Genomic DNA, 143,879 nt, shown 5'->3' with positions numbered 1-143,879 from the left:
AGCAGCATTTGTTTTGACAGAATTTACATGTTGTAGCATTTGTTCTTATTTGAGATAATATTTGTTTTTGTATAGAAATTCCAATCTGCCTTAAAATGGGCATGGTTCGATATTATAATTGTTAGTTACCTTATGGGATGGGCATACAATTTGCATACCAGATTTGATTGCTTAATCACTCCTACAAAACAACCAAAAATAATCCGGTTCTGAGTTCATGAGCCACATGATTCTAGTATGAGGTTTCCACCCATACATGTATTTCTCAACTGTAACTCATTCTGAGATGTGTCCCTGATTTCAGTTCCAATTTTACCCACATAAGCCTGCTGTTTATCACACTGTATATAAATGTAAATAATTGACTTTAGAAGTGATGAATCATGAAACCAAGGTTACAAAATACACATGTAAGAAATTAACCCCACATCATTTAAAGATTCACATGCTGCTAATTTTACATTTTAAATTGATTTTTAGTCATCATCACATATTCAAAATTTCAGTGTCAGATTCCTGGGTCTCGGGACATTGCGAAGTAAGATCATAAGGATTTGGAAAAGAAAGTACTTTCTTAAGTTTCTTTTGTAGGTTATCTACAAGAAATTAAAGAAATGGTAAAGTGACTTTCAAAGACTTAATCAGTATGCTAGACAAACTTTGGAAAGATTTGGAGGTTCATTTCAGGTAGGCTACCGAAAATACAAATACTTATCTGAGCATAAACTCATTGCACAAAGACATGCATGTGAGAGCTGAATTTTTCATTAATTATGAACTTAGCCTTTCTTGGGTTAGTGAATTGTTTGTGAATTTATTCTAATTTTCTTTAGATGTATTTGTTAGTCACATGTATAGTTTAGATGAACAATTTTCAGATCATGCTTTGTTTGCAAACAGGTCATTTGATTATTCACTAGTGTCCATTGTTCATGATTACCTAGATTGGTCACGTGGTATTGTTTCTGTTCCCTAAATGGTTGACTGAAACTTTTTAAACAGGAGAATGAAAAGACATGTATAGCAAATACAGAACAGTGTAACTAATCAATCCACTTCTAGTGTGATTTTTCAGACATGGGATCATTAGTGACAAAATTTATAAAAGTTTGGAGATCTGCAAATATTTTCACACATACATGTCAGTTGATCGAATATTTAATTTGTCTGTGCCTTTCATCCCCACCTATAACATTCAGATAACAATAGCCCCTTTCTCTCACACTTTGTCTGTGTGGTCTATGTAGATTGTACAGGCATTAAGATTGTCTGTTTGGGACAGGCACAGTTTCTCCCTCCATGTACGTACAGTACCTAGCACAATGGGATCCTGATTCTGACAGGGACCTCTAGATGATACATTAAATAATTATAATAACCTTATGAATCTTTACAAAGTAAATGTGGCATTTTTATTAGCAAATATCTTCACCAGTCTATTTATTTACTATTCATGCAGATCTAATCCAGGAGCAGCCTCCCTTCCCCCAATCCCTTTCCCTGAGTCCCTAACATCCTCTCCAGCCCTTCAACAAACTTCTTAGCATGTGCCCCCCTCATTCAGTTTTACCCCCACCCCCTCTTTATTTGAATAGTCATGAGGCCCAACAGGTCTTGCTCAATTTTGTACCCTCTTTGGCTTCAAAGGATCACTATGCATCCTGGAGAATAACAAACAGGTAAGAACCCAGAGTGCCAGAAAGTTTGCTGTGAGTGAAAGCCCAGGGTCCAGCAGAGAGGCTGTTAAACCTGCTAGTCCCCATTACTCTTCAAAGGCACAAACGAGGAAATAGCAGTGGTAGGGAGTGGTTTGGGGATTGTGTCAGGAATAAGGGGAGTGGTCAGCAAGTGGATTGGGGATCAGATAGAAGTAACAGAAGCAGAGAAAGGCATTGAGATAGGTAGAAGGGATATTTGCTGTATCTGAACCAATCTGAATCTAAATAAAGGTCTGGATTCAAGGGATGTTCAGGATTCTAGGTTTGGTTCCTATTTTGTTTGAACCATTTTGCTCATCTTTTAGTTAAGCATCACGTAAACCCATGAAAATATTTAGTTTATGTAATTCAATAAGCTGTTGTTGCAAATGTAAAATTAGTTACAGTTTGAGTATGCAAAAATGCATTTGTCTAATATTTACTTTTATGTTTCAGTTTTCTGTCCTTGCAGGCCCCTGCAGTTAGTGTGTCAGCATTAAAGGGCCATTCCAACCTCTGTTCAGCCAGTGGAACTTGTGTGGTTTTGCAGCAGAAGGGAGAGGCTGGATCCAGGAGATCTGCACCTCCTCCACTGCATTAAGCCTAGCTTTAGAGGGCTTCTGGAGTGGCAGCACAAGTGGGGTAGTGGGCTAGGGAAGGGTTGGTGCTGTGCAGATTTTCTGCTCTTGTCCCATGAGGGCTGGGTTATGTTGGGAGAACCCAGGGACACTTTGATTGATGCAGGCTCATCAGGGATTAACAGGGGACTTTGGCTCACCTGAGGCTTCCCCTTGTCCCCGAGGCCAGCCCAACTACTTGTACTAAACACTGGGCTGAGGATTTGGCCCTAAGAAACCTATTCTATCTAAGACCCATCTATATCTCTCCCCTAGGAATTACCATGATGGATAATTGGAAGGGATAACAGCAGCCCAGCTATACTTTTACTCCTCTGAGATCCATTATATGGGGGCATTATATGGCTGAAAGTGGGAAGTTGTAGCCCAAAGTTGTTTATATGCTCCCAGCCAAAGGAGTTGTATCAAGAGCCAATTTCTGGAGGCAGTTTATGTTATACTGGTACTCTTCTGGAAATTACCACCACCCTGGAGACTCCTTAGATGGCTGGGCCAAAGAAATGATCTGGCTTCAGGAGTTTATACGCATTTGCCAGTTAAATGAAAGATACAAATAGAACATATAGCCATTTAGGACTTACTGTTACACAGTGGGAGATATGTGCATGGAAAAGTGGATATGTTTGTCTGTCTGCCTGCCTGTGGATATGTCTGTCTGTCTGTATATGCATATACTTATCTTTTTTCACTTCCTCTTTTCTTTCTCCTGTGTAATGATGCAGCAGCAATGAAAAACTATATGTTAGTTGCCATGGTGTAGGGCCACTTCCCAAAACACTCAACTGTCTGAACAGTTCACATTCTAAACATTTCAGTCTGGAGCCCAAAATATCATAGCAGTAACAGAATACTTTCTCCAAATGATTTCCAGCCATTGTTCCAGTCAAAGACCTTTAGCATGCCATCCTTTTTCTACCACATTCAGTTCCCAGCACAGTCTAATGCCAGCACTTCAGACACCACACATTCACATTTCTCCTGAATCTAAATTCACTGTAATGTTTAAGGCTACTTGGACAGAAAAATAATTCCTCTCTACCAAAGGCAGAGAAATCAAGGAGTAAGGTACAGGTGTATGTTGGTAGTTTTCTGGTCTGATCAAACCATCAAGACACTTTATATAGCTTAGGTCATGAGGTAAAATAAAAATACTGAAGATGTATTGTTCTGTACAGTTTAAATAGCTACATTTTTAATATGTATTTTCAAAACCCCAACACCTTGACTCCTGAACTTTGTATCCATCCTTTACTAAAGATACTGGATAAAATTTAGCCATTATGTAAGTAGACTAACACCATTGTCTTCACCAGCTTACACCAGGATAGAATGTGGACAAATGCAAGCTTTAAACAACCCAAGCCCTTTTCTTAACAGTTAACTTAAGTAGAATTTGGAGGAGCATGTCGACAGCATTTAACTCAGACTTGCAACATTGTCATAACAATTTACCATCTCAGGCACAAAATCCACTCACAAGTGCCCTTTACCATAATGAATGATGATAGAATACAAAACCTAATGATTTGCTCATCCAGCTGGATACTTTTTGGCATCACTCCCTTCCTTTTTTTTTCCCCTATGCCTCCATGAACACCACCTATGTATTTAATCTCCCTGTGCAAGATTCCTTCTGCATTTCCTGGCCCTGATTCTTCTGTGTGCCAGGAAAGTCAATTGAGCTACCCTGATCTAAAGCAGGTATAACCAAGTGGAGAATCAGACCCTCTGTGTACATTCTCTGTGCAAGATCCCTGTGTAATAAGCCCTGGGGAATATTTCTATGGGCATTTCCTCTATGGTTTCTGACTCTTGTTGCTTCACTTACGGAATACATGCTACAGCTATTCATCCAAAATCCACAATTATTTTAGATAGAAAAATTAATAATTATTGTATTTTGACTCTGATTATCCATTAAAGTAAATGTCTCAGTTCTGTCTACAAAAATAATTTTAACAGACTATGAAAAATCATAAATACATTTTGAATCCATGAGTCAAATTTATTTCTGCTGCAACTCGCAGACAGACTTCAGTGGAATAATAGTTGGGATAAATTTCATCATTAGCACAATGCAGTACAAAAATATATATAAAAAAAATCAACAACAAATCCCTGATCTTGTTCTTATATTTTTATTGATCTCAAAACTGCAAAGTTTGACAATTTCAAGATAATGTTTCTTAATTCCTCTTTATTTCATTGCTACTTTCAAAAGGCAACCACAACCTCTAGACTTATTTTATTCATGTCAGATGATAAAATTATTTACTATTAGTCCATGTAGGCTGTGCTGCTGAACAGGCTTAGATTTTATGAGCATTTAGCATATTTCTCTTCTCCCCAGCTAATCTTTCCTTAATTTAGGAAAGAGATACATTTTCAAATCACTGCTGATGGCTCTTCTAGTATCTATTGATGCTATACATAATCTGCTATGTAACTCAAAGAATTCTCTTGAAATTCCCAAGCATGCTCACAGTTCAAGTACTCAGAGCAATGTACAGCATGTCACTAATAATGCAAAATTAATAGTCTCAGCATTGTGGGTTACCTTAATGTAGCCTGAATAATGTTAGAAAATGCTGTTTCACTTGTTAAAATGATAATCCAATTACCCTATACTGCAGAGTGTTAAGTATCAGTCGTCTTTGTTCTTATGACATGGAAACAAATCTCATATTTTGCATCTTAATTACACGTGTGACCATAAAGTTGTAAATCTTTAATGAATGCATTTCATTCTTTCTCCTTGACTGCAGTACAGCCAGTGACACTGCGGTGTGTTTAGTTCCCTCTTGTCATTGTGCTACTCCTGCTTCTTTTGTGGACTCAACCTTGCCATTTCAGAATCCAGCGCATTCCCCTCTTCAGTCTTGCACCACTGGTGGCATGAGAGCCTTCTCCTTGGCAGCCCCTGCCTTCTGAAACAGCCTTCCTGTTGATCTACAACTCACTGACTCTCACCTGATTTTCTAAATTTAATTTTCATTTTTCTTTTCTCCCTCATTTGTGCCTCTTAATTTCTCTCTCCCAGTACTACTTTGAAATTGTATTATGGAATATACTTAATGTTCTCAAATAATTATGTAACTATATTATTTGAGCCAGACACCATGGCTCATATTGAGCAGTGCCTTTCTCGCCAAGGGGTCCCATTGATTTTGATGGGACAATTTGTGAAATAAAGGTAAAAGAATCTGACCCTATATTATATGTTTTTTTATTTGATTCTGTTACTATAGCATTAAACCCATAGAGCATGTTATGATACATCTGTAAGATAGACTGTTGTTATGGCATAGCAACTTTCTCATTGCTATTGCAGTATCTATACAATTAATATTATGGCTTGCTGGACGTTAAAAAAATATTGAGATTTTAATAGGACACAGCGTCTTAAAGCAACATATTTTGGGACACGTTCTAATGGGCTGAGGCCTGATTTCTCTTTTTGAAGGCTGCACCAGTGTATTTTTCCCCTCCAAGGGAGGTTACAGGCCCAGCACTATTCCCAGGTTTAGTCCTGATCAAGAGAACTACACCTCTCAGAATCCCCAGAAAAGATTGGAAGGAACTGTAAGGCTTGGCAGCAATGCATGCTGGCAGAGAGCAGCTTTATATATCTCCCTTTTCTCCAGTAAATGAGAAACCAGGAAAGAGGTATAACCTGCTGAACGGTCCTAGGTGGAAGCCTGTGAAGGTGATACAAAGGAGGCATAAGAGCGGATGGACTGAAGAATAAGGAACCTCAGGGAGAAAGGGATATTGTGTGGACATTGTCACAAAGCCTTCGAGTGGTTAGAACTAGGTGGGTTAATAAAGGATTTTGTAATACTAAGGAGGGGTGGCTAATGAACCAGAAGTAGCCAAACTCCAGGAGGGAAGTTCAAAGACTAGCAGAGTAGAGGAAGAGGCAGTTGACAACATGAGCCAAGAGGGCTTTGAATGTGAACTGAGCACTTTTTTTGTGGGGATCCACAGCTGGGACTTCAGAGACAGGAGAGCCCTTTTCCTCCCACTGCATCAAAAGAGGGAATTGTTTACACTTGTGAAGAAGGGCCCTGACTCAGAGAGGGAAACAAACAGGGTGCTGAATGGCTGGTAGGAGAGATTGTTTTTCTGGATTTTAAACTGCCCTGTAAGGGTGTGGTTTTCCTAATTTAGCTTGAGGGATAAATTAAACTGCCCCATAAGTGAGAGGGAGATTACTGATAAGCAGGGAGACAAGGCATGGTCCATCCTGACAACAAAAGGTAAAAGATTCTGCTACTCAGGGAAAGTTGTTTGCATCTGCAGCACCTTTAATAACAATATTTGCTCAATTGCAGGGAAGTTTCCCTTTTGAAAATGTGGCTCTTAGTTGTGAACTAATTTAGAGCCTGATACCACATGACTTTCCAAATATGAATAGTTTTTGCTCACCTGAGTACTTGTGCAAATAGGGATTTGTAGAACTGGATCTTTAGCTGAGATTGATGGTATAGTCCAGGGGTGGCCAAACTTACTGACCTTCAGAGCCGCAGATAACAATCTTCAGAAGTTTGAGAGCTGGTGCGCACCTGCAGCCCTGAGACACACACACACACACACACTGCTGCCAGAGGTGACATGTGGGGGCTGCCCGTGGGGTCATGTGCCCCCCCTGATTTTTGCCAGGGTTTGCTGACCCCGCTCAGTCACATGGCGCCGCTGGGCCCTCTTCCTGCATGGCAGCTGCTGGAGCCAGCAAGCTGGGAGCTGTGGCCACGGGGAGAGCCAGCAGCAAACAGCTGGGAGCTGCAGCAAGAGCTGCTGCCTCTCCCCAGGGAGCTATAGTAGTGCTCCCTCCCTGCAGCTCCCAGCTGTTTGCTGCTGCCTCTCTACAAGGAGTTAATACCTGGGAGCTGCAGGGAGGGGCTGCTGAGAGTAAGAGAGGGGTGTGCCTGGAGGTGTGTGACTCAAGCTTTTGCAGGGGGTGGGAGGGGGAGCTGAACCTTTAAATTGTGCCCCCACTCTCAGCAGGCACCAGTAAACACTGGTAGAAGCCCCTAGCCCCTACCCCAAGCTCTGCCCCCTTCCCTCCTCTCTCCTTCTCCCCCCCCCCCCCAGTCTGGTAAGCGGAGAATGGGGAGGTGTGTGTGTATGGGGGGGGGCTCTCTGAGCCACACTTTAACTGTAAAAGAGCTATGTGCAGCTCAAGAAGCCTCCGTTTGGCCACCCCTAGTATAACCAAACATCATCAGTGCGCAAGTGATGTCCTGGGTGAGATAGAGAGCCGTAAAATAAAACCAACTCTTGGAGAAAAAATAATCAATGCTGGGACTTAAATCTAGCTGCACACCTTTCCTAAAGACATTCTTTATTGATAAGAGGGGAAAAGCAAACTGAAATAATGTTTTTCCTGTTGTTATTCTTCCAGTCTTTCCTTAACTCTTTTGTTTAAAAGGGATATACAAAGTTTAGCACGCACAAACCTTCCTAAATCCAAGGGTCTTCCCAGTCTTTTATGTTCCAATCTTTCTGGTTTTTAGAAATTTTCACATTTTTATATTATCGAGGCTTCTTGACCTGGGTAACTACTGCAAATTTCCATCAATGGTCTTCTTTAATGTTTAAGCAAATTCATTTTGTCTGTGTTCTTGCGCCTCCTATGAAAAGTGAACACAAATAATTTAACAAATTTGTTTACGGGTAGGAATATTTTTCAAAACAGTCAGTTTTAAGCCAATGCTGAAGAATATTAACAAAGTGAATTTCAAATTAATAGTAGCGAAGGAAACCTGATTCCAAGTGTTATGCTAATCTGGGGTGATCAGATGTCCTGATTGTATAGGGACAGTCCCAATATTTGGAGCTTTTTCTTATATAGGTGCCTATTACCCCCACCCCCTGTCCCGATTATTCACCCTTGTTTTCTGGTCACCCTATGCTAATCCAATCAAAGAACAGAAACATGGCATACTACTATGTGATTTTATGGTGGTGGCCCCAATATGAAAGGCTTCCTAGATGTACCCATTGAAATCTGTTCATATTTTGTACATGGGATCTCACAATTGACTACTCACAAGCAAATCACAGAACTAGTGTTATTCAAATAAATTATTCTGTGACCAACTCTGAACAAATATGAGAAAAATCAGAATCTGTCTGGATCAAGTGGAAACAGCAAAAGATTTAAAATATGAATATGGGATATTAGGTTTAAATATTATTGTAGGCAACAGTACCAGTTTTGCCAACATATAAGGTTGCCCAACACTTCCCTTATAAATATCCTATTTTCAGTTGTACATGTAGACTGATATTTTCCATACCAGGTGTTTGCCTAAGGCTGAACTTCCCTTAGAAAGTTTCACCAAAAATGCCTCTGCAGTTTTAGAATGAGATTAGGGGAAATTGTGACTTGTCCATGTTTAAAAAAAAAAACAACCCAACAACCTTTAAACTGTTGAGTTGAGTAGCTGTAGTGCCCCCCATTTTGTAGCAGGGACTCTAAATTTGGCAGAGGGGGTCACCCTGGAGTTGGGGATGTGCCTTTTGCTGTTCCCATGTTCATCCACCCAAATTTGTCCAAGTTATCAACCTTTGAAAAATTTTAGTTTGCACATGCTCAAAATATGGCAGTTAAATTTTCTGAAGATTCCATCCACACTGGCCATGCTCCAGCCCATTGTTGCAAAGGCTGAGCAGGACTTGCTCGGTGATTGTTGATCCCAGCTGCTGCAGGCCACTGTGGTGCTGTGTACCAGGACTGAAAAAAGGGAGATTGTTTCTTCTGTGCACTCAGTGGTGCCCAGATAGCATGGAGGAGGAAAAATTTCTGTCAAATGCAGAGAGGATAGGAAACAGACCTGAGGGGAGTGATGGATGGCAAAGGGGATGGGGATTAGAAGCTGAGGAGGAAGGAGGCTGAAAGACTGTATCCTAACAAATATGAACAAAGAAGCTGAACTCAGGTTGCACACGCAACCTTAATTCTGGCATTTCTTGACGTTTGAGTGCTTGATTTTGCAACTTCAGTATCCTCTTAATCCAGGTTTTTGTGTGTAATCCTGTATAGAATGTAATGGAACTACTATTCATGCCTGAAGGATCACTACAGATATTTGCTCTTTTACTAACCTTTCCTCTTCTGATTCAGGTTTCTGGCATTCAGGAGAGTCTTCTTTGGCCTTATTGTTTTTACATATTTTTTGAACATGTCTCCTTAACACTGGCCATTTGACACTGAGTTAGTTAACATGTTCTAACATTCAACTTCATGGTGTTGACAAAACTTAAGAAGTCAGATATCCTAAATACTTTATCAATGACTTTAAATAACAGGAATTGTGGAAAAACAATTCGTTTATACGTCTCATAAAAAGTGCTAATCTTTAAAGTAAAAACTAGCTCTTGACTATTCTGTAAAGAATATCTTTGAAGCATTGTACAAATATTAAATAGTGCACAAAGCACCCCTGTGAGCCTGGTAAATGACGGTATTCCTATTTTCCAGAGGGGGAAAATGAGATGTAGTGTCTCCTACTGAAGGGAGCATAGGGTGATGGAGGCAGGTCAAGAATGTAATTCAGGAGTTCCTGGGCACCAGGCCTGTACTCTGGCTTCAGGACAACCTGCTTTATTAAAACAGCTGCATACAAGCATAAACATTATGGTGGGACTTTAGAACTGAGCAACAGAGCCATTAAACAGAGTTAAGAGAGAGAAGGCTTGCCCCAACCTGTCCATCAGCTGCTTTGCTTTTCTGTCCAACTGCTTGCTGGATGGTGTAAGATGACGCAGTGGAAACTCTGCTGTCCTGTGACATGTATAGGCTAGCTGGTGTGCTCCTAACTTTGCTACTTGCTGAAAGCAAGGGTGCAATTACTGAAAAAGTTTGATAAGGCTAACCCCAAATCTATAGTACCAACACTTTCAATCTGTCCATTACAGTGACAGACCCTAAATTATATTGTTTTTGACTAGTAACTCTCTGAAATCTTCAGTAACTGAACTGTTGTCACTGCTCTTGCAAGTACACATACCTTAAACTAGTAGTATCCAGCCCTGACCTGCAGCAGCATCCATATAATAAAGAAAAAAAAGCCAGTTCTTTATACATGAATGCACAGGCAGTCAAGGCCAGAATAATAGACTCTATAACTTCCCTAGCCCCCTACAATTATAGCTCTTTGGTTTGATTCACCAGCTTCCAAAACATATGTACAAAATATAAAACTAAATGACCAAATGGCATCTACTAAAGACTCCGTCTGAACCTCCCAGACCCTCTTCAGGCCAAAAAAGTGAAAAATACCATTTTCTGAAATCGACAAACTTGGCCTTGTAATCCACATAAGACCCAATTATCTGTTGTTGTGTGTTCCTATGCTTGATGCAAGGGAAACAGAGAACCCAAGATGTAAGTCACCTTTCTGCCCTGCGTGTACTTGGGCTATCTGGGGGCCTGTGGAGAGGAAGCAGAGTAGAAGTTTTATTGAGCAAGCAAAACTCAGAATCTGTGTTTCACGTTCTTAAGGAGTATCTTCCGGAAACTATTTATTAATATGGACATGCAGATACAGAGCACTCGCTTAAGAAACATGTCAGGGATGGGGAGGAGAAAGGAGGTGCATAGCTGGGGCATCCTATACTCTTGCTACGGTAGGCCAGTGGATGGCCTATAGGGTACTTTTTTCAGCCAGAAAATAAATTAGAACAGCCAGGCAGTCCCCCCAGATAGGCCAAAAACATAGGGAGCAGAAAGGTGACTTGTAGACCATGCATATAGTACATTACAACTGATTTTCAAAACTGTGTGTACACTGATGAAGCTGAAACTCAGATCTTGTAGGTGTAAACATCTGTTCTGGCTTTATCCATATGTATGGGTGTTGCCTTTAACACTCTTCACACTAAGAAGAGCCTATAACTTTTATAAGATCTATTGTCTATACCATTCTATGAATGACCGCAATATACAGGAACCAACATTCACCGTTTCCAGTTTAAACTGATACATTTATTATTCTTTGGATTTTAATTCTAAACTTGGATTTACCAACTGGCCTCAGTATATTTTATTTTAAATTAGTACAGTGTTGATATGCTCCATCTTCCCCCCCCACCCACCCCCAAACAGGACTTTTAGCACTGGTTTGCTTTAGCTGGAAACTTACATTTCTGATTTAACACTTTTGTATTTTTAAAGTGGGGTTTTTTGTTGTTTTTTTTGTTTTTGCTTTGGTGTTTTTTGTTTGTTTCTTTTTGTTTTTTTGTAGTCCCCATCCTCAGACTGGGCTCATTATGAGAATTATATTGGACTTTCTTCAAGATGCTTGTTTAATTTAAGGCAAAAAAAAAAAGAGTTGGTGAGGTTAGGAGTGGTGTGGTGGTTGTTTTGTTTTTTTTATTAGAAAGCCAGAGTATTAGAGTTACAGTAGTAAAACTGTTCAATAGGTGATAACTAATGCAATACCAGATGTCATTGCAGATGTTGAAGAGGCTACTAGCTAATAAAAGATTCAGACAGAAACTCCTTATATAAAGAGCAAATGGAATTAAAAAAAAAAAAAAAAGGCTGCTAAAGTCAGTACCAGGACTGCAAAATAGTGCAGAAGGAAGCTGGAGACGTTTTTTAAATATGATTGGATACGGTGCTGCAGGACTGATCTGTAGTTTGAAAACTGACCTCTTGGTACTTTGTTACCTGCTGCTTATCCATTGAGTTTATGCCATGATAAGAGCTCTACTTCCCTTGTTCAGTCCTGACAGTACCATGTTTCTTGGATACAACAGCAAAGATCTTTTTAAAATGGAGGCGTAAAGTCAGGCTTATGAATAACTTAGGTCTGACTTTTCAAAAGGGCCAAGCACACTGTCTGGGGATGGAGGCTGCACAAAATCAGATTGATTCCAGTGGTGACTGGTGGTCAGTGCTTCTGAAAATCAGACCAAACTTACTTTAGAGCCTAATTATGACTTTGGGAGCTTAATTTTAGGGGTTTTTTTAAGTATTGGCCCACATATTTGCATAATCCAGTATCATGAATATTTACTTCATGGCACAGAAATATTTCTACAAGTACTACCTCCTAGTTTCACTGCAAAAGTTAAAAGGAGGGTTGCTGTCTTATTTTCCACAGGTATTCTTTGATGGAACATGTGGACTTCTGGCTATCACATGTCCCTATGTTTACTTCCGGGACCATATTAAGGCTTAGGAACTACAGACTCATGCCTAGTATTTCAGTTTCTGGAGTCATGTGACTAGATCAGAATCTAAGCTTTAATTTAAAAAAAAAAAAGTTTCTGGCACTCATAGTTGGGGGTCAGCTTGAAAACATGACTTAGCCATAGCTGTTATAGCCATGTCTGCCTGAGTCTGCAAACAGCCTGAAACTATAGGTCTGAGAGGTGTAAATTGCCTCATTCATCTTAATGGGGTGCTAACTCCAAGACTTACTGGCACGGCTGGAGAGGGTCTACCAACACCACCCGCATAGAAGACTCTGTGTGTGACAGAAGGGGAAGAATATAGTAGGCTCATATCCAAGCAGATACTCCCTGGCTGCTGTGGGATATACTGGGGTCTTCCCTGTTGCCATTCCTGTTTCTTCAGGAGAAAGGAGAGACCCCTGCTGGTGGTTGTGGAGAGCAAGAGGGATCTCTGCCACTTCATGTGCCTCTCTGGGAGGTGAAGAGAGGCCCCCCTGCCACTGCCATTTCAAGTCAGGTGCAGGACCACAGGCAGCCCTGTGTCATGGTGTACCTTAATCCAGCTCATCTGATTTCATGGTCCACAGAAGCTATAAACAGATGTGATTCATGGTTTATTTCTGCACAGATTGAAACTAGTGGGAACATCTGCTCAGTGATATCAGTGGATTCAGGTTTGAGCCCTAAGCCACTCTTTACCTAGGCAAATTAAAGATGACCTATCTGTACTATGTAGACATAATATATCCGCTACTCTGTATATCAGAGCCATGAGAAATGTTATAGCTCCCGGTTTAGAAGAACCAGAAACAGGCAAATGATAGATTTATATAATTTGGGGATTTGTATGCACACCAATTCCACACCAATTGGCTATGGTTCAGTTAGAATGAACTGAAAAGGAGAAATCATATGCAAAAAGATTAATTAAAATCTTTTTGCACATCTTGAATTAACATAATTATTCCCCATCCATCCTAGAATATGACCTTTTTTTGCAGATTCATGCTACCCTTATTTTGATGTCAGAAGTTACATTGGCCCAAATTAATGAATAGCATGGATAAGTTTCAACCAATGGAAATAAAAGTTTACAGCTCATCTGCAGAATTGTTCCTAGTTGCATATAAACTGTATCAGTAAAATCCTTAGGGTTTCTAACAGTATTCCAAATCAAAGTAGTGACCCAAGAGTCAACTGATTCACACGAATAAAGCAAAACTAAGGGCATCAAAATTCACTAGCCAGATAAGTGAATTGTTACTTCAGAATAAAATACAAGACCCAAATTAGCCCTGAGATGTGCCTCTCACTGATTTCAAAACGCGGGCAGAATTTGGTGATGAAATGTAATCGGCACTTAAAGGCTAAGAAACAGGAAAGACTAGTGAAATGTCAACCAAGCAACAGTAGTTTTTACTGTCTATTAAAGAGTAATTCTTTAGCAGCACTTAGAGGAAACAATCAAAATTGACACTTACTAAAGAATAAGAGAGGCAAATGCCATTAAAAACAGGATATTAGTTAGAAGGAAAGCCAGAAAACTACAAGATGTATGTTATTCTAACATACAGAGCTGTGTAATTGTTATGAGCTTGTTTTCTGTATACTGTATCTTTACATTTCTAAAAGCTTGCTGTCTCGACAAACAATAAGCATTTTGTGGGAGATACAAAGTATTGTACAGAGGACTAACATGCTGTGCCATCTCTGGGGACATTACTTCTGTGCTTTCTTGTTTTGTTGTTTCCTTGGGTACGTCTACACTACGGGATTATTCTGAATTTACATAAACTGGTTTAGTAAAACAGATTGTATAAAATTGAGTGCACGCGGCCACACTAAGCACATTAATTCGGTGGTGTGCGTCCACGGTCCGAGGCTAGCGTTGATTTCTGGAGCGTTGCACTGTGGGTAGCTATTCTGTAGCTATCCCATAGTTCCCGCAGTCTCCCCCGCCCCTTGGAATTCTGGGTTGAGATCCCAGTGCCTGATGGGGCAAAAATAATTGTCGCGGGTGGTTCTGGGTAAATGTCGTCAGTCATTCCTTCCTCCGGGAAAGCAACGGCAGACAATCATTTCGCACCCTTTTTCCCTGGATTGCCCTGGCAGACGCCATAGCGTGGCAACCATGGAGCCTGTTTTGCCTTTTGTCACTGTCACCGTATGTGTACTAGATGCCGCGGACAGAGGCGATTCAGCAGCGCTACACAGCAGCATTCATTTGCTTTTGCATGACAGCAGAGATGGTTAGCAGCCGTTCTGTACCGTCTACCATGCCATTGTAAATTGGCAATGAGATGGTGGTTACCAGTCCTATTGCACTATACCTTCTGCTGCTGTCATAGGTGCCCCTGGTTGAGATCAGCCGGGGGCGCAAAAGACAAAAATGGGAATGACTCCCTGAGTCAATCCCTCCTTTATGGTATCTAAAAATAGAATCAGTCTTGCCTAGAATATGGGGCAAGTGTACTAGAGATCCAGTGTATCAGAGAACTAGAGAGCACAGCTGCTTCGTGTCAGATCATGCAGGAATGATGAGCTGCATGCCATTCACAGGGGGTGCTCCTGCAACAACCCCACCTGTTGCTTCCCTCCTCCCCCAGCCTTCCTGGGCTACCGTTGCAGTGTCCCCCCATTTGTGTACTGAAGTAATAAAGAATGCAGGAATAAGAAACAGTGACTTGTTAGTGAAATGAAATAAGTCCAGACAGGACATTAAGCAGTGTGGGGGAGAGGAGCCCAGCATCCTGCTGCTATGATAGTCCAGGCAGTACAGAATCTTTTCTTTACACATGAAGGGCGGGGGCTGATGGAGCTCAGCCCCCTGTTGCTATGATGAAGACGGTTACCAGCCGTTCTGTATCATCTACTGGGAATGACCGGGAGGCCAGTCAGGAGCACTCATGGGCTGATGACGAGGACGGATAGCAGTCCTATTGCACTACACCATCTGCCACAAGGCTGATGATGACGACAGATATCAGCCATATTGTACCATCAACCACCAAGGAGGGGGGGCGAGGATGCTACAGTACAGTGCCGCAGCATCGCGTCTACCAGTAGCATTCAGTACACATAGGGTGACATTTAAAAGAGTCAAGAGACGATTTTTTTCCCTTTTCCTTCTGGGGAGGGGTGGGGGTGGGGGTACATTGACGAGCTATGCCCTGAACCACCGCGGACAATGTGTTTGACCCTACAGGTATTGGGAACTCAGCCAAGAATGCAAATGCTTTTTGGAGACTGCAGGAACTGTGGGATAGCTTGCGTCCTCAGTCCCCCCTCCCTCCCTCCATGAGCGTCCATTTGATTCTTTGGCTTTCCATTACGCTTGTCACGCAGCAGCGTGCTGAGTCTCTGCTATGGCGTCTGTCTGGAGATTTTTTAAAAATACTTTGGACTTTCGTCTTCTGTAACGGAGCTCTGATAGAACAGATTTGCCTGCCCATACAGCGATCACATCCGTACGGTCCATGCTGGAGCTCTTTTTGGATTTTGTTTTTGGACTGCATCGCCAGCCGTGCTGATCGGAGCTTCATGCTGGGCAAACAGGAAATGATATTCAAAAGTTCGCGGGGCTTTTCCTGTCTACCTGGCCAGTGCATCCGAGTTCAGATTGCTGTCCAGAGCGGTCAGTGGTGCACTGTGGGATACCGCCCGGAGGCCAATACCGTCGATTTGCGGCCACACTAACCCTAATCCGATATGGCAATACCGATATTAGCGCTACTCCTCTCGTTAGGGAGGAGTACAGAAACCGGTTTAAAGAGCCCTTTATATCGATATAAAGGGCCTCTTAATGTGGACGGGTGTGGCATTGAATCGGTTTAACGCTCCTAAAACCGGTTTAAACGCGTAGTGTAGACCAGGCCCTTGAGTGTAAAATAAGTCAGTCACACTGAGAGTATATGGTTTGCTCTTTGTGTATGGTAAAATATAATGCTTATATTTTCTGGAAGCAGTGGAGAAGGGAAAAAATGAAACAACCTGAGAGAGCTTCTTTCTCCTCCTTCACTGCTCCTCAAGAAAACTGTATCTGGAATTTTAATGAAGACTTTTTTGAATTACAAATAATTTCTGGCTCAAAATTACAAGGAATCTGGCTTCTGATCTATTGATGTATTGAAATTCTAAAGTTATATGAAGACTCACACAATTGCTGCCTTTGCGACTTGTTGGTTTCCTGTATCATCGATCAATTTCTGAACTTAGCTAAATTAGAATGCCTGAAAACCTTCAAGGTACTGATTTTAATATTTGGTGTATAGTTCCTTGCAAAACATACTCTTTGTCTTTAGAATTCACTGCCAATTCAATGTCCTTATTAATAAGCTCACAAAAAATGTACACACACACTATGCATGCATAATTACATGGACAACAGTAGTAACTTTGCATGAAAATACCAGTTAGATGTCCATCTGGTAACTGGAATGCACAATCAGTACAACTGCATCTGCAAATTATGCTCATGTAATTCTAAAAATGTGGGCCTTAGATATAGTGTCTTTGGCTAATTTTACAAACAAAGGCTTATCTATTTGATTGTGCTTTCATCTATAGTTGGTTCATTGACCAATGCATGTGAAGCACAAAGAAAAGTTATCAGAAATACCTATTGCCCAGTGAATGTGAAAAACAGCTCTGATGCACTATAAGGTATAAAAATGGGTAATTTACAGTGTGAGCTATGAAACACATTTTTTTGTCATGTTAGGTCTCCCTACTTAATGTTCTTAGTGAGCACACTTTTTGTACTTTTGCCCCTTTTCAGTAATTGATCTCACCAGAAAAACTGAGGTGAGATTGACTATCAGACGTTCCATAAAGTCTTGGTTTGTTTGTTTCTTTTTTTTAATCAATTAGGCTTCAGCGAGGTACATGGACCTGTAGGTCAATGACTTGGTCATTGTGACCTAGTATTACACCGTGAACCAGTTGCTTGGCTGGGATTTTACCCATATCGCTTTGGCTGCTGGCCATTTCCAATAAAACACTTCATCACCCATCATCATCAAATATGCATAGTCTACTGAGGACCATTGCAGCCGCTAGAGTGACTGTAGTTGATGGCATCGTAGACTGAAGTTCCCTGATCTGGCTTAATCCTGAAAATCCACAGATGTTTGGGACAGCCCCCACAGGTGATACCACATAGGGTAAAGACGTGCACTCCTTTATATATCGATGGAGTTTGACAGTACAATGTGCTGGGGTGTTTTCGTCCACCCTGGAGATGTGGCCAAAGAGCGTGCAATGCTGCTGTGGAATTTAGTGAGCAATGGGAAGAAGGCCATGTGTCTGCGAGGTCCAACACCCCCATGGATTAATGTGATATTCATTGTTGCTCTACAGCATTACATTGTGATTAAGATATATTTTTGAAGTAAAGTTTATTCCTGAGAAGTAGCAACTGCTTCTGAAATTAGTATGATGCATATTGATATCTGTTTTGACTGTATTATTTAATACTATTCATAGAAGATTAGGGTTGGAAGAGACCTCAGGAGGTCATCTAGTCCAACCCCCTGCTCAAAGCAGGACCAACCCCAACTAAATCAACTATTCCTATTTTACACACTGGAAATTTCTAGATATACTGAAATGTTGTATGAATTAGTTTCCTATCAAATTCAGCTCAAGTTTGAGAAGAGTTTTGACTAAAAAAAATTCAAAAAAGTTGAAACATTTCATTTCAAAATATTCTATTTCAACCACTTTGTTTTAACCCTTCGTCTCAAAACAGTTTCATTTTGAAATTTAGCTAATTTTTTAAAAAACAAATATAGTGAAAAACATGACAAAATGACCCAAAATGAAAAACCAACATTCATTTCAGGTCAAACTAAACATTTCATTCAACCCAAAACAAAAATTCTTTTTTGTTTTGTTTTTTGTTTTGGTGAGGAAAAATGAAAAAACCCCTAAGGTTCAGTTTGAACTATTGACTTAAAGATATAGCCAGTTGTTCGACTATACTCATCATTAACTTTTTTAAATGTTCAAGAGGCCAGATAACCAAACGTAGCCAAATTTATTGTCTAAAGATAAAGTAGTACAATACAATATATATAAAAAAAAAAGAATCATACATACCCTCTTTCCGGGAAGCAATTCTTTTTTTCACAGCACGTTCACGTTACATACAAGGTGTGCTTCAAAGGCACACATTTCAGTTAGTAATAATAGTATTTACAACGTGATTTTTACAAGTTACAAAACTCTTTTCATGTCACTTTAAGTTTAACCCACTAGTTTGTGCCAGCTTTTGTCCTTGGTACCTCCCTATTTTAACTTACTTGATCATTGCTTCACAGGTTTTTGGGGAGGAGTTAGATGAAAGAAGATGATAGTCACCTATTTACGTGAAGTAGCTCTGCAATTCTTCTTTTACTTGCAGTCCTTTTCTTCCCATGCAAGGCTTTAAATAAAGAACATTTAAGCTAAGTCACCAAGTAGCATTTTTATTTTAACAAAGTGTTGATGATCCATTCAAGTACTTCCAAACTGTATTTGGTACAAAGTGTTCATGCATCTTTGCTTTGACAAGTTTCCTATTTTCTAATGCCAAAGGGGACATCAGCTTTGCAAAGTTTTGTGGAATGCTTGACATGGGTGAACAGAATTGTGGGAAGAGCACAATAAATTCAGTTAACATAACTTCCCAACATCCATATATATAATTTATATTAATACCATGTACATAATACCACCTATTAATGGAGTGTATACGATGCCTAAATATATGTATTGGCTAACAGAACTGAACTGAATTTTTTATTTCAGATTTTTTTTATTCCACCGAGAAGAAAAAAAATCAATTATTTGCTCAGCATTAATAGGAACATTATTTTTAAAATCATAGAGCCCATTCCTGCAATCCTCAGATAAGGAAAAGTTGCCTTGACTTTGCAAGAGCAAAAATCAAATGGAATTCAAAACAAGATGTCATAAAGTGTTAGGCTGTTGACTTCAAATGTGAGGAAATCCAGTGGTATGGCTCTCATGCCACTGCCAAAAGCTAATGGTCAGATTCTGGCCTTGGTGGCATTTGTGTACCCCTGGAATAATTCAAAGTCAAGTGGAGTTACTCTGAATGTATCCCTATATTACTGACCTCTTAAGTGCCAGCTACTGTGTATCATTCCATTCCGATCCTTTAATGCATTGAGGGCCCCGGGAATTTGAGATGAAAACTGGTGGCAGGATATTCCTCTCTGTGGGAGAAATTCATCCAGATGTACAAAGCTTCTGCAGCACATTAGCACTGTGATAAGCTTCTGCAAGAGAGATGCTGATGGGCTGTTTATCCAGGGTAGCATTGCAACCCCTGCATGCTGCAGTGGGGAGGCTTTGAATTGGCACTCCATAAACCAGCATAGAGAATGACAGTAATGGCAGACCAAGGGCATGCCAGGGAGGTTACAGGGGATCCATGAATAAACTACTACATCAGCCCTAGTACCTGATACAGCTTCATGACTGAACCACTTGCAAATCCAGCGTATTGGCTGGAGACGGGGCTGTGAGTGAGGATTACTCCGGCTTTATGTGGATGAAGTGAATTTCTCCCTGTATGCAAGAGGGCTTTGAACATGTAACTTTTCCCAGCATTAAGTGTTTAATAGCCCCTACTGTAGCTCTTCCAGAATACACAGCATTTCTATCTATTAAAATTGCTCTTCAAACCAGGAAACCCTTTAAAAACAAACAAGCAATGTTCAGAAAGCAAAACATATGTCCTCTTATGCTATCTGTATCCTCGAGCAGAGAAAGTTTAGCTGTATTTATATTGTAGCCATATTAAGATTAACAGAATTTCTAAAGGATTTTTAAAAGTGAAAATTTTTTATTAGCATTTTAAAAGAGAACCTATTTTTCACCAAACTCAGACTATGTTTTTAAGAGCAACTAAATTGGTGTTTAGAAACTACTACCCATAAGCACAGAAAACTTATTAAAGAACCTAGAGGCTGTCATTTTGGAAGGAAGTGGCAGTTGGGGGGATTTCAGAAAATTCACTTTGTAAGTAACAGTAGATTTGAGGGGTTACATTGAGCAATGTTTCAGAATGAACCGAAACCTCAATGCCATGCACATCCTCTGCCACCCAAGCAACACTTCAGTTAGCCATACACCTGCAGTGGCTTTACTGTCAGCACAAGCTGAAGACTTTCAATGTTGTTTTAAGGCAAATTGCAATGGGCTCAATTGTGAGCTGCCTAATGTACCCACACAGAAGAGGAAGAGGGCATAAGGCTCACTTTCACTTCCCTGTGTGCTACCTTTACTGCTGGTCTATGCCTTAGGGAAGAGAAATCACTCTTCTTCCTGTGCAGGGGCTGGCTCTGATCTCCAATGCACTCGCTAGCACAGCTGGGAAAGGGCTGGCATAGCTTACTTCCCTGTGGAGCCAGTAGGAACTGCATTTTAATTTTTAGTCACAATTTGGTCCCCGCTCCGCTCCTGGAGCTATATGCTGTCCCTTAGTTGGGCTGGATTGTAAAATGACATGAAATCCTCCACATTAATCTTCCACTCCCACAAAACCAATCTGCTCCCTGTTTAGAGGAATTATGTCAGTCAAATCAGGTCAATTTAATTCAGAAATCTTTATTGGCAGGACAACTATATAAGCTTTGCTAGCCGGAGGTTTAAAGGACAGTAACAATGACTTTCTGGCTGAAGTCAGTACAATACATCAAGTGCCCACTTACATTGTAGGCTCCACTCTAGCATTTGAGGTTTTATCCCCTTCATTCATGCAGTATTATGGCATTCATAGATTTTTAAGACCAGAAGAGACCAGTATTATCTAGTCTGACCTCCTGCATAACACAGGCCATAGAACCTCACAAGTAATTTCTGCATTGAGCCCCTAACTTCTGTTTGAGTTATAGCATATTTTTTAGGAAAAGACCCGGTCTTGATTCAAAGACATCAAGTGATGGAGAATCTACCACATCTCTAGGTAATTTGTTCCAATAGTTACTTTCCTTTGGTGTTAAAATTTTGCATATTATTTCTAGTCTGAATTTGTCTAGCTTCAGCTTCAACCCAGTGGTTCTCATTATGCCTTTTTCTTCTAGATTAAAGAGCACTTCTATCAGAAATATCTTTCCCATGTAGGCCTTTGTAGACCATAATAAAGTTATCTTTTATTCTTCCGGCTATTATGATACTCTTTCACAAGGCTGATATTTCTGCAATCTTTGAACTTTCTCTTAGAATTATGCACAGTATTTCTTCCTTGCCTTTTAATGGAAAATCTTTTTTCTGATCATTTTGAGGAAGTATCTTTATTGTCTGTTGTATTTTGGATTGGACGGGCCATTCAAGTTCTTCCCTGTCACATTGCTTATAGATTCATATTCCAAAGGCCAGAAGGGACCATAATGATCATCTAGTCTGACCTCCTGTATAACACAGGCCGTAGAACTTCCCCAAAATAATTCCTAGAGCAGATCTTTTAGAAAAACATCCAATCTGACTTAAAAATTGCCAATTATAGAGAATCCACCATGACCCTTGGCATATTGTTCCAATAGTTAATTACCATCACTGTTAAAAATTTACGCCTTATTTCCAGTCTGAATTTGTCTACCTTCAACTTGTAAACATTGGAACATGTTATACCTTTCTCTGCTAGACTGAAGAGCCCATTATCAAATATTTGTTCCCCATGAAGGTATTTATAACTTGTGACCAAGTCACCTCTTAACCTTCTCTTTGTTAAACTAAATAGATTAAGCTCCTTGAGTCTATCACTATCAGGCATGTTTGCTAAGTCTCTAATCTTTCTTATGGCTCTTCTCTGAATGCTCTCCAATTTATCAACATAATTTTCAATGGCGGGCCCCAGAACCAGACACAGTTTTCCAGCAGTGGTCACATCAGTGCCAAACACAGAGGTAAAACAATCTCTCCACTTCCACTCATAATTCCCCTGTTTATGCATCCCAGAACTGCATTAGCTGTTTTTGTTCATAGCATTATGCTGGGAGCTCATTTTCAACTGATTATACACAATGGCACCCAAATCTTTTTCAGAGGGCCTGTCTTCACTAGCAACGTTAAAGCGCTGCCACGGCAGCGCTTTAACATGGCTGTGTAGTTGCGGCACTGGCACTGGGAGAGAGCTCTCCCAGCACTGTTAAAAAAACCAGCTCCAAGAGGGGAATAGCTACCAGTGGAGCGGTAATGGTAGTGAATTATGGGTTCTCCGTTTGCTAGTGTATTTGCAGCCATAGTGTGCCAGGTGACTGCAAATCCCATGGTGGATCTTGGAATGAGAGGTGGTTCCTGGAGCTAGAGTAGACCTGGTCCATTAAGGGCTATTTATTTATATTTCAGTTCCAAACTCACTTGAAAAAGTAAGGGAAGGTAGTGTAGGTTGTAGAGCATTAGTGTTTATTATCATAATATGCTTTGTCTGGTTAAACCTGTTCAGAGCCATGTGATGTACTAATTACAGCATCCTCATGATCTTTGCCTTTCACCCCATGAACACTGACTCGCAACAGTCCACCTGGAATTGGTCAGAACATGGTGCAGATCTTGTTCTGCAAGACTGACGTTTGTGTTGGGTTGACTTGTACAGCACAAAATGATGCATAATGTTTTAAGGGAGTAACTGGAATAAGCTGCACCAGTAGAAATCATGCTGCACTGATGGAAACCCTGTCTACACTAGGGGTTTACACTAGTGAAGTTAGGTCATTGATAGATAACTTGACAAAGTAGGGATGAGACTACATCTTAGTCACACTCCTTTTTATTACCTGAAAACTTTTCTGCATTTTGTTTATTTTTTATTTTTTATTTTGAAACTGATGGATTGATACATGGATTTACATTATGTCATGTGTTTTACCATCACTTCTGTTTTGTAGCAGATTTAAATATAGACTAGTAAAACTTTATGAAGCAAACAAATATCTTTACTCCTCCTTTTTTTTTCTCCATGTGCTCACCATCACAGAGAAATCAGATTTGGTTCACATGTTGGTATGTTGTTACTACATTTGAACAAACAGGAAAATAAGCCTCCTCCCTGCCCCCTATCCTGAAAAAGCTTAGGTACACATCAAACTTTAAACACATGAATACTTCCATTAAAGTCAATAGGAATACTTATATTAAGTTATGCATGTGTATAAATGTTCATCAGATTGATAGCTTTGGCCCAGATTCAAAGAAGTATTTAGGATCCTAACTTCCATTGAACTCAATGGTAGTTAGGAGCCTAAATACCTTTTGGATCTGGGTCTACCTTGACTGTACAGGGGAAATAGAAAAACTGACCATCAAAAAGTGCATCAAGTAAAAAATTCTTAAAAAAAAAAAAGAAATATTTTCACTAATCTTATTTATTTACAGTAATCTTAGGAGTTGTGTATAACAATAGCAAATAAAAATAATTTCAACATGAGTGTGGTCTTTTTAAAAAGTCAATAATATCCCTTTAAATAGTTGTAGGTTTGCTTTGAATTTGAATTTCTGCATTGTTATAGAAGTATCTGGGGCAATGTTGGTAACTTCTAGCACAGGGGTGGGCAAACTTTTTGGCCTGAGGGCCACATCTGGATGGGGAAATTGTATGCAGGGCCATGAATGTACAGCTGGGGCAGGAGGTTGCAGTGCGGGAGGGAGTGCAGGGTGTGGGAGGGGTTGTCGTGTGCAGAAAGGGGCTCAGGGCAGGGGGTTGGGGTGCAGGAGGGATGTGACAGGGGGTTGGGGTGCAGGAGGGTGCAGAGTGCAGGATGGGGCTCAGGGCAGGGGATTGGGGGTGCAGCAGGGGGCTCAGGGCAGGGGGTTGGGGTACAGCAGGGAGCTCAGGGCAGGGGGTTGGGGTGCAGGAGGGTGCAGAGTGCAGGATGGGGCTCAGGGCAGGGGATTGGGGTGCATGGAGGGGGCTCATGGCAGGGGGCTGGGGTGCAGCAGGGGGCTCAGGGCAGGGGATTGGGGGTGCAGCAGGGGTCTCAGGGCAGGGGGTTGGGGTGCAGGAGGGTGCAGAGTGCAGGATGGGGCTCAGGGCAGGGGATTGGGGGTGCATGGAGGGGGCTCAGGGCAGGGGGCTGGGGTGCAGCAGGGGGCTCAGGGCGGGGGTTGGGGTGCAGGAGGGATGTGGGAGGGGGTTGGGGTGCAGGAGGGTGCAGAGTGCAGGATGGGGCTCAGGGCAGGGGATTGGGGTGCATGGAGGGGGCTCATGGCAGGGGGCTGGGGTGCAGCAGGGGGTTCAGGGCAGGGAGTTGGGGTACAGCAGGGGGCTCAGTGCAGGGGGTTGGGGTGCAGGAGGGATGTGGCAGGGGGTTGGGGTGCAGGAGGGTGCAGAGTGCAGGATGGGGCTCAGGGCAGGGGATTGGGGGTGCATGGAGGGGGCTCAGGGCAGGGGGCTGGGGTGCAGCAGGGGGCTCAGGGCAGGGGGTTGGGGTGCAGGAGGGATGTGGCAGGGGGTTGGGGTGCAGGAGGGTGCAGAGTGCAGGATGGGGCTCAGGGCAGGGGATTGGGGTGCATGGAGGGGGCTCAGGGCAGGGGATTGGGGGTGCATGGAGGAGGCTCAGGGCAGGGGGCTGGGGTGCAGGATGGGGCTCAGGGCAGGGGGTTGGAGTGCAGGGGGTGCAGAGTGCAGGATGGGGCTCAGGGCAGGGGGTTGGGGTGCAGGAGGGTGCAGAGTGCAGGATGGGGCTCAGGGCAGGGGATTGGGGTGCATGGAGGGGGCTCATGGCAGGGGGCTGGGGTGCAGCAGGGGGCTCAGGGCAGGGGGTTGGGGTACAGCAGGGGGCTCAGGGCAGGGGGTTGGGGTGCAGGAGGGATGTGGCAGGGGGTTGGGGTGCAGGAGGGTGCAGAGTGCAGGATGGGGCTCAGGGCAGGGGATTGGGGATGCATGGAGGGGGCTCAGGGCAGGGGGCTGGGGTGCAGCAGGGGGCTCAGGGCAGGGGGTTGGGGTGCAGGAGGGGTTTGGGGTGCAGGTTCCAGCCCGGTGCTGCTTTCCTGGAGCACCTCCAGGATGGCAGCAGCAGCGCACACCTGGGCCTGCCCGCCTGCCTGCCCTGGCCCTGCGCCACTCCTGGAAGCAGCTGGCACCACATCCCTGTGGCCCCTGTGGGAGGGGGGCAGAGGGCTCTGCACGCAGCCCTCACCTGTGGATACCGTTCCCGGCCAATGGGAGCTGCGGGGGCGGTGCCTGCAGGCAAGGGCAGCACGTGGAGCCCTCTGCCCCCCCCTCACTCCCCCAGGGGCCATGGAGATGTGGTGCCGGCCACTTCCAGGAGCGGCGAAGGTCTAGCAATCCCGCAGGACAGATCTAAAGCCCTGACGGGCCACGTAGTTTGCCCACCCCTGTTCTAGCAAGTTAAATTTGTGGGATACTGTTCTGAATTAATTTTTTCCTTGTTTGGATTAAATTCTTTGTGCCTCATTAATCTGTGATAACTTTGCTACCACGTGGATTTAAATCTTCTTCTTCTTCTTTATAGACACAGCTACTGAGTCTATAACTGCCACCCTCTATATTCCTCATACGTGCATTCCAATACACTCTTTTATCCTGCTCTGGGCCCTTAAAAAATGTAGCAGAGCTTTTTTAATGTTACTCAATTTCCTGATATGCTCACTAACCTCCTCTTAGTATGTTTTATCACCTTCAAGCTTCTAAATTTTTCATAAAGAATCTTTTTTCCTGGGAACACTGCCAACATTTCAAAATCAGGTGATCGACTGTTTCTTTAACCTTACGTGTATTACATAACTCATCTTAGTGTCTATTCAATAGATACAAATTATTATTCAAACCGCAGTGACCAGTTAAAAGTCTAAATATGAGTACCATACTTCACTGATCTGGTCAGAACTTTGGAATAGTGCATTATCCTCTATTTTGGGGCATATTTCATAGAATTAATCTTCTTCCCCTTTTCTCCATGGTCACAATTCTTGCTATTCCTTTTAAAATCTTTTTTTAATTAAACTTTTAAATTCCTGAATACTGAGAGGAATTTTTATATCATTTTCTCCATGTTTAAAAACATTTTTTGCTTCTTTATCTACCATTTCATTCAGGTATCCTCGCATGCATTGGAATCCATGCTAGTATTGTGTTAATGCCCAAGCATACAAACTCTGTTGTCAAAAACAATATTTCATTATTAGATCACCCCTGCTTTATGGATTGACATGTTCCATTAGGATGCTTTTTAAGAGCTAGGCCATGTCTACACTAACCAGCTGACAATGGCACAGCTGTACCGTGCAGCTGTGCCACTGTAAGGCCCTGTCTACTCTGGCAAGTTTCTGCACAGTAAAGCAGTTTTCTGCACTGTAACTCCCGAGTTGTAAACACTGCAAAGCCACTTAGTGTGCAGAAACTGCGTAGTTGTAGTGCTTTAAAAAAACCACCCCAACTAGAGGCGTACAGCTTTCTGAGCCAGGGCTACAGCGCTGCGGTGCCAGTATAGACATGGTGGCAATTACAGTGCTGTGATTGGCCTCCAGGAGGTGTCCCACAATGCCTGTTCTCACCTCTCTGCCCACTGGTTTGAATTCTACTGCCCTGCCCTCAGGTGACCAACCGTCATCCCCACCCCATACATTCCTTTGCAAATTTGAAAGTCCCCTTCCTGTTTGCTCAGTGATGTGTGCAGTGGTCTCAGTCCACCTTTCCAGGTGTCCATACTTGCTCCACGCACCAGGCAGTCCCCCGCTTGGAGCAATGCCGAGCTGCAGGACGTCATCAGCATTTGGGAAGAGGAGGCAGTCCAGTCCCAGCTGCGCTCCAGCCGTAGGAATTATGATGCCTTCAGACAGATTTCACGATTCATAAGAGAAAGGGGCCATGACCAGAACACATTGCAGTGCAGGGTCAAAGTGAAGGAACTGCAGAACACCTACCCACGACCTGTCAGTTCTACAAAGAGCTGGATGCAATACTCGGCAGCGAACCCAGCTCCATTACAAAGACCACTGTGGATACTTCAGTGGCTCGTGTGCCAGTTGAGAGTAGACTGAGTCAGGAGGAGGAAATCTTGGATGAGGATGTGGAGGAGGAGAGGGACCCAGAGGCAGAGGATGATTTGGAGGCCAGAGATGCATGCAGCCAGGAGCTCTTTTCTACCCCAGAGGAGCCTAGCTGGTCACAGCAGTCAGATCTTGGCGAAGTGCAAACAGGAGAGGAGGTCCCTGGTAAGTGGATCTGATTTTGGGAATCGCTTGAGCGAGTTGTTGGGGGCAGTAGGGTTGCAGAAAGCAGGCTTGTCTCCCATTTCGACTTCCCCCAGAGTGATGATCTGGTCCAGGAAGAAAGTCCCTGCTTGCAGCTTCCTGAACAGGCCAGTGTTCTGAAAGATGCATGCATCATGCACCTTTCCGGACCAGCCTGCGTTATTGTCTGTGAAACACCCATGGTGATCCACAAGCTCCTGGAGAACCATTGAGAAATACCCCTTGCGATTAATGTACTGGGTGGCAAGGTGGTCTGGTGCCAGAATTGGAATGTGCATGCCATCTATTGCCCCTCCGCAGTTAGAGAAGCCCATTTGTGCAAAGCCATCCACAATGTCACGCAGGTTGCCCAGAGTCATGGTCTTTTGCAGCAGGATAAATGGCCCTGCAGATTTCCATCAACATGAGTCCAATAGTAGACTTTCCCACTCCGAACTGATTAGCGACTGATTGGTAGCAGTCTGGAGTAGCCAGCTTCCACAGTGTGATCGCTACGCACTTCTCCAATGACAGGGCAGCTCTCATTCTCGTGTCCTTCCGCCGCAGGGCTGGGTGAGCTCATCACACAGTCCCATCCTCATCGAAAAGTTCTGCAGCCACTGCTCATCATCCCAGACATGCATGATGATGTGATCCCACCGCTCAGTGCTTATTTCCTGAGCCCAAAAGTAGCATTCTACTGTGCTCAGCACCTCCGTGAATGCCACAAGCAATCTCATGTCGTAGCTACTACGTGTGGTGAGATTAATGTAACACTCTTCTTGCCTTTGTAATTTAAGGAATAACTCCACTGCCACTAGTGATGTGTTAGTCAGAGCGAGCAGCATACTGGTCGACAGTTCAGGATCCATTCCTGCAGCCTGAAGAGGCAAGGTGCGTAGTTCACAAACCATTTAAAGATGGTGCCAAATGTGGATGGAAGCACAGGGATTGCTGGAATGCAAAGCAATGCATCACAGAGCATTGGGACAGGACCCAGGGTGCCCTGTGGCCCCCTCCGCTTTCCCACAAGTCTTATCGGCAGAAGAGAAAGAGGTGCTCTGTGGGATAGCTGCCCAGAGTGCATCGCTTTGAATACCGCTGCAAGTGCCACAAGTATGAACAAGCTATTGCGCAGGCAGCTGACAGTGTAAACACACAATAGTGGTTTCCCTTCAGCGCTCTCTGAGTGGTGCTGTAACTGTCAGCGATGTAACTTTGGCAGTGTAGACGTGCAAAGATAGCTCGTGTAAAGGTTGCTCATGTAGCCGCTCTAAACCCCCAACGAGCAGCGGTAGTTATGTCTCCCGCCCACATAGCACTGTTCACACCAGCCATTCTGTCAGTGTAACTTATGTCGCTCAGAAGCGTGTTTTTTTCACATCCCTGAGTGACAAATTATATAGATAAAAGTACTAGTATAGACATAGCCTTACATACTGTGTGTGATCAGTCTCCCAATTAACACCTTGTTTTTCCACACACCTGCAGTAGTTTTCCTCTCAGACCAAATGGAAACTTTGAAAGTTGTTTTCAGATAACAATGGAAAGCAATTATTTACATCAACACCCCCTCCCACAACCCCTGTGCTCCTACTGACAATACCTATCTGCCATTCAACTGAAAGCCCGCTGGCGACACCCTGAGAGCTCAGGGCTATGAGGTCCAGATACAGGCCCTGATCGTGGGAGTCCTGGGCACATGGGACCACCACAACGAGCTGGTACTGAAAGCGTGCGGAGTCGGTCGATGCTATGCCCAGCTTATGAGACAGCTCATGGTGTCCGACACCATCAGGTGGTCCAGAGACATCTACACAGAACACATCATGGGACACTGCCAGTACCAGGTCGAGTAACTGAGGGTACGTCTACACTACGGGACTATTCCGAATTTGCATAAACCGATTTTGTAAAACAGATTTTATAAAATCGAGTGCGTGCGGCCACACTAAACACATTAATTCGGTGGTGTGCGTCCGCTGTCCGAGGCTAGCGTCGGATTCTGGAGCATTGCACTGTGGGTAGCTATTCCCTAGCTATCCCATAGTTCCCGCAGCCTCCCCCGCCCCTTGGAACTTCCGGGTTGAGATCCCAGTGCCTGATGGGGCAAAAATCATTGTCGCGGGTGGTTCTGGGTAAATGTCGTTAGTCACTCCTTCCTCTGGGAAAGCAACGGCAGACAAGCATTTCGCGCCTTTTTCCCCTGGATTGCCCTGGCAGATGCCATAGCATGGCAATCATGGAGCTTGTTTTGCCTTTTGTGACTCTCACCGTATGTGTACTAGATGCCGCTCACAGAGGCGATTCAGCAGCGCTACACAGAAGCATGCTTTTGCTTTTGCATGACAGCAGAGATGGTTACCAGTCATACTGCACCATCCAAACCCTTCCATAAATTGGAACTGGTGAGGATGATTATGGCTACCAGTCCTTTTGTACCATTTGCTGCTGTCATAAGTGCCCCTGGCTGCTCTTAGCCAGGGGCGCAAAAGCCAAAATTGGGAATGACTCCCTGAGTCAATCCCTCCTTTTTGGTATCTAAAAATAGAATCAGTCCTGCCTAGAATATAGGTAAGTGTACTAGATAACCACTGTATCATAGAACCAGAGAGCACAGCTGCTCTGTGTCAGATCCTGCAGAAACTTGATATGTATGCTATTCACAGGGGGTGCTCCTGTAACAACCCCACCTGTTGATTCCGTTCTTCCCCCAGCCTTTCTGGGCTACCGTAGCATTGTCCCCCCACTTGTGTGATGAAGTAATAAAGAATGCAGGAATAAAAAGACAGGGTGACTTGTTAGTGAGAAATGAGTGGAAGGCAGCCTCCAGCTGCTATGATAGTCCAGACAGGACATTAAGCAGTGTGTAGGAGAGAAGCCCAGCATCCCTCTGCTAGTCCATGGGCAACTGAATCTGTTCTTTACACATGAAGGGTGGGGGCTGATGGAGCTCAGCCCCCTGTTGCTATGATGACGATGGTTACCAGCCATACTGCACCATCCACCATCCACCAGAAAAAATTAGAGCCAGGAGCCCTTGATTGACCTGACGGATGCTAGTCAGCATGGTTACTGCCCCATGTGCCAATAGGCTGATGACGAGGACGGTTACCAGTCCTTTTGTACCATCAGCCACCCATGGCAGGGGGGGAGTGAGGATGTTGGTGTTGACGGCTGCAGCATCGTGTCTATCTGCAGCATTCAGTAAAGATAGGGTGACATGTAAAAGAGTCAGAGGATTGTTTTCCCTTTCGCTTCTGGTGGTGGGTGGGGGGGTGCGTAAATTGCCGAGCTATGCCCTGACCCACCGCGGACACGGTGTTTGACCCTAGAAGCATTTGGAGCTCAGCCAAGAATGCAAATACTTTTCGGAGGCTGCAGGAACTGTGGGATAGCTTCAGTCCTCCAGTCCATGAGCGTCCATTTGATTCTTTGGCTTTCCGTTACGCTTGTCACGCTGCAGTGCGCTGAGTCCCTGCTATGGCGTCTGTCTGGAGATTTTTAAAAAAGGATTCTGAATTTCATCTTCTGTAACGGAGCGCTGATAGAACGGATTTGCCTGCCCTTACAGCGATCACATCCGCATGGTCCGTGCTGGAGCTCTTTTTTTATTTTGATTTCGGACTGCATCGCCACCCGTGTTGATCGGAGCTCCACGCTGGGCAAACAGGAAATATTCAAAAGTTCGCGGAGCTTTTCCTGTCTACCTGAGCACTGCATCCGAGTTCAGATTGCGGTCCAGAGCGGTCACTGCTGCACTGTGGGATACCTCCCGGAGGCCAATACCGTCGATCAGCGTCCACACTAACCCTAATCCGATATGTTAATACCGATACTAGCGTTACTCCTCTCGTTAGGGAGGAGTACAGAAACCGGTTTAAAGAGCCATTAAAATCGATATATGGTGCCTCCTAGTGTGGACGGTTGTGGCGTTAAATCGGTTTTACGCTCCTAAAACCGGTTTAAACGCCTAGTGTAGACCAGGGCTGAGACTGCCAACCAGGGAAATAACCCACTTCCTTCCCTGACAAACCGAGGGACGCACCCCATCCATGTACTTATTCTCTACACCAATACTGACTTGGACTCTTAATACATTCCATGCATGGCGTACCTGAGCCCATTTATCCACTGACGCATTAAAAAGTCCCCCACCCTAATCTGGATCTATGCTGCTTATATGTACCGTATGTACCTTGTGAATCTTGTAACCGATACTTGCAATCCCCCATAACCCAAGCCCAACCCCAGATGTACAGTACCTTCCCTCTTAACTTGTGTAAATTTGATTTTAAACATTAACTTTAATAAAATTTCTACATCTGCAGTACTTTACCCTCAAACTAGAGACTTTGGAAAAGTTGTCTTCACATACACATAGTGCCAACAGGGATCAGAGTGGGAGTGGAGAATTTCAATTCATATTGAAATGTATTTGCCACCCAATTAGCCCCTTGTTTAGCTTCACACCTTCAGTAACTACTTTCAGACCACTGCACTGAAGCAATAATCCTCTGCATTACAGACACACAGTATAAAAAACAAAAAAAACTAGACTGTAAGGGGGCTGAAATAAGATAAGTTTATTTAAGAACAGGGATACAATGCACATTTTCAATACACACTGCCATAGGAAAACAACCTTCAAAACCTTCTACTATTTCCATTCACTGAAGAGCCATGTGAATTTCCTTTAGTTCTACTTTGTGAATCTTCTGGACAAAATGACAGCCTCTGTAAAGTAGTCAGAACCACCGGTGCTGTAAAAATTTGACACCACACCGGGTATTTTTTGTCAGGGGTGGGGAATGCTATTTGGTGACTTTAGCTTAGCAGGTCTTTATTTACAGCCTTGTATAGGAAGAAAGGGATTGCAAGATAAAAGTAGAATTGTTCAACTGCCTCACATAAATAGGTTACTTCAGCATCTTCTGTCATCAAACTCCCCACTAAAGCCTTATGAAGCAATGGTCAAGGAAATTAAAATTACAAGTATAGGATGTTGATTCAGGCCATACAAGAAGGAGGTAAAAAAACTCACATCTTTTTAGGATAGGAACCAGGTGGAACATAATTTGGAATTACAATATTTCAGTTATTCTGTTTCTAAATGCAGAAATTTAGAAATAATCTATTTTATATTTTTGAATGTTTATTTTGATGCTTTTACTGGCCCCAACAGGCCTCCTTGATGTCAATGGGATATATGTTGAAAATGACTGTAGAATATTGTTGGGGGGGGGGGGGGGAGAATTGGCATGGGGATATGAGAACGGTCAATAAAATAGCAAAATAAAACTTACCTCATTGTGTCGTATTTTACTAATCCTGTAATGACTTCAAAGGAACTTTTGCTTGTCGGGATTGCAGGATGGGATTCTGAATGTAATACATTGAAAACCTACTTTCCGCCCTTCCCTCCCCCTTTCAAAATGCAGGTATTACATAGGTTTTGTTGAAGCCCCTTCACATTTTTCCAGCTATATATAGTTCTGCATTGTTATAAAAATATCTTTTCAATGGATTTTAGGTGTTACAATTGAGGGAATACATCTTTTTTTGTTGTTTCTAAAGCCTTTCAAAAAAGAGAAATGATTATAGTCCCATGCATATCCTCAATGTATCACACAAAATTCATGCAAAGCCTAAAACAAGCATCAACTTCAGACTGTGATAAATGGATTTATGTAGCTGAAAAGAAATTATTTGATTTTTTTTTCTTTGTACTGCCTTTTAAATAGAGAAGAATTTCTTCCTCCCACCCTAACATAGGCAGCTGCCATTCTGAGTTTCTTTTCAAATGCAGAATGGTACAGAATGAGACCATGCAAACACAGAGCTCTCTGATACAAGCAGCCAAGGCTCTGATTCTTCCCCCATTCAAATTAATGGCAAAACTCACATTTATTTCAGTTTGTATGACTGGGCCTTAAAAGAAACAAAGAAACTTATTTTTTAAATTAAGAAATGGTATTCTTGTGTAAATAAACCAAAAACTTGCTTTTCTGTAATTTTTAAAAGAGAAAAGTTATGTTTATGTTAGGAATGTAGAGAATATATTGTATTAGGGCCAACCTTTTAATGCTTCTGATGCCCTCAGCAACATTTTAAGTAATGCTAGAAAGTTTTTCAGCAGGCGTACAAGTAAATAAAAACTTTAAGATATCATGTCACTTGAGAAAATACTAGTAAAAGCAGCATGCCTGTCATATTGTTAGAAAGAAATGGTTAGAGTCATTGAAGTGAAAGTATTTTATGTAGGTCCTTATACTGTGCTCATCACTGTAGTATTGGAGTACCTTCCAACAGTGCATTTAACCATGTGACCTTCAGATGCATACTAGTCACTCTCCATGCTGAGCTATTCTCTACCTATTAGAGCAGGCATTCCTGGCCCTTACACTGCAAGCTTGAATACTAGCATGAAGGAGGCTAGGGGTGAATAGACGGTAGAAGTAGTCATGGCACATGAACCTGAACCCCTATTACTGAAGGGTATTTCCCAAAAACTAGTTATTACTTTATTTATTGTAGGAATATTTGAAGATGTATACGTAAGATAGCTGGCATTGACCAAGATTGGCATTAGGGCTACTAGTAGTTCATAGGTCAATCTTGCTGTTCTTCACCCACCCATCTCCCCTCTGATTGACACTACTGGTACTTAAGAGCAATTCCAGTGGTCCCTTGGGTGAGCACAAGACCTTACATTTAGCAAAACTGCTTTATTTCTACTATAGATGGGAGCAGAAATTAGAGTTGCACAGGGGGATTCTGCACACCTGTTTGTCGCAGAGCTGGAATGCAGATAGAAGTAAGCGGTGAGTTTCATCGGAGATCCTCTGTGCTGCAAACCTTCATAGATAGAACCTCAGGCAACAATCCTCACTCTTAATAATTTTAGTAAGTAAGAACCAGCAATATTATTGAGTTTTGTATAGTGCCAAATAATCTTACAGTGCAAAATACAGCTAAAGTTAGGAAAGATTCCCAAGGAGAACAGACATGGTTATAACTTCATTTTTAAATCATCAGCCCTCCTCTAGTTACATGTTGGGATTGAGCATTTGACTAACCTGAGTTACTATTTGTGGAACTCCTAAAAAGAAGTGAGTCTTTAGGAGTGACTAGAATGAGAAAATGAGAGCTTGGTACACTGGGCTAGTGAGGTTGCCCTAAGCATAAGGGCATATCATGAAAGAAAGCACAAAAACAGTAGCAGAAGACATTGTGCTAGAGCAATCAGCAGTAGTGGATATTGCCCATTTTTGCAGGCACCTGAAATCCAAACTGCAATTTAAAGTAGGATCTTTCTCCTAACCCTCTGAACTTCTTGCAAGCAAAATTCTTAGTTTAGACTTAATTGGCTGGGTTGGATTCATCTACTAAACTCCCAGATGAGGAAGACAACATTGAAATGTCTGGGGACCATATTCTTCATATTGTCAGTCAGAAGGAAAACTTTGCCTCTCCTACCACTTGACTTTTATTTTTGGTTGTTAATGAAAAGCGCTTTAAGAACTAGACATTATTCTCTAGAAACTGTACTTTTCAAAAGGGCTGAATGGTACTGTACTTTAGTCATGCTGAAATCATTAAGACTCGTTGTTGTTGTGCTGCTGTTATATAATTTTTCCTTTCTGTGTATACTTAATGCTGATCAGGAGATTAAAAACGTCCAGTAGAGGTACTTGCATTAGTCTCAATGGGCAGTGGTTGTTTTAAACTGAAGGGAACAAATAGGTGAAGAAACTATTACAGAAGGCAAACTAGCTCACAGGATATTTGTACCTATGTACCCTCAGTGCCAAAGTTTTACAGGTTTTGCTACGAAACTGCTAAGTGGTATAATGATCTTATGATAGTGTACTAGTCTGAAAAATACCTAAGAACTATATTCCTGTGGTTAGGGTCCAGATTGGGAATCAAAACTAGGAGTTCTATTCCTGCCTGTGCCTGTATGGGATCTTGGGCTAGTCACCTAGGCCCAAATTTCAAGTGTCTACTAACTTTTTGTTGTTGTTTTTGAGTGACCCACCTGAATGCCAGAAGCACTGAGCAATTGAACTTGCCATTGACTTGCAAAATCTGATATTTACAAAACATCCATCTCTGTTATATAAACTGTCCCAATTTGCAAGTGACCTATATTTAGCCTCACTCTCACACAGGTATTGCTTCAGGTGGCATCCTCATTTCTCAAGCATATGTTGTGATTAGCAAATTAAAAAATGGAAAACAAAAATGTATTTCAACATGACTATGAGTCTCCCAAGGAGTACAACACCCATGAGTGCCATGACTCAGTGGGGCAAAATTAACCACAGGGAAACTTCAGGTTGATAAATAACAGGAAAAGGCACAATATGCCTGTGCAGTTCTTTTCTTGGCCTGTCTTTTAAAGAGACTGTTTGCTTTTGCCCTGTCCATACAGGTTTGAAAGGAGTTATGGGCCTATGTTTAAGGCTGTGTCTACCTTTTACTTTGTTTCCTTTAGATTTCCCACCGTTGCTACCATCGGGCATTAGTTAGTGTTGCCAAACTACCAGCATATTAATAACCATCTCAGCACAGGTCTCGCAACCTGATGGCTAAAAGCTTGGTGAACACTGGCATCTACCTCATTTATGCCACCAATTGCATGAGTATTACCAACATGGGAGCTGCCTCAGTGATAGCAATAGACAGACAAATTTCAGGACTACTATTGCCAACTCCAAGTGTTCAAACATCACAAGTCAGATCCTCCTCAATCGTAACTTTTAAAAAAATAATTAATGCTGGGCCTCTTTTTGTTTTCTGTTCAGGCTTTGAGCCTTAAGGTGAACTCAGGTCACACTTTCAACTCCCCCCCCCCATTTTTTTAAAAAAAGGACAGCTGTGAGTCTTCCAAAGTCACCTGACTCCAGGAGCTGTGACTTTAAGAAAAACACCTGAGACGTGAGGTAAAAGGGCGAGAGCTGGCGAAGCAGCTAGTGTAGACAGGACCTAACGTCTGTGCCCGCTCAGCCAGTTGCTAACAATGTGAGGCACCTTAGTTCTAGCTGGCCCAAGGCTCTGATTGCAATGAGTAGGGGCAGCACTAGGCCCAGTATGTGGTGTCTATGGGCCCAGGGAAGCCCCTGCCAGACTCTCTACAGCAGCTGGGGCTGCTAAGAGACCCCTTCCCCCAACCCCACCGCTGCTCTCTCCCCACCCAGGCACCCCCTCCCCAGGCCAGCCATGGCACCTTCTCTGCGTTTGCCCCTCCCCTACTGCGCCCCAATCAGCGGCCGCCTTTGCCCCAGCGCGCTTTCTCTTCCTGCCTTTCCCTCTCCCCTCGCCCCTTTACAGACGATGACAGCTCGGAGCGAAGTCTCGCGAGAGCTAGGCAGCAGAGCCCCCACCCCCTCGCCCGCCCTCCCCGCCGTGCTCCTCCCCGCGCCCCTCCTGCCGCCGCGGCCGGATCTGTCTCAGGGGTGGGGGGGCGCTTGGCCCTGCGCACTGAGCGATGTTTGTCCGCCATCGCGGCGGACGAGGGTGAAGGAAACGCCGCCGCTGCCGCCGCTGGAGACAGGGGCCTGCGCCGCCGCCGCCCAGAACCCCCCGTAGCCGCCTCCCTCCTCCCCGCCCCGCACACCCCGGGGGCCGCCGCCCGGAGTGAAGGTCGCCAGGGGCTCCTGCCCGGGGTCTCCCCGAACCCCCCCCTCACCCCGCAGGAGGCTCCGCTCGAGCCGGGTCCGAAGATGTCGAACCTGAGCAAGGGGACGGGCAGCCGGAAGGACACCAAGATGCGGATCCGAGCTTTCCCCGTGAGTACCCGGGCACCGGTTCCGCGCCAGGCCCCGGCCTCCGCCCGGCCGCAGGCCCCGCAGCCGCCCGGTCTGTCACCCTGCTCCCCGCGGGGGACGGGCTGGGGGCGAGGGGAGAAACTCCGGGGCTGGGGGGGCAGGGAAAAGGGGCTGGGGAGCCGGGGGGAGGAGGAGGATGACACGCTCTGTGCCCCCATCTGTTATCAGCACAATGGAACCTGTCACCGCGGCCAAGCGGGGGAGGAAGGACCGGGACTGGGGGGCGGCGGCAGCACGGACACTCACTGGGGACTGGGACTGGGGGGCGGTGGCCCGGGCACTCACTGGGACTGGGGGGCGGCGGCCCGGGCACTCACTGGGGACCGGGACTCGGCGGCGGAGGCGGCCCGGGCACTCACTGGGGACCGGGACTGGGGGGGGGCGGCCCGGGCACTCCCTGGGGACCGGGACTGGGACTGGGACTGGGGGGGCGGCGGCACGGGCACTCACTGGGGACTGGGACTGGGGGGGGCGGCGGCACGGGCACGGGCACTCACTGGGGACCGGGACTGGGGGGGGCGGCGGCACGGGCACGGGCACTCACTGGGGACCGGGACTGGGGGTGGCGGCACGGGCACTCACTGGGGACCGGGACTGGGGACGGCGGCCCGGGCACTCACTGGGGACCGGGACCGGGGGGGCGGCGGCCCGGGCACTCACTGGGGACCGGGACCGGGACGGGGGGGCGGCGGCCCGGGCACTCACTGGGGACCGGGGGACGGTGGCCCGGGCACTCACTGGGGACCGGGGATGGCGGCAGCACAGGCACTCACTGGGGACCGGGACCGGGGGACGGCGGCCCGGGCACTCACTGGGGACTGGGACCGGGGGACGGCGGCCCGGGCACTCACTGGGGACCGGGACCGGGGGGGCGGCGGCGGCACAGGCACTCACTGGGGACCGGGACTGGGGGGCTGTGGCACGGGCACTCACTGGGGACTGGGATTTGGGGGGGGGCAGTGGCAGCACGGGCACTCACTGGGGATTGGGACCGGCACGGGGGAGGAGGGGGCAGTGGTGGCATGGGCACTCACTGGGGACTGGGACCAGGACTGAGCGGGGGAGTGAGGTGGCAGCATGGGCATTTGTTTGGGGGAGAGGGGAGACAGCACAAACACTTACTGAGGGGGCCAGCACAGGCAGTTACTGGGGACTGGTACCAGGGCAGGGGGGTCGCAGCATAGGCATTTACTGGGGACTGGGGTTGTGGGTGGTGGTGGCACAGGCCCTGAGGGTTGGGACTAGAGGAGGGGTGACAGCACAGGCACTCACTGGGGATTGGGATTGGGGGGTGGTGGTTCTTCCCTCTTATGCGAATATGTTATGAAAATATATTTAATGCAGTTTCCAATGAAAGGCTCCCAGACAAGGAATCGGAAGTTATAGTTGTATGTAAACAAAATAAGGAGTCTTATAAATCCATCTCTGGGCTAGTTTTTCTGCATATGGGAGACTTCATGTTGCAGGGATTTTAGGTCAGATGGTAAAATGTCAGGTTGCAACATTTGGTAGCAACATAGCCTCTGTGTAACATTCATAGGATTGTTTCATATATCCAGCTGTGGGATTGCCAGCGACTTTAGTTACTGAGTGAATGGGCCTAGTTATTAACTTATACTGCCATAAATCTGTCCTGGTGCTTCGACAGTTTCTTCAGTTGAAGGTTAGAGCACATGAATGTGAAGACTGCTGTTAATGGTTTCTAGCATTACAAGAAATATGAAAACTTCAGTCATTTATGATTTCCTGCAAGTAAGTCTGTGTGTGTGTACACACACACACACACACACACACACACACACACACACACACACACACACACACACTTGTTAAAAAGGAGACACTCTGTTGAGTCATTGGCTTTTAGTGTTTATCATAACTTTTGATGTTACAGTGGCAAACAATTAAAATGTGTTGCCTTCACATATAAACTGGACATACCAGTTCACATCAGTTCACCAGCACATAATATGGCAGAGGACTTGCTTAGCCAAAATTCCTGCCAATGAAGTTGAGGATTTTAAGACTTCTTTAAATTGCTGGAAGTTATCTTTAGGACTCTGATTCAACTAGACAGCTTCCCCCTTATACTCTAATTCTAATCAACAACAATTCTTTATGTTGAACAGTGAATGTCAAAAGGAGCAGCAGTGTGTACTGTATTAAAAGACTAGAATGTTTTAAGTGGTCTGTGGCTGGTGATCTCCAAAGAAATTATTTATTTTTAATACACTCTTATTCAGTGCATAAACCTCATATTATTAGAACTTTTGGAAGTATAGAAAAATAATAATTGATTGGCTGAAACAGCCTTAGACAACTTGTATACTATAGAGCAGTGGGTCTCAAACTTTTTTACTGGTGACCCCTTTCACATTGCAAGCCACAAGTGCGACTCCCCCCCCCCCAATACATTAAACACCCTTTTAAATATATTTAACACCACTATAAATGCTGGAGGCAAGCGGGGTTTGGGGTGGAGGTTGACAGCTCGCAACCTCCCATGTATTGACCTTGTGACCCCCTGAGGGGTCCCAACCCCCAGTTAGAGAACCCCTGCCATAGAGCGACTATCATAAAACTTAACAGTGACAAAAATTGTGCATCTATTTTACAGCAAACTACTCTTATAAAATAAAAGTTTTCTGGCAATCTTTTAAATTTGGCTAGTAGGATCCATGCATAAAATCTCTTTATGTAGATGAGGGTAAACTAACAAGGGTACAGGGGCGGCTCCAGGCCCCAGCATGTCAAGCGCGTGCTTGGGGCGGCAAGCCGCGAGGGGTGCTCTGCCGGCGCCGCGAGGGCGGCAGGCAGGCTGCCTCCGGCGGTTTGCCTGCGGAGGGTCCGCTGGTCTGCGGCTTCGATGGACCTCCCGCAGGTGTGACTGTGGGAGGTCCGCCGAAGCCGCGGGACCAGCGGACCCTCCGCAGGCAAACCACCGGAGGCAGCCTGCCTGCCGTGCTTGGGGCGGCAAAAAGCCTAGAGCCGCCCCTGCAAGGGTAAATTCAAGGATTAGAATAAACATTATTTTGCATTTTATTTTTTGACAGTTTTTGTAACTGAGCATATAAAATGCTGTTCGTGGGTGAAGAATGTTCACACGGAGCCCTGCTCTCATAAATGCTGAGAATGCTTGATTTTTTTTTTTACCCCTCAAACTACTACTTGTTAGCATTGTTTTAATTTTTCCTTTTGAGTTGTTTAAAGAATGGATTACAGTTATTTCACAAAAGTTATCTAATTATGTTCCTTAAAAATTAACACATTTATGTATATATTATATATATTGACATCAAGGCCTCCAAAGTAGAAGCTGACATCTGTTGATAGTATTTTTCAAGTTTTGCTATTTAAAATACATTTCCTTTTTTGCAAACAAACCCAGTCAAAAGTTCACAAAGGATTTCTAACTGAAAAAAGAACATGGCAGTGAATGACAGCTTTTAAGAGTTTACTATCATGCAAGTAATTATAAGAGAGAAAAGTTATCACGCTCTCCAAAAACTATAATCCCATTTTTCTAAAGATGCAGGCACGTGTGTAATTTGCTCAGTTGACTTCAGTGGACTCTTCATGTAAATGAAGTTACATGTGTTTGCAAGACTGGGACCTGTATTTAGTATTTACATTCATATCTGGTTACTATTCTCTCTTTTCACCTTTTCCAATTCTGATGCATCATTCCTAGTTTTGAATTGTTAATGTTGCTAGTGTTATGCCATTTCTGTGTTCTCTGTTTGTTTGTCGTATATCTTCAGCAGTATTACATCTCCATTTCCTTCATTTTGTTTCAGTTTTTCATGTGGGAATATTTACTATTGCATTATGTGGAAAAGGTAACCTTGTTGGACAAGTAAGATTCCTGAAATCTAGCAATGTCATGGTTACTGCCTAATGATGGCCATGGTCCTTCATATTCTGTACTTATCTATAACATTTTTAGCATTTCTTTCCTATAATAAACACGGGTGAATGATAATGGAAAGGTGTACAATAATTTTGCACTTTTCTTTACATTTTTTTTGTTGTTTATTCATGTATGAATTAAAAATAGCATAAGTGTAAACACACTGTTAAAAACTGTTGCTCAATCTCAAATGTTCATAGAATATCAGGGTTGGAAGGGACCTCAGGAGGTCATCTAGTCCAACCCCCTGCTCAAAGCAGGACTAATCCCCAGACAGATTTTTGCCCCAGATCCCTAAATGGCCCCCTCAACGAATGAACTCACAACCCTGGGTTTAGCAGGCCAATGCTCAAACCACTGAGCGATCCCTCCCCCCAATGTTCTACCTAAGAATCGTTATTTTACTGCAAAATTACTTTTCTTCAGTTTTTTTTAGTTTCTTGTAATTAAGGAGTGTAGAAACTAAATGTGCAAATGCCCCTCCATACAAATGTCCTTCAGTATTAACCAGCTGCTGGTATACAGAATCTCACTGACTCTGCTTTTTCTTCCCTCAAGGGCAGTGGCAGAGGGTATGTCTACACTGCAATTAAAAACTTGCGACCAGCCTATGCCAGCTCACTTGCGCTCATGGGGCTTGGGCTAAGGGGCTGTTTAATTGTGGTGTAGACTTTCAGGGCATGTCTACACTTACCTCCGGAGCGATCGATACAGCGGTGGTCGATTTATTGCATCTAGTGAAGATGTGATAAATCGACCATTGAGCGCTCTCCCGTTGACTTCGGTACTCCACCGGAGCGAGAAGTGTAGGCAGAGTCGACGGGGGAGCGTCAGCAGTCAACCTACCGCAGTGAAGACACCGCGGTAAGTAGATCTAAGTACGTCGACTTCAGCTACGTTATTCACGTAGCTGAAGTTGCGTAACTTAGATTGATTTCCCCCTCCCCTGCCCCCAGTGTAGACCAGGCCTCAGGCAGGAGGGTCCCAGAGCCCAGGCTGCTACCCGAACATCTACACCACAATTAAACAGTCCCTATGTTTGCACTGCAGTTAGACACTCATGACTGGCCTGTGCCAGCTGACAGCCTCCCAGGGCTTGGCTAGAGGGCTGTTTAATTGCGGTGTGGATAGGCTGCAGGCTGAGCTCTGGGACCCTTCCACCTCACAGGATTGTAGCGCTCCAGCCTAAGCCCAAATGTGTGCACCCCAGTTAAAAAGCCCCTGCGACCCCAAGTCAGCCGGCCCAGGCCAGCCGGGGGTGTCTAATTGCAGATAGACAGATGCTTAGAGTACTTAGGAATCTAGAGACTGAAGTGGGCTGGCTGTTCAGTAGTCAGAAGCAGTCAATGACCAGAATTCCTTGAGCAGTAAACCACCCTTCATAGTCACAATAGAAAGAAATAAGTTTGTGTGACCAGTTTAACTCTGACATATTAAAAAAGGTATTTATGCAACATTGTATTGTTAAATGCACATTAAAGCATATGGGTATTTAAGTGTGGCTAGATTGTGGGATTAGGCTGTCAAATAAACAGACAAAAAAAAATGGTGTAGGATTTTTTTTTAAATTTTACCTTTTGAAATTACTTGAATCTAGAAAGAGTAATGGAAATAACTTTATCATCTTGTTACTAAAGTTCTGTATTTTTGCATTAGTTATACAACGGTTACTTTAAGATTGTACAATGAAATAATCTTATGTATGAACTTTCAGGAGTACAGAGCCTGTACAATAATGCCATTTTCAAAAATATAACAAGATACTCTAACCCTTAAAATATGTACTCATACACACACCTTTCAGTGTCAGTAATTCAGCTATAAAAATTTGGAGATGAAACTTGGCATAGGGTTTAAATAAACTCTGCACATTTTTTCAACAAATTTTTCTTTAATTGGTCGGCTATCTGTTACACAGAAGCCAGAAAAACTCACTGTGCAATGGATGTTCAAATCAATTTGATTTGACATGTTAAATGTGGCAAGTGATTAATTCATAATATTATGTTGTATATTGATAATAAAGAATGTCTGTACACTAACTATATTTTGTAAACATTGTTTACATTTGAGGGACTAAAACAGTGCCTTTGCAGAGTAATAAGTCTGCTGCACAAAACACACACTGAAGTTCTAGTTATTTTCCCAAAATAGGGGAAGGAGCTATATATTTTTTGCCATCTTTTACCCTCTTGTTAAAGTACTGTAACGTTCTTATGTTGCATTTCTCTATTCAAGTCACAATGGGCCAGTTGTTGCTGGCTAAAGGACTACTTAAAAAGCTCTCAAACAACAAATATAATTTCAACCTGATTTAGTTGACCTATGTGGATGGAGCAAAAGCATGCTAGTTCTGTCTTTAAAACTTTGTTAGAGATGAGTCAATGCAGGCCTGACTTTTCTGCAGCTGCATTTGAACTATTTTGTTATGACTTTTGACCAGTGAAGATAAAGGCCATGAGTGTATACTGAAGTGTCAGAATATAGCGTATACAACAAAATAGCCTTAATATAGCCAATTCTATAAGTTTCTTGTGAAAATACAGACTAAGTGAGAATTAGACTAACAACAAGAAGTTTTATAAATTTACACAAATAACCTGACTTTAAGAGCTGTTAGATGGACTCTCACCAAGGATTCTTATTACTTTTATCACAAGAAATTGGTTGGTTAGATCAGTCTGACTTGAAGTGAGTTATTGTATTTGTTTATGCATCATATTTTGTCAATGCTTTTGACGATCTTAATTTCCTGTAGAGCTCTCTTTCTTATTTTTGGATAATCCTACAAAATATTTTTCTGCCAACCCCCAGAATGTAACCAGCTATTCCTGTATGCTGTTATTGCAACAATAAATACAGGGCTACTTTAAAGATTTCTGGAGAGGGTTAGAGAGATCCCATTCATGTGTGTTATATAAAATGAGTCTGTTTAAATATACCCGAAACTGTAAACTGATGCATTTTATATGGAACAGATAGGATAGTTATCCTCCACTTTGCCCAACCTTCTTTTGCATACGTGTAGCCTGGCTGCTTGTTCCTTTCAACCCCAGTGATCAGCTTACGTTAGTTTTAAGTTTTCCAAGCTATTGTTGCAGAGCAAAGAGATAGTGGCTTAATTTTTGTATTTAAAAAATAAAGAAAGCTTTTAGTCTCATTGACACTCCTACATTCTCCAAATCAGAGTGGCTGGTACCTGTGGCCTTTGCATGGCTGAAAGAAAACTCTGCTTCTGGGAGCATTAGCTTCTTTTATGGCTTGTTTTGACCCTGGGGGGAGAGAGGGGTACATGGTGTACCTTGATGTGAAATTAAAATTTACATTAGATATAATATTTGGGTCCGTCCAAGCATTAAAGAAGTTGCTTTAACGTCTGTAGATTCACACGGATGAGTCTGAGCCGAGATTTCAGAAAGAACCTGTATAATTTGTTGAACTAGACTAAAACTGTGAGTATTCAGGTGGCAGAAGCTGTTACTGGTCTATTAACATTTAGGGCATTCTACACATACACGGCTGCAGCGCATCTCCTGTTGGCATAATAAATCCACTTCCACAAGCGGCAGTAGCTATGTCAGTGGGAGAAGCTCTCCCGCTGACATAGCGCTGTCCAAGCTGGTGCTTACATTGGTGTAACTTGCGTAGCTCAGAGGGGTGGTTTATTCACACCCCGAGCGACATAAATTATGTTGACATAAGTTGTAGTGTAGACATAGCCTTAGACTCTTAGTCTCTGTGGTGTGCATTTTGGGATGGGTTGAGGGAAGAAAGGGAAGATGGTTTGTCACACGTTTGTTCAGCTTCAAATAAATGAATTAATTTCAACACAATGACTGGTACTATTCACTTCAGACCATATGGTTAAATAAACATATCACATCAGTGCCTTTGTGAGTGTATGCTATATTTCACAGTCGCAAGCCATATTTTTATAAAAGCAAATTAGCCATTAGCCCATAATATAATATGTAGTAATGGAGTTGAACAGGTTGGACTGTGAAAACTAGCCATCTGTTCATTTTCACTGTGTTTTAGGTGTTTGAGTTGATAAAGGTGTGCTAATACTAATTTTAGAATTTTTGCAAGAAATGTGTATTTTTTCCCCCTAATTCTATGACCATACTATGTTTAGCTGTGTTGTCATCAGATCTTTCAAGATAGGCAGGGACAAGTCTATTCAGCCCTTACATGGAAGAGTTTCAAGGTGATTCCCAAGTCTTATAGGTGTTGGTGATTTAGCAGCACTTCTCTCTGAGAGCCTGGTCTTGATAAGTATTGGGTACCCATGATTCCAGCTAAGTTGGTACTGAATTAAATACCTCAGCATTGTGTTGGAAAGCACCTTGCTGCTGCTGGAGGTTACTACCATCTTTTAAATGAGATGGAAAAACAAAAGAGCTTGGCCACTTTGTGATTGGTAAAAATTCCTTGGCAGTCTTTGCAAGAGAAGGAGACAACACTAGTATTCAGGCCAAATTCTAATTTAGGTGATTAAATTAGTTTTTCAGTGGATTTGGTGGTATTTGTTTTCTGCTGAACTGTTGTGTAGTTGAACTGCTGTTAAGCAGTGACCCCCTTTCGTCCTAGGTGTGTGTCAATGGTGGGTGAATGAGTTAAATGAGAATTGCTTTACAACTTATGCAGGATGGAAGATGCTATATAATTGTAAGACCTTTTAGATGAAGGTTGCATACATTATTGGGTTCTCTGAAAAAAATACTTTTTCATTTTTGTTTGGTGTTTCATTTGTTAATTGCTTCCTTCATCTGATGTAGCCTGGTACATTTTTAATAATTTTCTATAGGAGTGTGAGTGTAGGTTCCTGATTTAAATGTAAAATAAAATTTTTGCAGCTTTCTAATTAGTAGACTTGTCCATCTATTCTCCCTCAAAGGAAAGCAGGTGATTTTTAGTAGTTTAAGGTTCTATTTTGATTGAGGGACTTACATTTTAAAATTAAGCTACAGGTAGTAGAGTTAGGACTGTCTTTACTTCTTTGAGTTTTCAGGATACAGAAAATGAAGAGCTCCTTAAAACTGTAGTTTGGGCCTGGCTTCCATGTGTTAGCAGATTGTTAGTGACAGTCTTGTCTTCCTGATGTTTATTTTTGGAAAAACAGGAAAAGGATCTACAAATAAATTTAACTTTACAGCAATCTCAAAATGTCTGGAGGACCAAAACCTGAGCTATATATATAACTATTAAGGAAAACTATTGCAAAACCATATCAATAGTACCTCACTATATTTAAGTTAAAAAGGAGTCATAAATACTGGAGAGAATTTGGAGGATTAGAGACCTTCTGCACATGTGGCAGGGATGCCCTAAGATAATAGATTTTTGGAGGAAAATAACAAATAGAATTTTCAAAATAACTGAAGTTAGCCAATCCACCGAACCCGTAATGGTTCTATTTTAGGTCACAGACTGAAGGAGCTTATTGATTTGCGGATTGCTCTCATGGTTATGGGATATTGACTCACTGACTGTTATCAGTGAAGTGTGTTAACTTCTTTTTGGAAAAGGACTGAGCCTCCCAGAATTAGTGGAATGGGGAGAAACAAGGTATGGGAAAGCATTGCAATAGAAAAAAATGACAGCTTTATGCTAGGATGAAGTAGATTTTATAATTTATAATTACTCTCTTTGGAGTTTAATCAAAATAAATATTCAGGTAATGATATGAAGATGTACATTCTGGAGAATAAGCAGAAGTGGATCAGTACAGATGATTTTTGTATATGGTAGCTAGTTATGACTTATATGATTTATGGGGTGGGGGGAAATAAAGAAGGAAAAAAAATTCCAGGAGACTGTGCGTATAACCATGAGAAGATGGAATCACTTTTTTTATTAGGACAATGTGTGCTGCAAAATTGATTAGACTCTTTAAATTGGTATTCATGTTGTTGCTGATTACAGGCCTGAAGTCTTTTTGATAGTTTGACGGTAAAATAAGGTGGAATTAGGAGAGGTGAGAGATGTAAATTGTTTATAGTTATGGTTAAGTTTTATTATACTTGTGTGGAAATATGGATTTATTAGGTTAATGTTAATAACAATAAATATCTGCATAATTTAAATATATTATCAATTCATATAATTAAACACATGCTTTAATTACGTGAACTTCAGCTTTTTCTAAAAAAGACCCCCCAACAACTATGGAACGCAGAGCGAATCTTTACTATTTGTAGTCTCAGTTTAAGATATGTGCAATACAAAACTGACAGTCTTCCTTATATTTCACATTAGTTTGAACCTAAAAGGGGTTTTGTTTAAGACTAAGTAGTCCATTGCAGCTCTTCACATTCACTCTTCCAGTCTAGAGTATTGAAGTGCTAGTGTTCCCCCCCACCCCACACACAAACCTGGCTCATTTTTTTACTTGTGGTGGGAGGGATAGGAGAAACTTTGATGCTTGTGAATTTGGGAGAAAATTGGAACTAAGATTACTGAGGACAGACACCCTGTAAACGTTCTCGTGCAACTCTTAATTCGTTGCTTCCTTCCTATGTTGTTCCAATTCTAGGGTTTTCCAGGCAATGCTTCCTTGTGTGCCAAAAATTATGGTAAATATGTTAAATATATGAGAAAAAAAAGAAAGTGTTACCCTAGTGCACCAATATAGATTATGCACAAAATTCTAAATGTATTACAACTCTCTTCAAAGAAAGTGGAAAAGTAGGCCTTTTTTGTTCCTTTTAGGCCTCTCTCCTAAAGCTCCTTGCAGTATTGTGGGGTTATCACGAGAAAAAAATAGTTGTCTTCAAGCCCAGAATAATTTCTTTTCCCTTATGTTTCTTCTTTTGGAATGCTGTTATAATCTTTGTAAGTTTCCTGTATACATCGGTGTGTGCTTGGAACACTTCCCTTTGATCTTGATATATTCTGTTTAACATCTATATAACAATTTCAAAATATTAAACATGTAACCTATTTGTAGATGCACTTTTTTTTAATCATATGGGTATGTTTCTAGTGGGGTTTAGATCAAAATGAGTATTGGGAGGGTATTTAGTATTGTGGCTCAAGGAAACTTGAATCATAGCTGAAAGGCTAATGAGCTAACAAATTGTAAAGTTGGGAAGAGAATACCTCTGAGTAGAGTTGGTGTCTTCCCATGCCCCAATTTCTCTGGAAGTAATATTTTTCCTTCTCCTACTAGTTCCCAACTAAGACTTGGCAATATAACATCTGTATCATGCTCTAAAGTGAGTATCTTTTTAATGTCTGAGCTTTTGTAGTAATCAATAGACATGAGCTGGCAAAAAGGAGAAATTAATGATCTCTGCCTACCGTGTGTAAACTGGTTTTTTTTTTCTTAGTGAGTATTGCCTTAAAAATGTCTATTTAAAGAAAATTTTTCAGAACAGATCTTGAAATATACATAATAATTTTATTCTAAGTCAGGATTCTTGGGATAGATTTGGGAAGCCACATCAGTGGCTCTCAACCTTTCCAGACTACTGTACCCCTTTCAGGACTCAGATTTATCTTCTATACTCCCTTAAAAACTACTTGCTTAGAAAATCGGACATAAAAATACAAAAGTGTCACAGCACACTATTACTGAAAATTGTTTACTTTCTCACTTTTACCATATAATTATAAAATCAATTGGAGTATATAGAGCAGTATAAACAAGTTGTCTGTATGAAATTTTAGTTTCTACTGACTTCGCTAGTGGTTTTTATGTAGCCTGTTGCAAAACTAGGGAAAATACCTGAATGAGTTGATGTATCCCCTGGAAGACCTCTGTGTGCACCCAGGGGTATGTGTACCCCTGGTTGAGAACCACTGCCCTGCACAACCCTTTTGCATCAGTTAATCTCCCATTATTTCATTACAAATATTTATTGCAAACATTGGTTCTAGAGCAGTTCTCCATCAGTGGCTCTCAGACTGACTTAGTATACCACATCTACAACTCAGAAGTACTTTGTGTATCACCGTCATAACTTTAATCAGTGTAGTTATAATAGATCCCTATTCTAATATACTCAAGCTGTGATATGTGGGGAGAGAGAGAGAAAAAAAAACTGCTGCTCTATAGATTTAGCATTAAATGATACTAGAAATATTTACCAAAGCTAAGATGGGGAGACACAAGTTCAGGTCCCTGCCCTGCCTGATTCAGAGCATTCTCCTCCCTCAATTGCTCTGAAGGCTGAAATGTTGTGCCACTTATTTGAACAGGCACACTTTATCTGTTATAGTAATTACAGGACAAACTGTTGTATGGAATGTCATCTGAAACACTTTGAATCCTACACAAGGATTTCCAGAGGAGCCTAGGGAAGTTAGGTACTCAGATCCCATTGAGGCTGATGGATAGTTGCAATAAGTCGTTATTTTAGCTAAATGATTCTTTATGGTTAGATTCTGATACTTGTACAGCACCTTATTCCATGAGTAGTTCCAGTGACTTCAGCATTGCATAAGGTAGTATTGAGTGTGAGTAAGGGTATCTCAATCTGTATAATGAGTAAAAGGAATTAATAAATATAAGTATCAGAGGGGTAGCCGTGTTAGTCTGGATCTGTAAAAGCAGCAAAGAGTCCTGTGGCACCTTATAGACTAACAGACGTTTTGGAGCATGAGCTTTCGTGGGTGAATACCCACTTCGTCGGATGCATGTGGGTATTCACCCATGAAAGCTCATGCTCCAAAATGTCTGTTAGTCTATAAGGTGCCACAGGACTCTTTGCTGCTAAATATAAGTAGTAAAAGGAATCTTCAAAGCAGTACTGTAAAATACTGTACCTGTCACTGTTTCATAATCTCTTTAGTGCATGTGGTTGATGCTGTTATAACAGTGGGGCTGACGTAATAACTGCACAATAAAGTTTGTTAATTTGGAGTTAGGGTTACTGAAGTGACGTTTCCATCAACCCAAAGCCTCAATCAGATTAAAAAACGGCGAAGCACCTACAAACCATCTTGCAAGTACATATTCTTATGTGCTTAACTAATCCTGTTCCTCTTGACTTCAGTGGTGCAGGATCATGCCCTAACTCACAGATCTATCCACCACCTCTGCCAGAATGACCAGTAAACTGTGCCCACATGTCATGCATGTAAACATATTTCAACATGTAGATGAACATATACAGGAAGCCCAATTTGTGATTGCAAATATGATGAAATTAATCCTCTTTCCTATTAGAACATATTGGAGATGAGTTTCAACATTGTAAGGTGTATCTATTAAAAACATTTAATGTTTGTTTAGAAATTTAAGATCAGTGTTACTAGTTTTTTACATTTAAACAACTTAAGTTACAGCAACTTTGAAATTCACATTTCTTACACTTTCTAGTAGGAAAACTTTTTTTTTTTAAAGTCCTTGATATCTCTGAATTATCAAGGTGGTGATTTCCTAATTGAGTGTTTTATTACATTTAAGACAGTATTTTAATGACTTACCTTTCTTTGTAATTAGAAACAGTGATTATCTTCTAGTTCTCTTTTAAATAAACTGTTTTTGGAACTGTTGATGTTTGTGGCATGTGACAAAAGGACTTCCTTGCCTGCTTTGTGGCAAGTCTGAACTAGATTCCTCTTTCATAGATCAGTATACTGCAGTTTGTATTGTTTCATGATACCATTTTGTTCTATTTTGGGTGGAGGATGAGTAAGAGGAGTTAGATATCACTATTTGCATTTGTTCTTCCAGTTCATTCAGGATGGATTAATTTTTCTTTTACTATGTAATTCTGAGCTCCTGGTAAACTGTTTCCTGTCATTTTTAACTGATCACAAGCAAGGCAATTTACTTGAATTGAAGAGACCAAGGCAGTGAGACAGGGGTCGGCAACCTTTCAGAAGTGGTGTGCCGAGTCTTCATTTATTCACTCTAATTTAAGGTTTCGTGTGCAGGTCATACATTTTAACTTTTAGAAGGTCTCTTTCTATAAGTCTATAATATATAAGTAAACTATTGTCGTATGTAAAGTAAATTAAGGTTTTTAAAATGTTTAAGAAGCTTCATTTAAAATTAAATTAGAATGCAGAACCCTCCGGACCGGTGGCCAGGACCCAGGCAGTGTGAGTGCCACTGAAAATCAGCTCGTGCGCCGCCTTTGGCACGTGTGCCATAGGTTGCCTACCCCTGCAGTGAGATGTGGCCTCCTATGTTAGTTATATCACATTTGTATTGGAGATTGTTAGTTGGACCAGACAAAACACACAGTGTGCCTTCCTGGATACAAAACACTTAATTCAGCTCATACAACTCTTGCTAATAAAGAATCCAAGGATAGTTTCTGATTCTTCACTCTTCCCAAATCAAATTGCCATGCATACTGATGCACCAGGCTGACTGGATCTGTCTGCACTGGAGAAGTTTTCTAACGTGTTTTGAAACCAGTTTTATAAAACTGCTCAGGCTATTTTAAACCCCTGAATCTAGGTCTCTGCTTTGGCTCTAACCAAGTTTTAAAATGAGGTTAGGTTGAGCTAGCTTTAAAATCAATTAGAAAAATTCCACAGCCAGATCTCTCTCTCCCCCAAACAGATATTTTTGAAAATGAGCACTTTCATTATGGCCATTCTATAATACATGCTAATCTTTTCTGACCGGAAACACTATGGAAATGTGTCTAAATATTTGCTGTAATCCTTGGTTAATATTATAGGCAATGTCTGTATTTTGGGTTGTATAAGCATTTCCGTTTCAAAGGGCCATTTGCAGTTTGGTATAACTTTCTCCAATTTATGACATTTGAGCTGAAACCTTCCGTATTTGATTTCTGATCGAGAGTCGCTTAATTTGAAAGCGTGTGCAAATTGGTTAAGCCATTTAAAAACAAGTTACCAAAATATTTCAACTCTTTTGAACAGCTCTAGCACCTCAGTGTGAAGGTGATAGGAGCTTGAAACTTAGCAGGGAGATGGTGCCTAGTTTACAGTTATATCTTTTGGTGGTCTGTTGAAGAGCCATCTATATTTGGCAGAGTTATGACTTTATGTAGCATGTGCACTGACTTTATGCAGAAATGAGAGATTGTTTGAAAAACATTTTTATTGGGATTGCAGAAAAGGAAGATAATAAAAATGAGAAATTACACTTACTATGATACTTCAGGATTTGTGTGGAATGAAGCAGGGCTCATTTGGAACCCAGGCCCATGAGGAGCACTGCCTCATTCAATGCAATATGTGAAAGTGGAAACGAGACAGGGATACGTCATTCACAGTACACTATCCAACTTCAGCAGTTCGAGGATGGTGTCCTTCAGAATGTTGCCTAATTCACCAACTGACCTGTACGTGTTCTGGGGAAAATAAATAGTAAGATCCAGATTACAACAAAGCATACACACAAGGGGCAGAATTAAGGTTGTCGTAAAGAAACTACGATATTCACTGACTTCAAGTACTTCATGTTGCAACCTTGTGTGGTGGGTTCTTTTAGAATCATAGAAGTTCATAGGCATGAATCTTAGAACTAAAATTGGTGATCTGGTTTTGATTCATGCATTGAATTTCTAATTGGTGGTAGGCAGTATTTTATGTTTTTATCTGTAACAAAAGGAGTAAATTGTCCACAATAGATTTTGTAACTTTACACCACAAATAATTGCATAGCAAAATTGTGTTACTTCTGTTGTGATAATGTAATAAGTATTAGGGATGTACATACCATTTAAAAAGTTAACCGTTTAAATGATTAAGAAAATATTTTGTTTAAACAGTTAATTGATTAACCGGCCGGTGTGGGGTTAACGATTTAAGGCGGGTTAACTGGTTAGACTAATGCTTACCAGTTAACCTTTTACATCCCTAATAAGTATACAAAGCAACAGAATTCTGATTCCAAATAGGAGTAATACTGTAATACATAACACATAAGTGATTTAATTTCTGACCCTGTGATGTCTATACTCCACTACATTTTAGAGAGACATACTTATAGAGAGAAACTTATCCTTTCACAGTTGTGATATCCTGTGAAATGTGATCTTTGTTTTTTAAAGGATGCTGGTCTCAGTCTTTCTGTATTTGGCTAGAGATCTTTCAGCTTATGGTGGTATTTCTGTTGGTCACAAATATTTTATTTTAAATGTAAATTTAATGATGGAAAAAGGTGCTAGATTAACAGATATGGAGGGAAGTTGTCTTTATTCACAGAATCAGACAGCATGGATAATAGCATTCTATGACTAGCTATTATTTATCAGTGCCTAAGGGCTGGCCAAGCATGGGACCCCACTATGCTACAGTATAGAGTAGAGCAGAAGACAGTTCCTTCCCTGAAGACCTTACAATTTAAATAGACAAGACAGATGCAGTGTGGCTGGGGGGGGGGGGGGAGAAAGGGGTAGAACACATAAGCAGAGTGAACAATGTGATTGCAGCAATGACTAGGAATTCTGGATGTCAGTTTAAATATAAAGTTGTTAATTTTCAAGAATACGTTTTCAACTATAAACAGCTTTTGAGTATATTAATTCTGTTTCTTTGATTGCTCAAGAATCGGTGACTGCTTTAATTTACAGTCAGAATTCAAACAAACCTGTAAAAACAATTATTTTCCTAGGAATTTACAAGACATTAAAATTGTGGGGAAAAATACAGAATGGCATAAAAATAGAACCCGAAATCCAGACTCATTAATTTCCTTCATTGCTTGACCAGTATGTGTCAGTCTCATTCTGTTGGGGCCATTTCTAGAAGAGAAAGGGTAGTTAAATGTCTGTTAATTTGTTTAAATTCTCAGTCTCCTAAATTTATCAATAACACTGCCAGATCAGAATAAGGGTCTGGTTTAAAGTCTATTTTATATGGGCACTGATACTGTTAGATGATGAAACTCCAGCCAGCTCTACTAGTTAGAAAATTTCTTCTGACTCTGTCTGTATCTTGTTGCTGTTGCCCTTTAATTTAATCTTTTAAATTGGAAAGAACTGTCCGCTCTCCATTAAGTCTTTGCAAAATGCTGTTGCAACTCACCCTACTGCTTAATTTAAAAGAACCCAGCTCTCTTCAATCTTCAATCCTCAAACTGTCTGAGAAATGGGCTCTGAAAAGCTCTCTCAAGCAACAATGATTTAGTTTTTATTTTTCATTTGAAAGCTAATATAGTGCATGAATTGAACTCTACAACCGAACAGCAATTCATTATTTTAAAACATATACATCAACCAGGCCTTAACTAGGTATTTTTGCGCCCGAGGCAAGAATATAAAATTGCGCCATCCCCCAGGGGCAGCTTTTTGGCAGGAATTCAGCGGCAGGTCCCATAGTCCTTCTCGGAGGGAAGGGCCTGCGGCTGAAGAATGGATGAAGCCGTGGCGGTAGAGCCTGTGATTTTGGGGGGGGGGTCAACTCATGATTTTTGACTGATTGTGCTGGTAGTGTTGCTTCCAAGATGGTCTTTGGTTCCAGTCCAGTTCCAATCCAGAGAGGGACTCACAGGTTAAGAGAGGACGGAGGTGCTGGATATCAGCAGTGGCCACTAGGGATCAATCAGCATGTGTCCTGAGAATGCTGGGAGTTCAGGCTTGCAGGGCAGGATCAGGGGTGGCAGGTTTGTAGAAATTTTGGTGGTGCCCAGAACCTACCCCCACTCAAATTCTGCCCCCCTCCCACCCGCCCAAGGCTCTGGGAGGGAGTTTGGGTGAGGGAGGAGGTCTAGGGTGCAGGCCTTAGGCTGGGGCAGGGGACTGGGGTGCAGGCTCTGGGAGGGAGTTTGGGGATGGGAGGGGTGCAGAGGGATGAGGTGCAGGGGTCAGGGCTGTGGGTTGTGGCTGCAGATGAGGGGTTTGGAGTGTGGGAGGGGCTCAGGGTGAGAGTAGGGGTGAGAACTCTGTCTGGGCCTGGGAGTGGAAGGGAGGGGCTCAGGGCTGGGGGTGAGAGTAGGAGTGTGGGGAGTGAGGGCTCTGACTGGGACTGGGGATAAGGTGTTTGGGGTGCTGGAGGGGCTCAGGGCTCGGGCAGAGGGTTGGGGGTGCGGTGTGGGGGGGTGAAGGATCTGGGGGTGTGGGCTCTGGGGTGGGGCAGGGCTGGGGATGAGTTTGGGGTGCAGGCAGGCTGCTCCGGGACAGGGGCCAGACAGGAGGACTCCCCCCAGCCCTTTCCCTGCCAGCAGCAGCAAGCTCTGGGGGAGGATCCCCCCCTTTTCCTGCCCCCCCAGCAGCACACTCACCCCTACCACTGTCACTGCATGTGCTCCTAGGGCCCCTCTCAGGTCCAGGAATCTCCCTCGCCTCCCCCGTGATGGGTGCCGGGGGGTGCTACTTGCGCCTCCTCCCCTGCTGTTGCCCCTGACTGTAGCCTCACTGGGGGTGAGGGATGGGGCTGCCTCCTTGCCTAGCATGGGGCAGGAGCGGTGACTGTGGGCAGAGGGGGACCCCCTGTGCTGCTGGAGGGTCCCATTGTAAAATGAAAGGGTCTGAGGGGGAAGGGCAGGCTCAGAGTCAGTCTGCCCTGGCAGTGAGATGCGGGGCACTAGGACCCTGCGGCAGAAGTTGCTACAGGGAGGAAGCATGGAGCTGCTCTGCTCTGGGCCGGAAGGGGTGGGGGAAGCAAGAGGGGGGACACTCGGGGGAGGCACAGAGGGGCGGCAGGTGCGGGGGGGGGGGCGCGATGTGAGGTAGGGAATGAGCAAGGAAGAACATTGGGGGCTGATTCTTCACTCAGAATTGCTAATGTGGATCAGCTAGCACCCTTTTGTTGTCAGGGGTCTGCTCTAGTGGATCAAATTGCAGAATCAGGACTTTAATTTTTTAATAAAACATGTATGCCAGCTCTTATCCAATCAGTCTAGATCTCAGAAGTACATAAATGTTCTTATGACATCACAAACTAATTTTGTGTCTCTTGACTACCATAGTGGAACTTTCAGTATGTTTGTTTTTATGGAGACAGTTTTTGTTACAGCTGTCTTTAGAAAAATATTTTCGTTTTATTTACAAATTTTCATTTGTGACAGCCTCACAAGCTAAACAACCCAGAGGTAACCGTTCATTGACATTCTTATTTAGTTTTGAGGAATCAAATATTGGCCAGTGTAAGGTCCTACGTATTTTGTGCAAAAGTTTAAACAGAGCTTTTTAACAGAGGGGAAAACTGTAAGACTCTTCTTGCTAAAACTTATGTACAAAACTTATTCACTGCTGCAATACATAGTCATTTAAGCTCTTAGAAAGCTTTGGTTTGCTAGAAAACCATTGCTGCAAAGCAAGTCAACTATTTTTTGATGTCTGAGTAGGGGATAATATTCTCTTAATTTGTCATGATAAAACTTCAGCAAACCCATTTCCTAAAATTTATTCAAGTGCTGCTGCTACTTGAAAGAGAGAGATAATTGATTGAAGGAGAATATGAAGCTACACCGAAAGATGGAATATTTAATATCAAATATTAAAAGGTAATATATTTCAAATATTCTTTGATAGCTTTGTAAAGTTGTCTTCTATAGCTTGAAATTTCCTGGCATTTCCCTTCTGCGGTTCTCTGAAGTGGCCCCAGTATGTGAGTTATGATTAGAGCAGCAGGTTGTTTACATTTATATTTAGTGAATTAGAGGCAGAAAAGGATAAAATAGCAAGTTCTAATTTTAATCCCACTCCCACCAAAGAATAGAAAATTAAATTTGACAGAATTTATTATCCCTATTATAGGGAAGGGCTTTTACTCAAGGTAATTCCTCAGTCCCAAAAAGAATGGAAAGAGGGATGAAGACCTGTTCAAGACCTCAGATATTGAACATCTTTATACAACATTGAAAATTCAGAATGAGCACCTTGGCCCCTATATGCCCTCCCTCAGCTCAGGTGACCAGTTTGCAGGCTTCGATTTGAAGGATGCTTCTTTTCATTTGGACATTCATCCTGCTCACAAAAGGTTCCTGTAGGTCACAGTGGGCCAGGAACACTTGGAATACAGGGTGCTCCCGTTCAGCCTCTCCATTGGCCTCAGGTTATTTACAAAAGGTGTTGTGGTGATGGCTGCATATCTCTGTAGACAGGGGAGATGGATATTCCTTACCTGGACAATTCACTGCTCACTGGTTGGTCATACCAAGAAGTACAAGGAACAGTCACTACCACAATTTAACTCTTTGATTCCCTAGGACTTCAGTCATTTTGGACAAGTCCATATTAACACCTGCACAAACCATACAATTAATTGTGTCTAAGTTCAGGTCCACTCAGTGGGGACCTGCTTACCTCTGAACCAATTCCTGGCCATGAGAGATCTCATCAGCCAGCTTCATCTCAGCCCTCAGACTACAGCCCAATCCTGCCTGGTTCTGGCCACTTGGAGGCATGCACCTATGTCACCCCATTGACATGATTGCATCTGCAATGTCTCCCAATCTGCACATTCCAGGGCCTACTGTCCCAAAATTAGGGTAATGTGACGCACCCCAGTCCAGCATCCCTACATCTGGCAGCATAGCTTTAAGATGGACAATGAGCGTAGAACAAACCATCTTTCAAGACGTTTGAGACATCTTCCAGAACAGCAGGCAACCCACTGTGAGAAAATGCTACTGCTCTCCCTTTCATGCCAGCAGCATCACTTCCTATTGAGGTCCCAGATATATCCCTCCTCTACTGGAGTATCTTCTTTTGCTAAAGACACTTGGCTTGTCGATCAGCTCCCTATGAGTACATTTGGCAGCTCTGAGCTCTTTCCAGTCCCTGGTGAAAAGCTGCCCTGTTTTTACTCATCCCTCTATCACAAAGTTCCTGAAGAACATCATAAGGACATTTTCTCTAGCTTTGAAACCAGTTCCTGCTTGGGATCTGAACTTCATTCTTTCTGCTGTCCTTTTGAACCTTTAGCCCCTTGTTTTCTTCTCCACCTTTCTTTGAAGATCACCTTCTGATAGTTGTTATCTCTGCTAGAAGGGTAGGGAAACTTGGAGCCCTTATGGTAGACCCACCGTACACAGTTTTTCACAAAGGTAAGGTTTCTTTAGGTCTACATCCTAAGTTCATAATTAAGGTGCCTTTTGAGTTTCATCTTAACTAGGCTATATACCTACCAGTGTTTTATGCTAAACCTCACTGAAGTATGGAGAAGGCAAGACTCAATACCCTAGACATATACAGGGTTCTTGCCTTCTTTTTGCAAAAAACAACTTCTTTTCAGAAATCTCCAGGGTTGTTCGTTGCTGTCGCCGAGAAAATGAAAAGGAAAGCTATCTCTTCCCAAAGACTGTCTAAGTGGATAGTCTCTTGCATTTCTCTCTGCTATAATGTTATGAAAGCCCCTCCTCCTCAAACTGTCAGGCCTGTTCTACGATTGCTCAAGTGGTACCAGTAGCTTCCTTTCAGGGAATTCCCCTCTCTGAGATTTGCAGAGCAGCCACTTGGGGCTCTTAACACACTTTCACCAGGCATTATGCACTATTCTAAGCTTTGGCCACAGATGCCTCCTTTGGCTCAGCAATTCTCAACTCTGCAACCAGAAAGAGCCAGCAGCCAGCTGTGAAGGAGCATTTTCCTCCTCCCCTAGTTGTGCTACTGAAGACCTTTCCAGCTGAACTGCCTCCTTAATCTTGGAGGTCTCCATATTCATATTCTCAATGAATTCTCTGTGATAGAGAATAATATTTGGTAAATACAGCCTGAGAGGTAGCAGGAGAAAGTGTTTTTTTTAAAAAAGATGTTTCTTCTATATCTTGAAATGAGAAGAGGGAATGATCTGGATCCACGAGAAGGCAGCTGTCGAAATTCCCACATCCCACTCTTGATAGGACATAAAACCAAGAAAATTCAAGAGGCTGAAAGTAACTGAGGGCATGTCTACACTGGGACACTCAAGAAAGTAAAGATGAGCCAACTAAAAGTGTGAAGCCAAGGTGCATTTAACTCCTATGTGGAGTTCTCATTCGGAAGTAAAGTGGCCTGCTTAGACAAGTCCCTGCAATCTGAATACCCTAGATCAGTCAGACTAATTTCTGCATAAATATATACCTTGTCCTCTTAACTATGGCCAAAACTGGGGTTTAACATATCCAATGCAAAATGCATAGAACAAATGGCAAGAATCTTAAAATTTGGTTCCCAAGGCTTTTGAATAGTACACAACTTATCTGGATTCTGACCTCTTAAAAGGTTAATTGCAAAGAATTTCTCCTCCCATCACCATCTTCAAAATGTTAATATGTATTACTAAGTGATCCTATTTTTAATATTGTCTTGTTTATCTTTAAAATTTACATGTCTGACACTGACTCTCTTCTGAAGCCTAGTTGGCGCTAGTAAAGTCCTGTTTTAGAGGACTTCATTAGGGCAAACTAGGAACCTTTAAGTTTGTGCCCACACAGGGATTTCCGTACAGTACTTTGGTGCATGCTGCAATTCACACCCTCTTAGTCTAAACTGCAGGTCAGTGTAGGCATGCGCAACTAGGGGAGGAGGAAAATGCTCCTTCACAGTGAGGAAAGCTGGCTTCTGGCTCCTTCTGGCAGCAGGCAGTGTTTCACCCCTGCTCCCAACCCAGTGTTCATAGAGAGGGAAAAAATGTATGCTGCCCTGGCAATGAAGAATGAGCATTCTTCCCCAAAGGTGGAAGAGGAGAAGCCATGTACCTCCAAGACTGGGAGGATTATGGCCACCACCCCCAAGAGGGGGAAAAAAAAGGGTGGTGGTGGTCAGTGACTCCCTTCTAACGGGGGCGGAGACATCTATCTGATGGTCTGACCTGGCATCTCAGGGGTGTGCTGCCTTCCAGGTGTGCTGCCTTCCAGGGGCCCATATGACAAGTTACGGAAGGATTGCCAAGGATTATCTGACCCACTACCCCATGTTGCTCATCCATGTGGGCACTAATGATTCTGTGAGGTATGACCCTGAGCAGATCAGAAGTGACAGCAGTGCTCTGGGAGTAAGGGTGAAGGAGCTTTTGTGCAGATGGATTTCTCATCAGTCCTTCAAGTCAACGCTAGGGGCCAGGCAGAGACAAAACACATCCTGGCTGCATGGATGGTATCGCCAGGAGGGCTTTGGATTCCTTGACCACAGGATGCTGTTCCAAGAAGGACTCCTGAGTAGAGGTGGGGTCCATATATCTTGATATGCTCCTGATATCACTTTGTCTAGGAAAAAATAAAATATTTCATAGTATTGAGTATATTTTTCCCCCCTTACAGGCCTGATGGCTCCTGGAAAGCTAAGTTGCAACCCTATTTACCACCTGTAGACTTCAAGACAGAAATCAGTCTATTGCAATCTCTATTATTTTGTTAAGCTACAGGACTTTGCTACCCTTCTCTCCCCTTGTCATTTTAGTGAACTCTTTAAATAAGCATTGTACCAAAAATATTAATTTATTATACAATGTGGTCTGAACAGAAGACTTGAATCAGTACCAGCTCTGCTGCTAACTCGCTGTGTAGCCTTTGGCAACTCATGAAACCTGTTTCCTCATCTGTGCAATGAGGATATGTTCTGTAGGATTGTTGAGTGTATTTGATGGTTGTTTGTTAAAACAGTGCTTCATCTGTTCTAAATACTTGTCATTTATATAGATATGTATTTCTTCAGCACTCACCACTGTGGCCATAGCTGTGTTATAATAAATTAGAAACAAATAATTCACTCATATGGATCACTTCAGTAAAATCACTGCCTCTTATTTGTCACACATGAGAGCTGTACCTGTTATGATGTATGTCAATTAAAAGCTTGATTAAACAGGTGGGGCTTATACCATGGCCTAAAATTTGTCAGGTTGTATGTTAGTGTGGGTGATAACTGGAGATTGGTGGTTGTATTTAGGGGGAAAACAAGAATTTTCTCCCTGTGGAATCAGGGTTGAGTCCTATGAAAACTCTATTTTTGAAGGAAAAAATGTCTGTTTAAAAAAAAAAAAAGATGCCATTGATTGTGTACTTGGAAAAATCACAGCAAAGGCTGTCTTTGACTCAATGGAGTTAATCCTTATCAGTCTTGTTAACTCTTGTTGATCTAAGGTTCTGATAAAATGTCATAAGTTTCAAATTGGAGAAATTTGACAGAAGCCATTACTGCTGTTTTTCAAATTACAGTGGTTTCCAGCTTATTTTCTGATAGCCAAAGTTCTTAATTCTGGAAAATATTCATTTCTTTTCTTCACTATTGCAGATGACCATGGATGAGAAATATGTAAACAGCATCTGGGATCTCCTGAAGAATGCGATCCAAGAGATCCAGCGTAAGAACAACAGTGGTCTCAGCTTTGAGGAACTGTATAGGAATGCATATACTATGGTGTTACATAAACATGGAGAAAAATTGTACACTGGACTACGAGAAGTCGTCACTGAGCATCTCATAAACAAGGTATCTAACTAAACTAAATTTTAAATCAGTGTCTTTCTCACTGATATGTAAGATGAACAATATATAATTGTGGTTTGTGACAAAAATCCAAATTTTGATACATTAGTTTTAAAACAATGTTTTTTACTCATACATAATATCAGTTTAGAATTAATGTCAAGCATAAGATGATCTTATGTTAGAGGTACCATTTATGTTTAAACTACTAATGAATAATGAAATGTGCAAATTTAAATGTTTATGAATATGTGAATCAAGAAACCATTTAGTTGAAGCGTTATTGCATGAGCAATGAAAATAGGTATGTCTGCTAACCTGTTCATTTTTTAAATTTTTTTTTAAGTTTGTGGCTTTTTTATAGAATTGAGTGGCTTTCTTTGGTGAACTCTGTTTCACTTACTAGTAATAATAACCCCTTTTTTCAGTCTGGGAACTAACTACATCCCAGAATAAGAACTTGCTTGTAATGGGCTTTGTTCATGGACTAATGAAATAGTTGTGCTGAGATTACATTATATAGAGCAGGGGTCCCCAACCCCCGGTCCGCGGCCCGGTACCGGTCCGCGGCCTCTTACAAACCGGGCCGCGAACCGACCCAGTGGACCTCCCGCAGGCGGTCCAGCTGAGCCGCGCGACCAGCGAACCGTCCGCAGTCATGCCTGCGGGAGGTCCGCTGCTCCCGGGGCTCCGGTGGACCTCCCGCAGGCATGACTGCGGACGGTTCGCTGGTCGCGCGGCTCAGCTGGACCGCCCGCAGGCACGCCTGCGGGAGGTCCACTGGCTCTGGTTGAGCTGCCGCAGGCATGCCTGCGGGCGGTCCAGCTGAGCCGCGCGACCAGCGAACCGTCCACAGTCATGCCTGCGGCAGCTCAACCGGAGCCGGTGGACTGCGGGAGGTCTACCCGAGCCGCGGGACAAGCACTCCCTCCGCAGGCATGACCGGTCCCTGGTCCTGAAAAGGTTGGGGACCCCTGATATAGAGAGAGTAGAGAGGCATCATTCAATGCATAAAATCAACTTGGCAAAAAACATCCTGAACAGTCTGAGTCTTTAAATTTCAGTCTTTTCAAAACATACATTTAATTTAGCCCCAAATTTTAAACTAACAATCCTTTTGATTCTGAAGATAAAAGATATAAAGACCTTCCATCTCGCCTCAAGCCACAGATTGGACCTCTATGGCTTTGTGTTGAAGAAAAGCAGTCACGTTTAGATCTGGCGTAGCTAGCTCATGTTAGCTAAACCCAGCCTCGACTTGACCTTTTTCTGAGTTGAAACTTATTGCTCTAAAGAGATCCAGCACTTGTGGCAGAATCAAAGATGCAGCCTGGAGAACAGCTGCTTTTCCACTGTGCCCATTGTATGTACTGACCCAGGCACTCAGGTAGAATCACAGCCTATCATGCCCTTACTGCACAGTTTAGTGAGTTGCAGTAATCAGTGGACTTCTTCCCATTTTTGGTGGTTCTTTCAGGTGAAGACGTTTTAAAGACTTTGCTCCAGACCACTTCAATCTAAAATAAGCTTTAAATATATATGTTCTTACACTGTGTGAATGCAAGGACAGGTTGAGTATAAAGTGACCAAAGGATTTTGCACGTATATGCCCTTTGATTGTAATATATTAATACCTCAGATATATTAATGAATTTGTCAAGACTAGTCATGTAACATGGTAAATGTCTGAGACTTTTAGATCTCTATGCCTGTAAACACCTCTGCATTATCATGGGCTTAGTGGTGTTTACAGCCTACACTAGGTAACACACATTAGTGCAGTAATCTTTCACCTGGTTAGACATAAAGTCAGAATGAGTTTCTTGTGGTGGTCTGATCACTTCTGCTCATTATTTATTTATTATTTGTGTGTGTTTAAAAAAAAAAAAAGCCTACACATGTAGGAAAGCCCAGTTGTGATAACTGCCAGTGACTCTAAATAACAAAAGTTGAGTAGGACCGAGGTATTGTAGTGCAGCTGTGAATGGGATGCTTATACAGTTTTTACCTAGAATGTTTTTTTCATACAGTTAGAGTTTTTTATCTGATGCTTATGAGAGCTTAACTAATACAAACTCAGCAATGTCTGGTAAATTCATATTTCAAACGAGTAATGAAAGGGCCTCTATGTATGTGCATGTGCTTGTGCTCACAGAAGAGTATAAGTGTGATTCAGACATCATCAAAATTTGAGTCAGTATTTACAATTGAAATAACTTATTCATGTAAAGAAAGCTAATTGCTGAATTTTAATCTTTAAATTAGTTGGTTTTAAAATGACTAAATACAGAAAATGTCCATATTATATACAAACTGGTTTCCCCAAACATCTAACCATTCACATGGAAAGGTGACTTCCTGGTAAAAGTGCAGAAAAATAAAACTTGAATGAAGAGGTCTTTTTGAAAAAAGAACAGAAGTACTTGTGGCACCTTAAAGACTAACACATTTATTTTAGCATGAGCTTTCGTGAGCTATAGCTCACTTCCTCGGATGCATAGAATGGAACACACAGACAGGAGACATTTATACATACAGAGAACATTTATTTTAGCATGAGCTTTCGTGAGCTATAGCTCACTTCTTCGGATGCATAGAATGGAACACACAGACAGGAGACATTTATACATACAGAGAACATTTATTTTAGCATGAGCTTTCGTGAGCTATAGCTCACTTCTTCGGATGCATAGAATGGAACACACAGACAGGAGACATTTATACATACAGAGAACATGGAGGACCTTTTCATGTTCTCTGTATGTATAAATGTCTCCTGTCTGTGTGTTCCATTCTATGCATCCGAAGAAGTGAGCTATAGCTCATGAAAGCTCATGCTAAAATAAATTTGTTAGTCTTTAAGGTGCCACAAGTACTCCTGTTCTTTTTGCGGATACAGACTAACACGGCTGCTACTCTGAAAAGAGGTCTTTTTGGTTGTTTTTTTGTTTGTTTTTTTTTTAAAAAAAGTCTTCAATTTCAAAACCAATTCCTGTCGTCTTTTATCTGTGCGTTCCAGCTTCAGGATGTGACATTAAAGTGTGGTTATGTCCAGAATATTGGTTGTATAAAATGGTGCTATTTTAATAACAGAAATAAAAAATAGCATTTCAGGAGTGTATACACAGGTGGTAGAAGTTGGTTCAACTCTGAAGCTAGACATCTCTTCAGTTTTCTTGTAGTACTTGTTGCAAGGCAGATGAAACAACTAATTACAGTTTAATCTATTTAACTGAGCATTTTACTTAACTGAAAGTTTAGTGGAAAAATCATTACATCTTTGATAGCTCTTTCCAACACTACTTATGTCAGTATTTGAAACATTAAGTATCTAATTAAATCACTGGAATGCATTCTAATTGCAGGTGTTCACTTATCTATACCTTCAAAGAACAAATGATGGATACTAGGTCTGGTTGGGAAAATCTGACAAAACATTTTTTGCTAATTTGTCAAAATCAAAACGTTTAGTGGAGACAGCTTGATTTGATGAAGTTCCAATAGAATACAGGCAGGTTTAAATATCTGCCTGTTTTCCTGTCAGCTCACCTGCCAGATTGCATTGAACAGGGGGACTGCAGGGTCTGTGGTTCCAAGGCATCCCACTGGGTAGACAGCCCTGGAACTGGGGCTCCATTCTTTGTGGATACCCTTATGAGAACAGGTTAATGTTCTTGTAGTTAAGTATACCAGATATGGTGCATGCGCTGTGCATGTAATACAGAAGTTTCTGTGGTTAATAGACGCCAGAGATTAGCAAACTGCTACTCATTTATTTGAAAGCATTTTTTTATGGTTAGTGGTGTTCAAGTTTGGAACACAAAAGTATATTTTTCTTGTGTAGTTAGGAACTTTTGCTCTGCTATCTTTAATTGCTTGTTGAAAGTTGTGTTCAGCCAGACTTGACTTAGGAAGAGACCAGACCAGGGGTTGGCAAACTTTTTGGCCTGAGGATCACATCTGGGTGTAGAAATTGTATGGCAGGCCATGTATGCTCATGAAATTGGGGGCTGAGGTGTAGGAGAGGGTGCAGGCTCCAGCTGGGGGTGTGGGCTCTGGGATGGGGCCAGAAATGAGGAGTTCAGGGTGTGGGAGGGGGCTCTGGACTGGGGCAGGGCATTGTGGTGCGGAGAGGGTGAGGGCTCCGGCTGAGGGTGCAGGCTCTGGGGTGGGGCTGGGGATGAGGGGGTTGGGGTGCAGGCGGGTGCTCTGGGCTGGGACCGAGGGGTTTGGAGGGCGGGAGGGGGATCAGGGCGGGTGTGTGGGGGGGGACGGATGGACTCAGGGATGCAGATGCCAGGCGGCACTTACCGGAAGCAGTGGCACATCCGCCCTCCGGCTCCTACACAGAGGCATGGCGCCGGGCAGCTCTGCATGCTGCCCCGTTGGCAGGCGCCGCCCTGACAGCTCCCATTGGCCACGGTTCCCAGCCAATGGGAGCTGCGGGGGGCCGTGTTTGGGGTGGGGTCAGCGTGTGGAGACCTCTGGCTGCCCCTACGCATAGGAGCTGAAGGGGGGACATGCTGCTACTTCCAGGAGCTGCATGGAAAGCCGCCCACCCTGCTCCCTGGCTGGAGCCTGAAGCGGGGAAAGCCCCCAACCCCACTCCCTGGCAGGAGCTTGAGGGCCGGATTAAAAGGTCCAATGGGCTGGACGTGGCCATAGTTTGCCCACCCCTGGACCAGACCTTTTGAGGAAAAAAGTTATGCATCTTTAAAAAACAAACAAAAAGCCACTATCTGATATGTTTTTTGCAGTATATTTAGTTGTAATTAAAATCATTAATGTTTGCCTCTGCAAAGTGCCAGCGCCACTTGTGAGCACTGGCACTAAAATTAAAATGTAACAAGTATAAAATTTAAGAAGGATAAAATTAAACACAAAAACTATATATTAACTTTAGCTAGATAAAAGTATTACACCACCCTCACAGAGGTTCATGTATGAAATAGGTCTGAATTGTTGTAGGTAATGGGACAACTAACTTCTACATTTCCAGTTTCTTCTGTGTATTGTGTAGTTAATGAGGTTAAAAATAGCTTTTTGTAGTTGCTTGAATTTATAGTTACACCTTCAGGTGCCAACCAAGATTGAGGCCTCTTTGAGCTAGGTTTTGCATAAACAGAAAGCAAGAAATCATTTCTGCCCTCAAAACTTTACATTCTAAATAGGTAAGACAGGTAAAGAATCAGAAGAGAAATGGAACAAGTGAAGTTCCTTGTCCAAGATGACATGGCAGTTCAATGGTAGAGATGAGAACAGAAACCAGGTGTCCTAACAGAGTATGGTCATATCTACTGAACCATGGTGCATTTAAGTAGTAAGAGATCGTATTGTCTATCAAATCTAAATGGATTGATAGATGACTTTGTTCTTCAAGTGATTGCACATGTGTATTCACTCCACATACAGTTGCTGGAATTTTTTTCCTCCGTGGTAACTATCTGGGTGGCTTGAGTGCCCTCTGCTGCTGCATGCCACTGAATCTAGTAGTATAAATGACCAGCTGACCCTGAGCCCACTCAATTCCTTCTTATTGACTGTGATGGTCCCTGGAACTGCTCTTCTTGCTCTTCATAGAATCATAGGACAGGAAGATCTCGAGAGGTCATCTAGTCCAGTCCCCTGCACTCATGGCAGGACTTAGTATTATCTAGACCAGGGGTCTCAAACTCCCGGCCCACGGGCCATCTGCAGCCTGTGAGCCTCTCCAGTGTGGCCCGCGCGGCTCCAGCAGTTTTGAGGCTGGATGTCTCCCTTGGCCCCATCTGCTGCCCCCGGGCACCCCGCCCCCCCCCCCCGCCCCGCCAGGGGTCCCAGCAGCACAGCGGAGCTGAGCGGCATCTTCCTGCTCACTCCAGTGGCTGCTGGCCACTCCATGAGGCCCTGGGGTGGGGCTGTGCCTCTGCATGCTGCTCCCACCCTGAGTGCCCCTGTGGCCAATGGGATGCTGCGGGGGCAGTGCATGGGGGCCGCAGCGTGCGAAGGCCCCCTGGCCCGCCTCGGAGCACCAGGTAGGACCCCCTCCCAGAGCCTACACCAGGGGTCTCAAACATGCGGCCCGCGGAGCTCTTCCCTGCGGCCCGCGGAGCTCTTCCCTGCGGCCCGCGGAGCTCCCCAGGGGAGCTCCGCAGGGGCCCCCAAGAGAAAAGCGGAGGCTCCCGCCTCCGCCCCTCTCCTGGAGCCTCGGCGCATAGAGCGCCGAGTCTCCGGCTGAGCCCCTGAGCCCCGCCCCGATCCGAGCCGCGTGAGGAGGGGGCGGGGCTGGGAGCTCTGGGCTGAGCGCTGCGCTCGGCGTGGAGCTCTCAGCCCCGCCCCCTCACCACGCGGCTCTGAGCGGGACCGCCGGAGACGCGCTCGGGTGGGGGGGGGGGGGAAAGCGGGACCTGCCGGGGCCGGGCCCGGGCCCGGGCCCGGGCCGGGGGAAGGGAAGCGGGACCCACCGGGGCCGGGCTGGGGGGGGGGGAAGGGAAGCGCTCAGGGCTGGGGCAGAGGATTAGGGTGCAGGGGGATGAGGGGTTCATGATGTGGGGGCGCTCAGGGCTGGGGCAGAGGATTAGGGTGCGGGGGGATGAGGGGTTCATGATGTGGGGGCGCTCAGGGCTGGGGCAGAGGATTAGGGTGCGGGGGGATGAGGGCTCTGGCTGGGGCTGAGGATTAGGGTGCAGGGTCCTATTGCCTGCCCTCCGCCAGTACTGGCAAGGCAGGCTTCCCTTACCCTGAGCCTCTCCAACCCCAAACCCTCAGCCCCAGCCAGAGCCCTCATTCCCCCCGCACCCTAATCCTCAGCCCCAGCCCTGAGCACCCCCACATCATGAACCCCTCATCCCCCTGCACCCTAATCCTCAGCCCCAGCCAGAGCCCTCATCCCCCCACACCCTAATCCTCTGCCCCAGCCCTGAGCGCCCCCACATCATGAACCCCTCATCCCCCCGCACCCTAATCCTCTGCCCCAGCCCTGAGCGCCCCCACATCATGAACCCCTCATCCACAGCCCTCACCCCACACTCCAAACCTCTTCCCTAGCCCTGAGCCCCCTCGCATCATGAACCCCTCATCCACAGCCCTCACCCCACAGCCCAACCCTCTTCCCTAGCCCTGAGCCCCCTCGCATCATGAACCCCTCATCCACAGCCCTCACCCCACAGCCCAACCCTCTTCCCTAGCCCTGAGCCCCCTCCTGCATCATGTACCCCTCGCTCTCAGCCCCACAGCCCTCCTATCCCCAAACTCCGTCCCAAAGCCTGCACCCCCACCCCCTGCCGCAGCCTGGAGCCTGCATCGAGCACAGAGCCTGCATCCAGACCCCCTCCCCCACCCAAACTCCCTCCCAGAGCCTTAGGCAGTAAATCTAAGTGCGTGTTTTGTCTTTTGAGTGAGGTGCATTACTGAGTGTATATATTTATTAAAACTGCGCGCGCTTAGGGGAGGAGGTGGAGAAGAGACAGGGCAGGGGCGGGGCCTCATGGAAGGGGTGGATTGGGGGTGGGGCCAGGGGCAGCAAGGGGGGTGTCAGTGATGCGGCCCTCGGGCCAATGCACTAGTCCTCATGCGGCCCTCGGGGTCATTTGAGTTTGAGACCCCTGGCCTACACCCATACCCCCTCCCACCCCCAAACTCCCTCCCAGAGCCTGCACCCCAGACCCTCTCCCCACCCAAACTCTCTCCCAGAGCCTGTACCCAAATCCGCTACCCCAGACTGCCTCCCCCACTCAAACTCCCTCCCAGAGCCTTACGCAGGTGGGGGGTGGAGTTTTGGGGGGCAGGTTCTGGGCAGCACAAATGACATTATTGGCCCACTGGGAGGATTTGAGGACTGACACTGGCCCTAAGGTAAATTGAGTTTGAGACCCCTGATCTAGACCATGTACTCTCAGTGGACGCTGTTCTCTTGCATTTTATTGTAAATAGTTTAGTGTTTGTTTTGTTAGGTTTTTACTCCATCTGATGATTTTGGTTGATTCCTGGTGCTGAGGGATTCACCAGGCTTCAAGGCCTGCATTTCGGGCCATAGGGCTATACCCTTGAGTGACCCAGCCTCAAGTTGCTTGAAGTGCCTTGGGGAAGATCACATTGGGGAGCATTACCAAATATGCAGGGACTTTAAGCCTTGCACGAAGAAAGATTGTGAAGCGAGGCTAAACTTTCTACTAATGGAGACCTCCATGTGAGCCAGATTGGTAAAACTTGGCACCAAGTGCCTCAGCGTCAGTAAGGAGTGCGCCTTCTACTGTGCCTGAGTCCCAACAACCGTTTCGCCATCCCCAGTGCCTGAGAAGAGGCGTTAGAAGCAGACTGCTGAAAGGGGAAGATCCCCAGCACTGAAGTCTGCTAGGCATGGGGATAAGTGGAGTATGGTCTGAGTATAAGCACACCTCTGCTTCAGAGCTGCAGAAGATGGCACTGTTGATTACAGCAGCTTAGGTTCGTTCTGTCAAGTCCAGAGCCAGAGGAAGCACCTTCCACATCTCTGGCACTGCGTTGTATCAACTTTGTTTTGGAATCGATCATACCAGAGGCATTTGCAGCTGCCAGAGACCTCCTCTCTGTCAGTGCCAGTACTGCCGGCAGTACAAGAGCTGATGCTATCAGTTCTGGTGAACACAGGAGAACCAGCCGGACTGCTGCAGCACTCGGTATCATGCCAGCCTCATGTACCCCTGATGGCTTGTCCTTCCGTACCATCAAAGGGAAAACCCATGATGCTCGCTTCTCTGCGGACCTCTCAACGTTGGCATGGATCGCCGGCATGGATTGTCTGGAACAGCGCCTCGATGGTCAGCAGAAGGAAAGTTGTTGTCTTCTGAATTGGAGGTCAGGTGCAACATTTCCCAGCCTTGGAGCCACACTCTCTACCCCTCCTCCAGGTGTTTCCATCCTTTCATGGAAACTGTCATGGGAGTACCCATAGAAGTGGGTGGTCAGGAGATCACTGGGTGCCCTATGCCTGTCCAGTGTCTTTTTTTTTTTTTTTTTTGAATCCGTGGGTCTTTCCCCTGTTTCCAGATCAAATTCTGGGCACTTCTATTTGGTGGCATTGGAAAGGCCCATGCATGGAGCTACTCACCAGGAAGCACTCATTCTTGACTCTGGTACAGAGTCCAGTACCAGACAGCAAGAACCAGCTCAACAGGACCCTGCAGATCAGGAAATGGAGGAGCATCTGCAGCCAGTGCTGGGCTTCTCTTCCTCCTCCCCTGATGAGGCAGTCTCAGGAGGGGTCATGTCATCTTCTCCCAGATGACTATAAGTCACACCAAGAATTGTTGAAGAGAGTTGCTTTAAATCTGGGCATACAGGTGGAGGAAGGAAAAGTATCCTCACACTGCCTGATCAGTATTTTTGCCACTGCAGGTCCTTCCAGAATGGCTCTTCCTCTCAGTGAGACAGTTAAGGGTCTGTGGCAGACCTCTGCATTCTTTCTCCCCACTTCAAAAAGGGCTGAGCACAAGTTGTATGTGCCTGCCCAAGGTTATGAGTTCCTGTACTCCCATTCCCTCCTCTGGGAGTATCTGTTACTAAAGACAGGAAAAGGCAGGGACATCAGGGTACAACCCCAACATCAAAAGATTCAGAAAAGATAAACCTTTTTGGTAGGAAAGTTTATTCTACTGTGGGGGTGCAGCTCAGGATTGCAAACCAGCATGCACTGTTGAGCAGGTATGACATGAATGTATGGGACTCCATGCTAAAATTTAAAGACATGCTCCCAGAAGATGCTAGACAGGAGTTCTCCTTGCTAGTGGATGAGGGAAAATCGGTGACAAGGGCCTTGCTGCAAGCTGCTCTGGATGTGGCTTACTTGGCTGCCAGGTCCATGGTTTCAGGATCGACCATGTGGAGGAGCTCCTGTTGCAGTCCTGGAGGTCCAGCAGACTGTGCAGGACCTGCCCTTTGAGGGATTCTCCCTCTTTTCAGGGCAGACTGATGCTAAGCTCCGTTCATTAAAAGACTCAAAATTAATGGGGTGGGGCCAAAGGGTTTGGAGTGTGGGAGGGGGCTCAGGGCTGGGGCAGAGGATTGGGGTGCGGGGGGTGAGGGCTCAGGCTGGGGATGAGGGCTTTGGGGTGTGTGGGGGGGTCTCAGCTAGGGCAGAGGGTTGAGGTGTGGAAGGATAAGGGCTGCAGGGTGGGGCCAGGGAGGAGGGGTTCATGGTGCAGGAGGGAGCTCAGGGCTGGGGCAGAGGGTTGGGGTGCCAGGGGGTGAGGGCTCTGGCTGGGGGTGCAGCGCTGGGGATGAAGAGTTTGGGGTTCAGCCAGACTGCCCTGGGGCTGGGGCCAGAGAGGAGGACTCCACAGTCCACCCAGCCCTCTCCCCACCGGCAGCAAAGAGATCCAGGGGAGGGGCCCCCTTTCCTCCACTAGCAGTACACTCACCTGGCACCGTCATTTCACATGCTCCTAGGGGCCGGGCCCTTCTTAGATCCAGGAAGGCCCCTCACCTCCCCTGTGTTGGGTGCCGAGGGATGCTCCGGGGGAAGCATGCGTGGTGGCAGATGGGGCTGGACGAGAGATCTGGCCCCGAACATTGGTGGAGCCACCTGGCCCCAAACATTGGTGGAGATGGGCCCCCGGGCCCTGGATTTGCTGGATCCCCGGCACCAAGGGGCCCATATAACTCGCCATCCCTGGTCATACCAGTGATTCCAGACCCTGTTTTTCCTTTGTTTTGCAAACTGCCTTTCCCAATTCCTAAGTATTTGGTCCCGTATCACCACAGACTGCTGTGTGTTGAGCACAGTAGAAGTGGAGTACACCCGCCAGTTTATTTCTACTCCTCTTTCTCACCATCTCTCCTAGTCCCTCTTGAGGGACCCCTCTCACAAAGAACTTCTGGTCCAGGAGGTTTAATTTCTTTCAGGTGGGAGCCATAGAGGAGGTTCCACAAAATTTAAGAGGGAAGGGTTTCTACTCCCATTATTGCCTAACACTGAAAGTGAAGGGATACTGCAGATCTATTTTAGACCTGTGTCAGCTCAACATCTATCTCAAAAAGATAAAGTTTTGCCTGGTCACCTTAGTGTCCATTATGCCCTCTCTGGATCTTAGAAACTAGTATGCTGCCCTCAATTTAAGAGATGCCTACTTTTGTGTGTTGATATATGAAGGGCACAGAAAGTTCCCCAGATTCCTAGTGACGCTCTTGCCTTACTGGTTCATGGCGCTTCTGTTCAGCCTGTCTGCAGCTCCCCATTTGTTCGCAAAATCTATGGCTATGGTAGTAGCATTCCTCAGTAGATTAGCAGCACGGGGTCTACCGTTCCCTAGATGACTGGTTAGTCAGTGGCTGGTCCAAAGCTCAGGTTATATCCAGCATTCAACTCATATAGTCAGCCTTCAAGGCCTTAGGCCTTCTAATCAATGCAGACAAGTCTATCCTTTGCCTGGTATAGAAGATGGAGTTTATAGGGGCTGTATTGAACTCTACCCAGACCAGAGCATTCCTCTGAATCAGGATTCCAATCTATTTAATCTCTCACGACAGACCTCAAGATTCATTCAGTCACAACGGCCCAAAAGTGTATGAGGCTCCTAGGGCACATGACCTTGTGTGTACGTATAGTACAACGTGTGAGGCTGCACACGAGGCCCATCCAGATGTGGCTGGCTTCACCCGACCACCTTCATCTGGGCCCTGTGCTCATGGTACCTTTGCGGGTTCTAGTTTAGGTGAATTGGTAGTTAGAGCCTGTCAGTGTCTGTGTGGGCATTCCATTCCTCAGCCTTAAACCACTGATGACTGTATCACCTCTAGGGTGGGGAGATCACCTGGGGCCCCTCTGAACTCAGGGTTTTGGTCCTCAAGGGAACTCACTCTTCATATCAACCTCAGAGAGCTCAGAGCGATTCGTCTTGCCTGTTAGACTTTCCTAGCTCATATCAGTGGGAGAAATGTGTTCGTTCTTAGACAACAGTGCAGCAGTGTTTTACTTGAACAGGCAGGGAGGGGCTCTCTCATTCCTCCTTTGTCAGGAATTCCTGTGGAAATTGTGCATCGCCTGTTCAATCAACTCAAGGCCACTTACCTGCCAGGGATGGAGAATGAGCCAGCAGACCATCTGAACGGGTCCTTTTCCAATCACCACAAGTGGTCTCTTTGCCCAGATGTAGCCAGATGCATTTTCCAGCAGTGGGGGACTCCCTAAATAGACTTATTTGTGAACGAGTACAACAGAAAATTTTGTCGGTTCTGTTTCCTGCAATGCCTCAAACCCGGCTCCATCACAGAAGCCTTCCTGTTACCCTGGACAGAAGAGCTTTACTATGGTTTTCCCCCAATCCCACTTCTACACAGAGTACTTATAAAGATCAAGTGGGACCACACCCCAGTGTGCTGCTGTCAACACTTGTTTTCTACCCTACTGGTCCTCTCAGTGGCAATTGCAGTCTTACTTCAGTTGCACCCGGATTTGATCTTTCAGGACCACAGTTAGCCGCTCCACCTGAACTGGAAGTCCCTTAATTTAACGACCTGTAAATGCCAGGGTTAAATCCCAAAGAGGAAGCTTGCTTGGAGCAAGTTTGCCAGGTCTTACTAAGTAGCAGAAAGCTCTCCTCTAGGAAGAGTTCTCTATCTGGGATTGTCAAACCGGCGTCTCACCAATGCATGTGTCCATCCAACATATACTCAACTTTTTGCTGTACCTGAAACAAGGTTTAGCAATTTTCTCTATCAAGGATCACCTGGCAGCAGTATCACCTGGCAGCTTTCCATGTGGATAATTACGTTTTTTCTAATGACATGACAATTTGATTCCTTAAAAGCCTGAAAAGATTGTGCCCTCAACTAAGGGAGCCTGTTTCCCCTTAGGAGTTGAACTTGGTTTTGTCTAGACTTACGCGACCAGCATTTGAGCCTTTGGCAAAATGCTGTTTACTGTACCTTTCGTGGAAGATGGTTTTCCTAATTCCTATCACTTCTGCCAGAAGAGCTTCTGAACTGTGTGCCCTTGCATCTGATCCACTGTACAGTCTTCTTTAAAGATAAGGTGTACTTATGCCCTCATCTGAGTTTTCTCTCTAAGGGAGTTGCAAATTTTCATATCAATCCATGTACTTACCTGTATTTTACCCCAAGCCACATGCAAATAGGGATGAGCAACAGCTTACGGTTACACACATTGGACGTTAGATGAGCACTGGCATTCTACATAGACAGGACCAAACTGTTTTGTGGCTATAGCGGACAGAAAGAAAGATCTTTCAGGGTCCTAACAGAGAATTTCATCTTGAATATCTTTTTGTATCTGCGCTTGTTATGATCTAGCAAACATTTGCCCACAATGCAAGCTGGCTACTCATGCTACAAGATCGCAAGCATTCCTCAGCGGCATTCCTAGCACAGATTCACTATCCTTGACATGTGTATAGCAGCAACTTGGTCACCAGTGCATACTTTCTCTTCCCATTATGCCATCATCTAGTACTCTAGAGACAATGCCAAATTTGGTCGAGCTGTACTAAAGTGTGTGTGTGTGTGTGTGTGTGTAACGCCGATCCCTGTGCTTGGGAGTCACCAAGAATCAAATGTGCATGTGCAATCATTCAAAGAAGAAAAAACCATTACTAAACGTTTGTAACTGTTGTTCTTTGAGATGTGTTGCATGTGTCCTTTCCATGACTCACCCTCCTACCTCGCTACATCGGAGTTTCCAGAAAGAAGGACCTGAGGGGGCTCAGGGTCGACTGAGCCATTTATCCTTGCGCCTGTGGTGCACGGTGGCATAGGGTGCTCAAGCTGCCCAAAGAGGTACCTCTGAGGGGAAAATTTCCAGCATCTATGTGTGGGGTGTGCACACACCAAGAGTGGAATGGACATGTGCAACATATCTCAAAGAACAGTTATGAAAGGCAAGTAACCATTCTTTGGTGACATCACTGCTGGTCCTATGCCATCTGTATCTGGCACCTTGCACTTCATTTGTGTCTGTTTTCTTGCCCTGGGTTTATCTCCTAGCTTCACCTCAGGGCTTTACTCTTCCATGGCTTGGTCCCACACATTCCAGATAGTGTTGTCCCTTTGCTCCCTTTACAACACAGCTATGCCTGGACAAAAATCTCACCCTAAATATAACAAAAGCCAGCAGGCCTAGAGCCCCGGAACCATTTGCTGATAAGCAATACCATGGCAAGTTAAAAGGAAAAACTGTTAAAAATAATGAAAAGTTAAAATGTTAGAGGAGAGAGTTGTGTGTGTGGTGGTGGTGGTTTTTTTTTTTTTTTAAACCTGGTAGATAACTCATACTGACACTAAAATAGCATACCACAACGTATTTTCCCTCATGGGTAATTGGCATACTGTGTGTGTTTGTGTGTTTACTGTAAAATGTAATTATAAATACCTTAATCTGCTGTGCATATTTTAGAAAATGTAAAAAATTTTTGCTAGAAAGCAAATGTCATTCAGTATCATGCGTTTTATCCTTTCCTCTATAAAAGGGGCACTTGGTGGGGAGCAAATATTCCTGGTGGAAAACATAAAATTACACTGTAATGCCTTATTTTAAAGCTACATCTGAATAAAGAGTATCCAATGTCACAAATGTATAAACTCTTTTACTTTAATAATACCATATTATAATGAATGGAAAACTTCTGCAATAAAAGCTTTTAAGTAGAATTTTAGCTAAAAAGCAGATTAAGGCCCCAGTTCAGGAGGTAATTAAACATACTTAAGTACCTTCCTGAAGTGGAAATCATATTTTTATAATTTATTTTCCTCCCTACAGAAGATGGATCTGGATAGCAGGGCTAAATGGTGTGTAGTTTAGGGAATTACAGGGCTGAATTGTTTGTGCTGTACCAGATCTGAAAATTGCAAAAGGAAAAATGTTATACCATAAATCTACTGCACAGCCTATTTAACACTGTTGGTTAAAAGTAAAGCTATGCAAGGAGAAAATTTGAATAAGAAAAACACTATTAGAGATTAAAAAAAAAAAGCTAAATTTTCTTTAAAAGCCAAGAGCTCTCTAAATTAGGGCTGTCAAATGATTAAAAAACTTAATCGCCATTAATTGAGCTGTTAAACAATAGTAGAATACCATTTATTTAAATATTTTATGATGTATTCTACATTTTCAAATGTATTGATTTCACTTACAACACAGAATACAAAGTATACGGTGCTCACTTGATATTTATTTTTTATTACAAATATTTGCACTGTGAAAAACAAAAGAAATAGTATTTTTCAATTCACCGAATACAAGTACTGTAGTGAAATCTCTTTATCATGAAAGTTGAACTTACAGATGTAGAATTATGTACAAAAAAAATAACTGCACTCAAAAACAAAACAGTGTAAAACTTTAGAGCCTACAAGTCCACTCAGTCCTACTTCTCGTTCAGCCTATTGCTCAGACAAACAAGTTTGGTTACTATTTGCAGGAGATAATGATGCCCGCTTCTTGTTTAAATGTCACCTGAAAGTGAGAACAGGCATTCACATGACACCTTTGCAGCCGGCGTTGCAAGATATTTACATGCCAGATGCACTAAAGATTCATATGTCCTTTCATGCTTCAACCACCATTCCAGAGGACATGCGTCCATGCTGATGACGGGTTCTGCTCGATAATGATCCAAAGCAGAGTGGACCGACACATGTTCATTTTAGTCATCTGAGTCAGATGTCAGCAGTAGAAGGTTGATTTTCATTTGTGGTGGTTCGGGTTTTGTAGTTTCCACATCAGAGTGTTGCTCTTTTGAGACTTCTGAGAGCATGCTCCATACCATGTCCCTCTCAGATTTTGGCTGGCACTCCAGATTATTAAACCTTGGATCAAGTGCTGTAGTTATTTTTAGAAATCTCAGATTGGTCCCTTCTTTGCATTTTGTCAAATCTACTGTGAAAGTGTTCTTAAAACGAACATATGACCGCTATAACATGAAATATATTGCAGAATGCGTGTAAAACAGAAAAGGAGACATACAATTCTCCCCCAAGGAGTTCAGTGACAAATTTAATGTATTATTTTTTAATGATCATTATCCGCATGAAATCATGTTGTCTGGAGTGGTGGTACCAAAGCATATCTGGCATATAAATACCTTGCAATGCCGGCCACAAAAGTGCCATGCGAACGTCTGTTCTCACTTTCAGGTGACATTGTAAAGAAGCAGCAGGCAGCAGTATCTCCTGTAAATGTTTGTCTGAGCGATTGACTGAACAAGAAATAGGACTGAGTGGACTTGCAGGCGCTAAAGTTTTACGTTGTTTTGGTTTTGAGTGCAGTTATGTCCCAGAAAAACTCTACATTTGAAAGTTACACTTTCATGATAAAGAGATTGCACTACAGTGCTTGTATGAGGTGAATAGAAAAATACTCTATTTATTTTTTCATTTTTACAATGCAAATATTTGTAATAAAAATAATATAAAGTGATCACTGTACACTTTGTATTCTGTGTTGTAATAGAAATCAATATATTTGAAAATGTAGAAAAATATCCGAAAATATTTAATACATTTCAGTTGGTATTCTATTGTTTAACAGTGTGATTTAATCGCAATTAATTTTTTTGAGTTAATTGTGTGAGTTAACTACGATTAATCGACAGCCCTAGTCTAAATCAAAGTCTAAAACAAATCCTGTGCAAGCTTTCATCTTTGTGAATATAGAGGCTATCTAACTTATTCTTAAATACATACACTGAAACAAATACAGGTATATCTTCTGTATAGTTCTATAGATAACTCACACATAGAAAACCTTCAGATAGTTCTTTGCTAGTTTGTTCAGTTTGTCCCAAAGTCTGAAGAGAAGTTCAGTGACTGAGCTGTGTCACTGATTGCAAGGCTTGAGCGACCCTTTAACACCCCCACCCCCCCACTTGGTGTCGTGATATTTCCTTCTTCTCATCTGGTCACCATAGTGAGGAGGATTTCTTGGACAGCACCTGTGTTCAAGTGCTGTGGAAAGCAGCTCAAGTGGACCCAGGGAAGTGGGGGTTAAATGCTGAGCCAGTGGCTTCCAGTGCAGAAGAATGGAGGAGTTAAATATACAAAGCAGAGCTCAGGTGGAATTGTGGGATATGTTTTTGAAGGGCTAACAGCACCCAAGCTTGATTAGCTGGCATTCTCACCGCAAAGTAGATTGGCTGCTAACCTGGGCTGAAGCAAAACCCTGATCTTGAGCCTGAACTCTCAGCTGTGCCTGCTAGCTCAGGCTTGAAGCACCCTCAGAGCTCTGGTTAGAGGTTTTTTTTGGAAGATGGAATGGGGTTAGGGGCAATGTCTGGGCTGTAGCCCTTACTAATTGCAGTGAAGATACCCCTAGTGACCACAGATCCTTCTTTTTATGCAAACTGTGGTAGGCTTAATATGTGTCTTAGATGAGGAAATGGCAGAGAAATATTTGTGGGAAAGTGAGTGCAAAGAAGCAGGCACCCAAAGTGCTTCTACCTGTTTTAAAAACACTCAGCATAATGCCTCAGCATCTTTGAAAACATTCCAAACACTGGTTAAAGTAAATTCTGGTATGTGAGAAATATAGAGGGCTGTACATGTCTATATTTCTTATATCTGCTAATTTACTGTCATTTGCAAACAACTAACTTTTGGGTGATATTGGTTAATTATAATCTATTCTGTAAGAAAGAACATGTAGTATTGTTTAACTATTCCATATTGTTATGGTGCCAAGTGTAAATGGTTTGCATGTTGGGCATCATTGATGTATATGCATCAAAGATGAAACTCAACATAAAGTTAAAGATGCCATGTAGTAACTTCTGTCTCAGTTGTAAAGGGTATTGTATGGATTAATGCACTCTACTTTGTCTAGGCAGTTTGACCAGGAGCTGACAGGCACCCAGGGGCTTCTAGATGACAGAGAATGTTAAAACAGTCCCATGTGGAGATAAATGTTATGGGACTGTAAAATTGAGAAAAACAAAGCCATCTAATGCTCTTTTGTTCCAGTAACTTCACTTACACTGTAAGGGATGATACATTCAAGGGGAATCCTGCTGTACAGTGACTGGCAGCACATTCTGTACCTATCTCACGACTGCTGAAAGCAAGAGATTGATAATTTGGAAAAGGCAAAAGCTTTAAATGAGACTGCTAAAATTAGAGTACTAGAGCCTTCAAACTGTTCCTTTAATAAGGTACCAAGCTCTAAATAACCTCAGTTAGACACTATATGAATTTTTCAGCAGTTGAATCATTCACACTGCCCTTGTGAATACAGAGACCTGAAACCAAACAAAATTCATCCCCCTTCTCACTGGCCCAGCTACTTCTGTATAATCAGAAAATCCAACCATATGTTAACAAATGTTCAGGTAGTCAGTGTCAAGCTAACAGACCCCGGAGCTGCAGCCCTCTAGAAGTATCAAACTATGATTTAAGAAAATTCACCCGTCACCACCTTCCTAAACACATGTACAAAATTTACAAAGAGAAAACTTGTCACTTTTTAACAATGTTTGTCTCTTCTGCTTCCCAATCCACAGGCTTAGCCTCTTTCTGTAAATAGGCATAGACATCCTATTCTTCATTATATTTACTTTCTAACAAAGTGTTGCTATTGTTTACACACCATGGTGGATATCAAGTGTTATAAAAAATGCCTAGATTGTTTTATAACGTGCACTGAATTATCCACTCGTAGACTTAAAGTTGGAATTTTCGCTGCCCTCTTTCTTTTTTTAAACCAGCATCTATTTTTTCTGTAAGTTTGCTTTGACCGTATTTTAAACATCACTCTTCCTTTTTATGTTTTACCTTTTCTCATGATTTCTGCCTGCAGCTGTGTATAGATTCTAGGGATGGAGTTAATTCCTTGTTAATGTTTAAGGTGTTCTAGAGCTTCCCCAACTCTTGTTGGCTTTCCTCCTAGATGGTAGGGGGAGAATTCTGTCTGAACATAGGAATGAGGTAAAGGGCAGAACGTGTATGCAAGACCTGGAAGAGGAGAAAGGAGGATTATGGCACAACATACTTTATCCCCCCAAAAAATGTTTTACAAAATGTTATAAATAAACTCAGTCATTAGTAACATTCCAATAATTAATTATGATTTAAACATTGCAACATGGTGGTAGCTCATGAGAATTGGAACTAGTTTGGTTTCATTGTTGCTGAATGCAACAGTAGACAAACAGCATTAATGGTTAAAAATAAATTAATATCATAGGTTGGGAATTTGTTAATAAAATGTAATTCTTAACCTCCTTATTATAAATTACTGCCTGCCCGCTCCCTAACCCTTTCTTTATGCTGCAGTTCTGTTGTTAGTGACTGCACTGCTACAATCTGGAGGAATCTATATGAATGCTTTTAAAAACTCTTCTTTGCTGCCAATTCTTCATACCATCCCTTACTTTTTAAACTTTGCCATGTCCAGTGACCCACCTAAACTCACTCCTGATTGTAACACTTTACAGTGCTATTCATTGTTTTGAGCTGCTGTGTAGAGTCAGAATATTCATTTCTGTCATAGAAATCTTGTTTTTATTTTGATTTGCCCCTTACTTACAAAGGGACTGTACCAACTGTGTGCAGCTAATACTCTTGGAGAACAAATATAGAATGTTGTATATTAGCTAGTAACAATCCTTGCCTTGGTATCTGTGGTAAGTAAACCTTCCTTTTCCTAGCTGTTTGTTTAATATTTGCATGATTGGTCCAAAATGTACATATGTGTATGCTTTTTGTTTGTATTAAAGATTAATCTTTTTCATAAATGAAACAATGCTTTAACTTAAAAGTACATGCAGTGGATGTCATCAGGACAAAATGACTTTTTAAATCTCCAGGAATATTCACTTAGTTTTGACACTGCATATTAGGCAAGCTAAATAACATAACCTTTACAGATATTAGTAATGTGCTTTATTCATATTTTAATAATTCAGACATCACTTTCGAAGCAGATAATGGTCAGTAAGCTTTGGTCTGTTCTCCCCCCCTCCCCCTTCTTGGGCAAGATGTTGAGCACCTGCATTTTCCATTGAATAGGAGCTGTTGGTGGGCAGCACTTAGGAAAATCAAGCCCCTAGTAGCAGGCATTCTTGAGATAGTAGCACAGCAAATACATATGTAGTAGCTGGCTTCAGACTTGAAGCAGAACTTTCTAGTGTCAAAACTAATTTGGTAGTATGTCATTATCTTCCTGTTTCGTTACAGGTGCGAGAAGATGTGTTAAATTCATTGAATAACAACTTTCTTCAAACACTAAACCAAGCGTGGAATGATCATCAGACAGCAATGGTGATGATTAGAGACATTCTCATGTACATGGTGGGTAATAGTGGTATTCCACTTTTCATCATTTACAGCCTGGTCTTCAGAAGTGTAAGCTGCTTTCCTTTTAGACCACTGTGGCAGGAGGGGGATCAGTAAGGTATGCACAGTAATCTGCTTTCCAAGAGAAGTAATTTATCTCAAAGATAAACTACTAAAAAGCCTAAATGAACAAGAAAATGGTAAACTGGTTATTTTGTTTCATTCTCACGTTATTTGGTAGACAGAGAAGAGATTATTGAAAGTGTTGTTCAGTTCTTTGTTTCTTGCTGTCACTTGTGCTTCAGGGATGGAAAAGGCTTTCAAAAGCCAAGCAAAAAGGTAAGGGTAATTGATTCAGAATACATAGTTTATTTTGTTTTTGTTTGGGCAGTTGGTTCTGAATTGTTTCTCTCTTCCAGTTAAAGGAGCCTTCACTTTTCTCAGACTTGGGCAAGTCTAATATAGTAGCCTTAAACTGCCTCATGATATTTATGTTTACACGTTCAACGTAGTCTGCTGTTTATCTTTTGGTGAGTGAGAACCCAATTTACAGATTGCCAGATTTCTGAGAGGTGTAAAATTACAATGAGGTTCCACTCTGAAGTCCTAGATTAGGACACCTCTATTATCACCTCTAAATTTGGCTTGGAGACTTCCAAACATACTGTATAAATGCTCAGCAAATCTTGAAGATAATATAATCAGGGTGCTGTAGAATTACAGGAAGACAAAAAATTACCCTAATTTGAATTTCTCTTTAGTCTAATGTTCTTATTATCCTGAAACTGAAAACCAGATGGTGACTCTCCCATCAAACTTACAGTGTAGTGGAATCTCCTTGAAACTCTGTGCTAGTTGTATTTGAGGAAAATAGATAGATATTAAGCAAAATTATTTACAAGTCTTGTTCCGGATTTACATGTGTCCAAATTATTATTTTTGCTATTGACTTTGTGAGAGCAGAATCATTAATGATGCATGTGTGAACATGTTGCCCTCAATTGGATGGTTGTAATTCAGAAAGAACATAAAGATCCTTCAATGCCTGATAGCTAATAAATGTCTTCTTTCAGCTTGGATGGTGGAGTCCTTAGGTTTTTGGATCTGTAGCACTAGGGTTCTAGTGTGGTTTAAGTTAGCCACTCTCAGAAGCGAATTTAGTCTCTGGTGAGGGAGGTGGTAGAATGGACTCTTGTATGCTCTCGGACCACAATTCATATTCCAGAACCAAAAAAACTTGATTGCAAAAACCAGTTAAGTTTGCAAAATGACAGTATTGTACTTTACTACCACCTTCTTCCATTGTAGGTAGTTTTTTATTAATCTTTAAGCTTGTCAGGGCAGGAAATCTGACCTTCTACAAGTCTCAAGTGCTGACATTATTATTATTATTTCCTTTCCAAATACCTGTTTTCAGCCTATTACAGCTTCTGAATAAAATGATCTGTGCAAAAGCTTGGTGCACACACGGGGTTTTTTTTTTTATAAAGGTATTTTTTAACTTGAATTGAGAAAAATATGCAAGTTATGGCTATGAGTACTTCCTGTGGACCACATCTTGCAGTCTTTACAATTAATTCATTAAGTTCGATGTGTGTTTAATAGGCATTTTCCTTGAGGTCGATCTTTTATTCTGAGAGTTTCTAATTAATACTTGTATGATTTGGTGATCTTCTGGCAACTAAGTCTGCGTAACAATGCATAAATCCAAATGTTCAGATATTTCAGGGCAACACAGGAAACATAGTTAAGGGTAGTATTCTTCTGAAGTTTGCTTTTATACATCTTAACAACGTGCTTTTCACAACAAACAGAACTGCTAAAGGATAATCAGGAAAAAAGTTACTTTTTTTAAAAAAATTGTGGTAACACTGCGCATTAATGTTTCAGTGGAGAGTGCTAGCAGGCTGGATCAAGGTCTGGTATCTAGAATTAGTTAGTGATACTGAGGATAATTACAGATACTTCTGCAAGTAAACACAAGTTGCTAGTAGGTGTGTACACTGATCAGTGGCTGAAAGTCAGATCATATTCAAACGTATGAAGCCTTAGGCCTTGCCTATACTACAAAGGGTTTGCTGGTGTAGCTATACTGGCAAACACTCTTGGTGTAAACACAATTTATAGCAGCAAGAGTTCTTTTGCTGCCATAGCTTATACTTGTTCCCCAAATGAAATAAGGTATACAACAAAATGACTTTTTTGCTGGTGTAACTGCCTCTGCAATAAAGCTTTTGCTGGCATAGCTATGTTAGTTATGTGATTTTTTTTCACATTACTAACTGAGATAGCTGTGCCGACAAAACTTTAAGTGTAGACCAGGCCTTAATTCTGTAGTTAAAACTTTTAAAACAGTCTCAGGGTGAAAAACACAAGCAGTAAAAGACCAAGTGAACCAACCCCTTGTTTCTCCAGAGAATGTAATTTAAATACTTAGTACTTTATTTCCAAAGTGCTATATAAACATTAACTGATCCCCAAGAAATCTTCAAATTAGTTAAGAAAGAATAATACTCATTTTACCGACTAGGCAGTGAGACAGAGGTTGTGACTTACATACTCTGGCGTTCAAGGCTGAGATCCAGCACGTTCTGCTAGACTAGGGGTTGGCAACCTTTCAGACGTGGTGTGCCGGGTCTTCATTTATTCATTCTGATTTAAGGTTTTGTGTGCCAGTAATACATTTTAACATTTTTAGAAGGTCTCTTTCTATAAGTCTATAATATATAACTCAGCTATTGTTGTATGTAAAGTAAATAAGCTTCTTAAATATTTTTAAAACCTTACTTTAAAATTAAATTAAAATGCAGAGCCCCCCGGACCAGTGGCCAGGACCCGGGCAGTGTGAGTGCCTCTGAGAATCAGCTCATGTGCCACCTTTGGCACGCGTGCCATAGGTTGCCTACCCCTGTGCTAGACAGTGCTGTAATCTAACAGTGAAACAACCACAGTACCACACCCTCTACAAAAGAGCACAAATATGCAGATAGAAGAAGGAAATACAAATTTCATCTTAACCATAAAGTAACATGGATTTTAGACACATTTATTAATGTAAATCTATGGATCTAAACATAATAAGTGTATGGATATACAGATAAATTGGAACAGAAGTGACCAAAAAGCTTCTGTTTTGAGATAAACTCTAATTCAGCAGAACTAGTAACTGGACAGGAAAGCAAACAGGATTGGTCTACATCTATTAAGTGTAACTCATAATGAACAATAATAAGACCAATATCTTGCGAAGATATAGAGATGTGTTGAGTTGAGTTCTATATAAGAACCAGTTAATGCAGCTTTTGATATATAAAGGAATGTAGAACTTAAATAAATCCTGTGAAACACTTAGTAGTAAGGCATAAGAAGTTGTATTAGTAGCCCAGTTCACCAAAAATCAGGTGCTCAGCAAGGTGATTAAGCAAGAAAGTGCTCTGCGCCTTGGCTAGCATAACCGGTTCAGTTTCATTAGACTGAACTGATATCTTGTGCTGCAGCATGTCAAGAGTGCCAATGGATCCAATAAAATAAAGATGGAGGATCATAGTTTGTTTGAATTAGCTAAAACAAAGTCTTAATTGGTCAATACAGTATTAAAAGTTAAACAGCTTTGAGCTATGGGACTCAGAAGTTCAGAAGTGCTACACTCCATGAGTCTCCAAGTCATGGTGAGCTGAAATATTAAGACCATATAGAAACCCGAAAACCTTTTTGGTTTTATATTATAAAATTTGAGTGAAATTTAGTGTTTGTAAAGATGCAGTACTAACAGCCCTGGAGATTGAAGTCCTTACCTACAGAACTTGTGTAGTCCCAGGAAGATCCAGCTTCCTGATGCAGATTTGTCAGTATACCTTAATTGCGGTGTGAAGGAACCACTGGGAAAAATATAGTGGCTCAGTCTTCATGCAGAGTAAGTATTCCTCTGTGTGCGCCAATGAGAATACCAGTGAGTGGCATTTATTACTGAGTTTGAGTGTGCACTTATCTTCTAACCCAGTGGTTCTCCCAACTTTCAAATTGTTTGGTGTTTCTTAAAGTACGGGTCCCCTTGTAGGGTCTTTCTTGTGGCAACTAGAGTATTTGATTACATGAAATGCAATAGATAAGAGACAAGGTGAATGAGGCTGGTTTAATATGATGGATATGGCTTTTTTTCCTCCTAACAGCTAATATGTATATGTACTTTTTTCCCTTCTCCCTAGTTGTAGTATTTTTAAAGTTTTAATACTGACACTTTCTGGTTGAGTCCACTATGTCAATCCTTCAAGGTCACTTTTCCGTGTGTGTGTGTGTACCTCTTATTTTGGTGTTATCAACAAAGTGTGGTATTGGTTTAAATTACATGCGACAGGCATGAATTACTCTGCTGTTACAAGTCCTAGCCATGCCAGGGACCTCTGTCTTAAGATTGATGAATACACAATTGAAACTTTCCAGGTTGTTGGGGGCAGCCTTTTGTATCAATATCACATGTTTTACTGTTGTGCTGTAAGCAATTGTGTGGATCACGTTGTATTGATCCATAATATTTGGTTGTAATCAGTAACATACATTTGGACATAATCACCTCCATTTAAAAATTGTTCCTATACGTTCCCACTCTCAGGATAAACACACCTGATGCATGAACTTGTAGTCTTCTAGTGTATGTCTACACAGCAGTCGGGAGGTACAAGTAAAACTTGCACAGGCATACCCAAGCTAGCTTTGATTTATGTACCTGGGGCCCCAGATGGGATTGTAGCTGGGTGGCTAGCTGAGCCTGTGCTGGTGCAGCTACAGTTATTTTTAGCAAGCTAGCTCAATGAAAGCTAGCGCAAGTATGCCCAGACATGCTGTCCCAATAACAGTGTAGCTATATCCCTAGGGGAAAAAAGCAGTGTCTGCCGGGTCCATTCACTCCTCTTCCTTCTCACAGGGCTTGACGGATAAAAATGGTAGAGGGCCCACCAGTCTTTCAGTGTTTTGACAGTTGAAAGTACAGAGAGCTTGGAGCACACACAGTCCTCAACATTTTCCTTGCCATTCTCTCCCTCGCCCTCCCATACTTTTTTTTTTCCACTGCCCATTTGGGTGATTTTTTTTTAAGTAGTCAGTCAGAAAAACAAGATGGGTGAGGTGATATCTTTTATTGGACCAACTTCTGTTGATGAGAGAGAGAGAGAGAAGTTTTCGAGCGACGCACAGCTCTTCCTGAGCTATGTAGCTCAAAAGCTTGTTTCTCTCACTAACTGCAGTTGGCCCAGCAAAAGATATTACCCTCACCCACCCTGTCTCTAATACCCTGGGACTGACACAGCTATAACAACACCGCGTACAATCAGTCATTAGGGCAGCTTCCCCTTTCTCTAATGACAGTACTGTTTAACCAATTTTCTTAAGCATTTTTCTTTTTGTTTTTTGGAGTCCATTGAGCCCACAGCTTGCATGACTGAAAAACTGGTTTATAGCTCTGTGCAGTTCAGTCCATTAGGTGCTAATCTTCAGTGTCTGGAAGTCCCATGACTTGTAATGCCAGTCATGATCATTTCACTGTTTCCTTGGCGCCCTCTTCCCCCTCCACCCCCTCTGCTTTCCCCTTAGTATCCTCACTGTTGCAAATCTAGTGCATGAGTGTTTGAGAAATAACATGCTTCAATTGTAAGGGTTGGGTTTTTTGTTTTTGTTTTGTTTGAGTAGGGACTGTTTCTTTATTACAAGTCTGCATTGTGCATAGACCAATGAGGCCCTGATTTATGATTGGTGTTTGTCTAGGTGCTACTGCAATACATACTTCTGGGGGAATTCTACGCCACTGCGCGCGTGCAGAATTCATGCCCCCCTAGAGATTTTTTTTCCCTCTGCAGAATATAGATTCTGCTGGAGAAGTGCTGCAGTTACACCTTTCACTTATCAGGGGCTGCTGTGGCTCCAGAAGAGAGGGCTTTCAAGTTGAAAGTCTGGGTTCCTCACAGTGGGGCCAGGTGAGGAGGCACCAGATGGACACATTGGGGCTTCTGGGGAAATCACAGACTGGGGTTCAGAAGGGCTAGTGATCCCCTAGCAGCCCCACTCTGGGGTGCGGGCTCAGGAACTAGTGGGGTGACAGCATTGAGCCAGGGGCTGAATGGGAGGTAGGTTGCAGGGCCACATGGTGGCAGGGAGATAGAGGGATGCATGGGCACGGGAGCAGATGTATCTGATGGAAGGGAGAGGCTAGGGGTCAGCCGGGGTTTTCCTGGTGGAGGCTCCTCAACTCCCTAACCATCCTTCCCTCCGCCCTTCCAAAAACCTTAGTTCCATACTTCTCCCAGCCACACCCAACAAACCTCCAGGTTCATTCCCAGGCTCCTTCCCTCTCCCTTAGCTCCTCCATTACCGCCGACTCCCCCAAGCCTTTGCACTATTTCAAAGGGGTCATGAAATACATTTCTTTATTGTAGTTTAAATGAATTACTCAAAGTTCTCTGTTAATATGCCTAGTAAGGAAGCTGTCAACAACAACAAAAATTTCCTGAATCTTTGTTTTTGTCTGGTTTTCTTACAGACATACTTGCTGACAGGTATTTTGAAATAAACTGCCAACATAATTGAAACTGGTGTGTTATATTGTGTTATTTTGACAAATAAAATATGCAAAATTTTGCAGAATTTGAAAATATTGTGTGCAGAATTTTATTTTTTTTGTGGGGGGGTGCAGAATTCCCCCAGGAGTAAATACAAATGATGACCAGGTACATGTTCAGTCGTCTTTGTCTTCTCCATCTGAACTTGGTAGGGCTGCTTGAGATTCCTATATATGAGTGAGGCTGGGCTATTTATGTAGTGTGTATATATATTATTATTATTACTGGGGGCATTCTGCGCTAAAAAAATTGCACCAAAATATTAAAAATTCTGTGCACGATATTTTAAAATTCTGCAAATTTTATTTGTCAAAATAACACTACATAATCATGCCAGTTTCAATTATTTTGGTAATTTTATTTCAAAATACCTGTCGGCAAGTATGTCTGTAACAGTACAGATGCGCACAAAAATTCCCCCAGGAGTAGAGTTAAAGAAACCCCTATGACAATGCAGTTCCTGTTTCTCTGCCTCCTTTCGCCTCCCCAAGCCCAGCCAGGGCCCCCCCCAGAGCCCAGCTGTGGGGCCCTCTTGCCCAGGTACCTTCACCCTCCAGAGACCAGCCATGCGTCCCTCCGCCACCCATCTCCCTCCTCCTCCAGAACCCAGGGATCCAGAGGGAGAAGCAGCGTGATGCGCGGTCCAAGGTTTGCATGGATTTTCATGCACACCACCCTCTCCTTCTCTCAGGACATGCTGGGAACTGCAGCTGCCAGGAACCCTCTACTCCTGCTCCCCCTCAGCAATGTCTTCTATGTGTGAGCTGGGCTCTGCCGTGTCCAGTAGCCCATAGTGGTGGCTAGCAGCACTGCAGCCCATTTCTGTGGGGGAAAGGAAATTCTGCCTGCACAACATTAATTTCTGCAAAATTCTGCATTGCACAGTGGCACAGAATTCTCCCAGAAGTAATATATGAGACATTGTTTAATGCCAAAGAAGTAAAGTTGACAATCTGTGTTTAAATCCACTTACTAACCTTGCTTAGAAGTAACCAATATTATTTTACTTTGAGGAAACCTTCAGTGCAGTATTTGGCAGCTCTTAATACTCCAGAGTAGTCGAGTGTTCACTTGTGGCTTACATTTGATTGATTAGCTGCCTCTTTCAGCAGGCTTTTTTTTCCTTACACCAAAGTGAGAACCTAATCGAGAGAAATGAACTACGTAAAAATATATGTTATCAGAAGAAAATAGCTTTGCCTATAGCTGCAGAAATACTGAAGTGTGTACTACATATTTGTCATTTTATTTCACTGAATTATAAGCTTTTACAGTTATACACTTTAAGAAACTATTGAACAAAATCAATATTTTTTTCTTACTTAACATGTAAAAAGAATTGGTCTAATAAAACTTTCAAAAGTCATAGAGCTTTATTTAAAGCCTGTTTTTAAGTACACTTACAATTTCAGATCCTCTTCTGTTATTAAAAGGCCAGTCTATATCTTTCATTTAAAAAAGTTATATTTACCTCCTTTATCAATTTTTTTCCAGATAGCCCTATCTGATAGGAAACTGATGTGTTGGAAAGAAAGCATCCTACCCTATGGATTTGGAGGGCTTGCTATAGATCAGGGGTTCTCAGACTGGGGGTCACGAGGTTATTACATTGGGGATCGCGAGCTGTCAATCTCCACCCCAAACCCCGCTTTGGCGCCAGCATTTATAATGGTGTTCAGTATATTAAAAAGTGTTTTTAATTTATAAGGGGGGGTCGCACTCAGAGGCTTGCTGTTTGAAAGGGGTCACCAGTACAAAAGTTTGAGAGCCACTGCTATAGATTGAGGGGCTCTGCCATGGGAAATGTATGTTACGATCCAACATAATGCCTAAGTGTTGGCTTAAAAATTTAGCACTCCCATATCTTTGCAGTTTTATACTTCTGTTTATTTCATTTGAAAGTACAGTTGATACAGCGTATCCTATTGGTTTAAAATAGGACTGGGAGGAAGGAATGTCCGAGTTTTAATCACAACTCTATGACTTGATCAAGTAACCAGTAGCATCTCTCAGTGATGTTGAGACTTAATTGCTTACTCTTTGAAGATACATAAAGTACTGCGTAATGCTAGGTATTATTATTTGCTCTTATTTTATCCTCTAAAATGAGTCAGAACCAAAAGTAGTAAATATGACTGGCATCTATCATTACACTGTGATGCTCATTATGTCAAAACTTATTGTACGCTTCCCCACACATAAGCACAGGTAAAGTCATAAACAATATCTAAATGGAGCCAAATTGTTGTACCTTGTTTATCTCCAGGTACTATCAGCAGAGATGATTTTGTTCAGTCAAGAAAAGGAGAATGTTTTGTACATTCTAAATTTGGGACATCCCCTATACCATATGCTCTGGCTCACTCTAGTTATTTACCCACTTGCTGCATAATTAGTAAATATTTCTGGATAGCCAAAGTACCCATTGTTGGCATTCTTATTGTTGATGCTTCAGTGAATGCATCACACTTATTAATATACTTTTTATATGTGTTAGTTTTCCTCCATCAAACATGTATAGTTCACCACTACCTAACAATGTGGGTCCCAAGTTCAGCTGCTTCTACTTGGCGTTTCTGATGTTCATGAACTCTTGGTTTTGAAGTGTAGGTTCATTATTTGCTGAACTCAGATTCCCATGGTTGATCAGCAGAAATGCATTTGAACTGCTAGTGAATGAATATCAAGGCATAAACTTAACATATGATAAATTCCTTTGGTTTAAAATGTCCCTTTGAATGGTCAGATGGACAGTGCTACAAACTGAGAATCCTTATTTCTCAAAAAAATCAGGTATGCACAATACCACCATGCTATGCCACCAGTCTGCCTCCAAGGCTCAGGTCTACCCATTTTTTTTTTTCAAACCATATTAGCACCTTAAAAAAAAAGTTTTTAAAAAGGGTGTTCTTATTCAAATGTGCATTGGTTTGGATCCTATGGTAGGCGCTCTTGTGCTCCGTGCTTGCAAGATCAGTGCCAGGTGTTTGCCCTGTGCCTCAAAAGGCATAACAGCTGTGATTCTCCCTCATTTTCCCACTTATCACCCATAGCAGTGAAGTGGAACCTGATAAGTGTCCAACTTGTTAATTAATAGCTATTAAAATTAATTTGTAGTTAAATCTCTGAAAACGCTTCAAAAATCTTCAGAACTCCTCTAATCTATAGATATGCAACTAATACATGCAACCTGGCTGAACTGAATACCAATGAACAATCCTTCCTTTATAGCCTCCTCCCCAGTACAGGGCTCCTCAGCATGGTGGATTTACCAACAAAAAACAGTTCATTCTTGCTTGGATGGTGCTAAAAATGTTTGAAAACCATATATACATAGCTTTGTTATAGAATGACTTACAAAAAGTCTACCTTGTTTACTGCACAGTTTAATTGTTTTGTAATGGATTGAATTTATTAGAATCTTTCTACCAAGTAAGTTTAACGCCTTCCTAGTGTTGTTTTAATGTGAGCTGAAAGCTAAATACATAGGGCCGAAAGTAGCTGGATCGATCAATCTCTTATCTGTTAGCCACTTAAGTGAAGAAAATAAACAAGGATGCCAACTATGGTGATGGTTTTTATCAAATCTACACAATTCCACTAAAAACTGGAGCAAAGATGCCAATTTATTTCATATAAGCCATTGAAATAGCATTGGCTGTTGGTAATTCAGTTTTACTACAAATTTGTTTTTTAAAAATGCCTATGGAGATTATAGATTATTTATTATATAGTAACCACTTGAGCTGCCCTTGGAGACTCTAATGGCTATTGTTTGTAAATACTTGTACTTAACTGCAGAGATCACTTTTTTCTGAAACACTGCATCCAAAGCAATGATGATCAGGAAAAGGTGGAATTAACTAATGTGCAGGTTAGTTTTTTGCAAACTGCAGAAATAATTTCTAATGCAAAAGCCTAAAATAAAATACGAAAGTTTCAAACTTACATACAAGTTGAGAAAAGGAAGTTATAGCTATGTGTAATGTTGGTAAGCTAATATCGCACCTTTTCTTTCCTCTTTTTTGTTTAATTTTACCTCTTTAATGTTAAAGTACAATTTTCAGTTAAGTTAGTAATGTGTATATACATATAGTTTTGTGCATTTTTATACTAATAACCATACCCGGGCAAAGATGTTTATGTAGTGAGTCACATTTATGGTTTCAGTTGCCTGATCTGATATTAAAAACCTTCTGTAAATTATAGGTCTTTGCTAGTTTTGATTTACAGCGGCTTTAAAGTGGAAGAGCATTACGTTGTTTTGTTTTTGTTCTTTTGTTTTGTTTTTTTCTTTAGTTCTGTGTTCCTTGTTCTGTGTTCTTGGCATCAATCTGAGTTTCATGTAGGCCCGTTATATAGTAGTGCGTGGTTCTGTGACCTGTAATTCTGTTTTAAAGGCAGTTTTAGCTCACTTGACATTTCAGTTTCATAATTGAATTTCAGTTGTTTAGCTTTACCATATTTTGTAACGTATGTAAACAAGCTCTTCTTCTTTTCATTTACACACACAGTCTACAACAGCCAATGCCAAATTGCATATAAGCAAAGATTCTCTGTAAATCTGAATAGACAGACAGATTTAAACAATTAAGGGTAGCTTGTGACATTAAGCTGCAGCCTAGCCCAACATTGAGTGGTATGGAATGTATTGCCTTAGTGGAGCTCTAGCAAGTAGAGCATAATGACTGCCAGGACTTTCTAGGAATGCATATTCTGTGCTACTTTTAAAGAGCGTTCTGTGTGTATTACTTCCATGCTGACTGGGGCACAGAACAAGGGCCCGTGGCCTTCATTTCCTTGGCTTAGGTCAGCACTGATTGATAGGCCTGTGAGTTCTGCCCTCTGAATACAGGGGACTCCCATTGTGCATGGTTCATATGCGTGGGGGCAGAGGCTCGTTACTATTTATTTTTTAATATGGTATTTATTATTATCGCAGCACTGCTGCGATCAATGCACTGGACATCAACTTTAGCGGGTCTGGTGAAAATGTGATAAGTTGACAGTTGAGTGTCTCCCGTTGACCAAGCGCGATGTAGATGCTGCTGTAAGTTATGTCGACTTAAGTTACGTAACTTAACTAGTGTAACTTAAATTGACTTGCATGGTTAGCGTAGACATGGCCTCAGAACCCAGGTCTACAGACACAGGCTTGCACGGCTCATGCTACAGCACGAAAAACAGCTGTGTAGACGTTCAGGCTCAGACTGGAGCTTGGGTTCTGAAACCTAGGGAGGGAGGTGGGTTTTAGAGCCTATTTTGCAGCCCAAGCCCAAACATCTATACAGCTGTTTCTAGCGTCAGAGCCTGGCTCTATAGACTTAGACTCTAATACTCGGTGCCTTGGGTTTTAAAATGCAGCGTAGGCAGGCTCATTGTACTAGGAACTATACAAAAAAATGATTGAAGACATTTCCTGCCCCAGAGAACTTATCTTTACTTCCCTCCTTTTTATACCCCTGGAGAGACTGGGAAAGTAGTTGATTTTAGTGTAGGTAACTTGTTTTAGGTTAAATCCATAATCACTTCAGCAACATTCTAGCATATGAATCATTGCCAACCCCAACCTGGCTCCTGGGAGTTTCAGTTATCCTTTCAAGCACTTGCTGCTGCTGTTCCTGGGAAGTAAATGGCGCTCCCTCGTCTACAACCTTTTTGTGTACTACACCTGGGCCACATGGGCTTTAGTCCCACAGTTGTCTCTAATTTTTGAAAGTATAAATAAAAAAAAAAGTAATTTGCCCCCAGTAGGAAGCAAATCTGCAGCTTCAGGAGCAACAGTAGTGCTGTTCTAACTCTGTAGTATCACAGATTCACTGGAGCATCAGGTGCTACTGTTGTAATAGCATCATTAGTACTTGTACCATGGATACTATACAGATTAGTCACTTCCCCGGTTTTAATCTCATCAGTTGAAACAGTATTTAAACTCTGTTCATAAATTTTCTTTGGAGATAGTAATGCCCTTTTTTCCTCAAAGTTGCCTAGAATATTGTTATTTTTTTAATTGCCTCAACTTTGTTGATCTTTTTACAAAAGTACACTTTGTCTTGGTTTTATTCCAGAATCACAATACAAGGACTATAATGTTCTTGTGTGCAAGTCTATAAACAAGCCAGTGAAATAAATAACAGAATGTCTCAAGGTATCAGGAAAATCTGGTTAACGGTAGTATCCTCTAACAACCATCTTCACTGTGTGACATAAGGAGGGTGAATTTGTTAGGCCAGTTGGTAGCAGTCATTGCTTTGAGGCACAATTGTTAAATGATTGATGTAAGTGCGACAGTGCGTGTTTCCCACCTGTTCATGTTTTACTGTTTCATTTCTCTTCATATAGTATCTGTTAGAGCTTCCTCCATGTTAAGTGTGAATTTCCTGAAAAACATGTTATTCTGTCTGAATTGTGGAGTGTAAAATGTTTTTAATGTTCAGTTGTCTTGTAGAGGAAAGTTGGAGTAAAGTGACTTTTCAAAATGTCTACTAAGAATGTCAAAATTATTCTTTTGAGAGTATGGAACTCTTTCCTCCTCAATTTTTACTTGTGGGGAAAGAAGTGTGTAGTGAAATCATAATTTTAATCAGTTGTTTCAATAGAATGAAGCATAAATTTATCAATGGTCTGATTTCCTAGGTATTCATGATACAAGAATTCTGCACTTTAACTCCACGTAAAGTATTTACAATGATCAAGCAGAATATCTAATATGAGTGCAATTAAGTGTTTATATCTCCAATTCAAATACTGACCTTTTTTCCTACAGTGAATTTTTGTATGCACTCTGACATGCATAGCTATAAAAATCTCCATAATTTTTATATTGTACAAGCCAGTAGGAATGAACTAGCACATTTTGAAACTAATGTGCATTAAAATTAATGAATATCCTGAGACCTTAAAAATGTTGGTTTAGCAATCTTTTCAGTAAGTAGCTGATTTGCTATTTGACGTTATGGAGCATGCACTTAAAAATAAAAGCAAAAATTTTACCATCTCACAACAGTACTAGTACAAACCACAAGAACTTCCTCCTCTTGATGGTCTTTTAGTGATGTCACATGCATGGTTTCATTCACCACTATACTGTTAAATGCCAAATAACAATTGCAGTCCCTACCTGACTTATTAACCTCATCCTGTTTACTTATGGAGAGATGAATAGAGATAAAAGAGAGACATACAAATGAAAGGGGAAGGGAAAGTTTATCAGGCACTCTCTTATTTACCATTTTTCCTAATACAAATGTTAGAACACTCAACAAAAAGTGGGATTGCTGATTTTCTTTTGGTCTGTGTGTATAGAGAGTAGGAGCCAAGTTGTTGGTGTCTATCCAGTAATGGGCAGGTGAGCGCTAGAGGAATGGTCTTTAGGCTATATGTAATAGATGGAGTACTGTTTTATGAGGGTTTGTGGCCAATATTTGAAATGTATATTAATTAGCATTGGATATATGAGTTTCTTGGCCAATGCTTCAGGTTGAGGCTAAGCAGATAGATGGAGATGGAATAAGTTTGTTTGTGATGACCTTAAAGAAAAATGTCTTTCTTTTAACAATTGTGTGCAGTGTTGTTGTAGCCATGTTGGGCCCAATATATATGAGAAATGAGGTAGGGGATGTAATATCTTTTATTAGACCATCTTCTGTTGATGGAAGAGACAAGCTTTTGAGCTTCCAGAGCTCTTCTGTAGGTTGCTCACTAGCAGCCTTTGTCCACAAAGGAAATCTTCACAACATCTTCAGAAGTTGAGCTTGAGAACTTAAATGCATAACTCTATGGGGCAGTAAAAATTGTGGTCTCAACAGAGACACTGGTTTTATGACTCATTACAGCAATTTGTAACCTACCAACCTTCCTTTGTCCTCTGACTGTAGAAGTGTTAATTGTCCACTTCATCGTACCTGGTTTGTTGCAACGTGTTAACTGCTCATGCTTAACAAACTGTCTCACCTTTTATTTAGATGTGACACTCTGGTTATCTTTTCCAGATCTGGATGAACTCTGAAGCTTGTCTCTTCCACCAATAGCAGTTGGGCCAATAGAAGATTACACTTCACCCAGCTTGTCTCTTCCTTAAAAAGCAATTTGAAAATTTCATTTCCAGCAGTGTTTTGAATCCATAGATATTTGCTATGGAATTAAAGTTTAAAATAAAGGGTTTTTTTGATTGGGAACTAAGGTTCAGATTTGGAATGTGTGAATTTGTGCATTACTAAGCTTTTTTTCCCCTAGGGGAAACCTAATTAAATTGTTTTGTTCCTTTTAAAAATAGAAAAGGTGGTGCGGGGAGCGACTTCAGATTATATATGGGCATTTCCACATATTATGGCGATTTTCTCCTATAAACAGCTGAATAGCATAAAGGATACAGATTTGTCTTGGACATGTTTTTCTTCATATAATGTCGCCACTAACAATGTCAGCATTGTGTTGCGTAGACTAGCCTTTTTTTATAATCTGTGTAAATAAAGACTTTGAAAGCTAAATACTGAGTTTATAAAGGGTGGCAGTTGGTGTGTGGGAGAGTGTGTGTGTGTGTGTGAGAATGTAATTCAATTATTCAGCTGTTTCCATGCAATTTAAACCATGAACAATCTCTTCAACACATTTTGAATTATACAGTGTATGGAATATAAACTTATATCTACATTTATGTATTTTTTCCTTATAGGACCGTGTATACGTACAACAAAATAATGTGGAGAATGTCTACAACTTGGGGTTAATAATTTTTCGAGATCAAGTTGTACGTTATGGCTGTATAAGAGATCACCTACGGCAGACTCTGTTGGATATGATCGCAAGAGAGCGGAAAGGAGAAGTTGTAGATAGGTATGATGGCTCTGACTGATTACTGTTATATTTAATCTTTAAACAGAGTGGTAAGTAGTATTTACAACATAAAATATGTATAGCTTGCTTGCTTTTCAAACCACCAGTTAGTCTGTAATTCTGATCACAGGTATGTTGGAGAGTTGTTCTTTGAAAGGCTGGGGGAAAAAGGATTTTTTGAGAACTTTTCTCCTGTAAACGTTAAATGCGCATCTCTGGATAACTTAAAAGGTGTACTGCTAAGAAAACTGTTAAATAAATATTTAGTTTAACTACAAAGGTTCAGTGACCTGTTTATTAATATTTTTTCATATTTAGTCCCTGATTTTATTTTTTGTTTTTGTTTCAAATCTTTCCCATTACTTGACTTTGCAGGTTGCTCTAAAGGTTGTGGTTGGGGCAATTCCTTGTGCATTCCTTCTCCTTGTTTCCTCTTTTGCTTGGACACTCCTTGTTTGACCTTTTTGGGGTGGAGGAAGGTTTATTTTTCTCTCCGTTTTACTTTTCCAGAGTTTTAACCTGCCTTTCTCTGTTAATTTCTTCCCTTCTAAATCCATTTCTTACTCTCTTTTACAATTTCATCAGATGCTGATTGCCATGCCACATGCCTGGTGCTACACCTGAAGTAACTCGCAATTTGCAAGTTTTTTGTGCTGCTCCAATTTCAGAGCAGCTGTTGGGTGTGGAGGCATGTAAACTGCATGCTGCTTTAGTTGCAGTAGTGTCACTGGGATTGCCCAACAGGCATTTTATGAAGGGAATAATATTGTCTGTCAGCAGCTGTATATTGTCCCCTAGTGCCACACAGTGGAATTTTTCCCAGCCTGACTAATCCTTTGCACTCTTACGTTATCTTTATTGACATATACTTACCCATGTTTTGACTTGCTGACTCTCTCTTTTGTCAGTAATAAAAAATACTGTATACTTTCACTGGACTAGATCAGTGCTACAACTTTAATTGTGGGACTGTTCTGGGTGAAATAAATTGATCAGTTCACTCCACGTTGGTAGTTTTCAACTTAGCTTCATTTAAAGCAAAAATACTTTTGGCTGTCCATTGTACTGTGGAATTTACTGTCAACAGAAACTGAAATGAATTTCAAAATTGTTTACTGCTCTTGTCAGACTAGTTCCTTTGAAAGTTTATTTTTTTTTAAATAATTTAATGAAATAGAAAATGTAAGACTGTTGCATTTTAAATTACTTATAGTGGACTTGATTCTCTTCCTCCCTCCCCCCCCATTAGTGGTTTTGGATATTAATGAGAGAAACTATCTTAGCAATGTTCTGTACCGTTTCATTAAGAACATAAAAACAGCCTTACCGGGTTAGACTAAAGGTCCATCTAGCCCAGTATCCTGTCTACCGACAGTGGCCAATGCCAGGTGCCCCAGAGGGAGTGGACCTAACAGGCAATGATCAGGTGATCTCTCTCCTGCCGTCCATCTCCATCCTCTGACAAGCAGAGGCTAGGGACACCATTCCTTAACTTATATTCTTCTTTTTGCTCTATCTTAAAAGCATGTATGAATATCTAAATTGTTAACATCTTTTGGCAGAGGTGCAATAAGAAATGCTTGCCAGATGTTAATGATTCTAGGTCTTGAAGGAAGATCAGTCTATGAAGAAGACTTTGAGGCTCCATTTTTGGAGATGTCTGCAGAATTCTTTCAGGTACAGCAATGTTGCTACTTAAATTTGTATTTTAACTATATATAGAATAGAGCTAGTACATTTATAATTATGGTTACGTTTTGTCATGGTAAAGTTAAACAAAATTCACGCAACAGTCATGGGGGAAAATGTATACAAATCAACGTATGGTCACAGCAAGGCCAAAGCCAGAACCCAGCCACCTGGGGCTGACAGCTGGAGCTTCACTGCCCCATGCTGAAGCCGAAGAATTCCCGGAGATCTGTTAAAGTCATGAATCTGTGACCAAATCGTATCCTTATTTATAATTTCCTGAATAGTAGGACAATTGGTAAGAATCAAAGCGCAGTATTCAGTAATCGTAACTTGATAAATAGGGAGGGTGTTTGTGTTTTTGTGTGCGACTATACAATAAACATTTCCAATTAATCTTAAATCAGGATGCTTTATAATGTCAGTACAAAAGTGAAATTATCTGGGAAACTGCCTTATGAGCGTGATTAAGTGTATTGCAGAATTTTTAATTTCACGGGCTCTAATTGCATAAAATAAAAGAAGAATAATGAAATCTTCCTAAATAGCCTTTTGAGGGTGGCCCTGAATAGTGGATTAAGAAAGTTTTTAACAAATTTCATAGCAAAAAATTGAGTTGGGGGAAAAATGCCATTTGTTAAAAATGGTTGAGATTCAGTCCTGCCCTCATGTTCATGGGGATGAGTTTCCGTATCCTGCAAAATTACTTGAAATCAGCAAGCATGTTCAGTATGATTTTAAAAAAGTTACACAGCAGTATGTACCTGTGTGTGATTAGTATTTAGGAGTCCAAAATAGTCCAGAAAAATTCCTATACTTGAGTTTCCCTAATCTGAGGGAACTAAGATGAGTCGCTAACAAATGTCAGAATCAAAAATGTTACTTCATTTGTGAACTGCAGCATGGTCTACGTGAGCTGACTTAAAAAAAAAAAAAAAGCGCCAAAAATAATTCTGGAAAGGAGGCTAGAGAGCCTTAGTTAAATATTAGGTAATTTGTTAAAGAAAAATTATCAATGCAGGATTTCTAACTTATCCATCTTAACTTTAAAAAAAAAAAAGAGAGAGAGAGAGACGAAGAAAAAATTAGAGATGGACAGTTTTCAAGAAAGAGAAACTGTCCATCTCTAACTTGTAAGAATTTTTTATTTGAAAAATTTGACAAAATAATAGATTAAAAAAAGTGAAGAACTTTCTTTCAAAAGGGTTCTGGTAAAATTCCTTACTAGAGGCTATTAAAGAAATTTCTCAGCTGTGAAAGAGAGAAAGTTATGTCTTTATTTTAAAATCTTTTTGAAACAGAAAGAGGGGAAGGAATAAATAGCTAATTCTCAGTGTGTCTGAGTTGAATAAGGAGTGCTTAAGTCAGTGGTTCTCAACCTATTTACCACTGTGGTAAATATGCAGGTCTCTGTGTTATATGGGCTGCATCCACACAATATATATACTACCTATATGGCCCTGAGTATGTCGCATGGTCTGCAGCTGTGCGCTGATTAGGCTGTGTGTTAAGAACCACTGTATTGCTATCTGTTTTTCTCACTTCCAGATAGTTAAAATTTGCTGACAGAAATTTAGGTTAGTCAATTCCAAAAAAATTGAACTCCAAAAAAAGACCTATATTAATAAAAATAAGCAATTTCAGCATCATAATGGCAGATACTTTACCTGGAACCTATGGTAAATTTTATGTTGGAAGACTAAATTGAAATAATCCAGTGGAACAATTTGATTCCAATTCTTGTTTTCCGTATGAGTTCTAAATACCTCAGAGTAACTGTGCACCACTGATTGGAGATGTTTGTTTCATGTGCATTTGTAGTGATTTAAAGATGTTGGACTGTGTAATATGAGAAACAAAAGTATAATATTGACCAATAGGGATTAAAAAAATTTGATATGAAATAGTAGACCCTTCAGTGAAATTAGCTGGAATAATAAAGGCTGTGAATCCTCACATTTCAAATTTATCGCCAGTGGGAATTAAACAGAAATTTCCATCTTTCCTCTTTTTCCCCATGGTATTGTACTGTACAGCTAGGTACACTGTATTAGGGGTTTTATGCCTTCCTCTGGATCATATGACCATGGCTACTATTGGAAATTGGACACTGTATTTGCCATGCCAAGAGAAACCAGTGTTCTTATTGTGCTCACAGAGGCATGAGCTTAACCCTGGGTATGTGAGTAGGCCCTTTGACCTCACACACTTTGAGTTAAGTACATTCATAAATCTTTGTAGGATCATAGGTATAGTGATTTCACATGTTTGTCATTTTTCTATTTGATATGGGCCTATTTATAAATGATGTGATTAATACAGAATAAATTTCATAGTACTTTCCCATTTTAAAAGTATCTCAAGTATTAATTTGTTTTTGGTTTTTATCACAGATGGAAAGTCAGAAATTTTTAGCTGAAAATAGTGCTTCAGTATATATAAAGAAAGTAGAAGCTAGAATTAATGAAGAAATAGAACGGGTGATGCACTGCCTTGATAAATCAACAGAAGAGCCAATTGTGAAAGTTGTTGAAAGGGAGCTTATATCCAAACACATGAAGACTATAGTGGAAATGGAGAACTCTGGGCTTGTTCATATGCTGAAAAATGGGAAGACAGAAGGTAAGACTACATCGCACTGGAAGCAAAAATGCCTGGAATGCTGCTGATATTCTTGTGACACTTTTATAACCTTGCTTTTAAGTCTCAATATGGGTTCTCTTTACACCTTAATTTTGATGTTCCTATGGAAGCCTAAAATCCCCACTAGTTCTATGTTAAACGTATCTGAGAAAGTTGCTACAACTTTAAATGCATCTTAAGTAAATTAGGTCACAGTCACCTCAGGGCAGAGACTGTACCATACCTGTCATATATTTTTGCTTAATGTCAAACGTTCTGCCTCTCAGTGAAATAAAAAAGAGTCTTTGGCAAAAGAATGAATGCATTATACTATCATATGTCTCCTACCTTTTGTGAACCACTGTAATGCCAACCTGCCACTCTTCCAATGCATTGTTCTCAAAATGTGTGTTTCTGTGGAGTGTCAGAAATGTTCCAGAGATTAATTTTGGCCAACAGACCACAGTTTGAGAAGCGCTGGAGTAAGCCATTCACTTAAGAGTAGACTTGCATGATGAATTCATTGAGGGAAGAGACTAAAAACTGAACTGCAGAGAATTGTCTCAGTTCTGTTAATAATAATAATAATAATTAATAATTAAAAAAACACACAATTTTTCCTCTCCTCAAGATAGCAATTTAAGAGGTGAACATGAGACATGGAGTGATTGGTTATAATTTCCTCCAGCAAGAGAGGCCTTGAGCCTTCAGGACAGCAAAGAGGTGAGCGTAGTGGCTCTAATAGTATTCAGTACATATTCACTCATCCTCAGTCTTCAAAGTAGTAGTGCATCCAGGAATTGATACATTTCAAAAGGGTGTGAGGTAACTAAAACTCTGACTTCAGAATTGTATCTTAAAAGAAAAGCGAGTAAAAGTAACATACTCACAGACCGCTCACAGTGGAAACAGAACTTCAGTCATGTGACTAAAGCACCATTTTAAAGTAGAGAAACTTGTAAAAATAAGGAGAGTGAAGAGAAAATGAAAAAAGAAGGCAATCAAGTAAGTCAGTCAAATGCAGAGGCTCATGTTAAGGAAGAATATTAGTCACACAAGCTCTGTATCGGTTTCCTCATCAGTTTAAAAATATCTCATTTTATAACTCAACAGGGTTTTGAGTTTACATTAATGTAGGGCTTTTCAGAGAAAAAATGGCATAGAAGTGCTAAGTAATGTATCACTATTTCTGTGCAATAAATTGTACAACAGTGTTCATATCACAACAGCAGGAACAGGAAGATAACTGAGCTGTCTCTTATGTAAATGGTCTCTTGTTCCCAAAGCAACTTCAGAAACATGAGGAAGTCAGATGGAAGGTAACACTAGTCAGTGACAGAGAACCAAGGTGTAGTGTACAAAGTTATTAGCTGTGAGGAAAGAGAAAATGTTCATCTTATTTAAAGAGGAGGTGACAGGACTATGCTTAATGGGTTATGGGTATAAAGTATAAAGTAAAGTGACTCTGAGGTTTCCAACTGGTGAGACGAGTAGTTGAATGGTCAGGGAAGGATTATATGGAAAGTTATCTTCAGCTTTGGAGGCACATCTAGTCTGAGATAACTAGGCATTCAAAACTATATGAGAGACAGCTCAAAGTAAGACTGGATAGAAAGGAAATATTTGTGGATGAAGTATTATGTTAGAAAATCGTCTACATAACAATGGGGACTGAACTTAGGGGAACAAGATGTCAAGAGTGTGTGGGGGGAGGAATCTGGAACAGATACCAAAAACATGACACCAACAGAGAGGAGGAGAAAGGAAAATAAGGAGATATTGAAAGAGCAGTTGGTTTGTAAGAGGAGAGCCAACAGAAAGCTAAAGATGGAAGATTAATCAGCAGCATCAAAGGCAAAGAAGAAAGGGACAGAGAATCCATATTAATTTAATAGGAGGAGTTCCAGAGCTAGAGAATAGGAAGTCAAAGAAGTGCAAGTAGATAGCAAATACTAAGATTTTTGAGGCTGAGATGAGCAGGAAAAGGAGATGGTAGTGAGTGAAGAGAGTGAGAAAGGCAAGTGGGATAAGTGAAGATCTTTTTCAAGATAAGAGCATGCGGGAATGCAGAAGACACTAAAAGTGGGAGAGCCATTAAAGATAAGTGGGGTAGATAGGAACAAAATAGGGAGCTGGTGGTGGCAGAACAAGCACAGATTCCATGAGATAGGCCTGGGTTAGAGGCAAGCAATAGAAAAGACCTCTGACACAGTTACAGAGGATGATGATGGTTCTAGAGGAAAGTGTGTGTGTGTGTGTGTGTGTGTGTGAAAAGTATTATATAACGTAACTCCCCCACCACACACACACACACGCTCTTCCAGTTCTACACACAAACCCCTGGACCAAAGAAGGACAGGGATAAAGGGGCTCAAGACAAGAATTGAGGCAAGGGCTGAAAATAGTTACTGCAAATAAGAAATTTAAGATTTTTACGTTATTGACAAACAAATGTAAAATGATGAATTTGGGTCTGTTTTAGCTAAAAATAACTCATATTTGCTTTGGGAATTTAACACATTTTAGCAATTTTAAGTGAAAACTAGAAAGTCATTTAATTAGCCTCTTTCTATTTTAATTTTTTAAATATTCTCTCATATCCTTAAATAAGGTGTTTGATCTTTGGGATGGTGAATTTGAAGACTACATTGTTGAACAAAATTTACAGCACATCCCCACTAATAAATGTCTCATCGTCTAGAGAAATTGAAGCTGTATTGTTTTGTTCTGTTAGCAGATTTTTTTTTATTGGAGAGGCTGTTCTATGTGAATCTTCTGAGACAGAACTTGTCCTCTTCATACCTATTTTGCTTGTCTAATGAATAAGATGCATGCAGATATGGTACATGTTGGCTGTAGTGCACAATATTTCACTGTTTTTGTTTTCAGACCTTGCTTGCATGTACAAGTTATTTAGCCGTGTGCCGAATGGCCTGAAGACAATGTGTGAATGTATGAGTTCGTACCTGAGGGAGCAAGGTAAAGCTCTAGTATCTGAAGAGGGAGAAGGAAAGAACCCAGTTGACTATATTCAGGTAGATAAAACTTCTCATTGTCGTCTTTTCAGGTTTTTTTATTTGTTTCACAGGGTAGCAAAGATGTTTGAGCAATGCCATATATATATATGGGGGTTAAACCTCCAAACTGATGCAAAAAGAGTTAGTAATAACCTAAAATTATAAAGGTATCATTTTATTACTAACCTGTCTATGGTGAACTTTGGGAAATATTTTCAATTACTTTCATACGCATGGTGCTTGGAGAATAATAGCTTTTATGTTTGTTTTTATTTGCTTATTTTATCAAATGAAATATATTCAGGCTAATTAAAGAAATTCCTAGGAAATCTCTGCATTTCTCCCAACAAGTGACAGGCATTAAAAGTTTCTAGGAGAATACTTCCTCTTGACCGGAAATCTGTACTTAGCAGTTCAGGGTGTAATGATTAGGAGTTGTAGGCGAATGAATATGCCACATAGATGGATGTACACTTTTTTTAGGCCACAACTTTATTAACTTTAACACTGAGGAGAGAGATAGTATGCACCCATGCCCTGCTCCTCCATACTAGGAGTGTAAAGTTACAAAGCTCCCACCATAAAACCAGTACCTAGGGGTAGACCCCTTGTAGGTCTCCTGCTAGGACTTGTGCCAGAAACTGCTTTGCCTTCCCCTACATAAATGGGGAACAGGTGGCCAAGGGGGTGACCTTAGTACATTGACTTCAGATCTCCCTTTCTCATATAGATGCAGAGTCCATCAGCTAAATCTCAGGTCTCCTTTATCTCAGGAGCTGGTAGTCTTCACCTTATCCTTGCTGGACACCAGCCATAAATTGCAAAACCTAAACAGTCTTACCTTTCCTAATATTAAACATTCACGTTCTATATCTTAAAACTCAACTGTGTCACTGCTGGTATGACTACATTGCAATTGGGAGTGTGATTGCAGCATGTGTAGGTTTACCTAAACTAGATCAAAGCTGGCTTGAGTAACGACAGCAGTGAAACTATGGCAGCAGGGGCAACTGCACAGGCCAGCCCCACCCACCCAGGACTCTGGCTATATGCTAGGGCAGCAGCTGCATGAGTATTAAACCTCAGAGTTATGAACACCTCAGGAATGGAGGTGGTCCATAACTCTGAAATGTTCATAACTCTGGACAAAACATTATGGTGGTGATTTTTCAAAAGTTTACAACTGAACATTGACTTAATACAGCTTTGAAACTTTACTGTGCAGAAGAAAAATGCTGCTTTTAACCATCTTAATTTAAATGAAACAAGCAGTTTCTTTGCCTTGTCAAATCTTTTTTTAAACTTTCCCTTTATTTTTTAGTAGTTTACATTGAACACAGTACTGTACTATAATTGCCCCGTGTGTGTGTGTGTGTGTTTCTGCTGCTGCCCAGTTGCGTACTTCTGGTTAGAAATGAGGGGTGTGGTTGACCTGTCAGTTCATAATTGTGCCATGGTTTAACTGCTATTATTATTCCAGTTAGCTTTGATCTAGTTAGATGGAAGCTAGCTCAACTATGTCTACATGTGTTGCATTCACACCTCCCGATTGCAGCATAGACAGACCCTATGATGATGTGAGGAAGGTCGAACCTCCCCTCCCCCCCCCCAGACCTCTGTCAGTTTGGTCCTGTGGGAAAAATTCCTTCCTGGTCCCAAAACAGATGATCGGTCTGACCGCAGCATCCTAAAAACACAACTCCTAAAGCAACATCCTAAAAATTCAGCAGAGACTAGGGGAAGGGTTGTAGGATAGGCAAGTGGGAAGAGGAGGTTTTGGGAAGTAAGTGTAAATATCTCCTAGCCAATGGGAAGGTGGCAGATCTGAATGGGCATATGGGCAGTCCCTCACTCTTGCCATGCATGCGCTCTCACTTCCACTTCCACCCAAAATACCTCTTCCAGGCAGTGTTGCATGCCCTATTGAGTGTGGGGACAGAGGGAGGCAATTGCAGAGGCTCTGAAATGCAGCTTTGTAATGTCTGTTTTACTTTAATACTCTACTGCTTTATGGGATGTTTGAAAGAGGGACCTGAATATTAGTAATAGTAATTTTTATCTTGTGTAGAGTTTTTGGTGGTAGTTTTTAATTGTGTATTACGAACTGTATATTGTATGCTACTGTAGAATGCAACAACCATCCAACGGGTGTCTTCTCAAAAAGCAGGACACATCCTCCTTGTTAAGGGATGAGATACCGTTTTTTCCCCTGAAGCTAAAGGAAAGTGATGTGTAGCACCTGGTTTATCAAGGGCACACAAGTTGAGCCAGGAGCCTATTGTCAGCCTTTCCTCTCTTTTTTCCTTTCTTCATAGAGGAAAAAACCTTAGTTTTAAACCCACACAAAGAATTCTGGAAATGTTCTTATTAAAATTGATTTATTTTTCTTCTATAAGCACTCATTTATATTTTTAAGGAAAACCTGTAGTTGGGGCAATATTGATTTACTTCTTACCCCATGCTTTCTCTGGTGAAAACTGTTGTTTGTTCCTTAAACTCGTAAATTTGTGGGTGTATGGAGAGGATGCTCATTTGCAAATGTCTTGTACTGAATCTAAATGCAAACATTTAGTGTAATTTCCTAATTATCATCGCTATCTTAATGTTTTATCTATCAACATGGAATCAAATGACCATATTACTAGTTACTAGTTAAAAGAAGCCATTTGAGTATAAAAATATTAACTAATTAATTCCACAATTAATATTATGTGGCAATGCTTAAGCAACTTCTTTACCAGACTCAGACAAGAACCACTTCTCAAAGGATTAAGAAGAAAACACCTTCTTTGATGACCAGATGAGTTTTAAAACTCTTAAGAATCGTTTTATGTTAAAAAGCAAAAGAAAACATCTATTTTAAAAAATCTGAAAGACTTTAAAATTCTCCTATTAACCCCAGTTGTTGTGTATTCCTGGAAAGGAGACATAAGCGAACCTGGATAGACAGAGAAAATAGCATGATTTACTTTGAATTCAAGACTCTTCATAGTCATTAACTTGCCTGTCTCAAAACCACTCTTTAAATTAAATTGATGGATTTATAAGAAACATGCTATTTCATGTAACTCTTGACTGGCTACTTCTAAGTAACTTAATTAAATACTTTCTTCAGTTTCATAGGAATTAGTTTATAATGGGCAAAGGTAGGTTACAGAAGAGATTATAACTGAAGTTGCTAGTTTTGTTTTTGCTTTTCTGTCTTTTCCTTTATTAATACGTATTCATAATTAGTAGTGAGTAGCTCTTTCGTCTTTGATTGTAGTGTCTCCTATGGCATGGGAACAACTTCATGTGACTAAAACAGTGGGTGTCACATCCCTGGTTGGCATTAAGAGAAACAGTCAAGATTTGTCTTACCATTTCTTTCTGTAGACTATGTACTTTCTTTGTAATTTTGAGGCTAAAATTACTTGGGGTATGTCTACATTATGAAATTAGGTCAATTTAATAGAAGTTTGATACAGTTTGATACAGATACAGTTGATTGTGTGTGTCCCACTAAGCGCATTAAGTCGGCGGTGTGCGTCCACAGTACCGAGGCTAGCGTTGACTTTCGGAGTGTTGCACTATGTTAGCTATCCCACAGTTCCCGCAGTCTCCGCCACCCATTGGAATTCTGGGTTGAGCTCCCAATGCCTGATGGGGCAAAAACATTGTCGCGGGTGGTTCTGGGTACATGTCGTCAAGCCCCCCTCCTTCCATCCCTCCCTCCCTCCATGAAAGCAATGGCAAAAAATCGTTTCTTGCCTTTTTTCCTGGGTTACTTGTGCAGACGACATACCGCTGCAAGCATGGAGCCTGCTCAGCTCATTGTCACCGTATGTCTCCTGGGTGCTGCTGGCAGACGCGGTACTGCAGTGCTACACAGCAGCATGCCTTGCCTTGCGTTGCAGACGGCAGATGGTACAATACAACTGCTAGCTGTCGTCGTTGTCCCGTGGGTGCTCCTGACCGACCTCGGTTAGGTTGGTCGGTGGCGCCTGGGCAGACATGGTGCTCCTGGCCAGCCTTGGTGAGGTCGGTCGGGGGCGCCTGGACAAAAATGGGAATGACTCCAAGTCATTCTCTTCTTTAAGTTTCGTCTAACGGAGATTCAGTCCTGCCTGGAATATCATGCCAGCTGGAGGCTTCTGCCTCAGGCTGCTCTCCCAGTCGGCAGCACTGCGCAGTCACGCCTACCTCATGCTTCCAAGGCTCATGAAGCCTGGACAGTAGTAAGGAGCAGTTCAACTATAGGCTGAGCAAGTGCATAATGGTGGTAGGATGTGCCTTTAGACATTTAAAAGCTCGCTGATGCAGTTTACTGACTCGGTTAGACCTCAGCTAAACTAATATTCCCATCGTTATTACTGCTTGCTGTGTGCTCCACAATATCTGTGAGAGTAATGGGGATATGTTTATGGCGGGGTGGGAGGTTGAGGCAAATCGCCTGGCCCCTGATTACGCGCAGCCAGACACCAGGGTGGTTAGAAGAGCACAGCAGGGCGCGCTGTGCATCAGAGAAGCTTTGAAAACCAGTTTCATGACTGGCCAGGCTATGGTGTGAAAGTTCTGTTTTTGTTTCTCCTTGATGAAAACCTGCCCCCTTGGTTCACTCTACTTCCCTGTAAGCCAACCGCCCTCTCTTCCTCTTTATTGAGGCAATAAAGTCATTGTTTTTTCAAATTCATGCTTTCTATATTAATTGGTCACACAAATGGGGGGATAACTGCCAAGGTAGCCCGGGAGGGGGTGGGGAAGGAGGGAAACACAGGGGTGGGGTAGTTGTAGGGGCACCCCCTAGAATGGCATGTAGCTCATCATAGAAGCGGCATGTCTGGGGCTCTGACCCAGAGCGGCCGTTTGCCTCTCTGGTTCTTTGGTAGGTGTCACGCAGCACTGCTGCGGGTCCCTGTTATAACCTCTATCCTTCGTGCCCCTGGAGATTTTTTCAAATATTCCAGCATTTCATCTTTTGGAACAGAGTTTGGATAGCACGGATTTGTCTTCCCATACAGCGATCAGATGCAGTACCTCCTGTTCGGTCCATGCTGGAACTCTTTTGCGATTCTGGGACTCCATGGTCACCTGTGCTGATGAGCACTGCATGGTCACCTGTGCTCAAAAGTTCGTGGAGCTTTTCCAGTCTACCTGGCCAGTGCATCTGAGTTGAGAGTGCTGTCCAGAGCGGTCACAATGGAGCACTCTGGGATAGCTCCCAGAGGCCAATACCGTTGAATTGCATCCACCCTACCCCAAATTTGACCCAGGAGGGTCGATTTCCACGCTAATCCCCTTGTCGGGGAGGAGTACAGAAATCGATTTTAATAGCCCTTTAAGTCAACAAAAATGGCTTCATCATGTAGACGGACGCAGGGTTAGATTGACCTAACACTGCTAAATTCAACCTAAACTCGTAGTGTAGACCAGGGCTTGGTGCTTGACACTTTATAACACCATTTCCTGCCTATGTTACTGTTCTAAAGTGCTCCACTGCAAAGAATGAACCACAACCAGTAGTACTGAAAAGGCACATTCCCCATAAATAATAAAATAAAACAAGCAGTTCAATTTTAAAGAAAGATAGATTAAAGCATGTGGTAATATTTCTTTATTAAACAGCCTATTATGATAATCGCACCACCATTAATGCAGCTGTTTTAGTCCATTTATTTGCCAGAGTTTCAGTTTCGTCTGACCATAAATTTGAATTACAGCAACCAGAAACATAATTTTAAATCGAAGTAAAGATTCTGAATAATACTGTGAAATATGTAGATAAATGCTAAATTAGCAGAATCTCTGTTTATGGTCTCCTGAAATGCAATGCTGGAGTGTAGTTTTCTTACTAGCAGTATTATATCTGTAAAAATAAAATGTTATGCTCTATTTTTCTTAAGGGTTTACTGGATTTGAAGAGTAGGTTTGATCGGTTTCTTCAAGAATCTTTCAATAATGACCGGCTCTTCAAACAAACTATTGCGGGTGACTTTGAGTATTTCCTCAATCTCAACTCTAGGTCTCCAGAGTACCTCTCATTATTTATTGATGATAAGCTGAAAAAAGGAGTCAAGGGAGTAAGTACAAGTTCAATTACGAGACTATACTGAATCTGTGGAAAACAGTAGCAGGTTAAACTAAACTAGTTGTCTTTGTATACTTTTATAAAGCATTATGTGAATATGTATGTAATACTTTTTAAAAATGCACTATTACATGGTGCATTTGTGTGCATAATGCTTTAGACATATAAGTAAAAAAGTTGTCTATCACAAAAGCCTTATAAGCTAAACAGTTAACATACAGACAAAGGATGAGGGGAAAAAATTAGACTCAAGCATGGTAAACAATTGCTCAGTTTTTATTTTTTTGTCTTCAGTTGCATTGTGAACCAAATTAAAATGTTGCATTTAGGCATGAAAGTGTGGGACCAGAGATGGTTAGTGGAGGAAGTCTAGTCAAAAGAATTAAACTTTTAAGAGTAAATTTTTTATTTTTGCTGGACTGTGATCAGTATTACTTGAATATAAAATATTACACAATAAGAATGTATAACAAGCTAAGAGATTTTCCTTTAGAAAAGATGTTACAGCTGACTCAAAAAGACACTGGTCAGCTTTTCTGTTTTATTGACTCTTTCTAATTTGAAAGAAAATAAAGCATAATAGTTTGAAAGATCAATCAGAATGGAAACAAGCACTGACCAGTGTGTTCATTTCCAAACCTTTTTTAAAAAAGTTTTGTTTCAGCAAATTTTTAATTAGAGCTGCATATGCTGAGTGTTGCTGATGGCCTTGGTCAGAATTGCTTGCTTTTTATTTTGTAATTGTTTCCTTTAATGTGTTCAGATTGCAAGAAAATCTCTGAGATCTTTATAGCTTATATTTTTGCTAGTGCTTCAGAAATTAAATTATTTATAAATTATTTTATCCTATGAAATCTGAAATTTAACCCACTTTCTGTGCAACAGTCAAACTCAATAAAATGAGTTGTGAATGGGTTTTCAGTCTTAATTTAAAATGACATGTCATTTTAGTAGCACTTCTCTTTACTTTGTTTAGAGCTTTTGTAGATATTTAAGTAAAATACTAGTTTTTCCTATTGTATATCACAGCTTTTCCCCTCCTCATTGTCTTTTCTCCATTTTCATAATACTGGGTTTTCTTCTTTGCATGATACGACTGCCCTGCCCTTTGGCCATTTTGCTACCACAATGGTCCCACTTCTGCAAATCTGCAATCATACTTCCCACAGGCAGAATGGAATACTAATTAAGGGAAGCAAATTGCGTTGATTGTATGAATCATAAAAAGAGAGTCTTTAATTTGCCATAGTGGTGATGAGGAAACCCTTAAGGATGCAGCACCTAAATCCAATTAAATGAGACATTATAGCATTAGTACTTCCATACTTTGTCATGGGTACAAACTGATCTAAGGGCTTGTCTATACTTAAAACTTTAGTGTGGACACTACATATGCCAACGGGTGGGGTTGTCCTTTGGTATAGGTAATCCACCTCCCTGAGAGGTGGAAGAATTCTTCCATCAATCTAGTGCTGTCAACACAGGATCTTAGGTCGGCTTGGGTGTGCATTTTTTATATCGCTGACTGACGTAGTTAAACCGACCTAATTTTCTAGTGTAGAGCAGGCCTAACTTTGTCCTGGGTGTGTAACTGGATTGTATGACAGTATTGGTTGGTTGTGTGTGCTGGCTGTAGATTACTTTTCCATTACTTTTGGTTGTATAAGAAATATGTACTCGGAGACTAAAAATAGCAAATTAATTGTTTCTTTATTTTATAGCTAACGGAGCAAGAAGTAGAGACTATATTGGATAAGGCAATGGTTCTGTTTAGGTTTATGCAAGAGAAAGATGTTTTTGAACGTTACTATAAACAGCACTTGGCAAGAAGACTTCTTACAAACAAGAGTGTTTCAGATGACTCTGAGAAAAATATGATATCTAAATTAAAGGTAAGATAGCTACCAGCACACAGCTTAGCTCCTTCAAACTGTTCTTAAATTGAGTTTTATTCCTTTATTTCTTTTTCTTTTAATAAATATTTAGTTGACAGAAAACTCATTACAATATACTCATTTAAATACCAAATTAAAGTTTTTAATAAATACAGAAAACACTAACCCGCTTTATTTCTATTATTAAAGATTATCTGTCAGAAAAAAGTAGTACTACTACAAAATTAGGGTTGAAGGTCCCATGTTGGGTGGGAGGGCAATTTAGAATATTGAACTTTTTGGGGGAAGAGGGTGGTTCTAAGAAATATCTTCCAGCAAGAAAGTGATTCCAGTGAGGCAGTGTGATCTAGTGGTTTGAGACCAGGAGTTTCACCTTGATCTTATTCCTAACTTTTCCACTGACATACTGTGTAACTTTGCAAAAGATGCTTACCATTTCTGTATCAAAATATTCTCATCTTTAAATGCCAATAATACTTAACCACCTAAAGCACTTTGAGGTCCTTTGGTGAAAGGTTCTTTGGTAAGTACCAAGTATTATTTCTTCTGTATGAATCCTCCTTTCACCCATATGCATTGTAATGGTGATACCATACTAATATCTGAAAACAAACTTACCTTATAGTTTCCTTTACTTCCCTCACACTCAGTAACATGTGGTTTCTAAAATTGTCAATAATCTCACTTCATAACCTATAGCATCCTTAAAAAAACTCTGCTTGTCTAGCGCAAATGAACTTTTTGGATGGATGAATAAACTATTATGATTTTGTTTATCAGTGTCATGGTAAATGACAGGTGAAGTTTATCCCTGTGCTGGTGAATTTTCATGACAGTTTTGCAGTACTATCCTGTACGATAAGAGATATGGATGCTCAAAAGAAGTATTTAGAAAAAGTGCAGTAGTGTAAGGAGAGATGAGAAAACAGATTTTACCTTATTTATTTGAGTAGGCTTCAGTCCTCACATGCAAAAGAGAACTGCTCTTGCAAGATCTGAAAATGGGCTTGGGGTGGAACTAAGCTAAAGAAAAGTATAGAGAATGTCCTCTCCATGTTTGTCTGGGGCATTCAGTGACTAACTCCAACGTTTCAGGATTTAAGTGTTTGCAGATCCATTTTATAATTATAATACAGTAAATAATTTTTTTTTTTGGTAGACTGAATGTGGATGTCAATTCACATCTAAACTGGAAGGAATGTTCAGGGATATGAGCATCTCAAACACAACAATGGATGAATTCAGGCAACATCTACAGGCTACAGGGGTAAGAATCATTCATATCTTTTCTTGTGCTTTTATTTTTACATATAAACACAAACCTGCATTACTAGAGAGATTCTGCATTACTCTTCATTCCCTCACTTCTCTCAACAAAATCAGAACTTTTTAACTTAAATTTTTAACCTTGCAATTTTTTCTTACCCACTCTGAAAATATCTTGATCTTGAGATTTCTTTGAAGCTTGATTTATTACTTTATTGAGTTAAATTACTATTCTTTAAGTCCTCTTGAGTCTTTTACTGTGTCAGTGTTCTTCTAAGTCAGTGGTGGGAAACCTGTGGCCCACGGGCCACATGTGGCCCATCAGGGTAATCCCCTGGCAGGCCGCGAGACAGTTTTCCATTGACTGTCCGTAGGCATGGCCACCCGCCCGCAGCTGTGGCCGCGGTTCGCCATTCCCGGCCAATGGGAGCTGTGAGAAACATTGCGGGCTATGCTGGCCACTGCTTCCCACAGCTCCGATTGGCCAGGAATGGCGAACCATGGCCACTGGGAGCTGCAGGTGCACGGTCAATATAAACAAACTGTCTCGTGGCCCACCAGCGGATTACCCTCATGGGCTGCAGTTTGCCCACCACTGTTCTAAATAGTTGTATGGACTGTCCTCTATAAATGAGTCACACAAATGCAAAACTCAGATTTATGCCAAAACATAATGTAATAATTTAAGTAAAAATTATGCAGTGTATTTGCATATACTTAGTACTTGGTAAAAGTAGGAATAATTACAGTGGACATACAGTCTTGTCAATACACCAGTACATGACAAGATTTGAAAAGCTTCATAGCTAAATTTATGAACTGTTAAACTGCTTTACCAGCAGGTGGCGTACACTTACTTGTTGTTGAGGCAAATAGACGGTACATTTTTCATCATCTGTTAGTATTTGAGCTCATGAGCTCCACTTTAAAGTTGCAGCTTTGTATGTCACTTTTTCAATAAATGTTCGTGCAACTCTTTGTATTGTCTGTCCCGTTTTAATTTTTTATCAAGGATTTTTTTTCCAAATTTTATCACTGAGTCTTTCTTTTTATCTCATTTTGGTCAAGTTTCTTTTTAGACATCCTAGTTTTTCTTTGTGTTTGGATCTTAATTGGTATGAAATGCCTTGAAGTGTTTAAAGGCTACAGAATTGAGTGTCTGCTCTCTTGAGAGTCAAAGTTTTGTATGAGATCCATCTACTTTGGTGCACATCCAACAGAATTAGTTCTTTGGCAGCACTTTGACAAACATGTTTCCAATTTTTATGGGGAGATTTTGATAGTACTAACCTTGTTGAGAGTCGCACATGGCACTGTTCAGATGGCCTTGCTAGTTCTGTTTATCTGAATGTATATGAGTTAGATCTTAGAATGTTATTGGAAAAATCATGGAGCAGGTCCTCAAGGAATCACTTCTGAAGCACTTCGAGGAGAGAAAAATGATCAGGAACAGTCAGCATGGATTCACCAAGGGCAAGTCATACCTGACTAACCTAATTGCCTTGTATGATGAGATAACTGGCTCTGTGGATGAGGGGAAAGCAGTGGATGTGTTATTCCTTGACTTTAGCAAAGCTTTTGATACGATCTCCCACAGCATTCTTGCCAGAGAGTTAAGGAAGTATGGGCTGGATGAATGGACTATAAGGTGGATAGAAAGCTGGCTAGATCATCAGGCTCAACAGGTAGTGATCAATGGCTCCATGTCTAGTGGGCAGCCAGTATCTAGCAGAGTGCCCCAAGGGTCGGTCTTGGGGCCGGTTTTGTTCAATATCTTCATTAACAATCTGGAGGATGGCGTGGATTGCACCCTCAGCAAGTTTGCAGATGACACTAAACTGGGAGGAGTGGTAGATACACTGGAGGGTAGGGATAGGATACAGAGTGACCTAGACAAATTGGAGGATTGGGCCAAAAGAAATATGATGAGGTTCAACAAGGACAAATGCAGAGTCCTGTACTCAGGATGGAAGAATCCCATGCACTGCTACAAACTAGGGACCGAGTGGCTAGGCAGCAGTTCTGCAGTAAAGGACTTGGGGGTTACAGTGGACGAGAAGCTGGATATGAGTCAACAGTGTGCCCTTGTTGTCAAGAAGGCTAATGGCATTTTGGGCTGTATAAGTAGGAGCATTGCCAGCAGATTGAGGAACGTGATAATTCCCCTCTTCGGCATTGGTGAGGCCTCATCTGGAGTACTGTGTCCAGTTTTGGGCCCTACACTACAAGAAGGATGCGGGAAAAATTGGAAAGAGACCAGCGGAGGGCAACAAAAATGATTAGGGGTCTGGAACACATGACTTCTGAGGAGAGGCTGAGGGAACTGGGATTATTTAGTCTGCAGAAGAGAAGAATGAGGGGGGATTTGATAACTGCTTTCAGCTATCTGAAAGGGGGTTCCAAAGAGGATGGATCTAGACTGTTCTCAGTGATACCAGATGACGGAACAGGTAGTAATGGTCTCAAATTGCAGTGGGGGAGGTTTAGGTTGAATATTAGGAAAAACTTTTTCACTAGGAGGGTGGTGAAGCACTGGAATGGGTTACCTAAGGAGGTGGTGGAATCTCCTTCCTTAGAGGTTTTTAAGGTCAGGCTTGACAAAGCCCTGGTTGGGATGAGTTAGGTGGGTATTGGTCCTACTTTGAGCCGGGGGTTGGACTAGATGACCTCCTGAGGTCCCTTCCAACCTATGGTGCACTTTTTAGATATTGACCATATGACCAGCAAAAATTGTTTCCTTCCTAATTCTTTAAAAATAATTTGAGGTGCAGTTTCTGCCTATATGTTACATCAGTGCAAGTAAACAAAACATTTTATGGTGTTTGAAACATTAAAACTATGCATCAGTTTCTGTGTTCTCTGTGACAGCAGTGACTTGAAGGTTACATTAATCCTTCCATAAAACACACTGCAAGACTTTACTACTTCATTCACTTTTGCTCATTATTAGTTCATGGATCAGTTTCTGGAGACTGTTATTCCTGATACTGGTAGGAACGAGGATGTGCCTTGTGGTGTACTACCTATAGAATGTGTTCATTTTGTTTCATAGGTGGTTTGGCATTACAAGCTCCATATTTTTATTTTTGTTTGTAGCAGTCCAAAGTGCTTCGTGATAAATTTTTTTTAAATAACTTAAAATTCACAGTAATTGAAATACAGTAGACAATAATGCTAACAGGCTTCCAAATACTACCAGCTCTCAAATACACAAAGAACCACTGTTCTAGCAGAACAAATCTGTAATAAAAGATGGCACTGGGAAAGGAATCAGGAGTCTTCCTTTATATTACCATTGTGGTGCAAGAAGTTTTAGAGTTTCTATTAATAGCCCTAACGTGTTCTTTTTTTTTAAACAACTTTGGTGCACTGGATGCATATGATCCTTCCTAGACAAGAGTGGCACGCCAGCTCTTTCCCATTCAGAATCCAAAAGCCTCATAGATAGATATAAAACTGAGTTAGTAGGTATTCGGAAGGATGATGCAGCTGATGATGCAGCAGTACTTTCTTTCACTGAGAAGCTAAAGTGGGAGAAGTCAAAAGATTATAGAACTTTAGGAATTTTCAAGATTGATGAACCTGAAATCTTGGGTTTTGGAGGTCATGCAGCACAATTCTGCACTTGAAAGACTCTGTCCCTCTGTTAGTCCATGCTACACACATTCTGGTGATAAGAGGAGTCATATGAGACTTGACATTCCTAAAACTTGTTCTAAATTGACTATTTGCCCTTTTATATTTAGCATTGGATCTGTGAGAACCTGAGTGAGCTCAGGCTCTTGTCTATGACTAAGATGTTTCAAAGATTCAGTGGGTAAGAAAGCATACTCTTCTTTCCAGATATGATGTTGCAGTTCCACTATATTCAGTAAACATATTTTCCATACCCTCATGCCCATTCTGATTCCACAGTTCATAAGCTAGGCATTATCTGGGACAAATAAAAATATTTCGATTTAATGCAACTTTTTGTTGATGGTATGCATTGGGTTAACATTCAAGGGTATGTCTGCACTGTGATAGTAGACCTATGGTACAGCTGTGGCTGGCCCAGGTCAGTTGACTTATGTTCACGGGGCGCAAGGTATGGGGCTATAAAATAGCAGTGTAGAAATTTGGGCTCCAGCCTAAGCCTGAACATCCACACTGCGATTTCATAGCCCCCCGAGCCTGTCAACTGACCTGGCTCTGAGACTTGGTGCTGTGGGTTTTTTTTAATCTCAGTGTAGACGTACCCCATCTCCAGATGGATGATTGACTACATTTCTCCGAACATCGGTGTCATGTTAAGGCTCATGAAATAATAAGCATGTCAGTGACATTGGACGGCCTTTGGTTCACTCTGGAGAAACCTCAATACAGTTCTTTATGTATATTTGTAAAATATTGTTTTAGATTGTTATCTTGAATCCAGTCTCTGTTAATCCAGTTTCTGGATTGTGTGGCCCAGCTGACTTATTTCACCCCTAAGAGGTCTTTAGATGTTAGTTCTAATGTATTTATTTAGTTGCATTTTATTCTTCTGATATAAAAATAGCAATCTTAATACTTCTCAGGGATGCTATGTCGCTCTTTAACTTGGGAGGCATCTACTTTTTGTCCAATGATTGTGACTTTTTTTACTTTAATCTGATCCACTCTAATGCTGTATATTAGTTTTTGTAGTCTGTAAGAACCTGGATCTGTTTATAATTATACTTTTTCTTTGTAAGAGAAGAAAATTACTTACCTATAAGCATGTTCTTTGGAGGTATTAATCATAAGCCCTCATTAACCCACCTTATTTCCCTGTGGAAGCTGGCGATACACTCAGTTATAAGTTTGGCACTGTGGAATTTAGTTGAGACACTTTTTGACAATTATACCTTGATTTCAAATAGATGTATGCCACCTGCTGATGAGACCGTTATAATAGCTTAGAACATCAGCTGTAGTGTGTTCCAAGCCTGTGTGAATACCTATGTTAATAACGACCTTCCGAGAACAAGTGTTAAAGCCACATAATTTTTTCAGGTTGAGCAAGAAGCCAGTCCTTTACATAAAACAATGGGAAAACATGTGCAGATGATTTCTGCTGTAAAATTCCAGAGAGGGAATGGCAGAAAAAACTCCTATTGCTTAGTGTTGAATGTCAAACTGTTGCTTATACTTTTCTGCCAGAGGGCAAGTACAAAAACTGTTACTTTGCAATTCATATTGTTAGCAACACAGCATATACTTTTTTTTCCTATCCAGTCAGTCATATTGGAAACAGAATAAAAGCAGAAGGCAAAATATGACACATTTTACCCTGTAATGCATCTGACCTTGTAAAGCTCAGAATTTCAGAATTACTGTTTATTATCATGAATACTGAGCAGTTGCATAGCATTTTTTACATTGTCATACTCTGTATAGTCTTAAATTGCCATATGGGAACAATGTGAGCTTTTTGGCTCCTGCTACAGTGAGGATGAATTTAATTTGTGCAGCTCAGAAAGAATGGCAGCTACAATTTCTCCTTAGCCTTTGGAAAGTAAAAAATAGAAAGTCTAATTATACCATAGGAGAAATGGAGAACACTGTCCTGTTTTAAAACGGTGGATGTCTTCTTCCAATGTTGCTGTAGGTCTCATTAGGTGGTGTTGATCTCACAGTGCGGGTTCTCACAACAGGCTACTGGCCTACTCAGTCAGCCACACCAAAGTGCAACATCCCTCCAGCCCCCAGACATGCTTTTGAAGTATTTAGAAGGTATGTATTAAATCAGGCCTTGTATTTTTAAAACAGTGGATACAGTAAATATACTTTTGTGAGTATTAAAGGCATATTAGAGAGCTGCTTTGTTCTTTTGGGGGCAAACTAGAAAACCAACTACTCACTACTTGGTTTTTTGTTTCAGATGAGACCTTAACCTCAATTTAACTGTTGTTTTTTTTAGAGTAACTGTTACACTTACTACAATACATCCTAAAGAGTTCAAAATTTTCTATGTATGTAAAGTGCTTTTGGATCATCTGTATAAAATGTGCTGTATAAATATGTAAATTTTCATTTTAATTGTCTCATAGATTTTATTTAGCCAAACACAGTGGTCGACAGCTGACACTCCAGCATCACATGGGTTCAGCAGATCTCAATGCCACCTTCTATGGACCTGTTAAAAAGGTAAATGTCTGTATTCTGAAAGTGTTATGGTTTAAACCTAAAAAAATTTTGTAAATGTAAAGATAAATTTGTAATCAGTTTTGGATTTTCTTAGCTATAAATTAAACTGCCAGTATGGGACATAAGTACAAGTTTTAAAAAAAAAATACATCTATCCCTTTTTTTAAAATTCAACTCTTACCTTGGCAACAGTTTGGAGTATACTTACAAGCATACATTCTATAATCCTGAATCAAATTTGAAACTCCCCAACCTGTTGGTTTAATTAAATCATAGGATGATAATGGACTCATAAACTTTAAGGTCAGAAGAGACCATCATGATCATCTAGTCTGACCTCCTGCACATTGCAGGTCACGGAATCTCACCCACAGACTCCTGTAATAGATCCCTAGCCCCTGGCTGAGTTACTGAAGTTCTCAAATCATGAATTAAAGAGTTCAAGTTACAGAAAATCCACCATTTATACTAGTTTAAACCTGCAAATGACCTGTTCCCTGTACTGCAGAGGAAGGTGAAAACCCCCCAGGGTCTCTGACAATCTGATCTATGTTAAAATTCCTTCCTGAGCCCAAATATGGCCCTCAGTTAGACCCTGAGCATGTGGGCAAGACCCATCAGCCAGACAGCTGGGAAAGAATTCGCTGTAGTAACTCAGAGCCCTCCCCATCTAATGTCCCATTACCAGCCATTGGAGATATTTGCTGCTATCAGATGCAGATCAGCTACATGCCATTGTGGGCAGTTTCATCATTACCATCCCCTCCATAAACTTATCAAGCTCAGTCTTTAAGCCAGTTAAGTTTTTTGCTACCAGTACGCCCCTTGGACGTCTGTTCCAGAACTTTACTCCTCTGATGATTAGAAACCTTCGTCTAATTTCAAGCCTAAACATGTTGATGGCCAGTGTATATCCATTTATTCTTGTGTCCACATTGGTGCTTAACTTAAATAACTTCTCACCCTCCCTGGTATTTATCCCTTTGATGTATTTATAGAGAGCAATCATATTTTCCCCCAAGCCTTTGTTTGGTTAGCCTAAATAAGCCAAGCTCTTTGAGTCTCCTCTCATAAGGTAGGTTTTCCATTCCTCAGATCATCCTAATAGCCCTTCTCTGCACCGGTTCCTGTTTCATTTAATCTTTCCTAAACATGGGAGACCAGAATTGCACACAATATCCCTGATGAGGTCTCACCAGTGCCTGGTGTAATGGTACTAACAGTTCCCTGTCTCTACTGGAAATACCTAGCCTGATGCACCCTAGGACTTCATTAGCCTTTTTCTCAACTGCATCACATTGACGGCTCATAGTCATCCTGTGATCAAATAAGACACTAAAGTCTTTGTCCTCCTCTATCACTTCCAACTGATACACCCCCAGCTTAGAGCAGAAATTCTTATTGTTAGTCCCTAAATGCATGACCTTGCAATTTGCGCTGTTAAATTTCATCCCATTTCTACTACTCCAGTTTACAAGGTCATCCAGATCATCTTGTGTGATAGTCCGGTCTTCCTCTGTATTGGAAATACCTCCCAACTTCGTTTCATCTGCAAATGTTATTAGCACAAACACACTTTTTCCGCCAAGGTCAGTAATAAAAATGTTAAATAAGCTAGGTCCCAAGACTGATCCCTGAGGAACTCCCTTATAACCTCCCTCCAACCTGACAGTTCACTTTCAGTATGACCCATTGTAGTGTCTCCTTTAACCAGTTCCTTATCCACCTTTTAATTCTCATATTAATCCTCATCCTCTCCAATTTAATTAATTATTTCCCATTTGGAACTGTATCAAATGCCTTACTGAAATCCAGGTAGATTTAGATCTACTGTGTTTCCTTTGTCAAAAAATCAGTTATCTTCTCAAAGAAGGAGATTAGGTTGGTCTGGCACGATCTAGCTTTTGTAAAATCATGTTGTATTGTATCCCAGTTACCGTTCACCTCTGTCCTTAACCACTTTCTCTTTCAAAATTTGTTCCAAGACCTTGCATACAATTGAGATCAAACGAACAGGCCTGTAGTTTCCCGGATCACTTTTTTCCCTTTCTTAAAAATAGGAACTATATTAGCAATTCTCCAGTCATAGGGTATGACCCCTGAGTTTAAAGATTCGTTAAAAATCCTTGCTACTGGGCTTGCAATTTCATGTGCCAGTTGCTTTAATATTCTTGGATGGAGATTATCTGGGCCCCCCAAATTAGTCCCATTAAACTATTTGACTGTGGCTTGCACCTCAGATGTGGTAATTTCTACCTCTTTATCCTTGTTCCGATTAGCCCCCCTGCCATTATTTCTAAGCTCTTCATTATCCTTATAAAAACTGAGCAAATATTTGTTTAGGTGTTGGGCTATGCCTAGATTATCTTTAATCTCCATCCCATCCTCAGTGTTTAGCAGTACCACTTCTTTCCTTGTTTTCTTTTTCATTTATATGGCTATAGACCCTTTTCCTATTGTTTTTAATTCCCTTTGCAAGGTCCAACTCTGTTTGGCTTTTGGCAGTTCTCACTTGATCCATATACTTTGACATCCAAGAGAGAGCTTTCCTTAGTGATCCATCCAATTTTCATTACTTGTAGGCTTTCTGCTTTCTCTTAATCACTGGTTTGAGATGCTTGCTTATTCAGTTTGGTCTGCAACCCTTCCTTATGAATTTCGCCCCCCTTGCTCCAAATGCGGGCTTCAGATAAATTTGCAGAAACTGACTTAGAGTAAATCCAAGCCTTCTCCACATACAGATCCTTAAGTTCTTCGTCCAGTCCACTTCCCTAACTAATTCCTTTTTTTTTTTTTAAGTTAGTCCTTTTGAAATAAAGGACCCTAGCTGCAGACCTATTTTTGTTTATCCTTCCATTTAGTTTCAACTGAATTAACTCATGATCATGCAAACCAAGGTTTTTCCCTATAATCAGTTCTTCTATGAAGTCCTCGCTTCTCACCAGTACCAAATCTAAAATGGCATCACCTCTTGTTGGTTCAGCATCTATTTAGTGAAGAAATCTGTCCTCTATCACATCCAGGAAAATCTGGGCCCTATTATTATTAGTAGCACTTGTCTTTCAGTCTATATCTGGGAAGTTAGTCTCCCATAACCACACAATTCCCCATAGTATTTATTTCATTAAAAACATTAAAGAGGTCTCTATCCATATCCATATTGGATCTTGGGGGTCTGTAGCATACCCCAAGCACCAGCCCAGTGTTTCTCAAACTGGAGGTCCTGACCCAAAAATGGACTGCAAGCCTATTGTAGGAGGGGTCACAGTATTGCTACCCTTTCTTCTGTGCTGCCTTCAGAGCTGGTATTGCCAGCCACCCAGCTCTGAAGGCAGTGCCGCGACCAGCAGGGCACAGAAGTAAGGGTGGCATGGTAGTATGATATTGTCACCCTTACCTCTGTGCTTGTGTCATCAGCACTGTCTTCATTGCTGGGCGCCCGGCCAGAAGATGCTGCTTTCCAACTGCCCAGCTCTGAAAGCAGAGCGGAGAGGGGTGGCTGCTGGACGGGTGCCCACATCTGAAGGCAGCACTTCTGACAGCAGCAGTGCAGAAGTAAGTATGGTATGGAAGGGGTGTCATCACTTCTTTGGGAATGGGGGAGGGGGGCTCGTCACAACCTGAAATATTTTCAGAGGGGGTCCCAGTAAAAAAAAAAAAAAAGTTTTGAGAAACCCTGCACTAGCCCTAGGGAACAGCTAGTAGCTTTCTTCCCCAAAGTGATTTTGGCCCAAACAGACTCTTATCCATTCCATCATTCCTAATTTCTTTGCAGTCTATTTCATCATTAATATACAATGCTACTCCACCATCTTTGCCTTTATTTCTCTCTTTTCTGAACAGCACATAGCCTTCAATACCTGTACTCCAGTCATGACTGCTATTCCAACAGGTTTCCGTTATCTCTAGAATACCTGATTTCACTTCCTGCACCAGTAGTTCTAGTTCCTCCATTTTTTTACCCAAGCTCTTTGCATTGGTGTACAAACATCCTAATTGTTGCTGCTTGGTTTCACCCACATTTCTCACCCAATTGGGTATAGTCATTCTACTCCCAGTATCGCTTACCTGTTAGCTTCTTTGGTATCGGCACTATCCTTTCTTACTTTAACTTTCAGAGGGAGGAAAATCATCAGGTGTGGAGATTACGTACGCATCGCCCAACCATCTCTCCCAAGTTAATCAGTTGTGCCAGCCTTCATCTCAGAAGTCTACTTTTCTCCCTATTCAGGTGGAGTCCATCCCATGAGAACAGTACTCTGTCCATGAATGCCTCCAAGTGGTCAAACATAGAATCATAGGACGGGAAGGGACCTCGAATGGCAATCTAGTCCAGTCCCCTGCACTCATGGCAGGACTCAGTATTATATAGACCACTCCTAACAGGTGTTTGTCTAGCCTGCTCTTAAAAATCTCCAATGATGGAGATTCCACAACCTCCCTAGGCAATTTATTCCAGTGCTTAACCATCTTGACAGTTAAGGTTTTTCTAATGTCCAACCTAAACCTCCCTTGCTGCAATTTAAGCCTATTGCTGCTTCTCCTATCCTCAGAGATTAAGAACAGATTTTTTTTTTCCCCTCCTCCTTGTAACAATCTTTTATGTACTTGAAAATTGTTATCATGTCCCTTCTCAGTCTTCTCTTTTCCAGACTAAACAAATCCAATTTTTTTCAATCTTCCCTTATAGGTCATGTTGTCTAGACCTTTAATCATTTTTGTTGGTCTTCTCTGAACTTTCTCCAATTTGTCCACATCTTTCCTGAAATGTGGTGCCCAGAACTGGACACAATACTCCAGTTGAGGCCTGAGTAGCGTGGAAGAATTACTTCTCGTGCCTTGCTTACAACACTCCTGCTAATACATCCCAGAATGACGATCGCTTTTTTTGCAACAGTGTCACACTGTTGATTCATATTTAGCTTATGGTCCTCTATGACCCACATCCCTTTCCACAGTACTCCTTCCTAGAAAGTCATTTCCCATTTTGTATGTGTGCAACTGATTGTTCCTTCCTAAATTGAGTGCTTTTCATTTGTCCTGGCTGAATTTCATCCTATTTACTTCAGATTATTTCTCCAGTTTGTCCAGTTCATTTGAATTTTAATCCTATCCTCTAAAGCACTTGCAACCCCTCTCATCTTGGTATCATCCGCAAACTTTTTATAAGTGTACTCTCCATACCCCTGTCTAAATCATTGATGAAGGTATTGAACAGAACCAGATCCAGAACTGATCCCTGCGGGGCCCCACTCATTATGCCTTCCAGCATGACTGTGAACCACTGATAACTACTCTCTGGGAATGGTTTTCTAATCAGTTTTGCACCCACCTTATAGTAGCTCCATCTAGGTTGCATTTCCCTAGTTAGCTTATGAGAAGGTCATGTGAGATGGTATCAAAAGCTTTACTAAAGTCTAGATAAACCACATCTACCGCTTCCACCCTATCCACAAGGCTTGTTACCCTATCAAAGAAAACTATAAGGTTGGTTTGACAGGATTTGTTCTTGACAAATCCATGCTGACTGTTACTTATCACCTTATTATCTTCTAGATGTTTGCAAATTGATTTCTTAATTATTTGCTCCATTATTTTTCATTATGTAACATGCCAAAGTCCACCCAATAGCGCTACTTCCTAAGCCATTTGTTGATCATCATCATCATCTTATCTCACCTTCATTCTCCTCCTCTAGGGACAGGTAGAATCCCTGAGCCTCCATTTCCTTAAGCATCTTCCCCAGTCTGCCATAGTCTCCCTTGATTCATTCCAGCGAGAATCTAGCTGTATCATTTATTCCCACATGAAGGCCAATCACTGGATTCTTTCCTGCTCCCATTAGGATCCTCTTCAGCCTCAGATCCATATCCTGTATCTTAGCTCCCAGCAGGCAGCAGACCCTTCTGTTCTCCAGATCAGCTCAGTGACAGGCCTGTCTGTTCTTCTTAGTAGGGAGTCCCCAATCAGATAGCCCTGCCTTTTCCTGAGGATGGTGTGATTCTCTGGCCTTCCTCCTGTTTCTTCTGGCTGCAAGTCCTCTTGTCTTTTATTCTCCCTTGCAGTCTTCTCTGCATCAACCTGTATCTTCCTGCGGCTCCGAACTCTGGGAATCTCCATCGATTCTTCCCCTCTTCTTATAGGACTAGCTGTTCTTCCTTGCCCTCCCACCTTATTTTGGCCTGTGACTCAGACCAAAGTGAAATTTCTCTGCAGTTGTTACATTGGAATTAAGGTTTAAAAAAATTTTCAAGGCAAACCTATTGTTGTTTCATAATGCCACTATTGTTAATTACACTTTTCAAATATATAGAAAGCTTAAAGTTTAAATTATACAAACAAAACAAGTAAATTTCATTTGTGGGAAATGGGGAGTAGTAAGCGCTGGAGAGATCAGTATTGGAAAGCTAAGCAAAGTTTAGAAAGAAAGAAGAGAGTGTATGGTACATGGGGACAGAGAAGATAATCCAAGCGTAACTGCAACATAAAAAACATAACGGTGGGATTAGGACACACCCACAATATGGATTACTAGGAGAAGTTTTGGAACTGGCCTGATTGGAGCAAAGGGACAGGGGTTTTCGCTGCAGCAATTTTGATAAATTGGTAAGCAGGAAGATCTGAAGAGTATATTAAAGTAGTTAGGCAAAATTAGAACCAAGCATATACTACTCTGGGACTTGTGGATTTAAAATCTCAAACTTAATATTGCTTAAGCATAGTTCTCCATTTACTACATAAAAAGCTTAATCAGGAGATGAAAAAATATTCCTAAAAGTGATTTCATAACTTCTTTTAAATTCAAACAGGAAGATGGCTCAGAGGTTGGTGTAGGAGGTGCCCAAGTAACTGGCTCAAATACAAGGAAGCACATATTGCAAGTTTCCACTTTCCAGATGACGATACTAATGCTCTTTAACAACAGAGAGAAATACACGTTTGAGGTATGATTTGTGGCTTTCTAAGCTGACTTTAAAAAAATGTTAAAATGTATTCTGCAGATAGATGCAGAGCATATGTAGATCTATGGTATTATACATAAGTTGTGTAGGAAATCGTGACCTATGTACAAAGATCTTTTGATGCCAAGGGAATATACCTCATTCGTCCCTAACACCCTTAACCATTCGTTTCCTTTAAAGGTGTTGAAAATTGGCTGATTGCCTTAGTCATTCTCTAGTCCAGAAACTCAGGATTTAGAAGTATATACCTTTAGACCCCAGCTGCGTATAGGGGAAAGATATTCTGCACAGCAGTATAAAATACTGTTTTAAGACTTCAAGTTAAAAGGCTTTAATTCAGTATAGCCAGCCAGTGAAGATGGGGCCCAAATTGTTTTGGGTCCATTTATTTAAATACTCGAGGATCCACTTGTACCTAAAGCATTACAAAAACTGATTTCATTTTGTTTGGTCTTTTTTTTTTTTTCTTGAAGAAATTTTTATTCTTGATACATGTTTCATATTCTGAGTTATCAAACCTCGGAATAGGAAGAATCTGCCTTTATTTGATTGCTGAATAGTAGTTAATATATTCAGCACCAGTAAAATAGTGATGCTTTGTTCTGTTGACCTCATGATGTGCTATGATAGCATGACTTTGCAGATAGTAAGTGCATGCATTCACAAAAGCATAAGATGGCCAGAACATAGATCAGTGATGTGTAAGTGCTTATGCAAAACACAAAGGTTGATAGACTTACTTTATTTTTCAGTTGCCTTTGCAACTACACAAGGTTTGCTATTCTTTATCTATTTCATACAAGAATACCTCTGAGAGCATTCTGCGCCAAAAAATTAGAAATTCTGCGCACAGTATTTTAAAATTCTGCAAGTTTTATTTGTCAATAAATAAATGCAGAGACTCCAGCATGGCAGTGGGGAGCACAGGCCACTGGCTGCATGAAGGTGGGAGATCACTCTGCAGCCCTCCAGCTCCTATCCCCGGGACATGGACTCAGTGGCGAGGCTGCACCCGACCCTGATACAGCACAAGGCCTGGGCCTACCCCAGAAACACCGTGGGGCCTTCCCCTCTGCGCCAGGTGCACCAGGTGTGGGGCAGGCAGTCTCAACCAGGAAGGATCCAAGTGTGAGTGGATCCAGGTGTGGCGTGAGAGGATTCTGTGTGGGACAATCTGAATGCAAGAAACTCAGTGTGGGGTCTAGGTGTAGGGGGGATCTGGATGCACAGAGGCTCATTGGGGGGGTTCCAGGTGCAGGGGCAATGGGACTCTCCAGGGGCTTCCAGGTGAAAGTGGTTGGGGCTCAGCGGAGGAGTCTGGGTGTGGGGGTCTCAGTGGCGGGTCTGGGTGCTGGGGGGGTGAGGCTTGGTGGTGTAGGGGTCTGTGTGCAGCTGGTTGGGGGTCAGTGGTGTGGAGATCTGGATGTGGGGGCTCAGGCTGGTGCAGGGAGTGGGGCATCAGGGTGGGTGTTTGAGTGCAGGGAGCTCAGTGGGGGGTAGTCTGGGTATAGAGTGGGGATCCAGAGGCAGGGGGTCTGGGTGCAGGGGGGTTGAGGTTCAGGGGGATGGGGTTTGGGTATGGAGGACTAGGGGAGTTCTCGATGTACCGCGTGAGGCTTGGCACGGGTGTCTGGGTATCGGAGGTCTGGATGCACAGGGATTGGGTGGACGGGGGAGCAGCTTCCCATACAGTGATCCTTCCCCCCCACAGTTGAAGAGCTTTGGAGGCAGGCAGCAGTGGCGGATACTGCACTTTCTGCATCTGGAGGTGGGTCTGACACAGCCCCAGCAACTCCTCTCCTGCCTTGAGCCCAGCAGCTGATTCCAGCTCATGGTAGGAGCCACTGGCTGGGGTGTCCCCAGCCCTGTGGTGATTTACCGTGTTGCCGGCTGCTCCGGGTACGTGAATCGATGTACCTACGCTGCTGCAGAGTGCTGCGTGACCGCTCTTGCAGCTTCCCTATCAGAAAGTCATTTTTCTGCGTGGGACATGAATTCTGCGCACATGCAGTGGCACAGAATTCCCCCAGGAGTAACAAGTACTGATTGGAGAGTGGACAGGTAGAGATCACCACAGCAGCCAAAATGGACAGTGAGTTCTCGTTTTTAGATTGTCTTCTATAGACTGTTGATTTAACAGTGCTGTCCCCACAAACAGTGGGAACCTGTTGAGGCACTGGGGTGGGCGGGCATGGCCCTGCCCATTGCTAAAGGCTTTGAGCATAAAGGGGAGGAGCCACCAAACCCAGGCATCAACTAAATCCTGGGGACAAGGAGTGCAGGTCACAGGGATGAAATAAGGGACCCAGGGGGAGACACCAAGCAGAGAATCCCAGACAGCGACCCTTGCCCCTCAAGGCATCCAGGGAGTCAGTGGACACCACCCAGAGAAACTCTGCCCAGAGACATGACTTAAGGAGCGATCAGAAGTAGGCCCCACAGTCAGAGAGCACCCTCCTGTCCAGCTTCCTTTTCTAATGTGATGGATGGCCATCTTGGCCAATGTCGGGAGAAGGTGAATGAGGAAGTCTCGTCACTTTGTGGGGTCACGGTCTATTGCTAGCCAGATCCCAAGTGGAGGGATAGAGGCCACTGCAGTTTCACACTTAGATTGACTTGAAGTGATTTCTTCTATCTTTTGATGGGGGTCAGGAGATTTTTTGCCCCGTTCCAAAATAGCCAGGAAATTGCTTGGTATGTGTAAAATCTCATTGTGGTATGCCAGGGCTTCTCCCCAGCTTCCAATCGTATGCTGCCACACCGAATGCTTTAAGAAGGCTTATTGTCCAAATATAAGTGAATAAAGCAAACAGAAATAGTCCCTTAGCTCACCCTTGTCCTGGGTTTCATGGTCTCCCCTCCCACAGTCTCTGGTGATCCTGCTTCTTGCAGCTTCCCAGTCCCAGCCAGCTCTGCTTCATTTCTGGAACACCAGCACCAGGGATACTTCCTGGTACCTGGCCCTTTGCTCCACAGAAATTAGCTCCATTTCTCAGACCCAGCCTGTCCCAATAACTTAGCCCCTCCCTGCCCTCTGATAGGTCTGTATAGACCCAGGTGTAATCCTGCTTCCTTTAATTGGTGCATTTGGGCCCACCTACCCTGATACATGGGAGCTGGTTCTGGTCTACTCACAGGGACCAGCTACCCTATGACACTCTATAGACCTTCGAGTGACCCAGCTCCCATATGCAGCATTCTGCTTTCAGCACTCTATAACGTCAGTACTGTAAAGGATACAGTAGTACAATATAACACTGAAGAAGTTCAAGTAACTTTTGTGCTGACAATAAGCAGAGGCACCAACAAAAAATTATGCCTTTGCAAAAGAGGAAGGAATTTTGTCTAATCGGGCTTCTGTTCCCAGCCCTGCCACTGATAACTCTAACTTTTAAATTTCCCTAAGCTCTTAGCCCCATTTTGGATAAGTGGTAACTAAAGCAAATACACCTCTACCCCGATATAACGCAACCCGATATAACAGAGGTTCACATACAACACGGTAAAGCAGCGCTCCCACGGATCAGTGCCTCAGCTCCCAGCCACAGCGCTCCGCTTCCCGCCGCCGGTGAGTGCGGGGAGGTTGGGGAAAGGACGCCCCCCCGTACTCCGCTGCGCAGCGACACGCTGGGGCCGGGGCAAGGAAAGCGGAGCGAGCTGGCACTGTGTCGCTGCGCTTCCCACTGCAGGTGAGTGCTGGGGGCATCCTTTCCCCAATCTCACCGGCGGCGGGAAGCGGAGTACCGCGGCTGGGAGCTGGCAGAGTAGAGCGGCCTGGGGCCGGGCTGCTCCGCTTCCCGCCACTGCCGGTGAGTGCCTGTCGGGGTGGGGTTTGTGTGGATGGGATGGGGACAGAGAGCAGGGGGGTTGGGTTGGGGGTGGGGTCCTGGGGGTGATTAGGGATGCGGGTCTCGGGGGGGGGGGGCGGTCAGGGGACAAGGAGCAGGGGGGCCAAAGCAAGTTCGATGTAGCGCGGGGTAGAAGTGTACTTTCTCTTTTGGAGCAGTGCTTGACACTTCATAGTTGATAAGGTACTGTAGGAGCACAGAGTCATACCATTTAGACTTCAAGAAAAGAGTTTTGCTTTTTAATTATTGGAGGTTCATATGTTAGGGCTTTGTGTAACTAGTTGGATATTTTTGTGAGGGGAAAAAATGGGCTCATTGGTGCTTCCACATGAGAGAGAAATTTTTCTGAATAGCTTAGGGTTTTGTATTCTCTTAATAACTTATCCCATTCTTTCCAAGTGGGTTGCTCCTTATATTCAAAACTTATGTTGTTGTTTATTTCAGTGTCTGGTGAAGAATGATTAAATATTTTGAAGTATATATCATCAAAAGCTTGATTTGTTCACAAATCGAATATAAACTGAAGATTTGTCCCATCCCTAACCATGTCCAATGTGAAATTCAAGATTTGATATGTATGAAATTGTTACATAATTCAGCAAAACTAGTTCATTAAAAGTTTAGTCTGACTTCTTAATTCATGCTGTTCCTTTTTTCCCCTCTTCCACGTTGGGAGAGCTTTAAAGGTTGGTGAAGCCTGTACAATATAAAATTCTTTGTCTCTGTGGATTTTTCAACCATGTTAATGTTGAAACAATTACTTAATTCCTTGCTATAAGAAAAAAACTTAAGATGTCTGCAATTTGACACAGTGTATTGTTTGTTAGTTATTGCAGCCTATTGTGTCGTTTCCAGACACAGCTCCTTTAGATCTGTTTTAGATATGTTCAGCTGCATAATAGGTTGTAATTAGAGCTTTTCTCCCCAAAATGAAATGGCTATAACATACCAGATAACTGAAAGTAGGGAGGAAAACACTTTAAAAATATCTATTTTAAATCTTAAAAAGATATTTAAGTGTCTTTATAAAAAGATGTGCATTTGTAAAAATAACATGCTGATGACTTAAACTTTGTTGGGATGCAGTAACTCCTGTTGTTCATATTAATAGAAAAATTGTAATTCTTGTACCCTTCTTCTAGAAACCTTTCTGTGCTACAAATTGCTGATTACCCTCCACCCCCACCGAAGTCAACTAGTGGATGGTGCTCATCATATCACAGCATCAAACCGTTTCTGTGATGCTTATTTAAAGGCAATTTGTGCATTTCTGAAAGACCAGATTTAATGCAAGTGTCAGTTTAAGGACAAACTGTAATGTTGAGAATTAAAATACGCACAGTATGTAGTGAACCCCCACTCCCCCGGGCCTGGTTAATAAGGATGTGCAACATTAAAAACTGGTTCTTAATTTTTATTTTAGTTCTGTATTTCACTTTCAATGGCAGTAGTCAGAATACTTTATTGAGGTGAAAAGTACAGCAATGATTATTGATGGATTGATTTTAATCCTTTGGCATTAGAAATCAGGGTGTTGGACTGAAATCTCATTGGCAGCAGTAGGTTGTGCTGGAACTGCTGGCCTTGAGGCATTAAATTTAAATAATTAAAAAGCTTATTTACTCATCGTTGTAAGTAGTTAATTTATATGGCCAAGATCCACTTCCTTTTGGTTTACTGAAGTGGTCCTGATTATGCCACTGCAATAAGGTTCATTTTTCAAGACAAAAATGATTGTAATTTAGTCTTTAAAAATGCACTTTAGCTGAAACTTGATAAACAAATACAGGATAGAACCAAATTGGTGGTTATATTTAAATGAAACTAGAAATGAGCAAATCCGCTCTTCATGTCACCCTAGAGGTGGGCTTTTTGGGTATTGGCGGGTATAATGTGAAGGTGTTCTGCTAACACAGTCGGAAAGCACATTGCAGTAGTTCAAAACTTCAGCATCTATTTTAAAAAAAAAAAAAAGGGGGAAAATGAGGATTGATGCCTCAGCTTCTAAATGACTCTCAGTAGAACTCTCAGGAACACTGACTTTCTATGCGAATCCAAATAGTGTTAACATTTTTATGAAGAAGACAGCAAAACATGCCATAGCTTATATTTCTCCCAACAAGCGACTCCGAGAGGCACTAAAACTACCGAAACACTTGATGGAAGTTTGAAGGACTTGATAGATAAGCTGATAACACTGCTTTAGAAGACTGTGCAAAGCACTGCTAGAGTATATTTGTGAAGGAATATTTTGCTTTGTATGGGTTCTAACAGTGTTTGCACTACTAATGTTTTAGTAGTTATCTTTCAAATGTCATCTGTTGTACTTTGAACTGAGGTGGACCAGACTGTCAGTTTTGTTCTCTTCTGAGTGTAAGGTGGAAATAAAACTAATCTTAAGCAGCTCTTTACTTTATTAGGAGTGTACTCCACAGGAGGGTGAGAAAACACATTTTTGTGAAAAAGCTGGTGCCAGGATGAGACTCATATTTGATATTTCTTGTAAGGCTGTCAGCTTTTCATGTTAACGAACTGCCTTACCTGGCTTGATAAGGTACTTTTGATAGCAATCAAGGAAATTTCTAACAGAAAGCTATGTATACTTTTTTCATTGAACTGATGATGAAGGTAACTTTGAAGCTCAGGTTTCATTCCATGAAGCAACATTGGACAGAATGGAAATAAACCCTTTTGGCTTTCTCAGGAGATAAATTGAGTGTTAACAGCTAATTATTCATTTTGTTCCTTTCATCACACTGGCAACTGTTGACTTTAAATTGTACGTGAAACAATCCACTTTCTCTAAATCAACCCATGTTCATCATAAGCCTTTTTGCATAGTGCTTATTTGACTATCACAAAATGAATTCTAACTTTTCAATCATCTAAAGAATCTACATATCAGAATTTAGTTTTGAGAGCCAAGGATTATCTTTTTGAGCAATCATGGGTTTTTTGCCCCCTCTTCTCCTCCCCCTCCCCCTCCCCCTCAATAAGGTACCTAATGTGTTCTGGCATTAACTATAAGCTATTGATGATGTCATGGTTTTCCTTCAGGAAATTCAACAAGAAACTGATATCCCTGAAAGAGAGCTTGTTAGAGCCCTACAGTCCCTTGCATGTGGCAAACCAACACAACGAGTTCTCACAAAAGAGCCTAAATCAAAAGAAATAGAAAATGGTCATATATTTACAGTGAATGATCAGTTCACGTCCAAATTGCACAGAGTCAAGATTCAAACGGGTAAGTCTGTTTTTATATTCTGCTCTCTTGTACTCCAAAAATATCTTAAGTTGTAAAATGTTGGCATCTACATTGAAGGTAAATGCATCACACTAGCAAAAGGAAAATATTAAGCTATAAAAACTGTTGCCATTGACTAGTAGCCTGAAAGCAAAAATTTAAATGAGGAGGAAATCCAAAGCACTTACAGAAAGTAATAGTTCAGTTAAGTGGGGATGGTTTGTTTTTTTAAAAAGTATGTAGTCCTCTCCAACAAGGAGAAGAAGGTGGAAGGACTGTAGCTTTTAAATTAAATTACTATTTTTTAAAACTTTCTAGGCTCTGTTCTGATTTACTTGAGAGAGACCCTAAAACTGTGGGTCGGGACCCCATAGTGGGTCGCGACCCCCGTTTTAATGGGGTCGCCAGGGCTGGCTTTAGACTTGCTGGGGGCCGGGGCCAAAGCCTGAGCCCCATTGCCTGGGGCCAAAGCCCCAGGCCTTCAGCTCTGGGCAATGAAGCTCAGGTTACAGGCTCCCTACCTGGGGCTGAAACCCTTGGCTCAGGCAAGGGCTTAGGCAGGCTTGGGTTTTAATCCCACCCCTACTGGGGTTGTGTAGTAATTTTTGTTGTCAGAAGGGGGTCACGCTGCAATGAAGTTTGAGAACCCCTGGTCTATCTCATAGACTTATAACTTACTCTACTGCTATGAAATTACTGATTTGTCATTTTCTTCGATGAACATTGGGTGCTTTTCCTGGCTGTGCTAGATGTTCATTGTGTCCTTGTTCAGTCATTATTATTTAATGTGAGATTCGCTTTCCTCACTTGTGGAGTCAGGATGACTACTACTTGGGGTGGATGCACACATGTATCCCACTCAGGTGTGCACATGCCCAGCTCATTAGAGCCAGTTTTCTGTAGCAGTGCCCATCAGGTTGATGCATGCACCCTGCACATCCTTGTGGCCCCTCCTGAGGCTACAAAAGGGCACTGACACCCCTACTCCCTCAGTTCTTTCCCATGGATTGAGTTGGAGCTTGCTTTGCAGTTTTCCTAACATTTTTTTCTTATGCATAGATAGCTAGTTTAGTTTTCTTATCTCTAAATAGTTAGTTAGCAGTTAATATTTGTTAAATGATTTTTATTTGATTTTTGTTTTAAAGTTTGCTTTTTAGCCATTGTTAGTTTTGATGGTAGGCACCATTGCCATGCAGGGCTTAACAGGCTTTATGCACTGCCTGTCATGTGGGTGTATATCCTGAATAGTTACCCCCACATGTGCTGCCCTTTCTTCTCGGCAAGGGGCACATTAAGGAGAGATGCAGTATTTGTTGCTCTTTCAAGAAAAGAACACAGATCTTGAGAGACCTGTACCTCATGGAGCAGGTTTTCAGGCTTGTCATGATGCCCTGTTTCCTACACTAAGACAGACCCATTGTCATAAACAGATAGTTAAGGGTTAAGGTCTCTTTTACCTGTAAAGGGTTAACAAGCAGTAACCTGATGAACACCTGACCAGAGGACCAATCAAGGGACAAGATAATTTCAAATCTCTGTGGAGGGAAGTCTTTGTCTGTGTTCTTTGTTGGGGTCTTTGTTCTCTCTTTGGATCTAAGAGAGGCCAGACATATTTCCAGACTCTCCAAGTTTTCCTGAAGTATTTTCTACTATTCAGTATTGTGAGTATTAGAAAGGCGGATTAGTCCTATAATTAATTTTTACATTTGCAATTGTGTGTTTGCTGGAGAAATATCTTTATTTCTGTTTGCTGTTATTTTGATTATTCTGAGAAAGGAGGGGGGGGGGAGGGGAAGTCTCGCCAGGTTTATAAGCTAGACCCTGTATATTTTCTGTTACTCTTTCCCTCTTTATTGAGCAATGGACCACTTGATCTTCTTGCTTCTGATGCATTTTAAAAATGTTTTCTTGTTAGCCTCTATATTGCTAGCTAGTTTAATCTTTTTTTGTGCTTTGGCCTTTCTAATTTTGTCCCTACAAGCTTGTCTTGTTTTTTATATTCATTCTTCATAATTTGACCTAGTTTCCACTTTTTGTATGACTCGTTTTTGAGTTTCAGGTTGTTGAAGATCTCCTGGGTAAGCCAGAGTGGTCTCTTACCATACTTCCTATCTTTTCTATATGCTGAGAGAGTTTGCTCTTGTGCCTTTAATCATGTCTCTTTAATAAAACTGCCAATTTTCTTGAATACTTTTTTTTGCCTTAGACTTGCTTCCCACAGCATCTTACCTACCAATTCTCTGCATTTGCTAAGGTCTGCCTGCATGAAGTCCATTGTCTTTAAGATGCTGTTTTCCCTTCTGCCATTCCTTAGAATCATGATTTCATCATTTCATGATAACTTACACCCAAGCTGCCTTCCACCACCAAATTTTCAACCACTTCCTCCCTATTTGTCAGAATCAGTCTAGAACAGCCTTTCCCCCCGTTGCTTTGCAACCTTCTGAAATAAAAAGTTGTTTCCAGTGGATTCCAAGAACTTCTTCAGTTTGTCCTCCAGTTCAGGGAAGATCTGTGTTTTGGGGTTTGGGTTTTTTTTTTAACCTGATGGTTTCTAGACTTTTAAAAGGGATTGTTTAATTCTTTCCCTGGATAAAGGATGCATTTGCCACCTTGGAATCTTAATATTGTATTGGCCACTTTAATGGGCCTTCCATTTGAACCTATAGGCCACCTGTTCTTTGTGTCACCTGTGTCAGAAGACATCTTTTCTCATAGTCATTATGTTAGCCAGAAGAGTGGATGAGCTTCAGACTGTCATGGCAGGACTCCCATATATACTATGTTTTCAAAGATAATGTAGCTTTGTGGCCCCAGCCGAAGTTCCTGACTGAAGTGGTATCTGCCTTTCATCTGAGCCAGACAATATACTGACTGGTTTTCTTCCTTCAAAACCACACTTACATAAAGATGATGAACGTATACGTACTTTGTATGTAAGATGTGCATTAATCTTTTAACTGTACAGGACTAAATCTTTCAAGTTTGTCTCCTTGATTTGTGTATTTCTTATGCTGATAGAATGAAAGGTCACATCACACACAATTTCTAGATGGAATATTTCCTGTATTACTGTGGTTGATGGGGTCGCGAACACACCGCCTCCACAGAGACTGCTCACTCAATGAGAACATAAGCTAATTCGGTGGCTTTTCTGAAGGACATACCCATGTTGGATGTTCGTAGAGCTGCCACTTGGCCCTCAGTTCATACCTTCACTCGTCATTACGCCATTGTGACTGCTTTGAGATCTGATGCAAATTTTGGGAAGGCTAGTCACTATTAGGGCTCAGAGTGACTTTACCTCCTAACAGTACTACTTTGTGAGTTACCGCTATGTAATACACATGTGCAACCACTTGAAGAAACAAAAACTATTACTTACCTGTATTGTAACTGTTTTTCAAGATGATGTTGCATGCGTGTAGTCCACTAAACCCTTCCTTCCCTGTGCATTGGAGTCGTGTTTCATCATATTTCTGGCATGAAGGAACTGAGGGGGATTGGGGCAGCACTGCCCTTTTATAAGCTCAGGAGAGGCCATGAATATGTGCAGGGTGCATGCAACGCCCTGACAGGTACTTCTGTAAAAAAAATCTTTGGCTCCAGCATGCTGGGTGTGCTGGGAGTGGAATACCTGTGTGCAAAAACATCTTGAAGAATAACAGTACAGGTAAGTAACCATTTTTGCCTAGCTCACTAAAGTTTTGAAGTTAAATTGTGAAATATGTTGAGACACTTGTATATATGGATATGTGAGTGCAGTGTGTTAGTACTTATTATTTATACACTTCATGTATGAACTAAGATCTATCTAACCCCTATCCCACAATACACAGTGGTAGCATTTAAAAAGCATCTTAAAATATTCTGTAATTTAGAGAGAGATTCTTTGTACTTGTAATAGAACATATCATTGGAACTGGCAATCTCTCAGATACATTTTAAGTGCAATCACTGTACTTCTCTCATGCCAGACGTTAATATTAGACATTTTAACCCTTTCCTAAGAGTGGATGTGGACAAGACTGCAAACATCTTAAACCCAACAGTATGCTCTTGTGATTACACTACATATATGTTGTTGCATAAACTACAGTGAACTTGGGTGTCTGTAGATGGAAGCAAAATGCACAGGTATCCATGATTTAACATGTCTACCTTGCTTGGAGTATTCTTAAGGTGGCAGAGACACAATAGCAGGTTACCGATGTTTTAGAGCACCTTAACTAGTGCCTCACATACTCCGTGGCACAAGGGGACCAAGATCTGTGGCAACATCTAAATTCCAATGGGATACTAAATTATTCTCTTACTGTGCAATCCTCTTATTCTCATCACCCTTTGCACAACATAAACAAGTACAATTATAGCTCTTAATTGAAAATACCCATTGATGCAAAATTCATACAGTTATTTTCATCAGAGGTTATATTTGAGTTTTGGCCTCTTGTTTTCTAGGCTAGCAGCACAGCAGAACCAATTCTTGACTCCATGAGAGGATACATCTTGCAGCATTCTCTAGTGAACAACTGAAAAAAAAGGTTCTTTCTGTCTTTAGCCAGAGGGAAGGCTGCCATGATGTTCAGGGGTTTTGAGTGGGGAGAGTAAAATGAGAGAAGAGGACATCTAGAAGCTAGAAGACTGCTATTCAAAAGCAGGAAACATTGAATTTGTGTATGGGAAAAGAGGTGCCCAGAAATAATAGCTGTAGGGGGAGAGAGACTGGAAGCAAGGACAGAAATAAGAAATTGGCAATGGTAGAAAATGCACAAAATCCAAAAGGGGCAGAGAACAAAGTGAACAGGTCGATTGGTATTTTTCTTTTGGCTAATTATCTTCAGCAGTTTGGTTTGGAAAGTAAACTTTTGTAAATACAATTCTGTCTCTTTCCTTACTATGTTGCAATTCCTACTGTAATTGAAACATCTCCTTAATTGAAACAGTCTCCTGACAAGCAAAGGAAATAAAACCCAGCTACACTGTCAGAATTGTTTTCTTTGACACGCTCTAAATTATGTGCAATTTAATAAGAAAACACCATATATAACCCGTAGCTTCAAAGTTAATTTGGCAAAATCTATGTAGTTTTAAAGAGAAGAATCTTCAATATGACAGTAGCCAAAAAAAGTTTTGCAAACAAAGTTCAGTACTGTTTGAAAAGCAGAGAAGTTTGACATTAAATTTTAAACAGTAAATAGCAACTGACAAAATAGTAACACATACTTACACATGCATTGATTGCTATGTATGTCTGTCTGTCTTGTGGACACATTTCATTAAAAAACACACTTGTAAATGTCACAAACCAAGAAACTTAATTCCGCTGTGGGCGAAATTAAATTTTGTGCATATTAATGTTATTGAAATTAATAATATTGACTTTTGCTTAAGGTATTTCATCTTCTCTTTTAGTTGCTGCCAAACAAGGAGAATCAGACCCAGAAAGAAAAGAAACAAGGCAGAAAGTAGATGACGACAGAAAACATGAGATAGAAGCTGCTATAGTGCGGATAATGAAATCTAGAAAGAAGATGCAGCACAATGTGCTAGTAGCAGAGGTAACATCACATATAGTATTGACGTGGTTAAGAGGTTAGGAAGAGGGCACATCTTAGATTTCTCTGTCAATTCTTACTCTTCTGTTAATGTAGCAAAGTTACAAGGCCTTATCAGCTGTCAGATTTTTAAACTGATTCTAGAGAGACTTTATATTTTTATCTCATACCTCTGGAAGCATAGATGTATTTAGTTCCTATTAAGTCAACCAGATGTTTATAATACAGTAGTTTATAACAAAAAACAGTAAGTTGACTACAAAAGGTTGATATCCTGTATTGAACTTGTAAATTGCCAACCATGGGGTCTGATGAGCTGCCAAGGGGAGTGAGTTTCAAAGAGTGAATCTTTTGTAGGGAGAGTCCTGACACTCAGTTACTAAATTTGAAGGATGCACAGTCAGCAAATGTCTCCAACCAGTTCTAACTGTCATGATGGGTGTAGGTTGAGAGACTTCATGATAAACATTCAATTGCACCAAGAAGTGAGAAAGCTGACAGTGAGGAAACTTCAGCACAGAGTTCATGCCAACCATTCTTCTGGGTATAAATTGATTGGCTGCTGGTGTGAGGAAGGATGTTTTCTCCCGTGTGTCTAACTACTTAATTGCCTGCCCTGGTGCATTATTAGGTTTTTGTCTTTCTCTGAAATATCAGCTATTGACAGTAATGGAGGTCGAATATTGGATGTGATGGACCAGTGGTACAGAAATAAAAAACAAATTTATTTTTATATGGCTCAATCTAATTTCTATTACAAACTCAATTTTTTTCACTTGGTTAGTACCTGAAGTGTGCAGCTGGCCATGTAAACTTTAAAGGTTACACCCAACCTGTTTTAACAAATGCTTTTTATGATTATTTTTAGGGTGCATTTCTGTTGTGCAGCCTAACTCATTATCATCTGCAATATAGCATTAATTGTTCTTGGTTTTATGTCCTAGGTAACTCAGCAGCTGAAAGCTCGATTCTTACCAAGTCCAGTTGTTATTAAAAAACGTATTGAAGGACTTATTGAGAGAGAATATTTGGCACGAACACCTGAGGATCGCAAAGTATACACTTACGTAGCATAAAATGCGTTCAGCAAATTTGATTTATTCTTGGACTATACTCTCCGCATGAACTGGGAAGTTCTTTTAAATCATTAATATTAAAGACGACCATCTCTTCTATTAAATTACAATACATGTTCTAGACCATGCAGATCAAGCCTTTACTCCTTTTGAGAGTTTTCAACATCAATTGATTGAGCTTCAGGCTTTTCAACGTTATCCCTGTAGAGATCATTCTTATAATTCCTCGGGAAAATGTGAACGTGCAGCGTTTGTTTTCAAAACTGTATGAAAACAGAAAAAAATAAACAAATTTAGAAAATACAGCTCATTAAAAATAAAATTGTTGGAATTTCATTTCCCCAAATCTTCAGTGTTGATGTAAATGTGTTTCTGTAGTGTTGCTTAGCACTTTGCGCATTGTATAAGTTGGGTTCAAAAACAACACAACTGGTAAGACAGAATTCCCGGTTATATTGCTCTGCTTCAGACATTTATTTAACTAGCCATGTTTAATTTAAATATTTGGTAAATTTATAAAGACCCAAGAATACAATTTTAGCATGCTTCACTCTTCCAGCTGCACTCATTATTGTTCTGGCAATATGATCAGGAACCTTTTTGGGGCTCAGTAAAGACCGTAATAATTTTGGCTTTCCCTTCTGTAATTTGAGTTCTTCCAAATTAAGTTCTATATTGATTAGGTTTGTTCTGGTTTCTTTATAGGAAAAAGGAAAAGGTTTTAGTGTGTATAAACTGTATAATAATTTTTGCTGTTGTACTCACTGCTGATAGTGGATTGTACAGGGCGATGTTTTTATTTCACTTAATGTAGACACAATAAATTTAAAATAAACGGATTTAGTGTACACAAACCACTAATTCAGTTGTTTTAGAGCACAGGGAGTACAATTTGTTGAACTAAATACTGCCCCTTGAAGAAACGCACCAAGACTACACCTTGTTTATTAATGTCATGACCGACCAGAAGGTTTCCCCCCTTAAGTACGTATTTTAGGAGATTAAAGTGAAGCCATTGTGCACTATTCATTGTTTTAAAATGCAATCTGAAAATGCAATAAATATTCTTTCTTTAATCTTAATGAAATCTTCAGTTCTTACAGCAAAACTTCTTTCACATATTGTCATGTGGTTCAAACCATGGATTTCAAAATTGTGATTCAAGGGCATCATTTTTCTTTGATAAGTCAGTTTCACTGCCTGCGGATGTGTATTGTATTAAAGATTCTTTTGATTAAGATATAGTTTTGACCTTACAAACAATGTACTCTATGCAGCTTCTCTGCTATAACTATGGTTTTCCCCATTTTTCATCAAACTACTGTACTTTTATTCTCAGTTCTCCTTAATTGTGCTTTTTCACAAGAAATTTAAAAATGTAATTGGGGAAGACTGCTTATAATATAGACACCAATTTGGAGTCAAGAAACCTGGTGATGGTCATGAAGCATTAAGGTCTGCTGGTGCATTTGTTAACTGTATCTGACAAAGGTGTCTGTTCAGATATATGGTAAAGTATATCAGCATAATTTCAGTATGGATAAAGATGCCACATTGCTGTTTCCATGGCATTTTGGGCAATGTTTTTGCTCTGGTCTGCATATGTGTGTGTAGATTGATTTTACTTTTGTTTCACTGTCAGCATTTGGCAGCTAAGAAAATATATTTCTATCTCAAACATTTTATCTTGAATATTTTGTAATTTATGCAACATGCTTCAACATCCAATAAAAGAATGTCTTTCATTTTATCCCCAAAAGTTCCAAAAATTTTGACTGGACCAGTTCTAAGTGATCAAAGTGAAAGAAAACCCCCAGGTTTCGACATTCTCTCTCTGTTTTGCTACCTTCTGTTTCAACATTGATACTTGGAAAGCAGTCAGGCTGGAAGGCCTCTGTGGTGTCAGTTATTAAATACCTATGTGTATATGAATAATATACTTTAAGTGACAAAAGTATTTATTTTCAATAATGCTATGGATAAGTGGTAACCTGTGTTTTCTAAATACAGTATACAGACTAAATGAGGTAATAGAATTATTTCGGAGTGCCTCTGTAGAACGTTGTGTCCTAAGATGTTTAAAAGTTTCCCCATATATGTGCTTTGTCCCATGTTTTCTGATGCTTACCTTTGACAAATTTCCATAAAGGAGTTTCTTTTCAGATACTGGAAAAACTTGTTTATTTTGTTAAAAGGCGTTGATGTTGTGGTAAAATATCAAAAACCTAGACATTCAAATTTAGCACTATATATTCTGTGTTTTTTAAAAGAAGGGGGGATGGAAAAGTGAAATTCTGATCCCATTGAAGTCAATCAGAGTTTTAGCATTAATTTCAATGGGGACAGAAGTTAATGTTGCATGTGTTCTAGCTCTTGGCTGTCAGACATTTAATGTTACGTGTAAATAATTGTGTGTAGTGGTGTAGCTAGTGTTCTTTAACCTACATAAGCATAATATGTGAAAGGATAGCAGGTAATTTAAACCTCCTTAAGTAACAAGGAGTGGAATTTCTTTTGCAGTTTAAAATGACTAGAATTTTAAAGAGACAAGATGGGTGAGATGATATTTTTTATTGGACCAACCTGTGTTGGTGACAGAGACAAGCTTTTGAGCTACACGGAACTAGTCAGCAACACAAGTTGGTTCAATAAAAGACCTCACCCATCTTGTCTCTCTAGTATCCTGGGACCAACATGGCTACAACAACACTTCAAACAATAGAATTTTAAAGACATTAATGATTTTGAAATTTACTTGTGTGATCCTTTGAAAAATCTTACCCATAAACATTAAATGTGAGGTAATGAAGCAGAGGATATCTTAATGTATCGAGATGAGGATATTCAAACTGAAGTCAGTCTTGAAGAACAGCAGAAAATTGCTACAGCTCCTTTTAAGGTGAGTTTAGTACTGTGTTTTTAGAATTTATAATGTGAATTTGAAATGCCTTGTGCAAACTGTGGAAATGTCCTGCTGTTCCTTATCTGATTTCACTTCTGATCTTCCTTTCTTAATGAGTTATCAGGCTCTTCCTGTTGAAATTTATTAAAATGG

The 143,879-nt window shown here is 41.6% G+C and overlaps 1 protein-coding gene across 2 annotated transcripts; it reads left to right on the top strand.

The window, feature by feature from the left end:
- The first annotated feature begins 37,110 nt into the window (after positions 1 to 37,110).
- Positions 37,111 to 141,160, top strand: CUL3 (cullin 3). 2 transcript variants are annotated; one of them, XM_045030373.1, is made up of 16 exons: positions 37,111 to 37,518; positions 61,558 to 61,755; positions 81,889 to 82,002; positions 97,270 to 97,430; positions 98,993 to 99,107; positions 101,513 to 101,741; positions 104,631 to 104,776; positions 110,641 to 110,817; positions 112,547 to 112,717; positions 113,880 to 113,987; positions 119,598 to 119,722; positions 120,040 to 120,136; positions 126,946 to 127,080; positions 134,004 to 134,190; positions 139,606 to 139,751; positions 140,693 to 141,160. In XM_045030373.1, exons 1-16 carry the CDS (start codon positions 37,453 to 37,455, stop codon positions 140,822 to 140,824), a joined length of 2,307 nt encoding a protein of 768 aa, XP_044886308.1. In that variant the 5' UTR covers positions 37,111 to 37,452; the 3' UTR covers positions 140,825 to 141,160. The 2 variants fall into 2 exon arrangements, with proteins under 2 accessions (XP_044886308.1, XP_044886309.1); XM_045030374.1 differs by lacking the exon at positions 37,111 to 37,518 and adding an exon at positions 56,414 to 56,432.
- Positions 141,161 to 143,879: the final 2,719 nt, after the last annotated feature.

The sequence above is a fragment of the Mauremys mutica genome, chromosome 9 (genome assembly GCF_020497125.1).
Source record: "Mauremys mutica isolate MM-2020 ecotype Southern chromosome 9, ASM2049712v1, whole genome shotgun sequence".
Classification (NCBI taxonomy): domain Eukaryota; kingdom Metazoa; phylum Chordata; order Testudines; family Geoemydidae; genus Mauremys; species Mauremys mutica.
The sequence above is the reverse complement of the archived record's forward strand: the minus strand, read 5'-3'. Positions and strand labels throughout refer to the sequence as shown.

Excerpts from the sequence above, each read along its gene's own strand:
- CUL3 (XM_045030373.1), top strand. The coding sequence starts at position 37,453 with ATGTCGAACCTGAGCAAGGGGACGGGCAGCCGGAAGGACACCAAGATG. Across the intron at positions 82,003-97,269 it reads GAGACATTCTCATGTACATG|GACCGTGTATACGTACAACA; the intron begins GTGGGTAATAGT and ends TTTTCCTTATAG. Across the intron at positions 97,431-98,992 it reads AAAGGAGAAGTTGTAGATAG|AGGTGCAATAAGAAATGCTT; the intron begins GTATGATGGCTC and ends ATCTTTTGGCAG.